The sequence below is a fragment of the Semicossyphus pulcher genome, unplaced genomic scaffold (assembly GCF_022749685.1).
Source record: "Semicossyphus pulcher isolate SPU_LCO1_2020_fin unplaced genomic scaffold, fSemPul1.0.p SCAF_3, whole genome shotgun sequence".
Taxonomy (NCBI): Eukaryota; Metazoa; Chordata; class Actinopteri; order Labriformes; family Labridae; genus Semicossyphus; species Semicossyphus pulcher.
In genome coordinates this window covers 6,967,829-7,100,024 of record NW_027211704.1, presented here as the reverse complement: position 1 = coordinate 7,100,024, position 132,196 = coordinate 6,967,829, and the positions used below count along the sequence as shown (strand labels likewise).

At 39.8% G+C, this 132,196-nt stretch overlaps 20 protein-coding genes and 1 pseudogene across 21 annotated transcripts in view; 19 read left to right on the top strand and 2 right to left on the bottom strand.

Moving 5' to 3' along the window:
• The first annotated feature begins 1,681 nt into the window (after nucleotides 1-1,681).
• On the top strand, nucleotides 1,682-8,440 carry trib3 (tribbles pseudokinase 3). The gene is made up of 4 exons (XM_069678857.1): nucleotides 1,682-2,250; nucleotides 5,320-5,598; nucleotides 5,750-6,042; nucleotides 7,483-8,440. Exons 2-4 carry the CDS (start codon nucleotides 5,320-5,322, stop codon nucleotides 7,970-7,972), a joined length of 1,062 nt encoding a protein of 353 aa, XP_069534958.1. The 5' UTR covers nucleotides 1,682-2,250; the 3' UTR covers nucleotides 7,973-8,440.
• Nucleotides 8,441-10,062: 1,622 nt separating this feature from the next.
• On the bottom strand, nucleotides 10,063-23,533 carry atrip (ATR interacting protein). Its single transcript, XM_069678830.1, has 18 exons — nucleotides 23,448-23,533; nucleotides 22,753-23,099; nucleotides 21,395-21,477; nucleotides 21,131-21,301; nucleotides 20,932-21,044; nucleotides 20,508-20,653; nucleotides 20,309-20,398; nucleotides 19,423-19,528; nucleotides 18,489-18,659; nucleotides 17,841-18,084; nucleotides 16,856-16,909; nucleotides 16,421-16,602; nucleotides 13,319-13,455; nucleotides 13,098-13,189; nucleotides 11,027-11,104; nucleotides 10,863-10,941; nucleotides 10,530-10,751; nucleotides 10,063-10,326 (listed from the first exon to the last, which is right to left on the bottom strand). Exons 2-18 carry the CDS (start codon nucleotides 23,096-23,098, stop codon nucleotides 10,253-10,255), a joined length of 2,388 nt encoding a protein of 795 aa, XP_069534931.1. The 5' UTR covers nucleotide 23,099; nucleotides 23,448-23,533; the 3' UTR covers nucleotides 10,063-10,252.
• A 5,604-nt stretch (nucleotides 23,534-29,137) lies between these two features.
• Nucleotides 29,138-34,439, top strand: LOC138605886 (uncharacterized). Its single transcript, XM_069678343.1, has 6 exons — nucleotides 29,138-29,526; nucleotides 31,655-31,878; nucleotides 32,075-32,177; nucleotides 32,632-32,727; nucleotides 34,016-34,380; nucleotides 34,433-34,439. Exons 1-6 carry the CDS (start codon nucleotides 29,485-29,487, stop codon nucleotides 34,437-34,439), a joined length of 837 nt encoding a protein of 278 aa, XP_069534444.1. The 5' UTR covers nucleotides 29,138-29,484.
• A 14-nt stretch (nucleotides 34,440-34,453) lies between these two features.
• Nucleotides 34,454-40,587, top strand: LOC138606148 (uncharacterized). Its single transcript, XM_069678610.1, has 2 exons — nucleotides 34,454-34,527; nucleotides 34,758-40,587. Exons 1-2 carry the CDS (start codon nucleotides 34,475-34,477, stop codon nucleotides 36,199-36,201), a joined length of 1,497 nt encoding a protein of 498 aa, XP_069534711.1. The 5' UTR covers nucleotides 34,454-34,474; the 3' UTR covers nucleotides 36,202-40,587.
• A 2,544-nt stretch (nucleotides 40,588-43,131) lies between these two features.
• Nucleotides 43,132-43,816, top strand: LOC138606149 (transcription factor HES-5-like). The gene is made up of 2 exons (XM_069678611.1): nucleotides 43,132-43,254; nucleotides 43,363-43,816. Exons 1-2 carry the CDS (start codon nucleotides 43,132-43,134, stop codon nucleotides 43,783-43,785), a joined length of 546 nt encoding a protein of 181 aa, XP_069534712.1. The 3' UTR covers nucleotides 43,786-43,816.
• A 3,435-nt stretch (nucleotides 43,817-47,251) lies between these two features.
• Nucleotides 47,252-47,820, top strand: LOC138606322 (transcription factor HES-4-like). Its single transcript, XM_069678789.1, has 2 exons — nucleotides 47,252-47,374; nucleotides 47,488-47,820. Exons 1-2 carry the CDS (start codon nucleotides 47,252-47,254, stop codon nucleotides 47,818-47,820), a joined length of 456 nt encoding a protein of 151 aa, XP_069534890.1.
• Nucleotides 47,821-52,797: 4,977 nt separating this feature from the next.
• Nucleotides 52,798-53,399, top strand: LOC138606315 (transcription factor HES-4-like). The gene is made up of 2 exons (XM_069678782.1): nucleotides 52,798-52,920; nucleotides 53,034-53,399. Exons 1-2 carry the CDS (start codon nucleotides 52,798-52,800, stop codon nucleotides 53,364-53,366), a joined length of 456 nt encoding a protein of 151 aa, XP_069534883.1. The 3' UTR covers nucleotides 53,367-53,399.
• Nucleotides 53,400-57,056: 3,657 nt separating this feature from the next.
• LOC138605999 (transcription factor HES-5-like) lies at nucleotides 57,057-57,727 on the top strand. Its single transcript, XM_069678458.1, has 2 exons — nucleotides 57,057-57,179; nucleotides 57,289-57,727. Exons 1-2 carry the CDS (start codon nucleotides 57,057-57,059, stop codon nucleotides 57,709-57,711), a joined length of 546 nt encoding a protein of 181 aa, XP_069534559.1. The 3' UTR covers nucleotides 57,712-57,727.
• A 3,523-nt stretch (nucleotides 57,728-61,250) lies between these two features.
• On the top strand, nucleotides 61,251-61,875 carry LOC138606302 (transcription factor HES-4-like). Its single transcript, XM_069678768.1, has 2 exons — nucleotides 61,251-61,373; nucleotides 61,487-61,875. The coding sequence occupies exons 1-2, from the start codon at nucleotides 61,251-61,253 to the stop codon at nucleotides 61,817-61,819; spliced, it is 456 nt and encodes a 151-aa protein (XP_069534869.1). The 3' UTR covers nucleotides 61,820-61,875.
• Nucleotides 61,876-65,207: 3,332 nt separating this feature from the next.
• LOC138606284 (transcription factor HES-4-like) lies at nucleotides 65,208-65,792 on the top strand. The gene is made up of 2 exons (XM_069678748.1): nucleotides 65,208-65,330; nucleotides 65,444-65,792. Exons 1-2 carry the CDS (start codon nucleotides 65,208-65,210, stop codon nucleotides 65,774-65,776), a joined length of 456 nt encoding a protein of 151 aa, XP_069534849.1. The 3' UTR covers nucleotides 65,777-65,792.
• Nucleotides 65,793-69,472: 3,680 nt separating this feature from the next.
• LOC138606276 (transcription factor HES-4-like) lies at nucleotides 69,473-70,034 on the top strand. The gene is made up of 2 exons (XM_069678741.1): nucleotides 69,473-69,595; nucleotides 69,702-70,034. The coding sequence occupies exons 1-2, from the start codon at nucleotides 69,473-69,475 to the stop codon at nucleotides 70,032-70,034; spliced, it is 456 nt and encodes a 151-aa protein (XP_069534842.1).
• A 3,404-nt stretch (nucleotides 70,035-73,438) lies between these two features.
• LOC138606318 (transcription factor HES-4-like) lies at nucleotides 73,439-74,007 on the top strand. Its single transcript, XM_069678784.1, has 2 exons — nucleotides 73,439-73,561; nucleotides 73,675-74,007. The coding sequence occupies exons 1-2, from the start codon at nucleotides 73,439-73,441 to the stop codon at nucleotides 74,005-74,007; spliced, it is 456 nt and encodes a 151-aa protein (XP_069534885.1).
• A 3,862-nt stretch (nucleotides 74,008-77,869) lies between these two features.
• On the top strand, nucleotides 77,870-78,935 carry LOC138606245 (transcription factor HES-4-like). Its single transcript, XM_069678704.1, has 2 exons — nucleotides 77,870-77,992; nucleotides 78,106-78,935. Exons 1-2 carry the CDS (start codon nucleotides 77,870-77,872, stop codon nucleotides 78,436-78,438), a joined length of 456 nt encoding a protein of 151 aa, XP_069534805.1. The 3' UTR covers nucleotides 78,439-78,935.
• A 3,804-nt stretch (nucleotides 78,936-82,739) lies between these two features.
• On the top strand, nucleotides 82,740-83,398 carry LOC138605966 (transcription factor HES-5-like). Its single transcript, XM_069678428.1, has 2 exons — nucleotides 82,740-82,862; nucleotides 82,976-83,398. Exons 1-2 carry the CDS (start codon nucleotides 82,740-82,742, stop codon nucleotides 83,396-83,398), a joined length of 546 nt encoding a protein of 181 aa, XP_069534529.1.
• Nucleotides 83,399-87,247: 3,849 nt separating this feature from the next.
• LOC138606313 (transcription factor HES-4-like) lies at nucleotides 87,248-87,816 on the top strand. Its single transcript, XM_069678780.1, has 2 exons — nucleotides 87,248-87,370; nucleotides 87,484-87,816. The coding sequence occupies exons 1-2, from the start codon at nucleotides 87,248-87,250 to the stop codon at nucleotides 87,814-87,816; spliced, it is 456 nt and encodes a 151-aa protein (XP_069534881.1).
• A 4,013-nt stretch (nucleotides 87,817-91,829) lies between these two features.
• Nucleotides 91,830-92,512, top strand: LOC138606014 (transcription factor HES-5-like; annotated as a pseudogene).
• A 4,688-nt stretch (nucleotides 92,513-97,200) lies between these two features.
• Nucleotides 97,201-97,726, top strand: LOC138606174 (transcription factor HES-5-like). Its single transcript, XM_069678638.1, has 2 exons — nucleotides 97,201-97,280; nucleotides 97,394-97,726. Exons 1-2 carry the CDS (start codon nucleotides 97,218-97,220, stop codon nucleotides 97,724-97,726), a joined length of 396 nt encoding a protein of 131 aa, XP_069534739.1. The 5' UTR covers nucleotides 97,201-97,217.
• A 6,993-nt stretch (nucleotides 97,727-104,719) lies between these two features.
• On the bottom strand, nucleotides 104,720-105,373 carry LOC138605628 (transcription factor HES-5-like). The gene is made up of 2 exons (XM_069678006.1): nucleotides 105,251-105,373; nucleotides 104,720-105,142 (listed from the first exon to the last, which is right to left on the bottom strand). The coding sequence occupies exons 1-2, from the start codon at nucleotides 105,371-105,373 to the stop codon at nucleotides 104,720-104,722; spliced, it is 546 nt and encodes a 181-aa protein (XP_069534107.1).
• A 4,067-nt stretch (nucleotides 105,374-109,440) lies between these two features.
• LOC138605629 (transcription factor HES-4-like) lies at nucleotides 109,441-110,059 on the top strand. Its single transcript, XM_069678007.1, has 2 exons — nucleotides 109,441-109,563; nucleotides 109,670-110,059. The coding sequence occupies exons 1-2, from the start codon at nucleotides 109,441-109,443 to the stop codon at nucleotides 110,000-110,002; spliced, it is 456 nt and encodes a 151-aa protein (XP_069534108.1). The 3' UTR covers nucleotides 110,003-110,059.
• Nucleotides 110,060-111,781: 1,722 nt separating this feature from the next.
• pank4 (pantothenate kinase 4 (inactive)) lies at nucleotides 111,782-125,434 on the top strand. Its single transcript, XM_069678162.1, has 19 exons — nucleotides 111,782-111,905; nucleotides 112,385-112,467; nucleotides 113,341-113,549; nucleotides 113,824-114,007; nucleotides 114,705-114,797; nucleotides 114,898-115,051; nucleotides 115,809-115,990; nucleotides 116,199-116,280; nucleotides 117,581-117,681; nucleotides 118,696-118,851; nucleotides 119,051-119,163; nucleotides 119,552-119,639; nucleotides 121,344-121,495; nucleotides 122,037-122,092; nucleotides 122,313-122,362; nucleotides 123,197-123,301; nucleotides 123,386-123,486; nucleotides 123,606-123,674; nucleotides 123,836-125,434. Exons 1-19 carry the CDS (start codon nucleotides 111,782-111,784, stop codon nucleotides 124,098-124,100), a joined length of 2,367 nt encoding a protein of 788 aa, XP_069534263.1. The 3' UTR covers nucleotides 124,101-125,434.
• A 6,596-nt stretch (nucleotides 125,435-132,030) lies between these two features.
• Nucleotides 132,031-132,196, top strand: part of draxina (dorsal inhibitory axon guidance protein a) — a 23,467-nt gene continuing 23,301 nt past the window's right edge. For both annotated transcript variants that reach the window (XM_069678349.1, XM_069678348.1), the window contains exon 1: nucleotides 132,031-132,177. The gene's annotated coding sequence lies outside the window, so the exon portion shown is untranslated. The remainder of the gene's footprint in view (nucleotides 132,178-132,196) is intronic.

Sequence of the window (132,196 nt, the reverse complement as noted above, 5' to 3'; positions counted from 1 at the left end):
AGCAGGAGAGCAACTGCTCAGCCTCTGACCACAGACTGAATGCAGATTAAGGTCAAAGGTCAGCAGGTGGCTGCAGCTCTGCAGGTCAACAAACAAGACTGTTATGGGCTGTTTCTGCCAGAGGGAAACCCTTAATCTATTAAATTAAACTGTAATTTTCTAACAATATAAAAGTAGTTAGAAATCAAATACCTCTTTATTATCTGTCATTTGTATCTCGTTTACAGGTAAATGATTGGTTAGTATACAAAGGTCATTATTTCAGACACACAAACAATATCTTCTGTTGTAGTAGTTTAACTTTATTCATCTTATTATTAGACTCTGGGCTTCTTATATTTTAAATTGTCTTCTTCAGTCATGTCAAAAAAGCTCTAAGTTGACACAGCTGTTTCACATGTGTTTGATTCTGGGTAGTAAACACGCAGGTTCTGGAAACTTTATGAGCATCTCACCACTTAAAATGTAAACGCAAGAGCTACTAAAATAAAAAATGACTCATGTTAACAGCATTGCACCAAAGTTTGTAATTCTGCCTTTAAAGTCCCGCCCAGTGTGTCAGTGTATATAACGTTATAATGTTCCATATATAAGACGAGCAGCTGATGGGTAAAATTAAATCTCTGACTGTTGCAGCGACTGACGACATCACCGTGCTGTCTGTGGTATTTTTAACATAAAGAAACACATTTTCTGAGTCATCTCTGCTAACAGAACCTGTACTGAGAAAAATATTCATCAGCAAAAAGTGTCTTACAGGGATGTCTTTAGGAAAAAGGAGGTTGCAGCACAACATTTTTACAATGTTGCCTTTTTAGAAAATACAAGAACTTTGGTTGTATGAAAGAGTTTTCTGTCATTTGTGTTGTAATAGAAGCTTTATTTTCCACCCAGACTATGTTCAAATCAAAAATTTTGAGGTATCAGCCCTAAAACTGAGGATTTCAGTTAAGCTCCAAATTAACCTTTTTCATTTTGTAAAAATAAATAAATGAAGAAAAAGCAGCTAGGCCTATATTTAGTATGTATTGGTGCTCCATCTTCTATGCCTTTTATTCCTTTGTTTCCTTATGTGAATATTTTTTGGCGTAATCTGAGTGTAATCTTTGTAGCTTTATAGTTAACCCCATTACAAGTATTTGATTACTGGAGTTACCCTCAAGATTCAGATTAACATCAGAGAAACATACAAAATATTAAATATGATGCAATATTATAGATTGAGATAAAACTTTTATGATACCCGGGAGGGAATGTCACAAGTTACCCATCGTAATGTAATGAAAACTAGCTCAACCTTTAACAGCTACAACATTTAAATAATAAACAAGTGAGACAAAAATAATCCAGTAATATGTGTTACATTATTCTCAAATGTTTCTTTAAGTATATTTTGATAAAACTTTTGGTTTAGTTCCATTTTGTATTAAAACTTTAACTTGCAATCATGTATTTCGACTTTTACTTCAGTACGATGTCTCGTTACATCCACCACATCCGGTATTCCTAATGTTCAATAACGAAACATAACGACACGCTTCTGTTTGGTCTCGTGTCTCTGTTTTCTGACGACTGATCGGCTCAGGATTGCAACATCGAGGCTCCGCCCCCCCAGCTGGATGACGACACCGCGGGAGGAAACATCGTAACCAAACAGAGCGGAGTCAGTCCGGGTCTTCAGAGCGGCTGAAAGTTCTGGAGAGGAGCTGGGTCCGAGCAGAGCAGAGTCCGGAGGGTCAGACTGGATATAAAAACACACCGAGCGACGGATATTACTTTAATTAACATCAGGACAGAAGGACGCAAGGACTCGGTTTGACTCGGCTTTGTTCGCTTCATCTCCGGATATATAAAAAAATAAGTTTCATTTTTATTTTTTAAAACAGTTTCGGTTACTTTTTTGTTTTTAAAAGATTTTTGTAACAGTTTTATTTCATTCCGACTGAAGAAGAAGCCCAACGTATGACAGCTGACTGACGAAAAGTTGCGCAACCGACACAATAATAACGAGACAAAGACGTCACCAACGTACAGTCCGCTCCAGTTCTCCCAGTATCAACACGTCTGCTGGTTCCAGTCTGACCTTAAACTTCAAAAACTTTTATTTTTATGTCTTCAGCAACTTGTGATCAACAGAAAGACAGACCTCTGGAAACCAGCAGCTCCGCTCTGACTTTATTGTTGTTTCCACTGGATCTACTGGTTTCCTGTTGACCAGCAGTCCGGACCAGTTTGTCTTTAACACTCAAGGTAAGAAACTAACCTGAGAACAGCATTAGAGGATGTATTCAATAACAAATATTGAACAAAGGAGTAAAGATCCATCATTCAGAAGTTTACAGCATTAAAAATACACCGGAAATTTCAGGATTTTTCCAGAATAAAGTTCTTTAACTATTTATCATGCAGAATGGCCTCTTTTAGAGTATAGTATAGGGTATCAAATGTACTACTATATTATATTTCATGACTTTACTAATGACTAAACGTGTAAACAACATGGCTTCATTGAACCTGAAGAAGGAGGGGCTTACTTTAAAATAATTGTTTTTGTGTTACATCTTTATCTACAAATGTGGGAGAGTAAAGAGAACAATATTAATCTCTAAAATGCGCTTGAGATGTATAAAGTAGCAGAAAAATTTAAACACTCAAGTAAAGTAGAACTTGTACTTCACTTGAGTATTTAAATTTTTCTACTACTTGGTACATACTTGTACTGTAGCTGAGGACAGCAGCTGAGCAGTTGGTTGGATAGAGTTCAGACTCGGTTTAGTTAGTTTAGAGTTAATTGAGGATCAAATTTAAGCATCAAAGTTCAGTTTTTATCTTGTTAATCAGACTTTAATCGCTGCCTCAGTTAATATCGTTGGTATTGCATCAGCTGAGAGTGGGTGATCAGGTGTTTCCGTTGTTTTTGCTTTTACTTTCTGTCCTGGTTTGACACATTTGAAAGTGCTGGAAGGAGCTACAAAAGGGGCCATAAATTGGGATTATTTGGTTAAAGTACTATTTGCAACCTTAAGAATAAACTTTGATGCTACAGTGTTTAAGTTAGTCAGGACTACTGATCAACTACAACCGAGCAAACATGATTCATTGATGAAGGCGGTTGCAAAGCTGTGGGGAAAGACCATGTACTGTAATTAGGCTCATTAAAAAACAGGAAACAAGAATGGTCACATGACCCACAATCAAATACTACATCATCCAGGTACTGACATTTAATTTCAAGGTCAGCTTTTTAAGATACATTATAAATATGTTATTAACAGTCAGGTAGCACATATTGACGAGGTGCCGAAAGAGCACAAACAGAACTTCAAAATGTTGAAGTGTCAAACCAGTTAAAATGTGGAAGAAGAAAACTTCCTAAATAAGAGAAAAGGTCTTGAATAGAAATTAATTTTAGAGCCAAAACAGTCCATGTTTAATACAAGCAGACTTGTTCAACTTATTACTTTGATAAATGATAATTAAAGTTGATTAAATGATAATTCTTCTATTTATTAAACCCTTTTCCTAGACCTAGATATGACAGAAATACAAAACAAAAGCAGATAAAGAAAAAAGGGTTGTTGTGAGCTTCTTAAATACTATTTGCAGTTTTTGTTATTGTCTTTCTCTGCCAGGAAACTGAATATATTTGGCTTTGGGCTGCTTGTTGGACAAAAAAAGTTATCTTAAGACATCACCGTATACCCTTGGACAGTGTTTTCTAATGCTGTTGTGACTCTAAAGATTAAAATAATACAACAAAGAAGTTGTAAGTTTAAAGATAAAGGAATAAATAGAGGCAGATAAACAGTGTCAGTAAAATTCCGTAGTTTAATTTGCTTCATGGTGGGTTTTTTAACTGTCTGATCTCTTATTGTGAAACTGCCACTGAACAGAAAGTGATGAAGAAATCTTTTGCAAAAAGCTGACAAGATGAGACATCAAACGGCACTGATTCACTCTCTGTGTGTGTGTGTGTCAGGGGATGACGTTGCCTTGGTGACACTGTGACTCAGGGTGTTTCACCAGAGTGAAAGCAGCGTTAGCTAACAGCAGGTTTCCACACAGTGTCACCACCACGACCGCGGGCTCTGTAAAACTTTGTACCGAAACCACACACACATTCTCACATTGTGCGTGTTTGTGCGTGCGTGTGTGTGCGCGGTAGGTGTTGACTGTATTTAAAGCCTGTTTAAACTATAAACTGTTGTGCTCTGATGCAACGATCTGAAAGCTGAAGCGTCTGTCAGCTTACAGGAAGTTGCATCATGAAGCCTATAGACACGTTAACATGTGAGCAGCAGAGACGCACAACACAGAGAGATGTGATACAAAATCATTCTTCTTACTGTATGAGGAAATTACAACAAAGAGCGTTTTAAGTGCAGGGACGAGGCTCTGCTGCAGAGTCACCAGCAGAGGCCGCTGTAGGAGTGGAAGCTAAGCTAAACCGTCATACTGCATACAGAACCTGACGTAAACTGACAATTTAATGATAATAATGGCTTAAAAGACAGTGTGAAGCTGTCTAGAGTCTAGAGCTCGCCTGGGCTTAACAGTAGCTCTTTTCATACATGCACTCCTGACAATTTTTTCAAGACAGTCAGCCCAGCTCAGAGTTGCCCTTTCAAGGATGTATTTAACAGCGGGAGGGGGGGTGGTGTTCATGAGGCAGGACGTGATATTAAAAGTATGCTGCGTTCACACATCGTCTCACTACTTGCAGAGATTTTACCAGGAGGCTGGCCGGACAAAAAGTCGGCATAAAGTCGGGGTGAAAAATTCGGCCGTTTGCGTTCACACATGCAGCCCACCCGGACACTGTAGGGAAATCAGGAGTGCAGTTAACACACTGTTCAGTACTTGATCAGCATCAAACAGCAGGACATAGCGAAGCATTGAGCAGCTATCGAATCAGGTGTTTCTCTTTGTTGGCGGAGACCAAACATAGAGCTAAAAGAGAGTAAATGTTGGACTTACATTCATCAGGTGGCTACAGATATGACTTCAATAAGGATAATGTGTATCTGTATAAGATGTATATGAACACTGTATGTTCAGTGTACAGGATCTCAATCTGTTGGATGATTGCCTTAAATTTGTGGACACATTTCATTTTTCTCTCAATGAGAGTTGTAATACATTTGTTGGTCACTCAACTTTTCATCTAGTATCAACATCTGGTCAATATTTAAATGTGTCCACAACTTATTTTTATGCACAAAGGACTGTTAATGTATGTTTGATATAAGCACTTCCTGTAGCTGCTTCTCTGTAACGAGCTGTTAACCTGATGATGTCACTTGTCTCCTCCAATCACAGATGAGCATGGCCGTGGCCACAGCCAGGTCTCAGCAGTGTCTGAAAAGGTTACTGGACAAGCCCCAGGAAAATTTACCCAAATGTAAAGTTGCCCGTTTGGCCCCGCCCCCTCCAACAACCGGCCTGACACCCTGCCTCAGGGCCAGAAGCCCCGCCACCAAGTCCAACCAGAGCCAATCCCCTTCCAGAGTTGGACAGTACATCCTGTTTGAACGCTGCGAGGGGGAGGAGACTTACAGAGCCTCGCATGCGCTCACAAAGCAGCAATACACCTGCCAGGTAAAGCTACCAATATTGCAAAAAATACCACTGATGCAAAAACAACTTTTACTGAGGATACTGCAGTAAAACTGCTTATGATGTTGCAAAAATACATGCTTAAATGTCCCCAATGTCACCATGTGCCACTAACCTTCCTGTCTGGTTGCAGGTGATCCCTCTCCGTGGTTACCAGGAGCGTTTGGCCGCCTACTCCCGCGTCGGTAAACATGAAAACATCAGCGGCCTGCTGGACGTGGTGGTTGGACAGGACAGCGTGTATGTCTTCCTGCCCGGTCACCATGGCGACATGCACGCGTATGTTCGAAACAGGAAGCGCCTGGGCGAGGAGGAGGCGGGGCATCTGTTCGCTCAGATGTTGAACGCTGTGATACACTGTCATCAACATGGAGTCGTCCTGAGAGACCTGAAGCTCCGCAGGTTCGTCTTCACCGACAAGTACAGGTAAGACAATAAGACTCTGATTATACTACAATACTACATAAATGACACATGATGGTTCTACTTATACTGCTTATAATACAACTGCCAGTACTGCTAAAGAATACTGATGCTGTTTCTACCTTAATATTACAAGTACTACTACTAATATGGCAAAAATACTCTTCATAAAATTGCTGATACTGCTAATAATACTTTAAATGCTGCAGATAATACTAATTATACAGATATAAACCTTATTGATGCTGCTTATACTGCAAAATAACCAACATAATGTTGTTAATACTGCTAAGAATACTTAAAAAATCTGCAGAAAAAAAACCTGATACTGATTTAAATTCTACTTATTCTTGTTATTATGCAAAAAGCCTTCAATATATTGCTGATTCTCCTTAAAATGCTCCAAAAAATACTCATGATACGGATGTGCAATCTACACTGCAAAAAACATTCAAAATATTGATGATACTAATTATAATACTGTGAATAAAGCAATAAGGAAATTGTCCTGTATTGCTTATACTGCAAAAAAGTCTTCAAAGTATTGTTGACAGTGCTAAAAATACCGATGAAACTTTTATAAATTCTGCTCATTTTGCTTTTTATCCTGCAAAAAAAACACAATAATATTGCTGATACTGCTAATTATACTGTGAAAACTGCTGAAAATACAAATGACGATGATATACAATATACTTATACTGCAAAAAAAACCTTCAAAGTGTTGTTGACACTACTTATAATACTGTGAAAAGGGCTGAAAATACTTAAATTGCTGATACTGCTAAAAATACTACTGCAAAAAAACCTTCATAACATTGCTGATACTGCTTATAATACTGTGAATACATTGAATAAAATAACTACTAAAATACTAAAATAAAACTACTAAGACTGCTAATAGTGCAAAAAATGTTGATGCTGCTATGGCTAGAAAACGCTTTAAACCATTGTTAATACTGTGAATACTGCTGAAAATACTATTGATACTGATATAAATGTATATTGATACTGCAAAAAAGCCTTTATAATACTGCTTATAATAATGTGGATACTGCGATAATACTAATGATACTAATGCAAATTGTACTGATACGGCTTATATTGCAAAAACCTTTTACAATATTGTTGATAATAATAATAATGCTGTTTATACTGCTCAAACTACTAATGATACTGATAACAATTCCACTGATACTACTTAAAACATAAGTATAATAATAATTCTGATAATGCAAAAAGTGCATGTGACACTACTGATATTTCTATTACTGTATAAATACTATGAATTCAACTGACAGTGCTTATAATACTGCTTATTAAAGCACAGAAGTAGCAGCCATATAATAGGAAGTATCACTATTATCCTAATACGTATACAATCACCTTTACCTTAAATACATTCACATTAAAGGTGTGACCCGTGTTGCTTTCTCTCTGCAGGACTCGCCTTGCTCTGCTCGGCCTCAATGACTGCATCCTCCTGCACGGTGACCACAATGATGACTCTCTGACGGACAGACACGGCTGCCCCGCCTACGTCAGCCCTGAGCTGCTGACCAATGGGAGAGGGTCTTACTCGGGCCGGGCTGCAGACATCTGGAGCCTGGGCGTGTCTCTGTACACCATGCTGATTGGACGATACCCTTTTCAGGACACTCAGCCCGCGGCGCTGTTCGCCAAGATCCGCCGCGGCGCCTTCAGCCTGCCTGATTGGCTGTCACCGCGAGCCAAGTGTCTGATTGGCTGCATGTTGAGGAAGTTGCCTGCAGAGAGGCTGGAGGCTTCGGAGCTGCTGATGCATCCGTGGCTGACCAATCCCTGCACGCAACATCACAGCACGCACAAGACGGCGCATCAGAGCTCACAAAAGACACTGAATAAACAAGAGGACGATGACCAGGTGGTCCCCACATGGACAGAAAAACACTAACAAACGCGTACTTCTATACTTGTGAGGACCTGCACTTATACATTCATTCTAAGTTCAAACATCACAACTAACTAACCCCAAAGTTACATTAAGCTAAAATGTCCTCACTGCCAGTCAAAAATTCACATTGGTCCTCACAAATATAGACATACAAGAACACACGCACACACTACCAAGACAGTCTGATCCTGGATTACTTGACCCCCGACCCTCAGGTGCCTTCCTCTCACTGTAGCTGTGTCCGAATTCATGCCCTGTTTTTTCAGAAGGGGGCGTGGTCTATATACATTATTTGCTCTACCAAGGATCCAGAATGAATGGTGTGTTCAGGGGCTATTCTTAACCTCGTAAAGTGGAGAACTTCACAATTGCATTCGAATAAAGAGATGCACCGCAGTATTAAATTGAAGTCTCATAATTTGTTTCTTGCAGGGTTGATTGCTCTGCTCTTTACATGATTATTTCTCAAGTTGATAAAGTGTCCCTGAACACACCATTCTTTACATAAAAAGTGGGCTTAAAAAGGCTGAAAATGGGATGCAGTTTCATTTCTCTGTTTTTTTACACTTCCTGGTTGCTCTTCAGAATTTAAAACTGAAGGATCATTCAGTATTGAAAAGTCACAACAACAGAAATACTGGGTGAATTCAGATTCAGTCTGAGCATCCTTTTCACTGTTTAATGGAAGCTAAGAGCCGCCATGTTTGCTTTTCATGTTTTTCAGGCCTGTTATCTCAGGATCTAAACTTCATTCACTAATTTCCGCTTGTTTTTATGGTGCTCATAAAAACAGTTGAAGCAGTTAACTCACATTATTATATATAGTTACACATTGATAAATACCTTTTCTAGCAACATGACATCTAATTTTTCTCATCCCTGTTATAATACTATTAACTGCCAGTGGGCCCTTTCTGGGAAGCTTTTCATCTACTCTTTGTTAATCATCTGCGTGTCAACTTTACAGTTTAATTGAATATCAAGATAAAGATCTAATATGAGCACAGCTTGTTGAATTTTAATCAGTAAATAATTATGTTTTTATCCTGAGATAACAGACTCAATTCATTCCTTAACCCGACACACCTGCAGCCAGCAGACAGGATGCCTTTTCTGAATGTGTATTCAGACTTCAGCTGCAACTGAGAATAAATAAAGTTGCTTCACAAAATGCTCTTGTCCTGAACTCATTTCTACATGATCCAATTGTTTTTCATGGTTCCTGCTGCCCCCTACAGTCGGTACAAAGTCTGGGTATTTGGGGTATACTACGAAGCAGGATTTGTGCTCATCGAGGTAACGTCAGGGTTAACTCCAGTTTCAGTACTACGAAGGCGGTTCACTTCTTACTGGGGTACATCACCATGGTAACTTATGCTGAACACCTAACCTGCTCCGGAGCCGGTTATGTTCGAGATAAGAGATCGACCTGTTCTAAACACCCCCAACTGACCAGTCAGGTCTCTTGATTCAGGAGAGGGTGGTGAAAGGGAGGAGGGAGAGAGAGCGGTAAAACACTTCCGCTTTACCTTATATATATTCATTTACTGATATACATGTACAACAGAGACTGAAACCAGCACGCCTGAAGTACGTGTTGTACTTATAAGATATAAAAGAGAACATTCTTACTGCTTTAAATTGTGATTTTATAGCCCTTTTTAAAATTTGCTCCATAAATCAGTTTGTTACGGTCGGGCTGAGAGAATAAGTAACGCCACATAGATACATCTGTTTGAAAGATTGAAAGGCCTGATATGCACAGGTCCGGAAATTATTAGCAAATTAAATCAATCAAATTGCCGTAGGTGCAATTAAATCCTCCAGTATAGAGGCACTACAGGCAGCTTATCAGACACCTGTTAAACAAGCAGAACATAAACTCCTCATTAATGTCTTACACTTCTTCTGCCCACTGTCGACTCCAGGAGGAAAAACTGACCACTAACAACTTCGTGGCTCAGATAAGTCACTTCCTGAAGTCTCTGCTTGCTGCCGAACAAATAATAAGAGGCAAGAAATGGTAAACCTCACAAATATGAAGGCAGGAGGAAGAAAAGAATGATATACAGGATGTGGACTTTCTCACCTTCATGTTTTAATGATAAATCACATCAGACAGAAAATCCTGCGATCCTGTCACTTCAGTCGGACTCTTAATTTCTCCCCAACTTCACCGAGTCTCTGTTCTGTCTTATTCTGAAATACTAAATCGAGAGTCAGTAAACTTTCCTTCAGGTCTTCTCATTGGTCACTTAAGAAGTTAGTAGCAGCAGCCAATCAGGAGCCAGTATCAGTGTCCATGTCATCAGTTTCGTCCCCCTCTGAGCGACAGATCTCCTCCAGAGCCAGCTCTAAGACAGGAAACAGGGGCAGAGATTAAGATGAATTCAAAGTTGTAGAAATTTAAGAGCTTGCTACTAAAAGTGCATTCCAAGATGTTAAAGTTTATGGAAAGAGTAAAAGTACTGCTAGGAGTTTGCACAGCTCTTAGAGGATGCTACAACTGCAAACATACTTTAATGTCACAAAACAGGAAGTGTAGTTCTGTGCGTACCCTCGCTCTCGCTCAGCTCTGGGATCTTCCTCAGCGTGTCTCGTACAGCCGGGATCACCTGGTCGTACATGTGCAGCAGCGGCCTGCAGCTCTCTGAGAAGCTGCCGTGATGCAGCAGCAGCCAGTGCAGCAGCAGCAGACACTCTCTGAGCAGAGACGCCGCCGGGCAGCGCCACCATGGCAAGGAGGAGGCGGGGCGAGACTGCGAGGGCGGGGCCAGGCCTGCAGGAAAGAAATAACAGGAAATCCTTCAATCTGAGTGAGAGTCGAACAGATTGTTGGGTGATGTGAGAAGTTTTAAGGATAAAGCAGTTTATACTAAATGTAACCGACCTGTTGAGTCCGTCACCTCCTGAGAACCACGAAGATCCAACCACTGACGATGGAAAACAATCACCACCGTCTGGACCAGCTGAGGAAGAGAGAGAAGCTTGTGTAAAAGTTGCAACAGAAGTTTAGTTTCACTAAATTAAAAAAAGAGGGTCAGAGAGTTTCACCTCGGTGCAACATGGGCAGGTGCTGGTCCAGCTCTCTGCTCTCTGAGTCATCATCAGTCTGCTCAACAAACGCACCACCTGAGACACAAAAACAACAATGGCCCAAATAGAAAAAAATAACATCCTCAAATAAAAGCCAAATATCAGCTGCAGCCCGCACAAACAAGTAAAGTCCAAGCCAAGCACTGCTGGTTCACAAACTCATAAATTCAGTAAAATATACATCAGATATCATCCGAGTCGATTTATACTCAAAGCTGCTTTATTTCTATTTTAATTGTGCCGTCAGACAAATTCAACACTTAAAAAGTCTAGAAAAGTAAATATTAGGAATTTTATGTTGGCAAGAATCTGGTGATATATCGACACATGACACAGGATATACGATCCAATATGTTGAGATGCATATTGATGTATGCAAGTGATAAAGTAAACACATATTTGCATTAAACTTGGATAAATAATATTTTGTTTTCTTAATGCAATCAGAACATCTAAGTAATCTAATCTATGTAACATCCAAGCTCTACTTTATGTTCTCTGAGCAAAGAAAATTAACGTTTACTCATAACAGTAAAAGGATCAAATCTTTTAATGTAGAAAACACAGAGTAAAACAGTGTTTCTGAGAATCAGTACAGCATCACATGACATAATATCCTGATGATTAAGTGGAGTGATTTTGTCTTGCATCCCAAGTAAATATGAGAGAAGCAACTTTCCATCAACAGCAAATTAATAACAGTTGCAGGTCAGGACTAAAGACTGTATAAAAAGATGGACGACATGACAGCTCCCTACAAGCAAAGCCAAACCCTCTCTAACGCCCCCTGCTGACTGGCTGCAGTATAGGTCATAAAGCCCGCCTCCTCCATGTTAACAGATGGGACATGAGTCAAACTATAAAATCAAAATACACGTCAAATTCATTTTTCTCAAACATGGTTTCTGTCATTATAGTTAGTTCTTATCATGCTGATTTACGTCCAAGTGTTCATTTTTCTGACAAGTTTACTTTTAATTAGTTATTTGATGCTATAAAAAGGGGGTGTGGCCTCATGATTGACAGCTCTGTTGACAAATCGGGCTCTTGCAGCGTTCTGTTCTGGAGTAGCAGCATAGAGGAGGAACGGCAAGAGGAGATGTAACTAACACTAATAGTTATCGAACTTTCCATAAGCGTGAATATCTGCTTCAACACAAGAAGCTGTTCTACTGTTAAATATACGGACGTGTGGGGTCTTTGCCGTTTATTTTGGCAAGTTAACTGTGTGTCAGCAGAAGTGGCTTTGACTGCTCGACCTGCCGATCTCTACTGCGCAACTCTGGCTCCAAATGACATCACCATCGCAAGATGGCAGCGCCCGTCACGGGGGCTATTTTGGCTTCAATTTTGTACAATGGGAGTAGATAAAGACGTGTCGTCCATCTTTATATACAGTCAATGGCAAGGACACAAAAAGGGTAATTACTGAGTTATGATCATTTGCTCTAAAAAAACAGGAAACGAGAAATACAGGCTTGTGTCTTACGTAATAATACTGATTGCTGTGCCTTCATGACTAAAGTTTTATTATACATCTTACAGGTGTGAGCTTTTAACAAACCCTCTCTCTCTCTCTGTTGTTAGAAGATAGACTTGTATAAAATGAGAATTAAGTGTGTTTCCAGCAGGCGTAACCTTGTCACAAACTACATGCGAGAGAAAACTTTAAACCAATTAAAAAAAACAGAATAATTAAAACAACAGAGGAAGCGATGCACTCGTGTGGCATTTGTGCTCTGATGCTGTTGGTTGGTGCATAATTGGAAGAAGGCAAAGCAGGGTGCAGACAGAATAAGCACATGGGCCAGCTGTTCAGCCGGGAGCACAGTGAACTAGATCAACTGGTGACCCTCAACTGTCAGGCCAATTATCTGATGGGGTCAGCTGGGGACAGTCCGCTGTACACAGGGGCAGGGACGTCACACAGTGCTTATTCTTTAACTTTAAATTATCTTCTTTCATTCAGTGTGTGTGTGTGTGTGTGTGTGTGTGTGTGTGTGTGTGTGTGTGTGTGTGTGTGTGTTACCTGCAGGTCCAGCTGAATCCAGTCTGTGTGTGTTGCCTGGTTGTCTGGTCTGTTTCTGATGAACTGGAACAACTTCAGGAACACACACGGGTCTAAAGAAACAGCAAAGAAGTTTGTGTAAATATGAAGCAAAATAAAGATAAAAATGATAAATGACTTTTGATCACAGATAAATGTAAGTCACTGTAGTGTCAGCCAGTGCAGCAGCGTTGGAGCCTCACCGTGCTGAGAGCAGAGCTGCTGAGCCAGAGTCTGGTGGTCGGACATGGACGTGAGGACAGACACACACTCTGTAACCGTCTGCAGCCTGCTGTCTGCTGACAAACACACACACACCACCGGCAACACACACTGCAACCTGAGAGAGAGACAAAGAGAGGGTGAAGATTATAAACTAATAAATAACCAGTCAGCAGTGAAAGAATTAAAAAATCACATAAGTCAGTTCTGTGGGGAACAGAGTCGCATTGATACGATACTAGTAAAAAAAACAGAAGATACTCGACACCTGTCGTAGGAACACAAAAATGAGGTAACTTTCTTGTGTTAATTTTTCCCACCTTCACACAGTGCAGGTACAGAAAAAGTGACTATATACACCAGCTCATGTGACATCCTGTTAATATAATGAAAGGCTGAATGAGCAGCATTTCCCATATTAAAATATTCCCTCTTAATCATGTGTGTGAGCTGGTGTCTGTATGTGCCGAGGATCTGCCCTTCAGCTGTGTTTTTATTCTTCTTATTATTCTGCTGTTTGAGACATTTATGGACGTCCATCGCTGGGCAGTGGTCCGGAGCTCAGCCAACAGTCCGCAGGTCGGGACATCATGAAAACATGGCTGTCTCTCTGCTCTGCTCCCTGTCTGTCTCTCTGCTCTGCTGCCTGTCTGTCTTTCTGCTCTGATCTGCTCTCTGGAACAGATGCTATCGTAACTTTAGCATCTTTATGAGACGTGAATGGGACTTCACAAACTTTTCATTTGTCATTCTTTGAATAGAGAACAGTTGCTGGTTCATTGCTGTATCAGAACTGCAGGTGTGACGGAGGGCGGAGCAGACAGACACACACAGTCGCCTTCAGCCTATTAAAACTAACCCCTATACATTCCTGCAGGGTTGTGCGTAGGTGTAGGCGTGTTAGTTTCTTGTTGAAACGCTGTGAAACGATCAGAAAATAACGTCTTATTTCTCTGTTTCACTGCTTTATTTACATTAACGGCGCTCGCTCTTCTTCACTTCCTGTCTGTGTCACTCGACCACAGCTGCTCTCTCTGTTTTGCTCGGCAGCTTCGGGTTGAAAATCTGACTTTAGACCTGTTTTTGTTTTTGTTTTTTTCCCAATACCTCTTGATGCTATCGAGCATAAGAGAGATTGTATCGTTCCGAACGCTATGGAAGTATCAACTATTTTGACAACCCTAAAATATCCAAAAATCTGACAAGAAGATATCTAATAAGAGCAAACAGTAAATGTGCAGGTCAAAATGAGCACACACTAGATTAAAGAAGCTAAAAAAGTGTTTTAAGTTTACTTTTTAAAACTCTCTGCCTCCCTCAGGTCCCTCTTCAGGCCTTTTTACTGACGGGGGTCATAGTGGCTAAAAGCAGCCATGCGGTTCCTACACTGAAACAACCAAGAGGCAACTACCAGAGGACCTGAGGGATCTTGTGGGTATAAATCTTAACACCAGCACAGAAGTAGTATGGAGCCGGGTCATTAAGTTATTTTTAAACCAATTAAATAACCTTCAAAACAATTCCTGAACTAAGAAATAGTTAGTGCGGCGATTTTAAAAAAGTGTGATGTTATTTTTCCGGTCAGCACACAAGCAGCCGACATGATAACTAACTGCAACTACAGCTGTCAAAGGTTTAATCCCTGTGCAGTTTGATCTGTTGTTCAAATCAGCAGTTTGTTTCCTCAAACTGAAACTACATGTGATCTTCTGAGAAGTTCACCCTCCACAGTTATTTCTACTCCCTGTTATGTCACCAGTGACTGTAAAACCTGCAGGTAGTTTACAGTAACATGTTACATAACCTCTGACAGACAGCAGAGAAGTCATAAACCCACTCACACTCCCTGCTCAGCCACTCCTCTACCTCCAGCATTATTCATCCCGGGTGAGTGTTGCATCATGTTTGAGTGTGTGTGTGTGTGTGTGTGTGTGTGTGTCTTTGATATGCGATTGGAGGAATCAAAGGGATAAAAACAGAGAGGATGTGAGCTGAAGGGTTCATCAGAGTGGGTTTCATGACAGCTTAACTGCTCTGTGCAGGGCTGACTTTACTTGGTTCAAGACAACAATATTAAACACATAAAGAACTTATATCTTCCAACAACTGCCTTTCAGTGTGTTATAAACCAGTTATATGCGAATTAACTAAAATATATGTTTGGGGAATTTGGATTTAAGTTGTATACAAACATGTTATATTTCTCAGTGTGATGTAAAGATTAAAACACGGCCTTAATGATGGTGAAGTTCAGTGTGAAAGGGGTGTATTTATCATTGACAATAATATCGTAATTTTTCATTCAGGCTCAGTAAGGTGACCCAGACGTCCCTCTACCCAGCAACATTTTCCAGCTCCTCCTGGGGGATTCCGAGGCGTTCCCAGGCCAGACGGGATATATAATCCCTCCAGTGAGCTCTGGGTCTGCCTCGGGGTCTCCTCCCAGTTGGACGTGCCCGGATAACCTCAAAAGGGAGGTTCCCAGGAGGCATCCTAATCAGATGCCCGAACCACCTCAACTGTCTCCTTTCGATGCGAAGGAGAAGCGGCTCTACTCCGAGCTCCCCCCAGACCTCAGAGCTCCTGACCCCATCTCTAAGGCTGAGCCCAGACACCCTCCAAAGGAAACTCATTTCAGCCGCTTGTATCCGCGATCTCATTCTTTCGGTCATTACCCAAAGCTCATGACTGTAGGTGAGGGTTGGAACGTAGAAGCTTTGCCTTCAGGCTCAGCTCCCTCTTCACCACGACGGTCCGATACAACGCCCGCATTACTTCTGATGCTGCACCGATCCACCTGTCAATCTCACGATCCATTTTACCCTCACACGTGAACAAGACCCCAAGATACTTAAACTCCTTCACTTGAGGCAGAGACTCACTCCCATATCATATCTCCTATCATATATCTCCTTAAATCCAGGTCGACATAAAATAAAGACCTACTATGACCTTTGACCTTTAGGCTGCTGGTTGTTTGTAATGTTGCTGATCTGGGAACGTGTCTCTCTCTTTCTTGGATGGCACTTAAACTTAAGTAAATTTTTCGCATCTTTAAGTGTGTGTTGTGTTTGTGTGCTTACCTGTCGGTGTGTGTGTCTTTCGTCCTCTCGATAAGGACACACAGAGTCTTCGTGGCACTGAGGACCAGCTCCTCCCTCTGTGAGCCACCACTGCTCCCCGGCCCTGCTTCACAGAGCCGCAACAGCGACGGCAGCACGGCATTCTGCGAGCTCGGAGCCACATCTGCAGCAGAGCGCTCAGCCTACAACCACAGCGAGGAAGGAGGATCTGTTTAGGTTTTATTTATCTTCTATGGGGAGTATTAGTAAAATAAATTGTGACCGGGAGGTTTAAGATCAAATAAGCTCATCATGTTATTATGGAAAACAACTTGTAGTTTAACACGACAAAGCTGATATCTTCATAAAGAACCTTCCTGCTGAATAACAAGTTAGTAAAGTTAAATACAGACAATCAGGTTGAAAGAAGAAGAGTGTTTGTGTTTCTGTTTGTACCTTTCTGTCTGTATCTCTGCTCTGACTCTCCTTTGACAGCACAGCCTCCACCACCTGAGAACATCACAAAGGTCAAAGGTCATCAGTCAATCACAGGGCTGACACACATAGAGACAGACAACCTTTCACGCTCACATTCACACCTACAGGCAATTTAGAGTCACCTATGAACTTAAGGAGCATGTCTGTGGACTGTGGGAGGAAGCCGGAGTACCAGGAGAGAACACACACATGCACGAGGAGAACATGCAAACTCACCACAGAAATGCCCCCTACGTCTGAACTGTAAGGGGAAGTATAACCACTGCACTTCATCTGTTGAGCTCTCCTTAAATATCAGTTTGAAATCCCAACAAGTTTGTCCAGTACGTGACTAAAAGAAGTGGAATTTGGACACTTCAAACAACCACCAAGTTCACATTTCAGTGAAGTATGAGACACCTTTTGTCTAAAGGTTAGACTTACAAGGTTAAAAAGATTTGCATATGAATGGAGTCTTTTTCTAGAGGGAGAATTCAAAGAATTTTTAACAAGGTAATTGATATTGAAAAAAGTACTGCAGGGGATATTTCAAAGTTTTGAGACGACCGGATTCCCAGAAATCTATCGGTTTATTTGCCAAAACCGCAGCTCTGTTTCGGGAGTGGCGCTTTCTTCTGGATAATCTTTAACTCGGGTATTTTGGTGACTTGAGGAGAGACATAGTCATGTTTTTTGGCTAGTCCAGCTCCAGATATTGACCGCACAGTGAGGAGAGGTCGACATTCATCCTTGAATATTGCATCTATCACATCCTTATTTAAGCAACAAGTCTTAAATGTACATTAAATTGCACACCGAGTAAAAATTAAGCAACATTAATTAAGTGCTGTGTTGTTATAAACAGTGAGATCCCTAAATGTCTAATTTGGACCTTTATCTGTAAGAATACCATCTGGTGAGTAAGTCATTACAGGTGTCGTCCTTGTTACTGTTGTGTCATCACCTCGTCACTGTGGGCCAGCAGCAGGTAAAGGAGCCTCAGAGCAGCCAAACCAGTGTCCTCCACGCTGAAACCAGTCAAACCAGGCTCCTCCAGTCTGCCTAGTCCAGCAGCGGGAGCTGAACAGCCCGCAGAGTTTGAACCGCTGCCTCTGGGAGACGATGAGCGCAGCGAGTCCAGAGTCTGACACAGGCGAGAGAGGTGGAGCTCCAGCAGAGGGAGGAGGAGGATGGCACCAGGACACGATCTACACACAAAAAAATAATGATTATGGTTCATGATTTTTTATATTTATTAGTTATTTCTTCTAAATATATGACAGTGAAGACAGAAGTGTACTTAAAAATGTTCTTGGTGCAGGATTAGGATGTCACAAATGGAAGCACGGGTCTATATCATCTACTCTGTTGCTGTTTATCAAGCATTACTTCCTTATAAGCTGAATGTGCAAGCTTATAAACTAGTCAAAAATGACCCTCTTACAATCTACATTAACACATGGCCTTCATGTGGTCATTTCATAGCTGCGGTTACATTATTTGGCCACAAGAGGGCTCTGCTCTCCATAGAACCGTTCTGGATTCTTCAGTGAGCAGCAGTTATCAAAGTTTCAGGAAAGAGCAGCTGTAGTGTCCAAATCAGCCAGCCTACCTTTTGTTTCTGCTGCCGGCTGCACATTCTGGTCGGCTCTGACTCAGCATGTTGAGTCCGGTTACAGCCAGACTCTGGACCGGAGTCTGAGCAGCCCTGGGAGCTCCACCCGAGCCACCGCTGATGCTGGCTGGAGCGTCAGAGTGGAGCAGAAGACCAGCTGACAGCCCGCTGAAATCATAACACACAAACAAAACAACACATTAGTTAGTCTGCAATCATACAGGCACGCAACAGCTGCAAACTGTACTACTGGTGATGCGACCTCCACGGCTAATACTGCTGCTTTATCTGCAATAAATACTAAAAAGTAAAATTTGTTTTATGAAGGTTAAAAGTTGAATTTCAGATTATATTATATTACAGATTTTCTTAAGTTAAAGGACGTTTTGCTGTTCTTGTGTTTGGGTGGATTTGGATACAACATGTGGTGACTGATGGGGGGTGATTACACTAAGTGACTTAAGATGAGTAGAATATTCCTTTTATGATCCCTGACAGGGAGATGTGGGTGTATAAATAAAATATGAAATAATGACAACACAACATTTAAAACATTTAAAAGTCCTGTAAATGTCTGCATGATAAAGTAAAAACAGAAACAAACTCAAGGATGCTTCTGTTTAAACACACTACATGATGTGTTTACTTCTTTATTTAATTAATCCAGGGTGACTTTTAACGAGCATGAATCATATGTTTGATCTGTTGGTCAGTGAGCTGCTTCACTGAGGAGGCTGGGGGTTAATTACTTGCTCAAGGGCACTTCAGAAGTGTTAATGACACAGTGGCTGAACCATCTTTGGGAAGATACTGCAGCAAACACCTTCCCTCTCACTATTACAGCCCTGTATTAAACATATCACACTCACAGACTGCCCATGTTGTCATGGTAACAGTGCAGGTTTTTATTTATTTATTTATTTATTTTTACCTGGATGTTAGGTTAATGTCGCTCAGGCTCATAGACAGCAGGTGAGAGAGGCCGAGGCTGCTGGGAGACAGAGGCTGCTGCAGCAGCAACCCCAGCAGGACGCCACCTGGCGGACAACACAAAACATTACACACACACACACACACACAAAAACAACTACGTCTGTGTGTAGAAAAAAAAGGTCTGTCAAAAAGTGGCTGAAATATAACTTTTAGTTTCTAAGTTTAGGCGATGCTTAAAAAGTAATTGGTCCTACATTTCCCATAATGCAACTGGATGGTGTCTTTCATTAGATCCTTCCTGTCCTGTAAACGCCCTCATATTTCGAACTCTATAAAATATGGTTTATGTTACAGGTCACTGAATATATGTAAGATATCAAGAAACCATGTCCCTGACTGACTGATCCTAACTGAAGAATAGGTGATAAAAAATATTACTTATTCATATTAAAAAAAGGACTGAGTCATGATTGGGGCAGGTGACCTATTTTTTACCTGCTACAGCTATCATTTACCCTGTAATTGGCAGGTGGAGGATGCTAATTTCATTCCCTTGCAGCAGCCTTGGGCAGGTTCAGTGACCTACTGTTGGTCGGTTATAATTAAAAATAAGTCAGCTGTTAAGACAAAGATATTTTTCTCTGCGGAACAAAGCAGCTGTCTTCACTCGCCAGTGTCAAAGGATGTATTTGACCTCAATTAATAGTTCTGAATACTTGTAATTAGTGGTATTAATAGGTAAATACATCAAATGAATTATTAAAAGGTGTCATTTTAGTATGAATGGGCTGGAATTAGAAGCAGGTAACCAAATAGATTATAATCTAAAGTTGTTCAGATTATTCTTATTTCTTCTGATCGGGCAGCGCTTTAGACTGACTGACCTCTGTGCTGCAGGTGTGCAGGTCTGACTGACAGGAAGGGGTCAGGGCGGACTTCCTGTCTGTCACTGTATCTGCTGCTGGACGACCTGTCTGCTGGAAAACACACACATCAATTAAAGTTCTCAAAAATAAAAACAATAAACACCTTTTTTTTTACCCCAACAGCCCAAACAGGAATCACGCTCATCATGTGACCCACCGTCTCTCCGTGCCTTCACCGGCGTCGTTCTGGAGGGGATGTTCGCTCCAAACATCTCCTTGGTGATGAATCCATTTCCTGTCGGAGAGGACGAGCTGCCGCCGCTCCCATGATGCAACTGGGCGAGACTGCTCAACACTTTGGGACTGAGAGGAGACAGAGGCAGAACAGCCACTCAGATTAGAGATGAGCCGATGACACGCAGTCTGACTCCATGCACACACTGGTCAGTCAGTCAGTCATACATCCTGGAGCCACAGCTGGGACTGTTCCACTATAATTTGACCTTTGACCCCAAGCAAAATACCTGTAAAGTTAGGTCTTTTTCTTTACCTCACAAACTCTTGGTAAGTGACTTGAATGTGACTTTAAAACAGTAAATAAATAATGAAATCTATTGTTAGTAACACTGATGATGACTCACCTGTTTCTTGGCAGAGGAGAGGCCGTCTTGTTTTTGTCTGAATTGATCAGTTTAGTCTTCATCTCATTGATCTCGGCTTCCTTAAACTGCAGCTCTGACTGCAAAGACTGAACCTGAACATACACAACACTCGTTAATTGAGTTATTCTTAGTATCGTATGTTTTGTATATTTATGTGTTTGAGTTTTTAACCCCTTACCTTCCTGTTGAGCTCCTTCTCCCTCTCGCTGTGCTCTCTCTGTTTCTGAGTCTCCAGCAGGATCTGGTTCTGCCTCTGGGCCTCCTTCTCCTGCTGAGCTCCTTTCAGAGAGTCCCTGAGGACGCGGATCTCCCCACTCTTCAGCACAATCTCCTCCTCCACCTCCTCCAGCTGATAACATACACATTCAGCAGGACACACTTTTAAGTATAACATATAGTTATAATTTTTTAACAACAAGTTTAACAAACCAGTGAGTCTCACCTTCCTCTTCAGCTCTGCATGCTGAGCCTCCAGCTGACTGTAGGAGTCTTCTCTGTCTGACCCGAACTGCTGCTGCCTGCTACCTGAACACACAAAACAACAAAGAACATTTAACTAACTATATCATGTGATTGACCTTCACTCCGACACCTGCTTGTTAAAAGGATGGTGCAGAGGCAGAAGTTTGCAGATTTTAACAGTAAGTGCAGGATTAATTGATTAATATAAATACATCATTTCTACAAATGTCAGAAACGTGGAAAGGCTCATCGTAATTTCACATAGTCCAAAATGACATTTTCAAAATTGCTTCTGTACAAGTGCAACAGTACAAAACCCAGTGACTAATTTATGTCATAAATGACCAAAATTACCTGCAAGCTCTTACATTTGAAAAGTAGGAATAGAATGTCTTTTCTTGTCTCTTTCTCTTTAAAACTGACTGAAAGGATTGATTATGAAACCAGTTGGCATTTAATTTTTAACTGTAACTTCCTTAACATCGTCTTTAAAGCTATAATCTCGAAGATCTCGGTTTCGTTCTCTTTGCTGGCGCCTATGGCGACAAAACGGTAATTGTGGCAGCCCACTTCCCTGACATCTAGACAGTGTTGCATGTGTGACGTCCACGGTTGGCTCCGGTTGTAACTCTTGATTTCCTCGCTGATGGTCGCTTTCCTTTTTAGACTGTTTGCCTTCATCTGAGCGTCGAGTTTGTTTCTTTTTCTTTGTATTTTCACTTATTTTTGAAGTTGTATCTGTAGTCATCGATCTTTTCTTTGTTTGTTCAGCCATAGTAGATTATTGTTTACTCGCACCACTTGCAGAGACCCGAAAAGCAGCTGCTTAGCTCTGCCTACCCTTTCTGGCAGACCAACCACTGCTGGCTGATGGAAACGCGTCACTAACTGGGCGCCGCTTGTGATTTTTTTCAGCGAAAGTCGCCACAGACACCCAATCTGTAATAATACTATATACTGCAAATGCAGAGGCTTTCATCAGTGGGCCACAGGCTCAGTCACCATTGTGTGACCTCATTCGGTGATGGATGGTGACTTAACAGAAATTTATTTAAATGAAGATCTTCAAGATTATCACTTTAAGTTCTTATTATGCAGTAATATTTTCAAAGAAATGAAGTGACATCAGTGGCTACCAAGGAAGAAAATCTGTCAATCTGTCTGGAAACTGATGAATGATTTGGGAAATATTCAGCAGAAATTTAAGGGAAAAATTATAATGCAGGTAGTCTTGTTGGACGAAATATGCACCACTTTCAGTTCTTTAAATATGAGCATATTTCAGCAAAACTCAACAAACACAACAGTGAGAGATGTTTAGTTCAGCTGTGAACTCACCTAGAGGCTCTCTGCTTGGTATCCCAGAATTCCCTCTGTTGCTGCTGCTGCTGAATCCAAACGTGTTCTCTCTGCTCTGGTTGTTTGTTGCCCTTTTCACAGATTTGCTCGGCCCAGCAGACGCTGACCATGCAAACCCACGGGCCGGCTCCATCGGTTTGGTTGCTGGTTTAGATCCAAGCCCATCTGCAGCTGTCGAGGTGATGGCCTGAGATGTGATGATGTCAATCTCATCCAAGTCGTCCTGGGTGAAATCATCGTCATCTCCAAAAGGGTCATTGAAGGGCATCGCTGTCACTACATCCTGGTTCAGGCCTCGGAGGCGCTTTGTGGGGGGATAGTTCATGCTGTGGGGGCAGAAGAGGAGAGAGAAACGTGAGTCAACCAGCTACATACAATGGTCTTTACTCAAAAAGCGTTTAAGAATAATGCTTGCTTCTGCTAATTATAGTTATTCATAAGCAGCAAGTTTGAGGCTCCTCTACTGCCTTGAATTAAGGAACGCAATCTTAACACTAATATTGACTTCAGAGAATAAAAGCACATTATTTTAGTAGTTTTAAAGCAGGGCAACTTCAACAGCGATGTGTTCCAGCTCTATTCAGGCCAAAATGGTTGTTCGTTTCTCGCTTAAAAGTATACATTATCCAGTTACTAGTGAACAAGTTGTTTAGTTTATGGGGTTCGCGTGTTACCTTGAGTCCCGTTGCTGGTGCTGCTGCTGTTGATTAGCTAAAAAGACACCGCTAGATAACTAGCAAACGTTAGCTGTGATTTCAATGACAGGTTAGCCTGCTAAGCTAGCACAGTCACGCTGTCACAACATTATTTTAACGTCATTTAACACCATGAAAATGAGGTTAGGAATGTCTGATAATGGTGTCCCTTCAGACGGCGTGTCAGCGTCAAACAGTGAAATTGCCTTAACAGCTAGCCACTAAATAAATAAAACGAAAATAAAGTTGTGAGGAAAAGACATTTGTTATTCTGCCCGCTCCGGTGCAGTAGATAATCTGACCAATCAGCGCACTCAGCTCCACAGACTGCCTGACCAATCATGGGCACCGTGCGCTGGACTGGTAACTGTACGGGTCCCTGTTATAGACAAACTGTACTAAACGCTCAAACGAATAATAGGTTACGGCTTTAAAGAAGTAGTTTGACATTTTAGAAGACGTTTTGACCAGAGTTTAACTAAAGATTTATGTTATGTCTGTATTTTAAATAATAGACTACAAGCAGCATGGGGTTGGCTTAGGCTGTGCACAGGTGAAAGGACCTTTGCGTGTTAAAGGGACAGTTCGACATTTTTGGAAATGTTGATATATTTTTGCCTAGTTTCCTATGAATCCTGGTTAACAAAAAACAGAAAAAGCTCACGTTTGAATGTTAATGAATAATGTCAATCTACACCTTGTAGCCAATTAGCTATGCTTAGCACAAAGATTGGATACAGGGAAAAGACATCTAGGCTTTAAAGGAATAGTTCAACATTTTGGCATCATAAGCCCAATACTTAAAACACTGCACTGCTGACAATAGGCCTACTTGTACGTCAACTTTATAGCGCCATGGTATCTGGTGTAGGCATAAATTCTGGGCTCAACTTCCAGTCATTAGCCTCACGGAGCAAACCTCTTGTAGAGTTAAATGAGAAGATTTATTCTATATTAAAAATTCTATATAAAAATGGGCACCAACAACAGCTGTTTTTTTTTTTTTTTTTATTGTTAAAAAGGAACAAAAGGACAATTATATACATACACATCAAGGAAGACGCTAATAACACAACCAGCTGAAAAAAACAGTAATCAGTAATTAAAAAAATGACAAAAAGCATAAAGTAAGTCAGAAAGGTAATTCGACTATGAATATTATCAAAGTTGTAGTCTTTAGTGGTGTTTTACTGGACTGGATTATATTTAAAGGTGTCTCTTATATTAAGCCCCATATATGTATGTGACAAAATCCTTTCCCCAATAATGCCCCCAGTCCTCTGTTCAGTTTCCCCCACAAGGCAATCTCCTGAGCCCCTTCCTGTACACATCCTAAACTAATTGCTGTCTCATCCCTTCCCATAGCTCAGTCATAAGCCCCTTTTACATTGGCAGTTCAAGGTGGGATTATTACGCCTCTGTTACGCCTCGTCTTTAATGTAAAACGCACAGGCGGAATGGTGGGGCCAAGTCATTCCGCCTCTGAGCCACCATCGGCGAAACGGTGTCAGTGTACGGCAGGGCAGGGCGGAACAGAGCTGTGTGTGTGCACATTTGTTTACATGTTGCACGTCTTCTGCTTCCGCAACACAGTGTAAAAACACACTGGGGCGGCTTTATGCCAGTGTTGCTTGGTGCAATGTCAACTGTACTGTATCAGAACTACATCTCCCACTTCACTTAGTGGTGCACAGAGAATAACCTATGCTTTAATGCTACAAGGACTTACTTCATACTTGTCCCTATAAATGTAATAAATAAAATAAATGAAAAAAAGATCACTATTCAAGATGTCAATAGAATTTTGTATTAATGATTTGTGAGTGACAGAGGGGTAATTTCCAGTTCCTGAGTATAATTCCCATGCTTGTAAAATATAATTGATTTTCCATTTCTTATACTGTATATTTCACCTCCTACCTCTTGTAACTCCATTGTGAAGGTTCACTGCCCAACAGAGGGAACAACAAAACTCGAGGTAGCGCTGAGGAGGGGAATAGGAATTTGGACTCAACCACACCACACCTTGTTCTTCTCCTGTATGCTCACCGTCACCAACAGAAACAAACCCCTACAAATCAGTCTGGTCTTCTGATATTAAAACCATTAGGCTTAATTTCCTCCTCGTGAAAGAAAAATTAAGATTATTAGATTGCACCCTTGTCGCACCGACCAAATTATTAAACATGAAATTAACTGCCACAGTTTTATCCACATCTTCTTTCAGAGGCTGGTGGATGTTATTATGAATCCCTGTACACTCTCCACATACAGAAGCTTCTTGCGGCTTCTCAGCAACAGTAAGTGTGCTTTCCATTTATAGACAGACAGGTCTGTGTGTCGCAGCTCAGGCTCTACAGTATGTATGTAACTCTGACACATGCTCACTCGCTCCCTCTCTCTCTCTCTCCGCCTCCGTACTTCAGCACAGAAACGGCAGCGACAGGCATCCAGATGCACCCATCATCATCATCATTATCTGCAGCAGCAAGACACCAGACACACACACATGATCAGGTACATCCATCACCTTAAAATCACTGTTATTACCAGTACTCTGCAACGTGCCAGGTCTCCTCTGCACATTTCAGCTCTGAACATTTTAAAAAGATAATTCAGTGAATGAGGAGATAAACACACACACACACACACAGTAAGAGCAGGGTCAAATTCAGCCTACATACACGTGTATGTGTGTTACTGCAGAGCAGGGGAGAGGCTGCTCATGTGACTGTTCCTTTTTCTCCCCAGTGTTGATCCAAGACATCTCTGACTGTCCTCTCCTGCAGAGTCACCTCAGGAGGTTCTGCCGTGAGAGCCAGAGAGCCATCCAATCAGAGTGAGAGGTGTGTTACATTAAGGTGGAAAGGATGCCCCTTGTGATGTGATATTCAAAGACAGGTATGAACCTCTCTCTGGTGGGAGTCACTGAGTTCAAACACAGCAAGTTTATGCCTAAGAGTTCAAACTCTGAGGGAATAAGGGAACGACATATGCTTAAGTTACCTTTAGTGAAGCCCCGCCCCCTTCTTTACCATTGCTATGCTGGATGAAGAGAGAGAGAGAGAGAGAGCAGAGGCAGTTAGAAATGTATCCCAGGATGACTGCTGGTGAGATTATTAGATTGGTGGTATCAGAGTGATATTTAACCTAGTATACCTGTAATGGACAAAGTGATCTGCCAAGAAACACAAAACTGTTTCTCTTTCATTAAATTTGATGGTTAATTAAAATAATTTTAGTTTATCTGTGCATTAGAGATGAAGATCGAGATAATTTTAATGTGATCTTGGAAGGATCAACGAGACACGTTTTTCATGTTTTACCTTGAGCTGCTGCAGCATTTACATTAATCTGGTGAATCCAAGTGATATGAAAATGTTGCTATAATTTAAAATCCTTTTGCAGGACAAATAAAAAAAGCTTCATAAGGCTTTGTCGGCCCATTACCAGTAACACATCAATTAGATTGTCTCTACAATTACAGAAATCTTCATTGTCTTTGTCTGTTCAGCACAAGTGATGAAAACTGTGGCACTGTCTCATTAAGCGTTCTTCCCTTTTACCATACAAAAGAAGTGGATGTGGCCTCCAGATATGAAAAGTGAAGCCAATGCAAAAGTGCCTTTAACCTGCATTCTTGCTAAAGGCCAGCAACAGTGAATTGAATAACATAAAAGTCTATGACAAAGTGACCACACTTCTCATTTGATGTACTATAAACATTTGCTTCAACACAGTTTAATATTCATTTTGTAAATGATGGCCCCATTCAGAGGAAAACAGATGATAATGCAGGGTACGCTTTAGGGCGTGGCTACGTCCTGATTGACAGGTCACTACCACCATGAAAAATGCTTCGTTTAAGTTTTTTGGCTCTTCATTTTTTTTGGTCAGTACATTTTGTTTAGATCCTTATTTCCCTAGCCAAAATAAACATGCCATTTAATAAGTCAGTTACAATGGATTATAAATGCACCCTGCTAACAGAACCAGCGCTAGCTTATATCATAGCATCTGTAATCTCCTGCTCCACCCTCCTGTATAAAAATGGTCACTTCAGCCTCCAAAGCCCTCTGAACAGATTTCCCTGTGAGTTTGACTCACCGCATCACTACTTCATGACTCCTCACGTTGGCGCTTATGACGTGAATGAGGGTAACGTGAACAGAAATAACTGGCTGGAGAAGATAATCACATATCGTGATGTATCATTATATATTAGATGATATGTATTTCAATGGATAAATTCGCATAATCGCTATATCGTGATAACGTTCTCGTGGCCACGTATCGTATCGTGACTACCCTGTGATTCCCATCCCTAATGGTGACTCCCATAATGCTTAACTTCAGGCTTCAAAATGGTAGTCCAATAACCACTGAGTGGCGTCACTGCATCCACTTCCTTTAAACAGCCTTTGGTTCTTCCACACCTGCATTTGCTATTTTGACTGCCTGAGTGAGTTCATACAGCAGACGGCCTCCGTCTAGATTGATGAAGCTGGTAGCAAGAAATCACACAGGCCCCCAAGGCAACAGACTCTTATTTCACTGGCTGGATGATGTATAGAAACAAAGTGATAGACTGTATGTTCATAATATAAAGTACCTGGTCTGTGGTAACATGTAAACAATCACAAAGTAGCAAGTGTTATGAAAACTATTTCAAGGCATTAAATAAACAAAATTTAAGAATCTGTTTTTTGCTCATTATTTTTTCTACTATATGCTGCTTAAAAAGCTGTTGTATAGAAGCAATATCACACTTAGGGTCGTACTGTTGTACTGAATATCAGCTCAGTTGTTATGTTAAAAACACAGTTGTAATGATATTAAATACCCTGATGGTGTACTCATAGTGCAACGCTCAAAAAGTTGAAACCCTGGACACATCTCACCTTAAATGGTTGCCATCTTGGCTACGTAGTGGACGGGAAGGACACACTGTTGACTCGGATGGCAGCATTATTTCTAGCTCGTTTGAAAGAGAGGGCAAGTAAAACTTACAGTACGTTCATTTAAATTTACTTCAAGGGAATTGGAGTCAAGTGAGCAAGCAGTCCTGTAGAAGAAGTGGTAAAATTTTGTGATCCTCATTTTTTGGTGCAGAACAGGTGTGTGTGCAGAACAGGTGTGTGTGATTTGACACAGCACGTAAAAAAGAGACCAAATTCACCCACTACACTAACGAGTACACGGGGAAATGGGACACAGCACCAATCTAGACTAAACTCCCTGTGTGAAAGCACCCTTCTGTTGGATCAGGCTTTTATTTTTTTAATCAATTTGTGCACGTGGGTTCTTGGAGATTCTCCAAAATTTTGGTGCCAATCTGAAAAAATAAAACCTGTAGTCGACACACAGGAGGGACCACAACTCCCAGCATGCCTTAAACAGCATCTGCTGGAGGATCCTGGATTAACGGCGAGAAGATGGATGGTTATATGGTGTATTCCCCCTGTTACTGTGTGTAATACTGCAGTACAGGCCCCCTCCTGCACATGTCGATGCTTCATGAGGAGTTTCACTCAGAGAGGAAGATATCCAGAGGGAGACCGCTGCGTCTGATTGGCTGATGACCCCTGAAAGGCCACCAATCACACACCATCTTTACTGTGTGACTGCCTGTGTTTCCCTCTCCGTTTCTGAACACACTGTGTCAGCCTGCGCATATTTTTATGTTTGCAGAGCTGCATGCATGCAAGAGTGTGCGTGTGTATGTGTGTGTGTGCAGGATGCTAAAATGTGGAGCTGTGAAGAAGGGGGAGGGGCAAGGAAAGAGACCCTGAAGAAATAGATGAAAAAAGAAAGAAATAGGAAATAGAAGAGGAGAAGGGAGGAGGACGGATGCTGAGGAGAGAGCGATAGTGAAAGGAGCACTGAGGAGAGATAGACGGAGAGAGTGAGGAGGAGGAGGAGGAGGAGGAGGAGGGAAGAGACGATCTGCTGGAGGAAGCAGGAGCATCGGCAATTTTCTTAGGAGCCCAGGCAGTTATCCTCCGTTGCTGTGACGATGGGGTGCTGGCTCTCTGGACCGTGGATGGGTGACCAAACGGTGAGCGTCCAAAAAACCTGCCTCAATGTTTAAAATCATGTATGTTTTATGGGCATGTCTCACTGGAATAGGATGGAGCAGAGCTGTGCAGGTCGTGTTCAGGTTTGTGTGTGTGTGTGTGTGTGTGTGTGTGTGTGTGTGTGTGTAGATGCAGATGCAAAAAGGCATAATTTTATGATTTCTGCAGGAGCATAAGTGGGCATGCGTTTAAATATAATCATCCTCATTTGTGTGTTTGAATATTAATCAGATAATGTTTTTGTACATAAGTAGAATCTTTGGTTTGTGCAAGAATGAGGTTCATGTTCGTCATCTCCATCTGCTGTAGCCTCACAGTCGTTCTGCTGCCGTCCTCTGTCTCCACACACAGGTGCCATTTTGTGCTTCTCAGCTCATACTGTGAGTGTGCGTGTATGTGTGTATGCGTGTGTGTGTTTAGTCGAATGTAGCGGAGGGTGACTCATGGTTGTGATGTGCTGGAGTTAACAATACTGTTCATGCGTCTAATTCGGTGGCTGCTGAGCTGCATGTGTGTGTGTGAGTGTGTGTGTATGCGTGCGTGTGTGTGAAGTAGGCTGTGGTTTATGTTGGCTCGTAGGTGTTAACCCTTTAGTGCAATCATGAACACCGTGTCCACATTCGTCATGTTTGATGTAAACACCAAAATTAGACTGTTTGTCATACTGGGATCAATTCGCCATCTGTTTGCAAAGCCGTGTGTTGTGACCCAGTTGCAAAATGTCAAATATTTCAGAGTTTTTAGCCCGAAGTGTAAAAAATAAAGACTAGATGAAGTGCGGTTAAAATGGCAGCGTGACGACTCAAATTTTATTATTGTGTTTTTGACGCTGTTTTCCCACAATGCATGGCTGCATCTAAGCATTCCTCTAGTGAGTTTTTATACAGATTGAAGAAGCTGAGATATGTTGACTAGGAGTCCCTGATGTGGGTCAAATTCCCAAAACATTGGATCCTACATTTCCCACGATGCAACTACATAGCATCTGGTCATCAGAGCCTCCCTGCCTTGTACACAGCAACTTCTATAGAACTTCACATCTCCAGTTTGAACCCGTGGCTTTTTTGCTGTCTTCAAGCTAATGACATCACTATGACATCTTTAGGGTCATTTTTTCCAGGCTTGGAGAGCTCCTCCTTGGAGGCAGCGTTATACTTCTATAGGAACAGCAAGTCTGCTAACCATGAGAAGTAAACTACCAAACATATGCACGTTAAGATGGAGGGCTTTCATCTTGGAATCCATTTTCCTCTCTCTCATTACCTATTGACAGGCACATCGTGTATTTAATAATCGTATAAAAACACATCAGGGTCAGGGCACGCTGCATTATAGGCTGCTTACTACTGTGGATGTACTGTGGAGAATTTTGTATTTAAAGTTGTTTCTGGCTATTGAAATGGCTCCTGTTGAAATTTAAAGTGAAGAACGAATATAGTCAAAGGGTTATTAGGTCAAAGGGGCTTCAAACACCTCATGGACTTAGGCTAAAATTAGGCAGTAACAGTAAATGCATTGTAGTTATGTCAGTTCTCCTAAGTTAGCCTATCCCATTATTTTAAACATACATCAGACTTTGTCCGTAATAAAGCCACGATTTTACTGTATCCAGGGATTTAAAAGTTGATTTATTGAATGAAATGAAAAGCCTACTTATTATAGTATCACTAACAATAAGCCCATTTTAGGTGATGACTCTTTATATTCCTTGAGTGATTCCACATGTAGGGTTCTTCCCAGTTTTTTACTTCTTTTTGCCACATAGAATCGTCTTTTCTGGGCTGCTAATTACTCGTAGCGTGGCCGCAACATAAGCATATTCAAGCCTTGTTGAGTTAATATTGGATGTTAGATTTGGTCTAATTGTGTTAGAAGAATGGCTTAAGACTAAAGTGAAAGTCAGCGTTAATTTAACACGTTCGTTTGTCAAGTAAGCAGAACTTTCTTTAGCTGCGTTGAGGAAGGGCCCACAAAGGGGGGTAAATATTGCACATTGATCTGATGGACACAAACATGAATTCAACGAGATGATTCGTGTCACTAGATGTGGTATTCTGCATATGTTTGCTTATATCTCATCCCTTCTCTGCCTCTCTCTGCTTGTCACAGTTAAATGGGCGGAGCCTTGCAAACCTGAGCCAGCGTGATGCTCTGAGGATCCTGGCAGCCAGTCAGCGTCCAATCACACTGCAGATCAAGGGTCAGAGGGGGTGTGGCACAGAGGCAGACAGGGGAGCCTGGGAGACTCTCCCCCTAAACCTGCAGCACCTCAACCTGCCCCTCCCACCCATGGGGCCGGGGCTTAACGCCTCTAGCCCATCCTACCAGGACAGGTATACAAACACACACACATATGACAAACTAAGGCATATAAAAGATATGTTTGTCCTGGGATTTTTGCTGCTTGAAACAAATACTGCAGTGAATCTACGCCCTGAGTGCACATGTGATGTTTGCCTATGCAGACATAGTGTATAAACAGGACCATAATTAAAAATGCCTTAATCTCGTGTTCTTGTTTCCTGTCAGACATTTTTACAGCCACCTGGCTCTGCCACAAGATCACTGTGAAGGAGGACGGTACAGCTACCTGTCCAGCTCCCCACGTGACACTGTGGACATCATCCACCAGGTGATACACAAACAGAAAATTAATCATGAAGCACGCACACTCGGACACACCTACACTCATCCCAATACACTGAATGTAAACATAACTCTCTAACTTTATGAATCTGCTAAAGAAAGTAAGTTTCACTTTTGCTTAAATGATAGAATTGATTGTTGCTAAAGCCAGTATGTGTGCAGATTCCTGACTGCATGAAATGCAGCCCAGTACAGGTGCTACGGTGTTTGTTGTGAGGATTAACAGACTGGACACTAACATTATCCACGCTGCAATTCACAACCATGACCCACTACAATGTGCGGATGCAGAAAAATTTGCCTTAATACACAGATTTTGCCTTCTTCATGTACAGTCCTGCAGAGCTCTCAAGCAGATACATACAACCTAACAGTAATTAGTAGTGAGCAAACCATCCATTAACATACACTTCCTTTTTCTTACATCATGATTCCCTCAGGATCCAGAGCTGACTGGCCGTGGACCAAAGGGACAGAACTGCCTGATGGGATGTTGCAATACAAACTTAGAAGAACCGAATGGCTTCCACAGTCAGGTATCCAAAACTGTGCTGCTGTGTTACAGATTTCGCTTGATCCTCAAGATTCTTTATACCTGTATTTCTTATTGTCACAACGACTAAAAAACAGCGCTGAACAACACACAAGCATTGTCTGTGTATCTGAAGCCTTATACATATTTGGCCTCTGTGAGCTCCGTTGTTCAAAAACTACTAAAAACACATCAATGAGTCACACTGTCTCACTGATTGTTTCTTCACAATCACAGCACACACACTGCAGCTTGCTTTGACTCAGTCCCACACAAACACCATCAAACTTCCAGAAATACTGGAACAGCAAATTTGGATTTGCTGCTAAAAATAGTCCCCTACAGTTGCAACACTGCTTTTTTAAACTAAAGTGACCAGCTGAGTGATGACATCACTGACAACATTTTATCAGATGAAACTACAAGAATATTTTTAACTTTTATCCGTGAGCTGTTCTTTTTAAAGTTTATGCATACAGTAGGCACCAATGGGCTCGTGGCTAATACAAGAAATCAGACCTTATATAGAGCCGACTACTTTCTCTTGCCCACTGCATGGTATCACTCAATGGCTTCCTTGGCAGAGGTTATGGAAAGTACCTGGTAGCATGTACTTTTTCAGGGATTACCTCGTTCTAGGCTTCAAGCAAGCTGAGCTTGTACTCAAAGAGGGAGGGAACCTTGCAGACTATTGATTGGTGAGGATGGTAGGGCAGCACTTTCAATAAATCATGATGGATGAAAAATACTGCTGCACGAACCCCAAGTTAAAAATGACTGCATCGGTATATAAGTGAGGTACGGATGTTCCTCAGAATAGGATAATAATACACAAAAAACAATAAGCTTAGCATCCTGCCTAAACCGAGCAGTTCTATCTGCAGCTGAAAACAGATCAGAGAATAGTAATTGGTACCTAAAGCAAGTCAAGTTGGGCTGAGCCTCACCGTGCAGTTGAAATGATGATTGAAACCCATTGTTGGTTTTGGTCTTTTCATGGGGTTTGTTAATAGAAAAAGAAAAATAACTTTCACAAATGAGTTGTTGAATAAAACACACAAAAAGAGTATTTAAATCAGAAAATATCTTTGTAAAGAATAATTAAAAAAACAAGGAATCTGACCAAGATTTGAATACTTTCCTTCAACTTACTGCCACAGACACAGTTGGTCATTAGGAAGAATGGTGCTACACGTATACAAAATATAAAAATATGCAATCATGTCTATACAGTGCTCTGGTAAATGTATTTGTTTAAATGACCTTGAGACTGAGAATGCTTGTTGTTGCAGACGGACGATGAGGACTTCATGCTTGAGAAGCCGCTGGGCTTCCTGCCCCTCCATCATGAGCTGGACAGTGGTCTTGGTTGGACTGATGGCTCCCTCCACCAAGGGGACCTCTCAGGACTGGAGACCGAGGAGGGAGGCCTTGAGGAATGTCATTCTCATGGCGCTCTTGCCCCAGGGGGTTGTGGGGGCTTTGGAGGTGGATCTCCTTCCTCTGAGTCTTTTATCTCCTCGGAACTCAGTGACTCGGGCTTCTACAGCGTGAGCACTGGGGAGTTTAGGCACTTCCAAAGGCTGCTGGAGAAGCGAATGCGGCTGTACAACGCCAGGCTGCAACATCAGGGTGAACCCTGTGAGAGACGGGAGCGGCGGGACAGCTGCCCCAAGAGCCACCGCGAGCTGCTGGAGGCTATCCCTGAGGCGCTGACCATGCAGCCTCAGTGTCAGCGCCTGCAGCTCGGGATGGAGGAGGGTGCTGAACCCGTCATGGATCTCCCACCCCGTGGACTTTTCAGGTAGCAGCTGGTAGTGCAACTGCACCCTTTTAAATGATAGACTAGGTTTAATTAGGAAGTAACGAAACATTATCTGGGGCTGGTTTCAAAAAGATGAAGATAAAAGTCTACCTTAAGTTAACCCATTTGAAATTGAAATTTGTCTTTATGAAACCAGCCCCTTACTTCTGAACATCTGTGTCCTCAGTTATGTTTCGTGTCATTGATGACTTCACTGTTTGTATTTCCAGGGTTTCATCGGTCCAGTTCCATAAAGCAGATCGGCCCTGTCTTAACCGTCACAGCTCCAGCAGTGGAGCCCTGTTCAATCCCTCCCATGCTGCAGTCTCACGAATGACTGCCCCAGTCCTCTCCACCTGCAGCACACCTTCCAGCCACCGGAGACCAATGGTACCCATGCAGCAGCACCACCAGGGCTCTAGTTCAGTGGGGATGCTAAGGAGAAGCCGAACGCTTCACCATCGCCCTCCTCAGCAGGAATACCGTCGCCGGGCCAGCCACCCAGCTTCTCCCTCCTACTGTGCAGCAACAATGCACCATTGTGGAGGTGTTGCGCCATGTAACGTCCTGCCTCTGGGACTGCCAGAGGAAGGTGAGCTAATGGCAGACATGATGGCTGCCCACCCAGCTGGCTTAGCTGTCTCACCCCAACTACATCCCACTAATCTGGGGAATATCAGGGGTGCCAAATCCTACGAGAGATGCTATGACAACAATCCAAACAGCCAGATCGCTCACCACGACTACTGGCACCCACAAGAAAGACATCTGGTCCCTGAACCACTGCTGACAGAAAGGGACATAGAGATCGAGAGGGAAATGGAACAAAAAAGACAAATGCAGAAGGAAAAAGAGTTGGAGAGGGAGAGAGAGGCTCAGATTCAGGCAGAGATGGACAGAGAGATGCAGCAGGAGCTGGGAAGGAGCAGAGCCAGAGAGCAGCAGCACCTTCAGAATTTGGTCAATCCTGCTCAGGCTGGAGATGTCAATGACACCTGGCCCAAACCTGCTACTCGCCAGTCCCAGGGAAGCGGGGGAGGCAGAGGTCTCTACAGCACCCTGGAAGGCCACACGGGGGTTAGCTGTCCTGTTGGATGGGATGCAAAGAAGGGACACATTATTGTAAATTCAAGCCCTAACCCCAGTTTTGGTCTTCAGCCAAAACTTGATCTAAGCTCCAAACCCAACTCAACCTCAAGGATCTCCAGGAGCCAGCTCCTAAGAGACCGGGCTTCCCAGCTTGCGGATGAACGCAGTGGGATGAGCACAGATGAGGAGACCAACACTGACATGCTGATGGGTCGATACTGGAGTCGAACGGAGAGGAGAGAACACTTCCTGTTGGCACGTGAGCAGAGGCAGCAGCAGCAGCAGCTGCAAGCCAGAGGAGTGACTATACGAGATGCCATCAGCAGAGGAGGAGCCATAGCAGGAGGGGGAGGAGCATCTGTTGGAGATGGGGTTGTTTTGGACAACAGGGGAGGCGCAGCTTTTGCAGATGGGCGGTGCAACACTGTCCTGGAGCTGAGTCAGAGGAAGCTGAGTCGTCTGAGGAACAGGAAGCTGTTGGATGACTGGACAACAGTTGAGGAGCTCCTGACTCATGGGACCAGGCTGGACAACCATGAGGAAATGCTGTGTCCCAGCTCCCTGCTGACTGTCACCACCGTCTAACTGCATGGACACAACGTCTAACAGTAACTCTGTGCGTGAGTGTGTGTGATGTTAAGCTAACAATACCTTTTTTTTTGTAAATCTTCTTGTTCTGTATTTGCCAGTCAAATGTGAAGATAGATATGACTTTAATCTTTCTGTGTCAAGTGTAGAAATGGGTCGAGGACATGTTTAGCCTTGTTTAACACAAAGACTGAAAGCAGGAACTTGGATTCGGTAATTTCAATACAAATCACATCTTAAACGCAAAATAAACTTTCATACTACTAAGCCTCAAGGGTCAACATGACGTAACTTTCCTCATCAGGCTAACTCAAGTCCAAATGGTACTTTTTTCATTAGTAGCCTATAGCTGAAAGTTCTGCTAGGAAGTTTTATGCCATCCCAAAATGTATAACTACTCAGATCGTACACACCTACAGCACAGGGCGTACTTTTTGCCCCCACCCTGCTGTCTGTGTCCTCTCAAAGATTTTTTTTCTTTTTAGAACTTTAGAAATTTCAATTATCACCTAAAGAACAGGGTCCTCACTATTTCTGCACCTGAAGCACAAAGAATACTGTTATCATACTTCTAAAAGGCTGGGGAAGTCAGAGAACATGATGGTTTGTGAACATGTTTGACTGTTCCTTTAATGAATGTGCGTACGAGAGAGAGAACCTCACTGTTATCACTGTACATCACCTCAACTGATAGCTTTATGTGTGGGTGTGTCACCACTGTACAGCACTCCGGACAAAATGTGTGTGCCAGTGCATGACGCTCGATGACAAACAACCGAACAAGGTCAGATGAGCGCGTATGTTTGAATATTGTGTTTCATGCTACATCCTATGCTACAGTTATTTCACAAAGTCTTTAACAAAATTACAAACATTTGGGTTTGGATTCAAATCCTAAAAGAGACCATGAGATTTTGGGGAGCAATACCGTTCTGCGTGATGTACCAAACTGTGCACTAATGATAGATAACTACTTTTACATCAGGGCCACAGAACACATCGACTGTAGCAATGCAGACAATGATAACTTAGATTTGATACCAAGTCCTGAACAGTTTTTATAGTAACTCTGTTTACAATTTAAGTATCAATCGGTGGGAGAACTAGTTGTGAGAAATGTGCCACGGAGGTTTTGAGAGGATTTCAACCATAACATTAATCTGTGTTTTGGGAGGAAATTTTGCCACATTCACGTCATGTTAATCAGTGCTTGCGTGAAGCTCAGCAAGAAAACATGTCGAGACAACCTTTAAATTGTTATCAGGAATTTGCCATATGTCCCACTTGTTGAAAAGAACTACTGCTAAAATTTATTTAGATGAATAAAAAGGGAGCTTTACTCTCTACAAATTGGGTGTGACTTGTAACACACATCAGTTGGCAAAATGGCAATATAATGGAAATTTCAACTTAACACCTCTTTTTGCTCTTTTGAATATTTAGTGCTATTGAGTACCGTTACTTATTCACTTCTTAGGCAGCAAGAATATCAATTAAAAACAAATATGTTCTTGACCATCAGCTTTAAAAAGGTGATTGTCTAGTCTCGGCTACTTTACCATTTTTATGATATTTGTTATCTAAGCTTGCTATGTTTCAAACTATTCTATTTTCAGCTACATCCTACTCTTTAAAGCTATTTGATGAGATTAGAGTAGATAATAGCAGCAACTTGACTGGAGGGGCCAGCCCACAGCACCCTGCTACCAACCAGTCAGATTCCAGAACATCAACGTTGCTGAGAGGCAGCACAGCTGCAGCAGCTGGTTGTCTGGCAGCATCACAATGTGGTGCTTCTGTAATAACAGGACCGTTTTTTTTTTCATCCTTACGCTCTGCTGACATGGCGTGAATGCAGCATAATATTTCTGGCCCTTCATGGCTCATGGCTTCCTGTTCCTGAGTCTATCTTAAATGTTGTCAGGATGTTTACAGATCTACCTATCCAGGTAACAGCTTATGCATGTTTATTGAAATCTACAGCGATGCATTGACTGTGTGGAGATCATTTCAAACAAAAGAAGATACACCTCAACTCAACTAAGTGTTGTCCAGACTGCTGCATCTGTGTAGTTAGGACAGACAGAGCAGAGTCAGTGTTGTTGACATTCCACTAAAAGCAGGAACGGTGAGAGTAAATCTGAAATCTACTGATTCCAGGTCTGCAGTTTGGGAAAATGTGCAATAATACCTCAAGCTAGTTTTAATATGATAATGACAGCGTTCTGTGCACTGCCTGTCATGTCTCATTGAATGCAGTTACTCGTTTTAAATCACTGATGCACAAAAGTGACGAGTCGCTGAAAGTGCACGTCATCCTAGAATCTAAAATGGAAAAAAGCAAAGGTCATGTAGATATTTCCATCATTTATGTTGTTTTCCATGAGGGACCTAAGAGAACAACTTTTTGCACACCATTTTTATACAAAAAGTTTTCCCTACCTTTCTGTACCAGGGACCGAGGCCAGTTGAACGACTGTAGATAGAACGACAGTGTGTGTTGATGTTTTCTTTATAAACTATCATAGTGATTTATGGAGGAAAAATCTGTTTATTGTCATTGTGTTGGACATATTTCAATATTTTTCTTGTGATGGTTACCAAACTGATGTGAAAAGTTTTTATGATCTTTAGAATCTTTAAAATCTAGTTAATTTACTTAGGAGCTGGTGAAACTTTCATTTACCATTTTCAAAGAGTGAACACGAAATGTGAATATTATTGTCTCTTTAAATAGCTAAATTGAAATTTAGTGTTGTTTTGTGTCATTATGACATGTACATATTGATTTTGTCAGAAGGTGCAGATGAGGCTGGACTCGCAACAGTATCAGAACACGCTGATGCCATCAAACGCCTCCAGTGGTTTATCATGTGATTCTGTAGGTTTATAGCTGTGTTATGGAGGCTGTATATACAGCACAGAGATTAACATTTGTAGTATTAGTATGTTCACTCACATTATTGTTCAAATTCATGGAAAGTGGTTCAGTTTGTTCTGAATGTTAGATGTGGCATCCATGAATTATTGGTGGGATCACTGACACGCTGATGCTTTAGCAAATATTCTGAAAAATCTTCTTGTCCTGTGCCGACTCAAGAGTCAGATGTTTCATGCCGATATCTCTGTGTCCATTACAGAGGTGGTTATAGAACAGAACAGTGCCAGTATTACTGTGAGCTAGCACAGCAGGTGATGTTTCCTATGATCTAAGTTAAGCACGTTAGCATGCTAACATTTGCTTAATTGCACTGAAAACAATGGTTATCTGGTAATTGGTCATAAATTGAAGAATTTACCAAATTAAAACTTTGCCCTGATGATGGCGCAAGTTGAAAAGTCAGTGTATCTGGAAAATAATTGATTATTTTTCCTGAGGGCATCATGTCTGCACCACATGTCACTTAAATCCAAAAGTTGACCAAATATGTCAGTCAGGGCCAGGCAGCTAAAAATAAATGCCACGTCTTAACACTTCCGCATTTTCTGCTTTACATGTTGAAATCTGTGAGCTGCCTCGAGAAAAAGTCTAAAGTCCAAAATTAAGGAAGCTGATTGATGCACTTTCTCTTTGGCATAACACATATCCACTGGTTACACCAGAAACTGGTGTCAAACCTAAAGGCTAAAGAGCTGTCAGATGATAGGCGATGGGTTCCAGCATTGCAACAAGTAATGCTTCAAACATCTTGTTGGCTTGAACATGTTTAGTTTTGTGTTAATTTGTTAAACATTTGAATGTGGGAATCTTGGATTGGCTGCATTGCTCCACCAGGGACATGACCTTTGAGCTGCACCAAAATAGAATCAGTGAACAAATCAAAGATTAGAGAATAGTGGGGCCGCCGGGCCCGAGTACTTTGTTTGTTTGTACTGGACGCAGAGAGATAAAACTGGTATCTTTCTCGTCAACTGACTTGAGAAAACACATAACAAGATGATTTACAGAAATGTCTGTTTGTTGAAAATGCTTGGAATCAGAAGTGGAAGATGTGGAATCAAACCTCCACCCTGTTTGTTTCCACTTTTTTCCCTCTCTCGACTGTGACTCAACCAGCCTGAATAATGGATGACGAAGAAAGAATTTTTTCCTTCTCACCCGCCCCCCCCTTCACTCTCTTTGCTTACGTTACACAAGGACACAGAGAGCTGAAAATAGTGCTGCTGTCCACATGTGATGTGAAATTAAAAGCACACTGGAGCGGAGACACTTGCTGCTGGGGAACTCAACACTAGTTATAGTCCATCTGACAATCCCCCCATCCAGCCTGCAACACCACCTCCATCTGTCTGTGCAAGGGTACTTTTCACAACAGCAAGCTTTTTGGAATATGATGATGTATATGTGATTGTAATAAAGAGATTTTAATTAGCTATGACAAAGTGGTTGTGCGTTGTCATTGATACATTAACAGCATATTTGGCTGACATTTTGGATGTCTTCAGATATGAGCAGTATGCCACGGGCTGTTTTAGTAAATCATAACTGGTTTGAATAGGTTTGACCCACATACAGTAGATGCATTAACATACAATACATCATTTGCACACATCTATTCATGTTTGGCCATTCATTAATTAACCACTTTATAAAAAATATTGGACCTTTTTAATAAAGTATTGCCATGGTTTGTATTCATATATACAGAAGCCCTAAGCGGACATGCATCCATACATTTTATTTACTCCGTTTTCCCATAATTTCCGTGTGTTCTCGAGATCTCGACTTATTCATCTCATGATCTTGACACAACGACGCTGCACCGCCGTAACATCAGCTGATCAGAGCTGGTATCCCCAGAGATGCAAAAGCACAAAACAAACAGCTTAACTTAGCTCATTAGCGTTGGCAATGGCAGCATGGCATGTCGTGCTCTGTAATATCACAGTGACCAGCCTGTTGTTTTGTTTTCTAGATCGCTGGAAAATTATCCCGTTATCAAGAAAACAAACTTTGTTACCTTGAGGCAATGAGTTAAATGAATCCATTATAATGGGAAACGAGCTTTGTTATCCCGAGATAAAGTTGAGTTCTCAAGTTGAGATCTCAAGAAAACAGCTGAATTAACTCGGAAAAAGTAGTTAATGAAATGTACGGATGCATGTCCGCTTCGGGTTTCCATAAATAAACATAAATGCAGACTGATATTTAAATACAGTTGACAGTAAGAAATAAGGTTATAAGGGATGTAGATGGCATAAGAGTTGAAATGTCTTTCAGTATCTTTTGTTGCGTTTGTAATACAGCGTTTCACCTTCACTTCTGAACTTGAATCTGGATTGATTGTTTTCGTGAATTAGTTGAAGTCTCAATGAGTACTGTTGACAGCACTGATTGAAATTGATGAGCTGATATTTATTGTTTGTGTAATTGATCAACAAACTCAGTGAAAGCATTTTCAAGCTGCCATACAATCCTGCCATTGCCATACAATCCTGCTTCATTCAGGTCAGCAAAACAAATGAGAACTTGGTCATTGCAAAGCTGGTTTTGCTGCATCATTATTTTGGTACAACTTTTGTTCCAGTTTAGTTTGAAAAGTTTCATGGTAACCAGGTTTCCCCTCAGTGTGGTCTGAGATAGTATCTAATGAGATGCATAATAAGGCACACTTCTATTGTTGGTCTAATGAAAGCAGTGAAAGGGCAGAGTGTGGGAAACCAGAGGAAACTCACTCACAGAGCCCTGTGGGACAATATCCAGACCTTTGACCTCAAGAGACGGAGATGTGAAGGCAGCCTGGCTCACAAGTGGAAACATCAGATCTTGTTATCAAATAATACACTCAATTTTAGGCTTTTCCCCTACATTGATAAAATACTTTACAATTTCCAAGGGTTGGGCTTTGCAACCACCTAAATAACATTTTGACACTAGGTTTGTTTAGCTTCTGTAACTCTGAGGTTCTAACTGTGTTCTTCTTTGAAAACAAGGAACTGGGAACGAAAGAGTTTGTATGCCGATTCTGGAATATGAAATTTCAAAATTTTGCCTTCATTTTTAAAACTGTCTGAGCCAATGGTCTTCTTCCCTCCAGATGGTTGATGAAATAAGACTCTCCTTCTTCTTCAACACACGCCCAGCTTCACAGAGGCACCATTCAAAGTCCTTTTGTTGTCCATTGACCACAGCATTCAGGGAGCCAGTGTGGGAAAATGAGACCAACTTTCTACAAACACTGACCAAAAGCCAAATCAAGAAGACAGAGAAACATCTGGACAGCTGCATGATTGTGGTTCTATAAAAAACTATATATAGCAACGTGTGCATGGATGTCATACTGCTTCTGATACCTTTTAAAAAAATATATATATATATAAAATTGTGTTCGATCAATACTGGGACCTTTCACAAAACAACAAATGGAAAATAATAATGAATGGAATGGAACACCTTTTTTTAAGAGACTGTGTCAAAGGACTGGGTTGGTAATGAGCATTGGGCTATGTAAATGTTGACAGTACCTAAGACACTGCCTGTGTCTTAAAAGATTAACAAAACAAAACCTGCTACATGTTTGGCCATAGTAAAATGAAATCATTTAGACCAAAGAGTCTATTTTCACTGATTATTTTATTTAAATGTATGACCGACATTTCTCCCTGTCTCCCACGTGTGTCTTGGAATGACGAGCGTGTGCTCAGTCAAAGTCATTGATCTCAGCATCAGGCAGCAGAGCTGCTCTCTCTACAGGGTCACCACTTTCCCAGAATCACACAGAGCCCTCTGTCTGTTTCCATCCCCCCCCAGCTCTCCACCTGTTCCTCTTGAGATCTAACCCATTAGCCTCTTGCCAATATAATAATTTGACGTGTGTAATCCTTTGTTGTGCCACCAAGATCTCTGATTGGCTGAGACTGTGAGAAACTCCAGCCAGACCCAAACCCACACATTCATATGGAGATGAAGGACTATAAATAGGAGGGATGAAGCCAGCAGAGATCAGATTCTCTCTACAGAGACCTCTACAGCACAGAGATCCAGACATGGCACCTACAATCACTGCAGCAATCACCAACTCTCAGGAGCACCTGACTCTGACCCACAAGGTAAATTGAAGATCCAAGAAAATTTCTGTTTCATTAGTGATTGTCTTTTTTCATTCCAAAACTCATTCAAGAATAAATTACTAATGACGTTTGTTCTTCTTCCTGCAGCTCAGAAAGCCTCTGGTGGAGAAGTTACGCAGAGAGCGAATCAACAGCAGCATTGAGCAGCTCAAGTCTCTCCTGGGTCCAGAGTTCCTCAAACAGCAGCCAGACTCCAAGCTGGAGAAAGCAGACATCCTGGAGATGACAGTTTGTGTCCTGAGACGACTGCAGCAGCGGACTCAAGCTGTAGACTCAGCAGCCGTCCATCAGGGCTACTCCAGGTGTGTCCAAGAGGCAACACACTTCCTGTCCAGGGAGCAGGTGAACACACAGTCCCAGAGAAGACTGCTGAACCACTTCAACAAACTGCAGTCTTCCTCTGATAAGGACCTGAGAGAGGCTGACTTCTCTCCTCTGACCTCCACAGTCCAGACCAGCATCACCAAAGAGAAGAGTCCAGTCAACAGCGCCCCCTGGAGGCCGTGGTAGACACCTACAGACTGGAGTTACTACCAGACAAACTGAGACGACCACATTGGTCAAAGATTGTTGGACTGAATTCTAAGAAATTCTATGACAGTGTCATTTTTTCTTTCAAATAAGAAAGTTGAAAATCTTGTCATGCATGTTGCATGAACCAAATCTGATTGCAGCTGCAATTATTATTATACCTCACTGTGCTTTATGTGTGTTGTATATTCTATAGACATACTTATCTTTTAATTTTATTGATCATAATGATCAAAAAGATAACTGTACGACATATCTGTACAGAACACTGTACTTATGTTATTTGGAGAAAGACGACATTTTTCCTCATGAATTGCCAACATTATCTTTCAAATTAAGGAAGGTACATTCATTTCATGCATGTTGCATGAACAAAATAATATCTTACCTCTACTATGTTTGATGTATAGTTAACATATTCTATGTCAACTTCTGTTACCTTTTGACTTTCATTGATCATACTGATCAAAACATCGAACTAATTGTCATTAGTGACATATTGTCATAATGGAGTTTAGTTCATTTTAATGAACTCAAAAGTGATCTGTTTTAAGATCCAGTGTTTTTTCCTTTTCTAGAAAAGGTTTGCTTCTTATCACACTTTTCCTGTGATGTATTCTTGTTGTGGTAAAATACAATGCGATGTTGATATGTTTCTTCTTGATTAGAAATTATAATTCATTACTAAAAAATGATCTGTTTAAAGATCAATATGTTTATTCTTTTAATGGAAAGGCTATATTTGTCACAGTTTTCTAGTGGCTTTATAATATTAACGTTTTGAGAATCAGTTGTATAAAGTGATTAATAAGAATCATGTGATCTATTGTAAGGTCAGTTTTTACTGTTTCTTATTTTGCTCCAAAGGCAAAAATGTTTTTATCCATTTGGAAAATCTCAAGGTAAATTGAGTGCATCCTATAATAATGAAAATTGTCTTTTATAAAGACAGCTGTTCCTTCACTCTGTCTGAGTACAGTGTGTCTTGTTAGAATTTACAAGTTGTTGTTGTTGTGATGTATCATCACTTTTAGATTGAGCGTTCTTATTTACTAAATGCCATTGTGCCTGGTTGAATAAACAAATTCTGCAAACTGCAAATTTTCTGTTCTGATGTCATCATTTGTCAAAAATGTAATTGATTGTTTAATAATGTTCTTACCTACAATGAACGGCTCAACATCAAACATAAGCACACCCAGTCATTGTTGATTTATAACATACCTGTTTAGTGTAAAACTAGTAAATTAGATCAATTACATTTTTTGACAAAGGAGGATTATTGAAGTAACATTTCTCTATTTATATGTATTCAGTAAAATCATCAAACCAAAAAGGGAAATGTACATTTCAAATACTTTTTCTGCACTGTTATTATGGTATAACTTTCATTTTTAAGTGTTTCACAATAAAAAGTTAAACATTAACCAGGTTTCTCCTTAAAGTGGTCAGAGATCGTATCTAATGTGATGCATAATAAGGCACACTTCTATTGTTCCTCCAGTTAAGGCAGTGAAAGGACTGAGTGTGGGAAAGCAGAGGAAACTCACTCACAGAGCCCTGTGGGACAATAGATCCAGACCTTTGACCTGAAGAGAGAGGGATTAAAAGGGACCCTGGCTCCCAAAGTGCATCATTTCTTACCTGTTTTAAATTTACACTAAATTAAACCTGTTTTTGCCATGACTCCACACTTGGATTTGGTTCAATTGCTTCCTGTGAAATTAGTAAATAATGAAAATCAAATGTATTTAAAAAATTAAGATGTATAACATTTGGCTTGTTTAACTTGTTGAAAGAAATGTGACTTAAAGCAAGCATCACCAGCTGACATCATTGTATATTTGTTATATTTACAATCAAAGTTTTTCAAGGAGTTTGACAAAAGAAGAGATTTCTCTGCTGGTTCCCGTCACTCAATCATGACCTCAATTATTGGGGGCAGCTATGGCTCAGTGGTAGAGTCGGTTGTCTCTCAATCGGAGAGTTGGGGGATTGATCCCTGACTGCTACAGTCACATGTCCAAGTGTCCTTGGGCAAGACACTGAACCCCAAATTGCTCCCGAAGGCATAGCCACCGGGTATGAATGTGGATAGATACTGATTCGAGATGGGCACTTAGCCTAGGCCTGTGCCATCAGTATGTCAGTGTGAAAGGGTGAGTGTGACATATACTGTAAAAGCGCTTTGAGTGTTTAGAAGACTAGAAAAGCGCTATACAAGTACAGTTCATTTGCCAATTTTAAAATTACACCTTGATGATCTGAACAGCATTAAAATAAATAAATAAATAAATGGACTCTAAAAAAACCCTCAAAAGGTTCATCTGTATTTAAGCACTTGCCTTAATTTCTTTCAATGAAGGGAGTGTGGGAAAACTCTGGAGGACATAGTTCAGGATGATTAGCATCTTCCCCCACCAACAGCGGTATGATTCTCAAAGGGGATTTGGCACACTTCAGGAAACAGCTGCCTCCACCTTCCACCCTCGTCTACAGAGTTTAAATTTTGATCAAGTTCAAAACCCCAATTATGACAGGATGATTAAAATAAACAAATTATTTAAAGTTGACTAAATAATATCCTGAAATCTTTAGCTGAGCCTTTTTCATGAAATTTCCATTGAAATTTAAAACTTTCAGACATTTCAGAAGCAGCCAATGGCGTCCTTTCCCTCCAGATGGTTGAAGCTGTCAGGCGCTGTTTCTACTACAACACACGTCCAGCATCATTCACAAAAGCACCATTCAAAGCCCTTTTGTTATTCACTGACCACAGCATTCAGGGAGCCAGTGTGGGAAACTGAGACCAACTTTCCACCCACACTGACTTCAAGGCACAAGTAAGAAGACAGATCAACATCTGGACGGCAGCATGAAAAAGAAATAATGGGCATTATACTCTTTCTACAACCTAAGAGAACAGAGTCTTTAATACAGAATTGAATATCTTTCATATTTTTTAAAGTCAGGTTGTATTAAACAACACTGTAAATGTATTGTCAGAAAAATGTTGGGTAATGACAGGATTTTTTTTGCAGTTCCTGAAACACTAATTCTGTTAGTGTTTCTCTGTACCTTCCTCTTAAATACAAACTAAAGTTTTAAAATGGAAGGGCGTGGCACTTTTACCCAAGATGGAATGAAGTGTTAATCTTAAACGTGTGCTCAGTCAAAGTCATTGATCTCAGCATTAAGGAGCAGATCTGCTCTCTCTACAGGGTCACCACTTTCCCAGAATCACACAGAGCCTTCAGAGCCAGTGTCCATCACCCCCAGTCCTCCACCTGGCCCTTGGGATCTAACCCATTGCCCTCATACCAATTCAGCAGATTTAATCCTTTGTTGTGCCACCAAGCTCTCCGATTGGCTGAGACTGTGAGAAAGTCCAGCCAGACCCAAACCCACACATTCATATGGAGATGTGGGACTATAAATAGGAGGGATGAAGCCAGCAGAGATCAGATTCTCTCTACAGAGACCTCTACAGCACAGAGATCCAGACATGGCACCTACAATCACTGCAGCAATCACCAACTCTCAGGAGCACCTGACTCTGACCCACAAGGTAAATTGAAGATCCAAGAAAATTATGTTCCTATTATAATAGAGATTGTCCTTTTTCATTCCAAAACTCATTCAAGAATAAATTACTAATGACGTTTGTTCTTCTTCCTGCAGCTCAGAAAGCCTCTGGTGGAGAAGTTACGCAGAGAGCGAATCAACAGCAGCATTGAGCAGCTCAAGTCTCTCCTGGGTCCAGAGTTCCTCAAACAGCAGCCAGACTCCAAGCTGGAGAAAGCAGACATCCTGGAGATGACAGTTTGTGTCCTGACACGACTGCAGCAGCAGAGTCACCAGCAGAGAAGACTGCTGAACCACTTCAACAAGCTGCAGTCTTCCTCTGATAAGGACCTGAGAGAGGCTGACTTCTCTCCTCTGAGCTCCACAGTCCAGACCAGCATCACCAAAGAGAACAGTCCAATCAACAGAGCCCCCTGGAGGCCGTGGTAGACACCTACAGGCTGGAGTTACTACCAGACAAACTGAGACGACCACATTGGTCAAAGATTGTTGGACTGAATTCTAAGAAATTTGATTGACTTCTGTTTGTACAGAAGACTGACTTTTTATGCTTGTGTTTTTCATTTCCTAAGGAAATGTAAGAAACATTTTCTTTCAAGTTAAGAAAGACAATATCTTGTCATGCATGTTGTATGATCCCCATCTGATTGCTTCAGCAATTATTATATCACTGTACGTTATGTACAGTTTGTATATGCTACGGTTACATTTGTAATCTTTTATTATTATCCTTTTCGTGACATATTGTCATAATGGACTTTATTTTAATATCAGAGTTTTCAAAACTGATCTGTTGTAGTAACATTTTTTTTTTTCAAATGAGAAAATTTAATATCTTGTCATGCATGTTGCATGAACTAAATCTGATTGCATCAGCAGTTATTGTTATACCTTACTGTACTTTATGTATAGGTAGTATATATGATGGTAACATTTGCTACCTTTTTTATTGATCATACTGATCAGAAAACTAACTGTACTTTGTGTCCTTTTAATTTTTAATTTTTTTAAAAATTAAATGGACTTGCTCTTCTGAATGAACAGAAGGCTTTCAATGTATATTTTAAACTTTCTTGTAAAGAAAATACATTTTCCTTTTGGAAAAAGTGAATTGTATCACTTTCTGTTGATACAGAAATTACTTGACTGTTGCAATAGCAGCTAATATTTTGACTGCAATCGTCGACTGTGTGGACATAGTGTGAAAATTGTCTTGGTTTTTCACTGTGATCAAAACAGATGATCTGTTATAGGATCAGTATGTTTCATCCTTTTATCTGAAAGGTGCTTATTAACCTGGTGCTGTCTGAGACTGGTGTGAATTATTTGCTTTAACTGAGTATAAACCTACAGTTATCACTTTGTGATTATTACAGCATGATCTGTTCTAAGGTCAGTTTTTTCTTTTTCACTTTTGTTATAAAGTGCAGTTATTGTTCATTTCAAATGATGTTTTCTTTCAGACTGTGATGATTTATCTCATATTGTTGGTGTCTTTTGTAAAGACAACTGTTCCCCTACTCAGTTTGAGTACAGTGTGCCTTGGTGAGATGACCAAGTAATTGTTGTGATGTATCATCACATGGACATACCTCTAATTGAAAATGTCCTCTAACATTGAGTTTGTTTCAATAAACAAAGAAAAGAGAAACTAATCAGCTGCTTCTGTGTTCTGTTTTAGCTGTTGGTGCATGACAACATCGTAATGATTAAGAAATTATTCCACAAGTTTTATTTGTTGCACTTTTATTATTAGCGTTCTCTATCATAACTCCATGGTTCATACTGTATATCAAATAACTGTATACAAATCTGACATGCTAATATTCCATATTCCATTAAGTACAGGACATTTTGCATTTTATGACAGATACTTTTTGGCATAAACCATCTGATGAACTGATAAATATTAAATACAGTGGGTCCCCCATAAGTCACCAACCAAGTGGAAATGTGCCTATAACTATGTTTAATGACAAAAAAAATGCAGTGTCATGACTTGGTGCAACTGTCTGTTTAATCTGTTGGAATGTGAAATGTTTGGAGAACATTTTATGTGATTTCTCAAATAATAAGACTTTTATTGATCATAGAGTAAAAGCAGTACAAGTAGAGATTATGAGAAACCAGATAAAACTCTGCTAATTAAATCTTAAGCGCTAAACATTATGTCAGTAGCGGTGAAGCTTTGAAGGAAGTCAGAGTTCAGTTTAATTAGCATCCTTAACCCCACCAGCAGCCAACTATGCCAGGGGGATTTGGCACACTTCGGGAAACATATGTCCCGATCCCCCCACGTACACAAATCTGTAAATTCCGATCCAGCGTATTAGAGAAAGAATATTTTCTAAGTATATATTAAAAAAATGTCTGATTACACGCAAAAAAAATAAGGTGCCATATTCATATGATGGCTGACACTTGATGTATTTTTGGTTGTATTCTAACACTGAATCAAGCCTCCGAGGACACCAATGGTGTTTTCTCTCTCCAGATGGTTGGTGACGTCAGGCCGTCTCTATTATTACACACCACCAGCATCATCCACAAAGGCGCTTTTCAAAGTCTCTTTATTGTGCACTGAGCACATCATGCAAAGACTGTGTGGGAAACTGGGGGCTACTTTCTACTCACACCAACAACCAGCCATAAGACAGAACAAAACACCTGCTACATCTGGACACCATGATGACTTCATTTTATATTAGGCAAATACAATTTATATCTTATGTTGCTTTCAAGGGCCTTAAATTACTGAGAAGAGCCTGTTATGAAATGAAAACAAAAAATGGCATAATGTTTACAATACAGTCCTGTATTAAAGCAGATTGATCACTATGTAATAGTTGATAAAGGATGTGCAAACTTGATAGAATAAGTTAAAGGATATACAAACTGAGCACAAGCTCAGTCAGTTATCGATCCCAGCATTTTGCAGAAGTACTCATGTACTGTATATGTGGTATATGCAACATGTTTTCACTTTTAATTGTCCGTGATCATACCGATCAAAACACTTAATGATTTATGAACATTTTTACACAATGTAATGCTTGATTTCTTATAGCTGGTCTGTTGTAAAATCTAAACATTCAAACTCTTTTCCTAAAAGGTCTGCTAATTGTAAAAAATGTTCCTGTGATACTTTATACTGCATGTCATCTATACTGCAATAGGGGTATTGTCTAATTATATAATCAATTGAATGTTCAAGTTTTAAAAATTGTTTCTTATGACAATTGTAAAAATAGTTGTAGCTTTCTTAAATAATGAACAAATTCCGCAAATGTTCTGTGCTCACGTCATCCGTTTTTTATTTCCATAGACTGTGGTGTAAGCCACTGTTGATTCAATTATGAATCAAGTTGAATTTATCACACATATTTATCCATACCATCTATGTTCACTGTTAATAAATAATCAGTTAAAGCATAATCAAATGAGAACATGTACATTTCAAAAAGAATATTATTGCAATAGAAATATAATTTTAAGTCTTAGTGAAAAAAATGCTTTATAGAGGTTACACATTGTATCTTAAGTGACGCATAATAAGGCACACTTCTGTTGTTCTTCAATTAAAGGCAGTGAAAGGACTGAGTGTGGGAAAGCAGGGGAAACTCACTCACAGAGCCCTCTGGGACAATAGATCGGGACCTTTGACCTGAAGAGACAGAGATTAAACAAGACCCAAAATGGAAATTCCTAACATAACTTAAAAATTATATAATTCATTTAAAACATTTTTCCTGTGACGAATTACTGTTCAAAAATATCAGTTGGGGTTTTGCAAGATTGTCAAATAAATAAAATGTTAAAAGATTGTTATTTACAGTTTGTAATGTAAGACTTTCAGGTTAACTTTAAACACTAACATTTCACGTGTTATGACATTTTACCTTTAAGAGACGGCAATAGTAAGACAAAGACTGTAAGTATTGTTACAATACAGTTCATTCTTCTGTTAAAGGAACATTTCTGAACCACGTCATGTTAACATCAGTGTGTTTTGGTTATTTATAAAATATGGGTCAGAAATGTTTATTAATGAAAAATATGATTTTTCTTCTGTTATCCATTACTACCAATTTTGAAATCAAATTTTTGATGTTCGTTAAAGCATGAATAAAAATAGATAAAATACTGAAAAGCCTCAAGAAAGGATCCTAAAAAGTTTTATTAGGAGAACGCAGACACATGCCTTAACTTCTCACGCAGTGTCTCCTGATAACGTAGTGATTAGCATTGTCCCCTACCAGCAGCAGACTATCCTCAAAAGGGATTTGGCACACTTCAGGAAACAGCTGCTTCAACCTCCCATCTGACAGGGCTGAAATTTTGATCAAGATTATGAAACAAAGGCACAATTAAGGATATAGCTAATTTCCAAATGTGTTATTGATTGGAAATTAACTACATAAGTTGCAAAAAGATTTAGGTAACCCTTCATGATAAAAATCTCATAATTCCAGACATTGAAAACTGCCAAAGCAAGCCAATAGCGTTCTTTCCCTCCAGATGGTCTGTGACGTCAGGCTCCTTTTACTACAACACACGTCCAGCATCATTCACAAAGTCCTTTTGTTATTCATTGACCACAGCATTCAGAGAGTCAGTGTGGGAAACTGAGACCAACTTAATACCCACACTGACTTCAAGCCACAAGTCAAGAGACTGTTGAACATCTGGACAGCTGCATTATCATTGTTACCTATTTATTGAAGAACATTTTTAAGGAATGCACCAGTAGCTGTTCTGGAGAAGTGCAAAGCATGTACTAAGGCCTTACGGTAATTGACTGGTCTTGCCTAGAGGTCACCACCTCTCACTATTCCCACCATCCCTGTCTCTCTCCTGCCTCTTTCAATCAAAAAATGCAATCTAAAAAACACCTAAAAAATACGTCAAAAATGGACAACGATGGACATCGTACTTCTTTAAATACACGAGAAAAGTGACTTTCTGAAATACAGTAATGTAATTATTGAATATGAAAAAAAAAACGTATTTTAATCATAGCAAATTTTTAGTTAGTGATGAAAATGGAGGATGAATGACTGTTCTCAGATTGTTTAATGGACAAACAGTTTATAGAGTAATTTTTGTGAATCTTCCACGTGTGTGATGGGCTGATGAGCGTGTGCTCAGTCAGAGTCATTGATCTCTCTCTACAGGGTCACCACTTTCCCAGATTCACACGGAGTCCTTAAAATCTGTGACCATCACCCTCCATCCTCAATCTGGTCCGCTGGGATCTAACCATCGCCCTTGCACCAATCAAACCATTCGGCGCCTGTAATCTTTTATTGATTTACAAGGTTCCATGATTGGCTGAGACTGTGAGAAACTCCAGCCAGACCCAAACCCACACATTCATATGGAGATGTGGGACTATAAATAGGAGGGATGAAGCCAGCAGAGATCAGATTCTCTCTACAGAGACCTCTACAGCACAGAGATCCAGACATGGCACCTACAATCACAGCAGCAATCACCAACTCTCAGGAGCACCTGACTCTGACCCACAAGGTAAATTGAAGATCCAAGAAAATTATGTTTCTATTATAATAGAGATTGTCCTTTTTCATTCCAAAACTCATTCAAGAATAAATTACTAATGACGTTTGTTCTTCTTTCTGCAGCTCAGAAAGCCTCTGGTGGAGAAGTTACGCAGAGAGCGAATCAACAGCAGCATTGAGCAGCTCAAGTCTCTCCTGGGTCCAGAGTTCCTCAAACAGCAGCCAGACTCCAAGCTGGAGAAAGCAGACATCCTGGAGATGACAGTTTGTGTCCTGAGACGACTGCAGCAGCAGAGTCACCAGCAGAGAAGACTGCTGAGCCACTTCAACAAGCTGCAGTCTTCCTCTGATAAGGACCTGAGAGAGGCTGACTTCTCTCCTCTGAGCTCCACAGTCCAGACCAGCATCACCAAAGAGAAGAGTCCAGTCAACAGCGCCCCCTGGAGGCCGTGGTAGACACCTACAGACTGGAGTTACTACCAGACAAACTGAGACGACCACATTGGTCAAAGATTGTTGGACTGAATTCTAAGAAATTCTATGACAGCAACAGTTGTTTCAGACAAGGAAATTGAAAATGTTGACATGCATGTTGCATGAACTAAATCTGATTGCTTCAGCAATTATTGTTATACATTGCTGTACTTTATGTATAGTTTGTATATGCTACGGTTACATTTGTAATCTTTTATTATTGATCATAGACGACCACATTGGTCAAAGATTGTTGGACTGAATTCTATGAAATTTGAAGATGGCAACATTTTTTAATAAGAAAATAGCACATTTTGTCAGGCATGTCGCATGAACCAAATGTGATTGCATTAGCAATTATTGTTATACATTGCTGTACTTTATGTACAGGTGGTATATGCTACGGTTACATTTGTAATCTTTTATTATTGATCATACTGATCAAAAACCTTGGCAGGTCCTTTTCGTGACATATTGTCATCATGGACATTTAATCTCTGAGTTTTCAAAACTGATCTGCTGTAAGATCTAAATGCTTATCCTTTCTTTTAAAGGTTTTCTTAATGTCACACTTTTCTTGTGATACTTTAATGTCTCATTGCACATCATGTGTATGGACAATATGGAAGTATGTATTACCTCCTGACAATTATTTTGATTTGATTTAAAATCTAACTTGTTCATTTCATGGACTTCATGAAGTTATTGAAAAAGTATCTGTTACAAGATGAATATGTTTATGTCACACTGTCATTTATTTGTTACACTCATAATTTTCCAGTGGCAATGTTATTTTCTATATTTTGTGACTCAATGGAATTTGTTGATTATGAAACACAATGTGATCTGTTGTAAGATCAAAGCTTTAGATATCTTCTTTGTTATTGAGTACTGTATCCTCAAATATTGTAAATATTTGTCTTTTGTAAAGACAGCTGTTCCTTTACTCTCTGAGTACTGTGTGTCTTGTATGAATCTACAAGTTCTTGTTGTGATGTGTCATCACCTCTAGATGGAGCTATCCTACTTAATGTAGCTCTTTGAGCCTCATGAAATAAAAAACACTGCAAACTGCAACATTTTTGTTTTGATGTCATTTTGTGTCATCTTCTAAAGATGAAGAAGAAATGTTCTACTTCTGTTCGAAATTGAATTATTTGACAAAAGTATCATTCATCAATTTCTTGCAAAAAAAATTGAGATACTTGAAAGCGCACACACTAATTGTTAAGTGCCAGTTTAATTGTTTAGAAGATAAACTACCGGTATGCATAATAATGTTGTTCAATTAAGATTACCGCTGAAGAGGGATGACAAATTTTACGTCACTTTATTTACAGAGAGCGATTAAGTCATCAAACCAAATGGGAAAAATATACATTGTAAAAAGACATTTACTTCTCCAATATTTAGGTATTACTGTAAATCTGAGGTTTTTTAGTATAGTAAGTTAAGGTACAAGTTAAGGTTAACCATGTCCCTCCTTAAAGAGGTCTGTCTTTGTATCCATTATGATGCATAATAAGGCACACTTCTATTGTTCCTCCAGTGAAAGCAGTGAAAGGACTGAGTGTGGGAAAGCAGAGGAAGCTCACTCACAGAGCCCTGTGGGACAAAAGATCGAGATCTTTGACCTGAAGAAAAAGAGATTAAAAGGGACCCAGGCTCTCAAATTTGTAACCTGTCTTAAATGACACATTTAGTCTTAACTTTTTCTCTTTATATATATATGTGTGTATATATATATATATATATATATATATATATATATATGATGATCAACATCTTTTTTCAGAATATTTCACTTCATGTAGTCTAACATTTAAAGCACATTCCTGTAAACAAATGTATTAGTTACACTATGTAATTCACTTTTTTCTAGATACATCCTAACATAAGAATTTATTTACTTACACTAACACCGTTTCTGAGAATTACAACCCTGTGATAAAAAAAATAACAATGAAGCAACAGCATACCTCATAAAACAGGACACTTCTAGTCCTCTTTCATTTCTAATTACAGTATTATTAGCACAACAACATTTATTAATCAATATCTCAGACAGTTCTGCAGAAATAAGTGATACAAAAAAATCTAATGTTACAGCAAAGGAGGAAACTATAGCTACTTGTAAAACAAACCACATTTGAATTTGAAATTTAAACATAGTTAGCTATATCAATTTTGACTCACAAGGTGATATCCTGTATCAACTTCCTGTCAAATTAATTATGACCTGTGTAGACACAACAGTGTGATAAACATTTTGCTTTAAGGTTTAGACTTAAAAACTAAAACAGTAAGTTGGGGTTTTACAATTTAAATAAACCAATCTTCTGTCTGTGTCTTAAGTAGGTAATGTTATTTTTCGAGGGGGATCTACATTCTTCTGATTGGCAAAACACTCTGATTTTACACAGGATAAAAGAAAGGTCTATTTGTAAAGTGGCACACAACCTATTTTCTGTAAATTGGACAGCGTGGGAAAACTAGATTAGAGGTCAGTATCAGACATTCGTCCCACCAGCAGCCAAGTAATTCTCCAAAGGGATTTGGCACACTTCAAGAAACAGCTGCCATACAGGAAACCTCCAACCTTCATATGAAGAACTACATTTTTAATGTAATGAGTCATGTTCATAGCTGAAACTAAAAAATGTATGGCAATGACAGAAAACTCAATTTAAGACTTTAAATCACATTTTTGAAACTTTAGTAGCCTATTTAAAGTTCACCAAAAATTCAAACTTTTCAATATGAAAGAGCCAGCCAATGGCGTGCTTTCCCTCCATATGGTGGGTGATGTCAGCACACTGCCAGCATCTGCCACAGAAGTCCCTTTGTGGATCAATGACCACACCATACAGGGAGTCAGGGTGGGAAAGTGCGCTCAACTTGTTACTCACAGTGACTACAGGGCACGTGTCAAAGGACTTTGCGAGGCTAAATCTGGACAGCAGCACGAGTGTTGTTTTGTTTTGTTATTTACATGTCATGAATGGGCATCAAAATGTTCTAAAAATCGGATACCAACAGTCTGTATGATTGATGAACTACAATTGAAGAACATTTTAAGAAAAAACAAAAATAATAATAAAATAAAATGTATATATGAACAGGGTAGTTTTTATAAATGTTTATGTTGTCCTGATTTGAATATTTACATTGTATAGCATCTTGTAAGTGGTTTTAAGTATGCTTTATAAATAAAGTTTACCCAAATTATCATTTCAGTTTGGAGTTATGGTTGAACATGGTGCCAGAAAAAACTGAACTCCCCAAGTGTTAAAAAATAATTTTCATCTTTCTTCAGTTGAACTCTATTTATTAAATAAAACTCTCCCACATGTGTGATGGGATGATTGGCGTGTGCTCAGTCAAAGTCATTGATCCCAGTATCAGACAGCAGATCTGCTCTCTCTACAGGGTCACCACTTTCCCAGATTCACGCAGGGCTCTGTAAGTGTCTCTTTATCACCCCCCCCAGTCCTCCACCTGTTCCCCTGAAATCTAATCATTGTCCCCCAAGCAATAAGAGCATTGAGCGTGTTGCCGCTACACATGCCTTATTGTCTCAACAAGCTCTCTGATTGGCTGAGACTGTGAGAAACTCCAGCCAGACCCAAACCCACACATTCATATGGAGATGTGGGACTATAAATAGGAGGGATGAAGCCAGCAGAGATCAGATTCTCTCTACAGAGACCTCTACAGCACAGAGATCCAGACATGGCACCTACAATCACTGCAGCAATCACCAACTCTCAGGAGCACCTGACTCTGACCCACAAGGTAAATTGAAAATCCAAGAAAACTTAATCTTTCATGAAAAGTTGTCTTTATTTATACCAACACTAGATCCAGAATTAATTACTAATGATGTTTGTTCTTCTTCCTGCAGCTCAGAAAGCCTCTGGTGGAGAAGTTACGCAGAGAGCGAATCAACAGCAGCATTGAGCAGCTCAAGTCTCTCCTGGGTCCAGAGTTCCTCAAACAGCAGCCAGACTCCAAGCTGGAGAAAGCAGACATCCTGGAGATGACAGTTTGTGTCCTGAGACGACTGCAGCAGCAGAGTCAAGCTGTGGACTCAGCAGCCGTCCATCAGGGCTACTCCAGGTGTCTCCAAGAGGCGACACACTTCCTGTCCAGGGAGCAAGTGAACACACAGTCCAAGAGAACATTGCTAAACCACTTCAACAAGCTGCAGTCTTCCTCTGATAAGGACCTGAGAGAGGCTGACTTCTCTCCTCTGAGCTCCACAGTCCAGACCAGCATCACCAAAGAGAAGAGTCCAGTCAACAGCGCCCCCTGGAGGCCGTGGTAGACACCTACAGACTGGAGTTACTACCAGACAAACAGAGACGACCACATTGGTCAAAGATTACTGGACTGAATTCTTCTATGACCAGATTTTGTTTTTCAAATAAGAAAATTGAAAATGTTGACATGCATATCGCATGAACTAAATCTGATTGCATCAGCAATTATTGTTATACAATGCTGTACTTTATGTACATATAGTATATGTTACGGTTACATTTGTAATCTTTTATTATTATTGATCATACTGATCAAAAACCTTGACAGGTCCTTTTCGTGACATATTGTCATAATGGACTTTATTTTAATATCAGAGTTTTCAAACCTGATCTGCTGTCAGATCTAAATGCTTATCCTTTCTTTTAAAGGTTTTATCAATGTCACACTTTTCTTGTGATACTTTAATGTCTCATTGCACATCATGTGTAAGGACAATATGGGGATATTTATTACCTCTTGACAAATTTGATGATCTTTAATTGTTAAAAAATTGTAATTGTTCATTTTATGGACATTTTGTCATCATAGACTTTTCATTACTTTATGTGATTGTTAAAAATGATCTGTTTTAGGATTAATACGTTTATCCTTTTATTGTAAAAGGTTTGTTTAATGTCACACTGTCACAATTTTCCAGTGACAATGTCATTTATTAAGAACAATGTGATCTGTTGTAAGGTCAAAGTTTGAGTTGTTTTCTCTGTTATTGAGTACTGTGTCCTCAAATACTGTAAATCTTTTGTCTTTTATAAAGACAGCTGTTCCTTTACTCTCTGAGTACTGTGTGTCTTGTAGAAATCTACAAGTTGTTGGTGTGATGTGTCATCACCTCTACCTGGGGCTATCTTACTTAATGTGTCTCATTTTGCCTTGTTGAATAAAAAACATTGTAAAATGAAACATATTTGTTTTGATGTCATTTTGTGTTATACCCCTTTCTTAAGATGAAAAAGAAACTTCTTCTTTTGATACAGCATTATTTGATACATGTATAATTCATCAATTTCTTGAAGAAAAAAAAGACAATAAGCTGCACACAGTAATTGTTTAATTAATTATTATTAACTATGCATAATAATGTTGTTCAATCAAGATTATCGCTGAAGAGGGATGATAAATATTACGTCTCTCCATTTACATAGAGCTAGTTAAGTCATCAAACCAAATGGTAAAATGTACATTGCAAAGAGACATTTACTTCTCCAGTATTCGTGTAAATGTTAAGTGTTTCAGTGTAGCAAGTTTAGGTAGAAGTTAAGGTTAACCATGTCCCTTTTTAAAGAGGTCAGTCATTAAATCTAATGTGATGCATAATAAGGCACACTTCTATTGTTCCTCCAGTGAAAGCAGTGAAAGGATTGAGTGTGGGAAAGCAGAGGAAACTCGCTCACAGCCCTGTGGGACAATAGATTTAGACCTTTGACCTGAAGAGAAAGAGATTAAAAGGGAAATTAGCTTTCAAAACTGGAACTTGCTTTATATCATTAATCTGGTTGTAAGTATTCTGATGATATGAATCAGCTACATTTTAGAACATTGTATTTACATCTCTTGAAAGCAAATATCTTTAGTACAGTGTTGTACAAAGTCTATTTTAGTTACATTATGCAAGTTAACCTGTTAAAAATCATTTAAAGATAGCATTCTCCTACATAACGATAAAGGCTATGTTTCTCTTTACTACCACCTCAAAATACTCCATCTTTCAATAACAGAAAAGCTGAAATAGTAAGGCACTACAAATATTTCAAGCACTAACATGAGTTACTTAATCAAAGAGGACACTCTACATGTATTTTCAAAAGTACTGTCTATTTAAATTCATTTATTATTTAACACCATGGACAGCAACAATTTAACAGAGGTCACACACTTCCATGCAATGTAAATAAATCTACCTAGCTAAGTTAACAACAGAGGAGTTAATAAAGCTAGCTAGTGGTAAAAATTAGAGCCTTAGCTAATAGTTACTTACCAGTGAATCTTGGAGGGAGGACAGCCAGTAGTAAACTGTTTTAAGACAATATAATTTTAGTCATTAACAGTCTGGTTATGGTTTTTATTCAATGCCATCTTCTATACACTTGCTGGTTTGAGAAACTTAGTGCATGAGGTGATATCCAGTATTTACTTGCTCTCACATTAATTATGACCTGTGTAGACAAGATAACATGATGTGACGTTCTGCCCATATATTAAACAACAGTAAAGTCAACGTTTAAATTAATTATGTAGGCTTCTGTGTCTTAAATATGCAGTATATTGTTTGTATTTTCACTTATTGTTTAATTACAACCTTTTTTGTAAACTGCTTTTTTGATGAGCCTCTAGACTTGGCGCCACACTCCAGGTACACTGGATCATCAATAAAGAAATTTGTGAAAGGTCACATGCCAATTTTCTGCTGATGGACGGAGTGTGGGAAAGCCCTAAAGACCAAAGTTTATTGTGAATGACAATCAACCCCCCAGCAGCCAAGTAATCCTCTAAAGGGATTTGGCACACTTCAGGAAAGAGCAGCCCCCATTGGAAACCGCCTATCTTCAGAGCTACATTTTTAATATGAGTCATGTTCATGACCGAAAGTTAAAAAAAACAAATGACAATGACTGAAAACTAAAATTTAAGACTTTGAATAACTTTTTTTGAAACTTGTTTGTTAATTGTTCACCAAAAATTCAAACTTTTCGGTATGCAATACCCAGCCAATGGTAGACCTTCCCTCCAGATGGTTGGTGATGTCAGCCTCTGTTTCTATAACAACACACAGCCAGCATCTGCCACCCAAGTCCCTTTGTGGATCAATGACCACACCATACAGGGAGCCAGTGTGGGAAAGTGCGCTCAACTTGTTACTCACACCGACAACAAGGCACGTGTCAAAGGACTCTGCTGGGCCACTTTTGGACAGCACCATTAATAGTGCCTTTATATTATTTTGGGTGCAACGAATGGGAATCAAAAAGCCGTGTTTCAAAAATCTTGTATTCTTGAATCTGCAAGATTTAAGAAAAATGTATCAGGGTTAAAAATGTTTTAACTGTATTAAATACTTTGAAAAAATTTAAAAAATGGAGGACAACTGACAGAAATGGCAAAAGCTTGCCAGTAAGTCATGACAAAAAGAAATTAGTAGGACACAAACATTTTCCACCGATTATTTTAGTTTCATGTAAGTCTAACAGTATTTTTCACCCAAGATGCAAAGTCAGACTCCCACGTGTGTCTTGACGAGTGACGAGCGTGTGCTCAGTCAAAGTCATTGATCTCAGCATCAGGCAGCAGATCTGCTCTCTCTACAGGGTCACCACTTTCCCAGAATCACACAGAGCTCTGTGACTGTCTCTTCATCACCCCCCAGTCCTCCACCTGTTCCCCTGAGATCTAACCATTGTCCCCCAGGCAATAGGAGCATTCAGCGTGTTGCCGCTACACATGCCTTATTGTCTCAACAAGCTCTCTGATTGGCTGAGACTGTGAGAAACTCCAGCCAGACCCAAACCCACACATTCATATGGAGATGTGGGAGTATAAATAGGAGGGATGAAGCCAGCAGACATCAGATTCTCTCTACAGAGACCTCTACAGCACAGAGATCCAGACATGGCACCTACAATCACTGCAGCAATCACCAACTCTCAGGAGCACCTGACTCTGACCCACAAGGTAAATTGAAGATCCAAGAAAATTATGTTTCTATTATAATAGAGATTGTCCTTTTTCACTCCAAAACTCATTCAAGAATAAATTACTAATGACGTTTGTTCTTCTTTCTGCAGCTCAGAAAGCCTCTGGTGGAGAAGTTACGCAGAGAGCGAATCAACAGCAGCATTGAGCAGCTCAAGTCTCTCCTGGGTCCAGAGTTCCTCAAACAGCAGCCAGACTCCAAGCTGGAGAAAGCAGACATCCTGGAGATGACAGTTTGTGTCCTGACACGACTGCAGCAGCAGAGTCACCAGCAGAGAAGACTGCTGAACCACTTCAACAAGCTGCAGTCTTCCTCTGATAAGGACCTGAGAGAGGCTGACTTCTCTCCTCTGAGCTCCACAGTCCAGACCAGCATTACCAAAGAGAAGAGTCCAGTCAACAGCGCCCCCTGGAGGCCGTGGTAGACACCTACAGACTGGAGTTACTACCAGACAAACTGAGACGACCACATTGGTCAAAGATTGTTGGACTGAATTCTAAGAAATTCTATGACAGCAACAGTTGTTTCAGACAAGAAAATTGAAAATCTTGTCATGCATGTTGCATGAACTAAATCTGATTGCTTCAGCAATTATTGTTATACATTGCTGTACTTTATGTATAGTTTGTATATGCTACGGTTACATTTGTAATCTTTTATTATTATTGATCATACTGATCAAAAACCTTGACAGGTCCTTTTCGTGACATATTGTCATGATGGACTTCGCTTCATTTTATTCTCATTTTATAGAAAACTGATCTGCTGTAAGATCTAAATGCTTATCCTTTCTTTTAAAGGTTTTATCAATGTCACACTTTTCTTGTGACACTTTAATGTCTCATTGCACATCATGTGTAAGGACAATATGGGGATATTTATTACCTCTTGACAAATTTGATGATCTTTAATTGATCAAAAATTGTAATTGTTCATTTTATGGACATTTTGTCATCATAGACTTTTCATTACTTTATGTGATTGTTAAAAATGATCTGTTTTAAGATTAATACGTTTATCCTTTTATTGGAAAAGGTTTGTTTAATGTCACACTGTCACAATTTTCCAGTGACAATGTCATTTATTAAGAACAATGTGATCTGTTGTAAGATCAAAGTTTGAGTTGTTTTCTCTGTTATTGAGTACTGTGTCCTCAAATATTGTAAATCTTTGTCTTTTATAAAGACAGCTGTTCCTTTACTCTCTGAGTACTGTGTGTCTTGTAGAAATCTACAAGTTGTCGTTGTGATGTGTCATCACCTCTGTCAGGAGCTTCAGAATTTTTATGGCTCATTGTTGAATAAAAACACTGCAAACTAACATTTTTTGTTTGTATGTCATTTTGTGTTATACCTCTTAAGATGAATAGAAACTCTCTGTTCTCATCTTTATATTGAATTAATTGATACAAGTATCATGCATCAATAGATACAAAAAAATCAAGATATTTAAAAGCACACACAGTAATTGTTCATCCCTAACATACTAGTTTAGAAGAAACTAAGCATAATAATGTTGTTTAATTGAGATTATTGCTGAATATGTTTGATGAATATTACGTCACTTTATTTACTTGAACTGAAGTCATCAAACCACATGGTAAAATGGTACATTGCACAGAGACATTTACTTAGTAATATGTTGGTATAACTGTCCATTTTAGATGTTGCAGTATATGAAGTTTAAGCATAAGTTAAGGTTAACCATGTCCCTCATTAATCAGGTCAGACATTAAATCTAATGTGATGCATAATAAGGCACACTTCTATTGTTTCTCCAGTGAGAGCAGTGAAAGGACTGAGTGTGGGAAAGCAGAGGAAACTCACTCACAGAGCCCTGTGGGACAATAGATCAAGACCTTTGACCCGAAGAGACAGAGATTAAAAGGGAGATCAGCTTTAAAAACTGGAACATTCTAACATCGAAAATTGGCTTTAGATTTTTCATCCAAAAATGAAAAGGATGGTTTCAGGAGTCCGGACATAGACAGGCAGCAGGTCCAGTCTTTTGGGGATGAAGGCCTTTCGGACTAACTACACCTGACGTTAGCTTTTAGCCGTTAGCTGTTAGTCATTGAGGTAAAGCGCTTTGGTGCCGCTGTGGCTAAATTTCATTACCTGTTATGTTTGCCTTGACCTCTAATATTTACTTAGGTGTGGCACTAGGTGGCCTCCCTACTACTGATTTACAAATAAAGTCACGAGACAATTAAAAAATATTTCCTGAGTGTTAATTGACCATAATTAGCTTATTTTCAGTGTGACAGGGCATGTAAGGTACAGCAGCTACTTCCTGTCACATTAATAACCTGAGTGGACAAAATCGCATAATTGTGGGTTCCACCCTGATGTTTAAACCCTTAACCCAAACACAAATATGACATTGAAGCCTTTTACAATTTGAATTTATGATTTAATCATCACAAATGTGAAGTAATTGTTTTAATGTTCTCTTTTGATCACATTTTAAATGTTCTCGTATTATTAGCCGACTGTGTCAGAGGCCAAATCCTCTGCCCCTCTGCATCACTCACTGCTAGTGCACAGGATCATCAAAAAGTCAATTTGTAAAAGGGCACATTCCCATTTTGTACTAATGGACAGAGTGTGGGAAAGCTCTGGAGAACACAGCTCAGTGTGAATGGCATTCCTCCAACCAGCAGATAAGTAATTCTCCAAAGGGATTTGGCACACTTCAGGAAACAGCTGCCCCCAAAGTAAACCTCCCACCTAAATGTGAATGGATCATAGAAAAACACAAGTTAGTTTAAAACTAAGTAGTGATTTTTTTTATGATTGGAGGTTGAAATTGTCTGAGAATGGTTGGACAACAAAAATGTGAGATTATTTTTTTTCCTTTTTTCAACTTTATGGCAAATTCTTCACTAAAATTCAAATTTTAGATTCTGTCAGATCTAGCCAATGGCGTGCTTTCCCTCCAGATGGTTGGTGATGTCAGCCTCTGTTTCTATAACAACACACAGCCAGCATCTGCCACCCAAGTCCCTTTGTGGCTCAATGACCACACCATACAGGGAATCAGTGTGGGAAAGTGCGCTCAACTTGTTACTCACACCGACTACAAGGCACGTGTCAAAGGACTCTGCTGGGCTACATCTGGACAGCAGCATTAGTAGTGCCTTTATATTATTTTGGGTGGCACGAATGGGAATCAAAAAGCCGTGTTTCAAAAATCTTGTATTTTTGAATAAGCAAGATTTAAAGAAAATGTATCAGGGTTAAAAAAATCTAAGTTAATTACCAACTGAAATATAGTGATGTAAAATGCAAAATGTTGAGTTTGGGATCATGAAAGGGCATAAGGGTTTATTCACCCTTGGATTTCAAATTCATTTTTACTATCATGCAATTCATACATTACATGGGAAATGCTTGCCAGTAAGACATGACCCAAAGAAATTAGTAGGACACAAACATTTTCCACTGATTATTTTAATTTCATGTCAGTCTGACAGTATTTTTCATTCAAGATGCAAAGTCAGACTCCAACATGTGTGACATGATGACGAGCGTGTGCTCAGTCAAAGTCATTGATCTCAGCATCAGGCAGCAGATCTGCTCTCTCTACAGGGTCACCACTTTCCCAGAATCACACAGAGCTCTGTGACTGTCTCTTCATCACCCCCCAGTCCTCCACCTGTTCCCCTGAGATCTAACCATTGTCCCCCAGGCAATAAGAGCGTGTTGCCTTATTGTCTCAACAAGCTCTCTGATTGGCTGAGACTGTGAGAAACTCCAGCCAGACCCAAACCCACACATTCATATGGAGATGAGGGACTATAAATAGGAGGGATGAAGCCAGCAGAGATCAGATTCTCTCTACAGAGACCTCTACAGCACAGAGATCCAGACATGGCACCTACAATCACTGCAGCAATCACCAACTCTCAGGAGCACCTGACTCTGACCCACAAGGTAAATTGAAGATCCAAGAAAATGATGTTTCTATTATAATAGAGATTGTCCTTTTTCATTCCAAAACTCATTCAAGAATAAATTACTAATGACGTTTGTTCTTCTTCCTGCAGCTCAGAAAGCCTCTGGTGGAGAAGTTACGCAGAGAGCGAATCAACAGCAGCATTGAGCAGCTCAAGTCTCTCCTGGGTCCAGAGTTCCTCAAACAGCAGCCAGACTCCAAGCTGGAGAAAGCAGACATCCTGGAGATGACAGTTTGTGTCCTGAGACGACTGCAGCAGCAGAGTCACCAGCAGAGAAGACTGCTGAACCACTTCAACAAGCTGCAGTCTTCCTCTGATAAGGACCTGAGAGAGGCTGACTTCTCTCCTCTGAGCTCCACAGTCCAGACCAGCATCACCAAAGAGAAGAGTCCAGTCAACAGCGCCCCCTGGAGGCCGTGGTAGACACCTACAGACTGGAGTTACTACCAGACAAACAGAGACGACCACATTGGTCAAAGATTGTTGGACTGAATTCTAAGAAATTTGATTGACTTCTGTTTGTACAGAAGACTGACTTTTTATGCTTGTGTTTTTCATTTCCTAAGGAAATGTCAGAAACATTTTCTTTTAAGTTAAGAAAGACAATATCTTGTCATGCATGTTGTATGATCCACTTCTGATTGCTTCAGCAATTATTATATCACTGTACTTAATGTACAGTTTGTATATGCTACGGTTACATTTGTAATCTTTCATTATTATTGATCATACTGATCAAAAACCTTGACAGGTCCTTTTCGTGACATATTGTCATAATGGACTTTATTTTAATATCAGAGTTTTCAAAACTGATCTGCTGTAAGATCTAAATGCTTATCCTTTCTTTTAAAGGTTTTATCAATGTCACACTTTTCTTGTGATACTTTAATGTCTCATTGCACATCATGTGTAAGGACAATATGGGGATATTTATTACCTCTTGACACATTTGATGATCTTTAATTGATCAAAAATTGTAATTGTTCATTTTATGGACATTTTGTCATCATAGACTTTTCATTACTTTATGTGATTGTTAAAAATGATCTGTTTTAAGATTAATACGTTTATCCTTTTATTGTAAAAGGTTTGTTTAATGTCACACTGTCACAATTTTCCAGTGACAATGTCATTTATTAAGAACAATGTGATCTGTTGTAAGGTCAAAGTTGGAGTTGCTTTCTCTGTTATTGAGTACTGTGTCCTCAAATATTGTAAATCTTTGTCTTTTATAAAGACAGCTGTTCCTTTACTCTCTGAGTACTGTGTGTCTTGTAGAAATCTACAAGTTGTCGTTGTGATGTGTCATCACCTCTGTCAGGAGCTTCAGAATTTTTATGGCTCATTCTGAATAAAAACACTGCAAACTAACATTTTTGTTTTGATGTCAGTTTGTGTTATACCTCTTAAGATGAACAGAAACTTTCTACTTTCCTCTTTATATTGAATTAACTGATACAAGCATGATTCATCAATAGATTGAAAAAAATCAAGATATTTTAAAGTGTTTCTTGTGATGCATCATCACCTCTAAAAACTCTAGGAGCTTTTAAGCTTAATGGGGCTTTGTAAATAAACAAACACAGCAAACTGTACAATTTTTCTTTTGATGTTACTTGTTGTCGTGCCTCTACAATTTCAACTTTCCTTTTCATGATCAATTAATTAAGTCTAATTAATAAATAATTATAGGCAAATACAGTATTTTTCAAGCCCTCTGTACCGGTTTAGTACATAGACGTGCCACTGATGCTTTTCACTTCAGATATCTGCTGAAGAGGGGATTTAAATATCATGTCATTGTATTTATGTGGAGCTAGTTACATCATTAAAACAAATGGGTGAAAATGTACACAGTAAAGAGACCTTTGCTTCTTCAATATTTTGGTATAATTGTCAGTTTTACCTGTTTTAGGTTAAAAAAAAGTTCACCATTAACCATGTCCCTCTTAAAAAGGTCAGAGATTGCATCTAATGTGATGCATAATAAGGCACGCGTCTATTGTTCCTCCAGTAAAGCAGAGAAAGGACTGAGTGTGGGAAAGCAGAGGAAACTCACTCACAGAGCCGTGTGGGACAATAGATCAAGACCATAGATCGAGACCTGTGACCTAAAGAGACAGAGATTTGAAGGGAGATCGGCTTTCAAATTTGGAACACTGTAACACTGATAGTTGGCTTTAGATTTTGAATCCAAAAATGACGAGGATCGTTTCAGGAGTCTGAGCAGAGACAGGCAGAAGGTCCAGTCTTTTGGGGATGAAGGTCGTTCTGACTAACTACACCTGACGTTAGCTTTTAGACGTTAGCTTTTAGCCGTCGCCGTATGTTGAGGTATCCGCTTTGGTGCGGCTATGGCTAAATTTTATTACCTGTCATGTTTGCCTTGTCTATCTCCTTGGGTGTTACACTAGATGGCCTTCCTACTACTGATGTACAATTCCAGTCACATGAAGGTTGAAAAAATGTTTCCTGAATGTTAATCATTGATCATAATTGGCTCTTATTTTTAGCGTGACAGGGCATGTAAGGTATCTACTTCCTGTCACAGTAATTATGACCTGAGTGGACAAATACAAATAATTATAGGTTTCGCCCTGATGGACCCCAAACACAAATTTTACATTAAATCATTTTTACAATATAGATTTATGATTGAATTAATTAAAATATAGAGTAATTCATTTTAATTTTTCACATTATATCACTTTTTAAATTTTCACATATATGGGTTATTACTTTAGAGGCCTCACCCTCTGCTCCGTCGCATCACCCACTCCTAGTGCACAGGATCCTGAAAAGGTCCATTTGTAAAAGGGCACATGCCCATTTTGTCCTAATGGACAGAATGTGGGAAAGCTCTGGAGAACACAGTTCAGTGTGAATGGTATTCCTCCCACCAGCAGCTAAGTCATTCTCCAAAGGGATTTGGCACACTTCAGGAAACAGCTGCCCCCCCCCACAGGAAACCTCCCACCTTTATGTGAATAGATCATATTAAGTATATATATCATATACAGTTTAACACCAAGTAGTCACATTTTTTCATGATTGGAGGTTAAAATAGTCTGAAAATGTTTGGACATTAGAAATATGAGATAAAAATACATATTTTTCAACTTTATGGCAAATTCTTTGCTGAAAATTCAAATAATAAACACAGTCAAATCTAGCCAATGGCGTGCTTTCCCTCCAGATGGTTGGTGATGTCAGCCTCTCTTTCTATGACAACACACAGCCAGCATCTGCCACCGAAGTCCCTTTGTGGATCAATGACCACACCATACAGGGAGTCAGTGTGGGAAAGTGCGCTCAACTTGTTACTCACACCGACGACAAGGCACGTGTCAAATAACTGCTGCATCTGGACAGCAGCATGATTATTGTTTTTGGGTTTCTTTTTGGTCTCATTAATAGTAATCACACAGTTTTAATAATCTTATAGTGTTTGCAAAGTCATATATTTCTGATAAAGCAAGATTCAGGAAATCAAGTTTTAAATTAAAACTAAATATGCCACTAAAGTTTTCTTTACAATAGAGATGTTACATGCTTAATGTTAGTTTTGGCTTAATAAAATGTGTTGAAGTAAAATTATTAATTCAAGATCCTAAATTAATTGCTCTACATGTACATACATTTATTAATAACATTATTAATCCTAATGAAAATAAGAAAATAATTCAAAAGAAACTACTATGCTATTTATAGCATCACAAGATTTAGTAAAAAAACAAACAAACTTTTCACTGATGATTTAGGTTACACTGAAGTCACACAGTACTTTTTTACCAGAGATGCAAAGTCAGTCTCCCACGTGTGTGATGGGATGATGCAAGTGTGCTCAGTCAAAGTCATTGATCTCAGCATCAGGCAGCAGATCTGCTCTCTCTACAGGGTCACCACTTTCCCAGAATCACACAGAGCTCTGTGACTGTCTCTTCATCGCCCCCCAGTCCTCCACCTGTTCCCCTGAGATCTAACCATTGTCCCCCAGGCAATAAGAGCGTGTTGCCTTATTGTCTCAACAAGCTCTCTGATTGGCTGAGACTGTGAGAAAGTCCAGCCAGACCCGAACCCACACATTCATATGGAGATGTGGGACTATAAATAGGAGGGATGAAGCCAGCAGAGATCAGATGCTCTCTACAGAGACCTCTACAGCACAGAGATCCAGACATGGCACCTACAATCACTGCAGCAATCACCAACTCTCAGGAGCACCTGACTCTGACCCCCAAGGTAAATTGAAGATCCAAGAAATTATCTTTGATTAGAGATTGTCCTTTTTCATTCCAAAACTCATTCAAGAATAAATTACTAATGACGTTTGTTCTTCTTCCTGCAGCTCAGAAAGCCTCTGGTGGAGAAGTTACGCAGAGAGCGAATCAACAGCAGCATTGAGCAGCTCAAGTCTCTCCTGGGTCCAGAGTTCCTCAAACAGCAGCCAGACTCCAAGCTGGAGAAAGCAGACATCCTGGAGATGACAGTTTTTGTCCTTACACGACTGCAGCAGCAGAGTCACCAGCAGAGAAGACTGCTGAACCACTTCAACAAGCTGCAGTCTTCCTCTGATAAGGACCTGAGAGAGGCTGACTTCTCTCCTCTGAGCTCCACAGTCCAGACCAGCATCACCAAAGAGAAGAGTCCAGTCAACAGCGCCCCCTGGAGGCCGTGGTAGAAACCTACAGACTGGAGTTACTACCAGACAAACTGAGACGACCACGTTGGTCAAAGATTGTTGGACTGAATTCTAAGAAATTTGATTGACTTCTGTTTGTACAGAAGACTGACTTTTTATGCTTGTGTTTTTCATTTCCTAAGGAAATGTCAGAAACATTTTCTTTTAAGTTAAGAAAGACAATATCTTGTCATGCATGTTGTATGATCCACTTCTGATTGCTTCCGCAATTATTATATCACTGTACTTTATGTACAGTTTGTATATGCTACGGTTATATTTGTAATATTTTATTATTATTGATCATATTGATCAAAAACCTTGACAGGTCCTTTTTGTGACATATTGTCATAATGGACTTTATTTTAATATCGGAGTTTTCAAAACTGATCTGCTGTAAGATCTAAATGCTTATCCTTTCTTTTAAAGGTTTTTTTAATGTCACACTTTTCTTGTGATACTTTAATGTCTCATTGCACATCATGTGTAAGGACAATATGGGGATATTTATTACCTCTTGACAAATTTGATGATCTTTAATTGATCAAAAATTGTAATTGTTCATTTTATGGACATTTTGTCATCATAGACTTTTCATTACTTTATGTGATTGTTAAAAATGATCTGTTTTAAGATTAATACGTTTATCCTTTTATTGTAAAAGGTTTGTTTAATGTCACACTGTCACAATTTTCCAGTGACAATGTCATTTATTAAGAACAATGTGATCTGTTGTAAGGTCAAAGTTGGAGTTGTTTTCTCTGTTATTGAGTACTGTGTCCTCAAATACTGTAAACCTTTGTCTTTTATAAAGACAGCTGTTCCTTTACTCTCTGAGTACTGTGTGTCTTGTAGAAATCTACAAGTTGTCGTTGTGATGTGTCATCACCTCTAGAAGGAGCTTCAGAATTTTTATGGCTCATTGTTGAATAAAAACACTGCAAACTAACATGTTTGTTTCGATGTCATTTTGTGTTACACCTTTCTTAAGATGAATAGAAACTTTCTACTTTCCTCTTTATATTGAATTAATTGATACAAGTATCATTCATCAATAGATTAAAAAAAATCAAGATATTTAAAAGCACACAGTAATTGTTCATCCCTAACATACTAGTTTAGAAGAAACTAAGCATAATAATGTTGTTTAATTGAGATTATTGCTGAATATGTTTGATGAATATTACGTCACTTTATTTACTTGAACCGAAGTCATGAAACCAAATGGTTAAAATGGTACATTGCACAGAGACATTTACTTAGTAATATGTTGGTATAACTGTCCATTTTAGATGTTGCAGTATATGAAGTTTAGGCATAAGTTAAGGTTAACCATGTCCCTCATTAATCAGGTCAGACATTAAATCTAATGTGATGCATAACAAGGCACACTTCTATTGTTCCTCCAGTGAAAGCAGTGAAAGGACTGAGTGTGGGAAAGCAGAGGAAACTCACTCACAGAGCCGTGTGGGACAATAGATCAAGACCTTTGACCCGAAGAGACAGAGATTAAAAGGGAGATCAGCTTTAAAAACTGGAACATTCTAACATTGTAAATTGGCTTTAGATTTTTCATCCAAAAATGAAAAGGATGGTTTCAGGAGTCCGGACATAGACAGGCAGCAGGTCCAGTCTTTTGGGGATGAAGGCTTTTCGGACTAATTACACCTGACGTTAGCTTTTAGCCGTTAGCTGTTAGTCATCGAGGTAACCTCTTTGGTGCCGCTGTGGCTAAATTTCATTACCTGGTATGTTTGCCTTGACCTCTAATATTTACTTAGGTGTGGCACTAGGTGGCCTTCCTACTACTGATTTACAAATAAAGTCACGAGACAATTAAAAAATATTTCCTGAGTGTTAATTGACCATAATTAGCTTATTTAGCTTATTTTCAGTGTGACAGGGCATGTAAGGTACAGCAGCTACTTCCTGTCACATTAATAACCTGAGTGGACAAAATTGCATAATTGTAGGTTCTGCCCTGATGTTCAGACCCTTAACCCAAACACAAATATGACATTGAAGCCTTTTACAATTTGAATTTATGATTTAATCATCACGAATGTGAAGTAATTGTTTAAATGTTCTCTTTTGATCACATTTTAAATGTTCTCGTATTATTAGCCTACTGTGTCAGAGGCCAAATCCTCTGCCCCTCTGCATCACTCACTGCTAGTGCACAGGATCATCAAAAAGTCAATTTGTAAAAGGGCACATTCCCATTTTGTACTAATGGACAGAGTGTGGGAAAGCTCTGGAGAACACAGCTCAGTGTGAATGGCATTCCTCCAACCAGCAGATAAGTAATTCTCCAAAGGGATTTGGCACACTTCAGGAAACAGCTGCCCCCAAAGTAAACCTCCCACCTAAATGTGAATGGATCATAGAAAAACACAAGTTAGTTTAAAACTAAGTAGTGATTTTTTTTATGATTGGAGGTTGAAATTGTCTGAAAATGGTTGGACAATAAAAATGTGAGATAATTTTTTTTTACTTTTTTCAACTTTATGGCAAATTCTTCACTAAAATTCAAATTTTAGATTCTGTCAGATCTAGCCAATGGCGTGCTTTCCCTCCAGATGGTTGGTGATGTCAGCCTCTGTTTCTATAACAACACACAGCCAGCATCTGCCACCGAAGTCCCTTTGTGGCTCAATGACCACACCATACAGGGAGTCAGTGTGGGAAAGTGCGCTCAACTTGTTACTCACACCGACTACAAGGCACGTGTCAAAGGACTCTGCTGGGCTACATCTGGACAGCAGCATTAGTAGTGCCTTCATATTATTTTGGGTGGCACGAATGGGAATCAAAAAGCCGTGTTTCAAAAATCTTGTATTTTTGATAAAGCAAGATTTAAGAAAAATGTATCAGGGTTAAAAAAAAAGGAACTTAATTGCCAATTGAAATATAGTGATGTCGAAGGCTGAATTTTATTAAATACTTTGTAAAATTTGATAAAATGAACGACAACTTACTGCTTGCCAGAAAGTCATGACACAAAGAAATTAGTAGGACACAAACATTTTCCACTGATTATATTAGTTTCATGTCAGTCTGACAGTATTTTTCACCAGAGATGCAAAGTCAGACTCCAACGTGTGTCTTGACATGATGACGAGCGTGTGCTCAGTCAAAGTCATTGATCTCAGCATCAGGCAGCAGATCTGCTCTCTCTACAGGGTCACCACTTTCCCAGAATCACACAGAGCTCTGTGACTGTCTCTTCATCACCCCCCAGTCCTCCACCTGTTCCCTAGAGATCTAACCATTGTCCCCCAGGCAATAAGAGCGTGTTGCCTTATTGTCTCAAAAAGCTCTCTGATTGGCTGAGACTGTGAGAAACTCCAGCCAGACCCAAACCCACACATTCATATGGAGATGTGGGAGTATAAATAGGAGGGATGAAGCCAGCAGAGATCAGATTCTCTCTACAGAGACCTCTACAGCACAGAGATCCAGACATGGCACCTACAATCACTGCAGCAATCACCAACTCTCAGGAGCACCTGACTCTGACCCACAAGGTAAATTGAAGATCCAAGAAAATGATGTTTCTATTATAATAGAGATTGTCCTTTTTCATTCCAAAACTCATTCAAGAATAAATTACTAATGACGTTTGTTCTTCTTCCTGCAGCTCAGAAAGCCTCTGGTGGAGAAGTTACGCAGAGAGCGAATCAACAGCAGCATTGAGCAGCTCAAGTCTCTCCTGGGTCCAGAGTTCCTCAAACAGCAGCCAGACTCCAAGCTGGAGAAAGCAGACATCCTGGAGATGACAGTTTTTGTCCTTACACGACTGCAGCAGCAGAGTCACCAGCAGACAAGACTGCTGAACCACTTCAACAAGCTGCAGTCTTCCTCTGATAAGGACCTGAGAGAGGCTGACTTCTCTCCTCTGAGCTCCACAGTCCAGACCAGCATCACCAAAGAGAAGAGTCCAGTCAACAGCGCCCCCTGGAGGCCGTGGTAGACACCTACAGACTTGAGTTACTACCAGACAAACTGAGACGACCACATTGGTCAAAGATTGTTGGACTGAATTCTAAGAAATTTGATTGACTTCTGTTTGTACAGAAGACTGACTTTTTATGCTTGTGTTTTTCATTTCCTAAGGAAATGTCAGAAACATTTTCTTTTAAGTTAAGAAAGACAATATCTTGTCATGCATGTTGTATGATCCACATCTGATTGCTTCAGCAATTATTATATCACTGTACGTTATGTACAGTTTGTATATGCTACGGTTACATTTGTAGTCTTTTATTATAATTTATCATACTGATCAAAAACCTTGACAGGTCCTTTTCGTGACATATTGTCATAATGGACTTTATTTTAATATCAGAGTTTTCAAAACTGATCTGCTGTAAGATCTAAATGCTTATCCTTTCTTTTAAAGGTTTTATCAATGTCACACTTTTCTTGTGATACTTTAATGTCTCATTGCACATCATGTGTATGGACAATATGGGGATATTTATTACCTCTTGACAAATTTGATGATCTTTAATTGATCAAAAATTGTAATTGTTCATTTTATGGACATTTTGTCGTCATAGACTTTTCATTACTTTATGTGATTGTTAAAAATGATCTGTTTTAAGATTAATACGTTTATCCTTTTATTGGAAAAGGTTTGTTTAATGTCACACTGTCACAATTTTCCAGTGACAATGTCATTTATTAAGAACAATGTGATCTGTTGTAAGGTCAAAGTTTGAGTTCTTTTCTTTGTTATTGAGTACTGTGTCCTCAAATACTGTAAACCTTTGTCTTTTATAAAGACAGCTGTTCCTTTACTCTCTGAGTACTGTGTGTCTTGTAGAAATCTACAAGTTGTCGTTGTGATGTGTCATCACCTCTAGAAGGAGCTTCAGAATTTTTATGGCTCATTCTGAATAAAAACACTGCAAACTGTTAAATTTTTGTCATTTTGTGTTGTACCTCTTAAGATGAATAGAAACTCTCTGTTCTCATCTTTATATTGAATTAATTGATACAAGTATCATTCATCGATAGAGTGAAAAAAGATAAACTATATATAAGATAATACTATACTATAAGATAAACTAAGCATAGTAACGTTGTTTAATTGAGATTATTGCTGAATATGTATGATAAATATTCCAAAATTTTACTTGAACTGAAGTCATGAAACCAAATGGTTAAAATGTACATTGCACAGAGGCATTTACTTAGTAATATGTTGGTATAACTGTCAATTTTAGATGTTTCAGTATATTAAGTTTAGGTACAAGTTAAAGTTAACCATATTCCTCATTAATCAGGTCAGTCATTAACTCTGATGAGATGCATAATAAGGCACACTTCTATTGTTCCTCCAGTGAAAGCAGTGAAAGGACTGAGTGTGGGAAAGCAGAGGAAACTCACTCACAGCCCTGTGGGACAATAGATCCAGACCTTTGACCTGAAGAGAAAGAGATTAAAAGGGAGATCAGCTTTAAAAACTACAATTTGCTGTACATCATAGATCTGGCTGTAACTGTTGCGGTTATATAGATCAGCTGTAACATCTTTTAAAAAGGTTGTCATTTCTTTCTAGGCAGAGCCAATATCTTTAGCACATTGTTATGTAAGTTACCCAATGTAAGTTGACCTCTTAAGAGACAGGAATCTCCTATGTTACAATAAAGGCTATATTTCGTTGTTCTACAACATCAATATAATCCAGCTTTAAAAGGCAGTAAACCTAAAAATAAAAAGCCAATGCACACCATTTCATACACCAACTGGCTAAATAACACATTGAAATTAATATACCACTAAGCCTTAAAAATACTGAGACAAAATCCAAACAATAGTAAAGTTACTCAATAAATTGCAAAACGAAATCAAGCAACAACCTATTTAGAAAAATAAGACACAACAAATTGCAAAATTGCATGCAACTTAAAAAGAACAACCTGATGTGACAATATATTAGGCCAACAGTAATGACCGGAAAGATTTAGTGTACATTAAATGTTACTTACCACTGAAACTTGAAGGGAACAGTGATTCTTGTAAAATGTATCAGGATCAAATCTTTTAAATTAAATTGAAGTTTCTCTCAGAGGCATTACTGAACGCTTGCTGTCTTCACTTTGTTAGGTGTGGTCCATCATCGATGTTCAGTGAAAATGTTCAAAAATTCTGTTAATAGTAATGATTGAAAAACTACAAGATTTAAAATTTGTACCAGTTGCTGTTTTTGTTTTTGCCATTTATACAATCGGAGAGGAAAACACCTTTTTAGATAGATTTGCTTTAGGTTATTTATCCAAAATCAACAGTGTGACTGTAGAAGTTCCAACAGAGAGAAGTAGATCTAGTCATTTGAGGAGAGATGATATATGGGTTATTACTTTTTAAGGGGCCTGACCCTCTTGCCTTGGCAATACACACTGCTTGTGCACAGGATCCTCCATTTGTAAAAGGGCACATGCCAAGTCTCTGCTAATGGACGGAGTGTGGGAAAGCTCTGGAGAGGGTATGAGGGACTCACATCCCACCAGCAGCCAAGTAATTCTCCAAAGGGATTTGGCACACTTCAGGAAACAGCTGCCCCCCACAGAAAACCTCCCTCCCTCATAGATGAAATTAAAATCCAGGTATGTAATGAAGAATGTTCATTACTGAAGGTTGAAATACTTTGAAGAAGGTTGTATAGTTTATGACAAATTCTTATGCCAAAAATTAAAGTTTTACAAACTGTCAGATCCAGCCAATAGCGTGCTTTCCCTCCAGATGGTTGGTGATGTCAGCCTCTCTTTCTATGACAACACAGACAGCATCTGCCACCGAAATGCCTTTGTGGATCAATGACCACACCATACAGGGAGTCAGTGTGGGAAAGTGCGCTCAACTTGTTACTCACACCGACTACAAGGCACGTGTCAAATAACTGCTGCATCTGGACAGCAGCATGATTATTGTTTTTGGGTTTATTTCGGTATCATTTATGGGAATTATAGAGTTTAAATAATCATGATATGTTCACAAAGTCTTATATTTCTGATAAAAAAAGAATCATGGAATTAAGCTTTACATTAAAAGAAAATATTCCACTTAATTGTCATTTAAAATAGAGAGCTTCCTGAAAGCACTGGACAAAAATTATTTATGGTTGCTATACATGTTGTACGTAAATTCCAGTGATAACGATATTAATCAAAATGGAATCAAGGAAATAATTCAGAATAAATGACAGCAATGGAACTTGCTCAACTTCATTTTTTGGCATGAAAAAATATTGACACTTATCGAAGGCTGACATAAAAATAAAATAATTTGGCCAAAAAATATGTATGTATATGTATAATATATGAAAGTAATGAATTTCTTTTTACTCCAGGAGCCATTGAGTCTTGTAATCCTAAAGAAAATAAGAGAATAATTAAAAAGAAACTACTATGCCATTTATAGCATCACAAGATTTAGTAAATAAAACAAAAACTTTTCACTGATGATTTAGGTTACACTGAAGTCACACAGTATTTTTTTACCAGAGATGCAAAGTCAGTCTCCCACGTGTGTGATGGGATGATGCAAGTGTGCTCAGTCAAAGTCATTGATCTCAGCATCAGGCAGCAGATCTGCTCTCTCTACAGGGTCACCACTTTCCCAGAATCACACAGAGCTCTGTGACTGTCTCTTCATCGCCCCCCAGTCCTCCACCTGTTCCCCTGAGATCTAACCATTGTCCCCCAGGCAATAAGAGCGTGTTGCCTTATTGTTTCAACAAGCTCTCTGATTGGCTGAGACTGTGAGAAAGTCCAGCCAGACCCAAACCCACACATTCATATGGAGATGTGGGAGTATAAATAGGAGGGATGAAGCCAGCAGAGATCAGATTCTCTCTACAGAGACCTCTACAGCACAGAGATCCAGACATGGCACCTACAATCACAGCAGCAATGACCAACTCTCAGGAGCACCTGACTCTGACCCACAAGGTAAATTGAAGATCCAAGAAAATGATGTTTCTATTATAATAGAGACTGTCCTTTTTCATTCCAAAACTCATTCAAGAATGAATTACTAATGACGTTTGTTCCTCTTCCTGCAGCTCAGAAAGCCTCTGGTGGAGAAGTTACGCAGAGAGCGAATCAACAGCAGCATTGAGCAGCTCAAGTCTCTCCTGGGTCCAGAGTTCCTCAAACAGCAGCCAGACTCCAAGCTGGAGAAAGCAGACATCCTGGAGATGACAGTTTGTGTCCTGAGACGACTGCAGCAGCAGAGTCACCAGCAGAGAAGACTGCTGAACCACTTCAACAAGCTGCAGTCTTCCTCTGATAAGGACCTGAGAGAGGCTGACTTCTCTCCTCTGAGCTCCACAGTCCAGACCAGCATCACCAAAGAGAAGAGTCCAGTCAACAGCGCCCCCTGGAGGCCGTGGTAGACACCTACAGACTGGAGTTACTACCAGACAAACTGAGACGACCACATTGGTCAAAGATTGTTGGACTGAATTCTAAGAAATTTGATTGACTTCTGTTTGTACAGAAGACTGACTTTTTATGCTTGTGTTTTTCATTTCCTAAGGAAATGTCAGAAACATTTTCTTTCAAGTTAAGAAAGACAATATCTTGTCATGCATGTTGTATGATCCACTTCTGATTGCTTCAGCAATTATTATATCACTGTACTTAATGTACAGTTTGTATATGCTACGGTTACATTTGTAGTCTTTTATTATAATTGATCATACTGATCAAAAACCTTGACAGGTCCTTTTCGTGACATATTGTCATAATGGACTTTATTTTAATATCAGAGTTTTCAAAACTGATCTGCTGTAAGATCTAAATGCTTATCCTTTCTTTTAAAGGTTTTATCAATGTCACACTTTTCTTGTGATACTTTAATGTCTCACTGCACATCATGTGTAAGGACAATATGGGGATATTTATTACCTCTTGACACATTTGATGATCTTTAATTGATCAAAAATTGTAATTGTTCATTTTATGGACATTTTGTCATCATAGACTTTTCATTACTTTATGTGATTGTTAAAAATGATCGGTTTTAAGATTAATACGTTTATCCTTTTATTGTAAAAGGTTTGTTTAATATCACACTGTCACAATTTTCCAGTGACAATGTCATTTATTAAGAACAATGTGATCTGTTGTAAGGTCAAAGTTTGAGTTGTTTTCTTTGTTATTGAGTACTGTGTCCTCAAATATTGTAAATCTTTGTCTTTTATAAAGACAGCTGTTCCTTTACTCTCTGAGTACTGTGTGTCTTGTAGAAATCTACAAGTTGTCGTTGTGATGTGTCATCACCTCCAGAAGGAGCTTTCATACGTGGCTCTTCATTTCATTAAAAACACTGCAAACTGCAACTTTTGTGTTCTGATGTCATTTTGTGTCATACCTCTTTCTTAAAATGAAACTGAAACTTTCTGCTCATATTTTCATATTGAATTAATTGATCACTAATTAAATAATTGACAAAATCAAGATGATTGAAAGCACACAGTAATTGATTATCCCTAAAATACTCGTTTAGAAGATAAAATAAGCATAATAATGTTCTTTAATTAAGATTTCTGCTGAAGAGGAATGATAAATATTACATGACTTTATTAAATTGAAGTTAGTAAAGTCATCAAATTTAATGGGAAAAATGTAGCCTACATTGCAAAGAGATATTTACTTCTCCAATATTTTGGTGTTACTATCAGTTTTGGGTGTTTTAGTATAAAAAAGTTTAGGTTAACTATGTCCGTCTTTAAAGAGGTCAGTCACCAACTCTAATGTGATGCATAATAAGGCACACTTCTATTGTTCCTCCAGTGAAAGCAGTGAAAGGACTGAGTGTGGGAAAGCAGAGGAAACTCACTCACAGCCCTGTGGGACAATAGATCCAGACCTGTGACCTGAAGAGAAAGAGATTAAAAGGGAGATCAGCTTTCAAAACTGGAACTTACTTTATATCAAACATCTGGTTGTTTTTGCTCCTCTGATATAAATCAGCTTGAACATCTTTTTACAATCTTGTCATTTTATCTATCTTTATCACAGTGTTCATTCAGTTACACTTTGTAGGTCGACCTGTTAACACTGATTCAATTACACTAATCTCCTATATTACAATGAAGGCTATGTTTCTCAGTACTATCGCCTTAATATACTCCAGCTTTGAATCCACAAAGCTGAAATAGAAAGCCAGTGCACATATTTCTTAAACTAAGTGGCTTAACACAGAGAAAAATATTAAACAAGGTCATAAAGGAAACTGAGAGAAAATCAAAACAAAAGCAAAATTACTGAATAACCTACAAAACATATTCAAGCACCAACATACTTAGGAAAATAAGTATGTGAAGTACTCTGCAAATACCTGTTTGCAATGTAAACTAACTCATCTAATGTGACAACATATGAGGGCAACAGCAATGAAAAAGTTAAGTGAAAGTTCAATGTGAACGTTACTTACCACTGAAACTTGAAGAGACCAGGGTCGCTTGTTAAATGTCTCAGGATAACATCCTCTTAGTTAGGTTTTAGTTTCTCTCAGAGGTCTTGTTGTGCATGAGCACACTTCAGTTTGTCAGGCTTGAAGGCTTGATCCATCATCAATCGTTTGTGAGAATGAGAGAAGCAGACAAACTGCACCTGACCAAAGTTAGCCATTTACCTTTCTATAGAAGTGATGCCTTTGCTGCCACTTACATGCGTCAGCCTTTAAGTTTCTGCTTTACGTTTTTGGCCTCCCTCATACTAGGGTAACTCCTATATCCCGGCTTTGAACAGCAGACAGTTCAACTAAAGTACTGTTCACAGTTCATGTGCTAAGAGAGCCTCATAGATGACTTAATAGATAGACTTAAAATAGGCTTTAGATTTTTTTTCCAAAAATTACCAGGATGGTTCATGGAGTCGGTCATAGGCAGGCAGGAGGTTCAATCTTTAGGGGCTAGAGCAGCTTTTCTGACTAACTACAACTTACTGATGTTGGCTTTAAAACGGTAGCCTCTAGCCCTTAACCGTTGAGGTGTCTGCTGATGATACATTTCGTTACCCGTTATTTTTGCCCTGTCCTCGAATATCTCCTTAGGTATGACACTGGGTGGCATTAATTAGCTATCTTATTTTTAGAGTGACAGGGCTTATAAGGCATCTACTTCCTGTCACATTAATTATGACCTGATTGGACGAAATCACTTAATTATAGGTTGCGCCCTGATGTTCAGACCCCTGGTCCAAACACAAATTTGACATTTAAGCATTTTAAAATCGGTAATTTATGATTTAATCATCTTAAATGTGAAGTAATTCATTTTAATTTTCACTTTTTCAATTTTTACATGTATGGGTTATTACTTTACAAGGGGCCTCAACCTCTGCCCCTTTGTGTCACACACGACTAGTGCACAGGATCCTGAAAAAGTCCATTTGTAAAAGGGCACATGTCCATTTTGTCCTAATGGACAGAGTGTGGGAAAGCTCTGGAGAACATAGTTATGTGTAAATGGCATTCCTCCAACCACGACTAAGTAATTCTCCAAAGGGATTTGGCACACTTCAGGAAACAGCTGCCCCCAAAGGAAACCTCACACCTTAATGTGAATAGATCATATTCACTCAGTTTAACACCAAGTAGTCAAATTCATTTGTGATTGGAGGTTAAAAGTGAATGAAAATGGTTGGACATTAGAAATATGAGATACATTTTTTTTTTGTTCAACTTTATGGCAAATTCTTTGCTAAAAACTTCAAATATTAAAGAATGTCAGAACCAGCCAATGGCGTGCTTTCCCTCCAGATGGTTGGTGATGTCAGCCTCTCTTTCTATGACAACACACAGCCAGCATCTGCCACCGAAGTCCCTTTGTGGATCAATGACCACACCATACAGGGAGTCAGTGTGGGAAAGTGCGCTCAACTTGTTACTCACACCGACTACAAGGCACGTGTCAAATAACTGCTGCATCTGGACAACAGCCTAATTATTGTTTTTGGGGGTTTTTTTTGTCTCATTCATGGGAATTATAGAGTTTAAAGAATTCTAAAATGTTCACAAAGTCATATATTTCTGATAAAGCAAGATTCAGGAAATCAAGTTTTAAATTAAAACTAAATATGCCACTAAAGTTTTCTTTACAATAGAGATGTAACATGCTTAATGTTAGTTTTGGCTTAATAAAATGTGTTGAAGTAAAAATTATTAATTCAAGATCTTAAATTAGTCGTTGCTCTACATGTACATACATTTATTAATAACATTATTAATCCTAATGAAAATAAGAAAATAATTCAAAAGAAACTACTATGCTATTTATAGCATCACAAGATTTAGTAAAAAAAACAAAAAACTTTTCACTGATGATTTAGGTTACACTGAAGTCACACAGTACTTTTTTACCAGAGATGCAAAGTCAGTCTCCCACGTGTGTGATTGGATGATGCAAGTGTGCTCAGTCAAAGTCATTGATCTCAGCATCAGGCAGCAGATCTGCTCTCTCTACAGGGTCACCACTTTCCCAGAATCACACACAGCTCTGTGACTGTCTCTTCATCGCCCCCCAGTCCTCCACCTGTTCCCCTGAGATCTAACCATTGTCCCCAGGGCAATAAGAGCGTGTTGCCTTATTGTCTCAACAAGCTCTCTGATTGGCTGAGACTGTGAGAAAGTCCAGCCAGACCCAAACCCACACATTCATATGGAGATGTGGGACTATAAATAGGAGGGATGAAGCCAGCAGAGATCAGATTCTCTCTACAGAGACCTCTACAGCACAGAGATCCAGACATGGCACCTACAATCACTGCAGCAATCACCAACTCTCAGGAGCACCTGACTCTGACCCACAAGGTAAATTGAAGATCCAAGAAAATGATGTTTCTATTATAATAGAGATTGTCCTTTTTCATTCCAAAACTCATTCAAGAATAAATTACTAATGACGTTTGTTCTTCTTCCTGCAGCTCAGAAAGCCTCTGGTGGAGAAGTTACGCAGAGAGCGAATCAACAGCAGCATTGAGCAGCTCAAGTCTCTCCTGGGTCCAGAGTTCCTCAAACAGCAGCCAGACTCCAAGCTGGAGAAAGCAGACATCCTGGAGATGACAGTTTTTGTCCTGAGACGACTGCAGCAGCGGACTCAAGCTGTTGACTCAGCAGCCGTCCATCAGGGCTACTCCAGGTGTGTCCAAGAGGCGACACACTTCCTGTCCAGGGAGCAGGTGAACACACAGTCCCAGAGAAGACTGCTGAACCACTTCAACAAGCTGCAGTCTTCCTCTGACAAGGACCTGAGAGAGGCTGACTTCTCTCCTCTGAGCTCCACAGTCCAGACCAGCATCACCAAAGAGAACAGTCCAGTCAACAGCGCCCCCTGGAGGCCGTGGTAGACACCTACAGACTGGAGTTACTACCAGACAAACTGAGACGACCACATTGGTCAAACATTGCTGGACTAAATTCCTAGAAATTTTATGATGGCAGCATTTGTTTAAAATAAGAAAATTGAAAATCTTGTCATGCATATTGCATGAACTAAATCTGATTGCTTCAGCAATTATTGTTATACATTGCTGTACTTAATGTATAGTTTGTATATGCTACGGTTACATTTGTAATCTTTTATTATTATTGATCATACTGATCAAAAACCTTGACAGGTCCTTTTCGTGACATATTGTCATCATGGACTTCACTTCATTTTATTCTCATTTTATTGAAAACTGATCTGCTGTCAGATCTAAATGCTTATCCTTTCTTTTAAAGGTTTTATCAATGTCGCACTTTTCTTGTGACACTTTAATGTCTCACTGCACATCATGTGTAAGGACAATATGGGGATATTTATTACCTCTTGACAAATTTGATGATCTTTCATTGATCAAAACTTTTAATTGTTCATTTTATGGACATTTTGTCATCATAGACTTTTCATTACTTTATGTGATTGTTAAAAATGATCTGTTTTAAGATTAATACGTTTATCCTTTTATTGTAAAAGGTTTGTTTAATGTCACACTGTCACAATTTTCCAGTGACAATGTCATTTATTAAGAACAATGTGATCTGTTGTGAGGTCAAAGTTGGAGTTGTTTTCTCTGTTATTGAGTACTGTGTCCTCAAATATTGTAAATCTTTGTCTTTTATAAAGACAGCTGTTCCTTTACTCTCTGAGTACTGTGTGTCTTGTAGAAATCTACAAGTTGTCGTTGTGATGTGTCATCACCTCTGTCAGGAGCTTCAGAATTTTTGCAGCTCATTGTTGAATAAAAACACTGCAAACTGTAAAATATTTGTCATTTTGTGTCATACCTCTTAAGATAAACAGAAACTCTCTGTTCTCATCTTTATATTGAATTAATTGATACAAGTATCATTCATCAAAAGAGTGAAAAAAATCAAGATATTTGAAAGCACACACAGTAATTGATCATCCCTAACATACTAGTTTAGAAGAAACTAAGCATAATAATGTTGTTTAATTGAGATTATTGCTGAATATGTTTGATGAATATTACGTCACTTTATTTACTTGAACCGAAGTCGTGAAACCAAATGGTTAAAATGTACATTGCACAGAGGCATTTACTTAGTAATATGTTGGTATAACTGTCAATTTTTGATGTTGCAGTATATGAAGTTTAGGCATAAGTTAAGGTTAACCATATTCCTCGTTAATCAGGTCAGTCATTAACTCTAATGTGATGCATAATAAGGCACACTTCTATTGCTCCTCCAGTGAAAGCAGTGAAAGGACTGAGTGTGGGAAAGCAGAGGAAACTCACTCACAGCCCTGTGGGACAATAGATTCCGACCTTTGACCTGAAGAGACAGAGATTAAAAGGGAGATCAGCTTTCAAAACTACAATTTGCTGTACATCATAGATCTGGCTGTAACTGTTGCGGTTATATAGATCAGCTTGAACATCTTTTAAAAAGGTTGTCATTTCTTTCTAGGCAGAGCCAATATCTTTAGCACATTGTTATGTAAGTTACCCGATGTAAGTTGACCTCTTAAGAGATAGGAATCTCCTATATTACAATAAAGGCTATATTTCGTTGTTCTACAACATCAATATACTCCAGCTTTAAAAGGCAGTAAACCTAAAAATAAAAAGCCAATGCACACCATTTCATACACCAACTGGCTAATTAACACATTGAAATTAATATACCCATAAGCCTTAAAAATACAGAGAGAAAATCCAAACAATAGCAAAGTTACTCAATAAATTGCACAACGAGATCAAGCAACAACCTATTTAGAAAAATTAGACACAACAGATTGCAAAATTGCATGCAACTTAAAAAGAACAACCTGATGTGACAATATATTAGGCCAATAGTAATGACAGGAAAGATTTAGTGTACATTAAATGTTACTTACCACTGAAACTTGAAGGGAAAAGGGATTCTTGTAAAATGTATCAGGATCAAATCTTTTAAATTAAATTGAAGTTTCTCTCAGAGGCATTACTGAACGCTTGCTGTCTTCACTTTGTTAGGTGTGGTCCATCATCGATGTTCAGTGAAAATGTTCAAAAATTCTGTTAATAGTAATGATTGAAAAACTATAAGATTTAAAATTTGTACCAGTTGCTGTTTTTGTTTTTGCCATTTATACAATCGGAGAGGAAAACACCTTTTTAGATAGATTTGCTTTAGGTTATTTATCCAAAAATCAACAGTGTGACTGTAGAAGTTCCAACAGAGAGAAGTAGATCTAGTCATTTGAGGAGAGATGATATATGGGTTATTACTTTTTAAGGGGCCTGACCCTCTTCCCTTGGCAATACACACTGCTTGTGCACAGGATCCTCCATTTGTAAAAGGGCACATGCCTAGTCTCTGCTAATGGACGGAGTGTGGGAAAGCTCTGGAGAGGGTATGAGGGACTCACATCCCACCAGCAGCCAAGTAATCCTCTAAAGGGATTTGGCACACTTCAGGAAACAGCTGTCCCCCACAGAAAACCTCCCTCCCTCATAGATGAAATTAAGATCCAGGTATGTAATGAAGAATGTTCATGACTGAAGGTTGAAATACTCTGAAGACGGTTGTATACTTAATGACAAATTCTTATGCCAAAAATTAAAGTTTTACAAACTGTCAGATCCAGCCAATAGCGTGCTTTCCCTCCAGATGGTTGGTGATGTCAGCCTCTCTTTCTATGACAACACAGACAGCATCTGCCACAAAAGTGCCTTTGTGGATCAATGACCACACCATACAGGGAGTCAGTGTGGGAAAGTGCGCTCAACTTGTTACTCACACCGACTACAAGGCACGTGTCAAATAACTGCTGCATCTGGACAGCAGCATGATTATTGTTTTTGGGTTTATTTTAGGTATCATTTATAGGAATTATAGAGTCTAAATAATCATGACATGTTCAAATAGTCTTATATTTCTGATTTTAAAAAAATCATGGAATTAAGCTTTACATTAAAAGAAAATATTCCACCAAATTGTCATTTAAAAAACAGAGCTTCTTGAAAGAACTTGACAAAAATGATTTATGGTTGCTATACATGTTGTACGTAAATTCCAGTGATAACGATATTAATCAAAATGGAATCAAGGAAATAATTCAGAATAAATGACAGCGATGGAACTTGCTTAACTTCATTTTTTGGCATGAAAAAATATAGACCCTTATCGAAGGCTAACATAAAAATAAAATAATTTGGCCAAAAAATATGAATGTATATGTATAATATATGAAAGTAATGAATTTCTATTTACTCTAGGAGTAATTGAGTCTTGTAATCCTAATGAAAATGAGAGAATAATTCAAAAGAAACTACTATGCTATTTATAGCATCACAAGATTGAGTAAAACAAAAAAACTTTTCACTGATGATTTAGGTTACACTGAAGTCACACAGTATTTTTTTACCAGAGATGCAAAGTCAGTCTCCCACGTGTGTGATGGGATGATGCAAGTGTGCTCAGTCAAAGTCATTGATCTCAGCATCAGGCAGCAGATCTGCTCTCTCTACAGGGTCACCACTTTCCCAGAATCACACAGAGCTCTGTGACTGTCTCTTCATCACCCCCCCAGTCCTCCACCTGTTCCCCTGAGATCTAACCATTGTCCCCCAGGCAATAAGAGCGTGTTGCCGCTACACATGCCTTATTGTCTCAACAAGCTCTCTGATTGGCTGAGACTGTGAGAAAGTCCAGCCAGACCCAAACCCACACATTCATATGGAGATGCTGGACTATAAATAGGAGGGATGAAGCCAGCAGAGATCAGATTCTCTCTACAGAGACCTCTACAGCACAGAGATCCAGACATGGCACCTACAATCACTGCAGCAATCACCAACTCTCAGGAACACCTGACTCTGACCCACAAGGTAAATTGAAGATCCAAGAAAATTAGGTTTCTATTATAATAGAGATTGTCCTTTTTCATTCCAAAACTCATTCAAGAATAAATTACTAATGATCTTTGTTCTTCTTTCTGCAGCTCAGAAAGCCTCTGGTGGAGAAGTTACGCAGAGAGCGAATCAACAGCAGCATTGAGCAGCTCAAGTCTCTCCTGGGTCCAGAGTTCCTCAAACAGCAGCCAGACTCCAAGCTGGAGAAAGCAGACATCCTGGAGATGACAGTTTGTGTCCTGACACGACTGCAGCAGCAGAGTCACCAGCAGAGAAGACTGCTGAACCACTTCAACAAGCTGCAGTCTTCCTCTGATAAGGACCTGAGAGAGGCTGACTTCTCTCCTCTGAGCTCCACAGTCCAGACCAGCATCACCAAAGAGAACAGTCCAGTCAACAGCGCCCCCTGGAGGCCGTGGTAGACACCTACAGACTGGAGTTACTACCAGACAAACTGAGACGACCACATTGGTCAAAGATTGTTGGACTGAATTCTAAGAAATTTGATTGACTTCTGTTTGTACAGAAGACTGACTTTTTATGCTTGTGTTTTTCATTTCCTAAGGAAATGTCAGAAACATTTTCTTTTAAGTTAAGAAAGACAATATCTTGTCATGCATGTTGTATGATCCACTTCTGATTGCTTCAGCAATTATTATATCACTGTACGTTATGTACAGTTTGTATATGCTACGGTTACATTTGTAATCTTTCATTATTATTGATCATACTGATCAAAAACCTTGACAGGTCCTTTTCGTGACATATTGTCATAATGGACTTTATTTTAATATCAGAGTTTTCAAAACTGATCTGCTGTCAGATCTAAATGCTTATCCTTTCTTTTATCAATGTCACACTTTTCTTGTGACACTTTAATGTCTCATTGCACATCATGTGTATGGACAATATGGGGATATTTATTACCTCTTGACAAATTTGATGATCTTTAATTGTTCAAAAATTGTAATTGTTCATTTTATGGACATTTTGTCATCATAGACTTTTCATTACTTTATGTGATTGTTAAAAATGATCTGTTTTAAGATTAATACGTTTATCCTTTTATTGGAAAAGGTTTGTTTAATGTCACACTGTCACAATTTTCCAGTGACAATGTCATTTATTAAGAACAATGTGATCTGTTGTAAGGTCAAAGTTGGAGTTGTTTTCTTTGTTATTGAGTACTGTGTCCTCAAATATTGTAAATCTTTGTCTTTTATAAAGACAGCTGTTCCTTTACTCTCTGAGTACTGTGTGTCTTGTAGAAATCTACAAGTTGTCGTTGTGATGTGTCATCACCTCTAGAAGCTTTCATACGTGGCTCTTCATTTCATTAAAAACACTGCAAACTGCAACTTTTGTGTTCTGATGTCATTTTGTGTCATACCTCTTTCTTAAAATGAAACTGAAACTTTCTGCTCATATTTTCATATTGAATTAATTGATCAAAGTAATTAAATGATTGACAAAATCAAGATGATTGAAAGCACACACAGTAATTGAGATGCATAATAAGGCACACTTCTATTGTTCCTCCAGTGAAAGCAGTGAAAGGACTGAGTGTGGGAAAGCAGAGGAAACTCACTCACAGCCCTGTGGGACAATAGATCCAGACCTGTGACCTGAAGAGAAAGAGATTAAAAGCGAGATCAGCTTCCAAAACTGGAACTTACTTTATATCAAACATCTGGTTGTTTTTGCTCCTCTGATATAAATCAGCTTGAACATCTTTTTACAATCTTGTCATTTTATCTATCTTTATCACAGTGTTCATTCAGTTACACTTTGTAGGTCGACCTGTTAACACTGATTCAATTACACTAAGCTCCTATATTACAATGAAGGCTATGTTTCTCAGTACTATCGCCTTAATATACTCCAGCTTTGAACCCCAAAAGCTGAAATAGAAAGCCAGTGCACATATTTCTTAAACTAACTGGCTTAACACAGAGAAAAATATTAAACGAGATCATAAAGGACCGTGACAGAAAATCAAAACAAAAGTAAAACTACTCAATAACATACAAAACATATTCAAGCACCAACATACTTAGGAAAATAAGTATGTGAAGTACACTGCAAATACCTGTGTGCAATGTAAACTAACTCATCTAATGTGACAACATATGAGGGCAACAGCAATGAAAAAGTTAAGTGTTAGTTCAATGTGAACGTTACTTACCACTGAAACTTGAAGAGACCAGGGTCGCTTGTTAAATGTCTCAGGATAACATCCTCTTAGTTAGGTTTTAGTTTCTCTCAGAGGTCTTGTTGTGCATGTGCAGACTTCAGTTTGTCAGGCTTGAAGGCTTGATCCATCATCAATCGTTAGTGAGAATGAGAGAAGCAGACAAACTGCACTTGACTAAAGTTATTTACCTTTCTAAAGAAGTGATGCCTTTGCTGCCACTTACATGCGTCAGCCTTTAAGTTTCTGCTTTACGTTTTTCGCCTCCCTCATACTAGTGTAACTCCTATATCCCGGCTTTGAACAGCAGACAGTTCAACTAAAGTACTGTACACAGTTCATGTGCTAAGAGAGCCTCATAGATGACTTAAGAGATAGGCTTAAAATAGGCTTTAGATTATTAATCCAAAAATTACCAGGATGGTTCATGGAGTCGGTCATAGACAGGCAGGAGGTTCAATCTTTAGGGGCTAGAGCAGCTTTTCTGACTAACTACAACTTACCGACGTTGGCTTTAAAACGGTAGCTTCTAGCCGTTAACCGTTGAGGTGTCTGCTGAGGATACATTTCGTTACCCGTTATTTTTGCCCTGTCCTCTAATATCTCCTTAGGTATGACACTGGGTGGCATTAATTAGCTATCTTATTTTTAGAGTGACAGGGCATATAAGGCATCTACTTCCTGTCACATTAATTATGACCTGATTGGACAAAATCACTTAATTATAGGTTGCGCCCTGATGTTCAGACCCCTGGTCCAAACACAAATTTGACATTTAAGCATTTTAAAATCGGTAATTTATGATTTAATCATCTTAAATGTGAAGTATATCATTTTAATTTTCACTTTTTCAATTTTTACATATATGGGTTATTACTTTATAAGGGGCCTCAACCTCTGCCCCTTTGTGTCACACACGACTAGTGCACAGGATCCTGAAAAAGTCAATTTGTAAACGAGCACATGTCCATTTTGTACTAATGGACAGAGTGTGGGAAAGCTCTGGAGAACATAGTTATGTGTAAATGGCATTCCTCCAACCACGACTAAGTAATTCTCCAAAGGGATTTGGCACACTTCAGGAAACAGCTGCCCCCAAAGGAAACCTCCCACCTTAATGTGAATAGATCATATTCACTCAGTTTAACACCAAGTAGTCAAATTCATTTGTGATTGGAGGTTAAAAGTGAATGAAAATGGTTGGACATTAGAAATATGAGATACATTTTTTTTTTGTTCAACTTCATGGCAAATTCTTTGCTAAAAACTTCAAATATTTAAGAATGTCAGAACCAGCCAATGGCGTGCTTTCCCTCCAGATGGTTGGTGATGTCAGCCTCTCTTTCTATGACAACACACAGCCAGCATCTGCCACCAAAGTCCCTTTGTGGATCAATGACCACACCATACAGGGAGTCAGTGTGGGAAAGTGCGCTCAACTTGTTACTCACACCGACGACAAGGCACGTGTCAAATAACTGCTGCATCTGGACAGCAGCATGATTATTGTTTTTGGGTTTCTTTTTGGTCTCATTAATAGTAATCACACAGTTTTAATAATCTTATAGTGTTCACAAAGTCATATATTTCTGATAAAGCAAGATTCAGGAAATCAAGTTTTAAATTAAAACTAAATATGCCACTAAAGTTCTCTTTACAATAGAGATGTTACATGCTTAATGTTAGTTTTGGCTTAATAAAATGTTTTGAAGTAAAATTATTAATTCAAGATCTTAAATTAGTCGTTGCTCTACATGTACATACATTTATTAATAACATTATTAATCCTAATGAAAATAAGAAAATAATTCAAAAGAAACTACTATGCTATTTATAGCATCACAAGATTTAGTAAAAAAAACAAAAACTTTTCACTGATGATTTAGGTTACACTGAAGTCACACAGTACTTTTTTACCAGAGATGCAAAGTCAGTCTCCCACGTGTGTGATGGGATGATGCAAGTGCGCTCAGTCAAAGTCATTGATCTCAGCATCAGGCAGCAGATCTGCTCTCTCTACAGGGTCACCACTTTCCCAGAATCACACAGAGCTCTGTGACTGTCTCTTCATCACCCCCCAGTCCTCCACCTGTTCCCCTGAGATCTAACCATTGTCCCCCAGGCAATAAGAGCGTGTTGCCTTATTGTCTCAACAAGCTCTCTGATTGGCTGAGACTGTGAGAAACTCCAGCCAGACCCAAACCCACACATTCATATGGAGATGCTGGACTATAAATAGGAGGGATGAAGCCAGCAGAGATCAGATTCTCTCTACAGAGACCTCTACAGCACAGAGATCCAGACATGGCACCTACAATCACAGCAGCAATCACCAACTCTCAGGAGCACCTGACTCTGACCCACAAGGTAAATTGAAGATCCAACAAATTATCTTTGATTAGAGATTGTCCTTTTTCATTCCAAAACTCATTCAAGAATAAATTACTAATGACGTTTGTTCTTCTTCCTGCAGCTCAGAAAGCCTCTGGTGGAGAAGTTACGCAGAGAGCGAATCAACAGCAGCATTGAGCAGCTCAAGTCTCTCCTGGGTCCAGAGTTCCTCAAACAGCAGCCAGACTCCAAGCTGGAGAAAGCAGACATCCTGGAGATGACAGTTTGTGTCCTGAGACGACTGCAGTAGCAGAGTCAAGCTGTGGGCTCAGCAGCCGTCCATCAGGGCTACTCCAGGTGTGTCAAAGAGGCGACACACTTCCTGTCCAGGGAGCAGGTGAACACACAGTCCCAGAGAAGACTGCTGAACCACTTCAACAAGCTGCAGTTTTCCTCTGATAAGGACCTGAGAGAGGCTGACTTCTCTCCTCTGAGCTCCACAGTCCAGACCAGCATCACCAAAGAGAAGAGTCCAGTCAACAGCGCCCCCTGGAGGCCGTGGTAGACACCTACAGACTGGAGTTACTACCAGACAAACTGAGACGACCACGTTGGTCAAAGATTGTTGGACTGAATTCTAAGAAATTTGATTGACTTCTGTTTGTACAGAAGACTGACTTTTTATGCTTGTGTTTTTCATTTCCTAAGGAAATGTCAGAAACATTTTCTTTTAAGTTAAGAAAGACAATATCTTGTCATGCATGTTGTATGATCCTTGCTTCAGCAATTATTATATCACTGTACGTTATGTACAGTTTGTATATGCTACGGTTACATTTGTAATCTTTCATTATTATTGATCATACTGATCAAAAACCTTGACAGGTCCTTTTCGTGACATATTGTCATAATGGACTTTATTTTAATCTCAGAGTTTTCAAAACTGATCTGCTGTAAGATCTAAATGCTTATCCTTTCTTTTAAAGGTTTTATCAATGTCACACTTTTCTTGTGTTACTTTAATGTCTCATTGCACATCACGTGTAAGGACAATATGGGGATATTTATTACCTATTGACCAATTTGATGACCTTTAATTGATCAAAAATTGTAATTGTTCATTTTATGGACATTTTGTTATCATAGACTTTTCATTACTTTATGTGATTGTTAAAAATGATCTGTTTTAAGATTAATACGTTTATCCTTTTCTTGTAAAAGGTTTGTTTAATGTCACACTGTCACAATTTTCCAGTGACAATGTCATTTATTAAGAACAATGTGATCTGTTGTAAGGTCAAAGTTTGAGTTGTTTTCTTTGTTATTGAGTACTGTGTCCTCAAATATTGTAAACCTTTGTCTTTTATAAAGACAGCTGTTCCTTTACTCTCTGAGTACTGTGTGTCTTGTAGAAATCTACAAGTTGTCGTTGTGATGTGTCATCACCTCTGTCAGGAGCTTTCATACGTGGCTCTTCATTTCATTAAAAACACTGCAAACTGCAACTTTTGTGTTCTGATGTCATTTTGTGTCATATCTCTTTCTTAAAATGAAACTGAAACTTTCTGCTCATATTTTCATATTGAATTAATTGATCAAAGTAATTAAATGATTGACAAAATCAAGATGATTGAAAGCACACACAGTAATTGATTATCCCTAAAGTACTCGTGTAGAAGATAAAATAAGCATAATAATGTTCTTTAATTAAGATTTCTGCTGAAGAGGAATGATAAATATTACATGACTTTATTAACTTGAAGTTAGTAAAGTCATCAAATTAAATGGGAAAAATGTAGCCTACATTGCAAAGAGATAATTACTTCTCCAATATTTTGGTGTTACTATCAGTTTTGGGTGTTTTAGTATAAAAAAGTTAAGGTTAACTATGTCCGTCTTTAAAGAGGTCAGTCACCAACTCTAATGTGATGCATAATAAGGCACACTTCTATTGTTCCTCCAGTGAAAGCAGTGAAAGGACTGAGTGTGGGAAAGCAGAGGAAACTCACTCACAGCGCTGTGGGACAATAGATCCAGACCTGTGACCTGAAGAGAAAGAGATTAAAAAGGAGATCAGCTTCCAAAACTGGAACTTACTTTATGTCAAACATCTGGTTGTTTTTGCTCCCTCAGAGAAAATCAAAACAAAAGTAAAATTACTGAATAACCTACAAAACATATTCAAGCATCAACATACTTAAAAAATAAGTATGTGAAGTACTCGGCAAATACTTGTTTGCAATGTAAACCAATTCATCTAATGTGACAAGATATGAGGGCAACAGTAATGAAAAAGTTAAGTGTTAGTTCAATGTGAACGTTACTTACCACTGAAACCTGAAGGGTGCAGGGTCGCTTGTTAAATGTCTGAGGATAACATCCTTTCAGTTCGGTTTAAGTTTCTCTGAGAGGCGTTTTTGTCCATGTGCAGACTTCAGATTGTTAGGCTTGAAGGCTTGATCGATCATCAATCGTTAGTGAGAATGTTTGTTAAATCGATAAACGGTAACAGTTGAAAACGGTCGTCAAATAAAAGCTAATCATAGTGGTTTGGACATTTGCATAATCAGAGAGGAAAGAATGCACTTTTTGATAGATTTACTTTAGATTGTTTACCCACAAACACCTGTAAGATAGTGAGAGTCCCAGCAGAGAGAAGCAGACAAACTGCACCTGACCAAAGTTAGCCATTTAGCTTTCTATAGAAGTGATGCCTTTGCTGCCACTTACATGTGTCAGCCTTTAAGTTTCTGCTTTATGTTTTTGGCCTCCCTCATACTAGTGTAACTCCTATATTTCAGCTTCGAACAGCAGACAGTTCAACCAAACTACTGTACACAGTTCATGTGCTAAGAGAGCCTCATAGGTGAATGCAGCAATTGCCTATAACCGACTTTAAGGGCTAACAAGGTGTAACATTCGGCTGCTAAATAACGTACACAACTACAACAAGCACTAATATAATTTACAATATGAAGGAATATAGTTTTTACACAAGTTCTGTACAGTTACTGTACAATTAGCTACATTCATTATTCATCACCATGGAAAGCAAATATTTAACAGACGTCTCAGATGCTTGTGTGCTATGTAAACAAATTAATCCAGCTAGCTAATGTTGCAACATAGAAGTATCTACTGGTTAAAAAAGAAGCCACTAACTCACCGCTGAAACTTGGAGGGATGTCGGTAGTTAACTGATGGTCAGCGGCTGTACAGTTGCTTGGCGTCCGTTTGGTTCAGTGAAATTGTCTGTCAATGTAACGGTTAAAACGAGTTGAGGTTAAAATCTCGGTTCTTCTTCTTTTTGTTTAAAAAGACAGGTTCAAGTTTTAAACGACGTTAAATATGCTTTAGATTTCTAATCCAAAAATTACCAGGATGGTTTATGGAGTCGGACATAGACAGGCGGGAGGTCCAGTCTTTTGGGGATGCAGGCTGTTCTGACCAACTACACCTGACGTTAGCTTTTAGTCGTTAGCTTTGAGCCGTTAGCCGTTAGCCGTTAACCGTTGAGGTGTCCGCTTGGGGGCCGCTGAGGATAAATTTCGTTACCTGTTATGTGACACTAGGTGGCATTCCTACTACTGATACACAATGAAAGTCACAAGAAGATTGAAAAAATATTTCCTGAATGTTAATAACTGACCATAATTAGCTATCCTATTTTTAGCGTGACAGGGTACGTAATTTGTCTACTTCTACATGAATTATGACCTGAGTGGACAAAATCACTTAATTATAGGTTCCGCCCTGATGTTCAGACCCCAAACCCGAACACACGTTTGACATTAAAGCATTTAATGGTTTTTAATTTAAAATGTAATCATCTTAAATTTGAAGTAATTAATTTAAAATTTTCACTTTTATCACTTCTTTATTCACCTACTTTATAAGGGGCCTCACCCTCTGCCACTTTACATCACACACTGATATGGCACAGGATCCTCAAAAAGCCCATTTGTAAAAGGGCACATGCCTATTTTGTGTGGGAAAGCTCTGGAGAACATTCCTCCCACCAGCAGCTATTCTCCAAAGGGATTTGGCACACTTCAGGAAACAGCTGCCCCCAAAGGAAACCTCCCACCTTAATGTCAATAGATTATATTCACTCAGTTTAACCTTCAGTAGTAAAAACTTTTCATAACTGGTAGTTGTTATTGTATGCAAATGGTTGGACATTAGAAATATGAGATAAAAAATGTTGGATTTTTTTTCAACTCTATGGCAAATTCTTTGCTAAAAATTCAAATATCATAGACTGTCAGACCCAGCCAATGACGTGCTTTCCCTCCAGAGGGTTGGTGATGTCAGCCTCTCTTTCTATGACAACACACAGCCAGCATCTGCCACCCAAGTCCCTTTGTGGATCAATGACCACACCATACAGGGAGCCAGTGTGGGAAAGTGCGCTCAACTTGTTACTCACACCGACTACAAGGCACGTGTCAAATAACCGCTGCATCTGGACAGCAGCATGATTATTGTTTTTGGGTTTCTTTTTTGTCTCATTCATGGGAATTATAGAGTTTAAAGAATTCTAAAATGTTCACAAAGTCCTATATTTCTAATGAAAAAAAATCATGAAATTAAGTTTTATATTGAAATGATATATTCAACTAAATTATCATTTAAAATGTTTTGATTTAAGCAATTTTTTTTTGGTTGCTGTACATGTATATAAATTCCATTGATAACAATATGATTCATGATGGAATTAGGGAAATAATTGAGAATGGATGACATGAATGGAACTTGCTTAACTCTAATTTGTGGCATAAAAAATAAATATAGACATTTATTGAAAGCTGAAATAATAATACAAACATTTAACCAAAAAAATATGTACATGTATATGTATAATATATGTAAGTAATACATTTCTTTTCACTCTAGAAGCAGTTGACAGTCATTCTCCCACGTGTGTGATGGGATGATGAGCGTGTGCTCAGTCAAAGTCATTGATCTCAGCATCAGGCAGCAGATCTGCTCTCTCTACAGGGTCACCACTTTCCCAGAATCACACAGAGCTCTGCGAGTGTCTTTTAATCGCCCCCAGTCCTCCACCTGTTCCCTTGAGATCTAACCATTGTCCCCCAGGCAATAAGAGCATTGAGCGTGTTGCCGCTTCACATGCCTTATTGTCTCAACAAGCTCTCTGATTGGCTGAGACTGTGAGAAACTCCAGCCAGACCCAAACCCACACATTCATATGGAGATGTGGGACTATAAATAGGAGGGATGAAGCCAGCAGACATCAGATTCTCTCTACAGAGACCTCTACAGCACAGAGATCCAGACATGGCACCTACAATCACTGCAGCAATCACCAACTCTCAGGAGCACCTGACTCTGACCCACAAGGTAAATTGAAGATCCAAGAAAATGATGTTTCTATTATAATAGAGATTGTCCTTTTTCATTCCAAAACTCATTCAAGAATAAATTACTAATGACGTTTGTTCTTCTTCCTGCAGCTCAGAAAGCCTCTGGTGGAGAAGTTACGCAGAGAGCGAATCAACAGCAGCATTGAGCAGCTCAAGTCTCTCCTGGGTCCAGAGTTCCTCAAACAGCAGCCAGACTCCAAGCTGGAGAAAGCAGACATCCTGGAGATGACAGTTTGTGTCCTGACACGACTGCAGCAGCAGAGTCACCAGCAGAGAAGACTGCTGAACCACTTCAACAAGCTGCAGTCTTCCTCTGATAAGGACCTGAGAGAGGCTGACTTCTCTCCTCTGAGCTCCACAGTCCAGACCAGCATCACCGAAGAGAAGAGTCCAGTCAACAGCGCCCCCTGGAGGCCGTGGTAGACACCTACAGACTGGAGTTACTACCAGACAAACTGAGATGACCACATTGGTCAAAGATTGTTGGACTGAATTCTAAGAAACTTTATAGACTTCTGTTTGTGCAGAAGGCTTCATGTTTTTCATTTCCTAAGGAAATGTCAGTAACAGTTTCTTTCAAATTGAAAGAGAACATCGTATCATGCATGTTGTGTGATCCACTGATTGATTCTGCAATCATACAGCTCACTGTACTTGTACAGTCATTACTGAAATGATCTTTAATCTCTGTGATTTGTCAAAACTGATCTTTTGTGAGATCTAAATGTTTATCCTTTTTTCTGAAAGGTTTTCTTAATATCACAATTTTTCTGTGATACTTGTGATTCACTGCCTGTCATGTATTCATATTACATAATGTAGTAGTGATACTTCTTTCCTTTTCATTAGTAATGATCAATTTGGTCAAAAATCTTATCTGTCCTTTTTAAGGACAAGTTTATAATGGACTCTCACTTCATGTGATCATTGATAACTGATCTGTTTTAGGATCAATGTGTTTCTCCTTTTATTCTTAAAGGTTTCCTTAATTTCACTCTGTCACATTGTTCCAGTGACTCTCTTGTGCTCAGCAGTCATTAACCTGCTGTCATCACTCTGTGATAAGAACCTTCTGATCTGTTTTAAGGTCACTGTTTGATTTGCTTTTGTTTGTTTCAAGCAAATTATGTGTTTGTTGAAAATGATTGTTAATGAGCAGGTTGTGAACTTTTCTCAGTTTTGTTTTGTCTTTTATAAAGACAACCTTTCCTTCACTGAGTTCTCTGCACCTTGAAGAAACATGCTCATCTTCATCCAGAGCTCTTATACTTGATGTGGCTCATTGTGCCCGTTTGAATAAACAAACACTAACTGCTGAAAACATGAGCTCTTATGCCATTTTGTCTTTCTGCCTTTGATAACTTTGATGACTCCAGAGAAGATATAGAAGTTCTCACCTGCATATCACTCAATTGCACTTAAAAAAGCATTCCTTATAATGGTAAATAAAATATCCTTACAAGGACTTAGCTCACTCACTTACAAGTATTTGTTAGACTAGTAGATTAGTGTGTCAATAAACCACCATGAAGCCAATGCTAAGAGAGTGTCAAGCATGTATATTGTTTTCATTAACACCAAAGAGAAGGAGAGAGATGTCAAAGAAAGAGTCAGTATATACACACATGTATTCATATCTGCTTGAACCAAGGGTCTAATGCTGAAGTATCCTAATTACATGTAGCACCATCTCATTAACTGTTCGGCGTCAGGCCCTCTGCTTCAGTCATACTGTGAGGTGTTTGACTAATTAATCTGTGAGCCGCTTGCAGACTTCACAATGTTACTGAGAAGTGATGGTGCGTCTGGGTGTCCTGGTTCAACTCCTACAGTCAGAGGTTACCTTGCATGAAATTAAAGTTTAGGAGATGCTTTGATTGCAAATTAATTTATCAATGTTTTCACACTTTTCTTTATTACAGTGATGTGAATCTACATCCAATTTTCTTTTGACTTCTGTGTCATGAACCGGGGACCAAGAATGAAGGACTCAACAGCAAATTCAGACCAGTGGACAGATTTCAAAATGATTTACTTCCAGGCAGAGGTTCGGTACACAAAAGGCAGTCAAAATCAGGCAAAGGTATCCAAAAAGCGTAAGGCAAAAAGGCAAGGCAAAAAGGCAAAACAGGGTCAGAGTCAGAGGTCATACACAAGAGCTAGGAACAAAATGCTGGTACGCAACACAAGGGTACAAACGAACTGGCAACGAGACAGGGGGTAAAATACATGAAGTAATGAGGGTGATGAGACGCAGCTGGGAGAACACAATCAGGAGCAGGTGAGCACACGACAGGGGAGGGGCAGGACACAGACCTGAAACAGAGTGATTTCAAAATAAAACAGGAAGTACAAGACAAGACACATGAGGAAAAAAGAAAAGAAAACTTAACCTAACTGGCAGGCATGACATTCTGAATATCATGAAACATGTAGGAGGCAGGTATCGGTGCAGTCTTTGATCCATGTCTGACTTAAATATTATTTTTGTTCCAAATGAAAACAAGTAAATGAAATGGAGCGACCCCTGCAAGCTATAGTTCAGGCAGGCAACTCGAGCTGCACTGATTTCACACTCAGCATGCGTCATTCTCCACAATCACTTGACACTTGCTCCCAATGTGGCGCTCTGTTTAAGCTGAATAGATCTCCGGTCTCTCCCTCTGTTCTTTCATCGCCACCGCTGCCCTGCACCAGTACTGTGCTTATACTTTCAGCCCCACCACCAACCCAGCATCCACCTGCAGGCTGCACTCCTCAAATTTCTGCATTGAAAATAAATCTGCGAGGAGTGATGAGGTCAGAGTGGAGACGCCAAACACAAGCTGTGTTCTGCTGCTGGAATAAACATTTTAAAGTACAACAAACAGGAGTTGTCTGACTGAAATGAAGAAAACTGTTTCATTTGAAAGTCAGTCATTTTCTTGTATATGTACTTGATAGTTAATTTAATCAAATGAGTAGTTTGTTTGTTGTGTTTATGTAGTTAAAGTGTGTACAGTGTGTGTGTTTATGTGTGGTGGACTCCAGGGAATAGCCAATGCTAATACCAGGGCTATTGGGATCATAATAAAGAAAGAGAAAGGTCATGTCAGATATATTCAGCATAATAATAATCCTTATTTGCTAAAATCATAAGCAGTTTTTGCAGCATGATTACTGATAATGCATGTTTTTATCTTATTTAATCCTATTGCACGCTCTACAACAGGGCAGATAACGTTTAGTCTTCTTGTCTGTGATAAAAATCTTCCTGTTTCTGTTCATTATTCTCTTTAAACCCACGATGACAACTTACTGCAGGCTGACGTGCAATCAGGTTAAGGTGGGTTTATCTCCCCTCCATCTGTCTGTGAGTCTATCTGCAGGCTGTTTACAGGCTCAGGTTCCCCCCCCTCCTCTGGGCGCTCACAGCTCCCTGCACAGGGCTGGACGTGCCCCGGTCACACGCCCTCCTCTCTGTGTGAGGAGCTGGGAGCCGCTGCGACACACGGCTTCCCACACTTCTGTATGCAGGCCGCTCAGCTGCGCACACAATAGAAGTGTGTCTGCTCGCACAAAGCCCGGGGACTGTTCTCAGGCAGGAGCACACTGGATCACAGACAGGCCATCTGGCTGAGCTGCTGAGACACAAATTATGACTGTTGAACATTATCTTTTAGGATTTGGGTCATTTTTATTTTATAATATTGTTACTTTTTTATTTATAGAGGTACTTTAAAGTCTTGTTGCCAAGTAAAACAGCAAGAGGAGATTGTAAACTGTCCTCTCATCCCATGAAAGAAAGAAAAGGAAAGAGGCTGTATTATCTAAAGTTTTATACAGTTTTATACTTTCTAAAACTATACAGGACTTTTTCCATGTTGTTAATCTGATATTTATTATTTGCTGACGTATTTAAGACGTTAAAATGTTCATCTAAACTCAACTTAACTTTATTTATTCAGCACCTTTTGTACAAACTGCAGAAAAGTGGAGGAAACAGACTGAAAATAAGACTAAAAGTCGCAAAAACAGATCAAATATTGCAAGACTAAAAGTAGGAAAAACAGGAAGTTGAAGAGATCTGGCAAGAACACAAAATAAAAAGGATCAATGTTTATGTCGAAAAGTGTTTCGTTTTATTTTCTTCTCACGCTCTTAAATTTGTGTCATTAAAAAGTCAAATCCTGGTGGGAAAACGTTCCCGTGTCCACCTCAGGAGAAACATTTTCCCACTGACCTCTGTGATGTATGGCACACAGATAAAGCATCCCACCTGTTCTCTGTGACAGGCATTAAATTCACTCCATTGTCCCGAGATCTCAGCCTCCTGATTGGCTGAAAAGGCCGGGGCGAGCGGAGGATGAGGAGCATAAATGGAGAGCAGAGATGCAGATGTCTACACAGACCTCCTCTGAACCCTCACAGGCAACACCAGAACCTCCCGACACAAGAAACAGACCAGGAAATGTCTCTGTACGCAGACCTCACTCTTCAGGACAGCGTGAAGGAGCAGCTCTTTAGGTAAGCATCCAAACCAAATTACAAATATGTCCAATGTTGTTTAAGTCCGTAAATGTTTGAAGCTCCTTTAACTCAACTGAACAACATACTAATAAAAGTCTCTTTTTCTGCAGGTGTAAGCTCAGCATGCTGGAGAAGAAATGCAGCACGGGTCTGGAGAAGCTGAAGGCTCTGATCGGAGAGCACCTGCAGAACGGGATCCCGGTGTCAGACCTCGTGGAGAAAACAAAGTCCCTCCTCACCCTGAGGAAAGCTCTGCTGACACACAACGGCTACTCCAAATATTCCAGGGACATTTTACGACTGTTTCCGGATGCAGAGGAGGACTTGGCTCCACTCTGCTGCTAAGGATGACGAGGAATGGACTAAAAAAATCACATGAAGCTGCATGAAAGTGTTGCAGCTTCTATGATTTGGGGACAGATTTCAGCTGCTGATGTTGCTTAAAATCTGTTCATTATGGAGAAATGCCTTATTTGCATTTAGAGATTATTGAACTTTTATATTATATGGCTGAATTTTAACTTGAAGCGGATCATGAGGAAGAAAATGATGCTCAGAGAAGAAGGAGAAAAGTTAGAGTCTAACTTTGAAACATGTTGTGCTGCTATTTGTGAGATCGCCTTGGTTGTACTTTTGTTTGAATGTTTGAATGATCTTTGCAGGAATACGCTCCTGATGTTTAAATATTTTGGGACAAAATGTTTTAAACTTTTTATGATAAACTGCAGTAAAATCTGCTTTAAAAGTTGAAGCCAAACAGCAATATGAAGCTACTCTTACGTTAAAAAGCTGTATCTGCTGATATTACAGTTTGCATATGCTGCCTTGTTTCAAGGTCTAATTTATCATATTCTTAAAAACAAACCTTTTTAAGAAAAGGGATTTTTTATTGTTTTGTGTATGCCATGTATGCATATCTTGTTTTATACATCACGTTTTAATTTTATTCATCCAAAGTGGATTGAAATTTGTTTTTTTGGATTTCAAGAAAATAAATATGTGAGAAATTTAATTGTTTTTATGTCGTCTTATTCTGAACAAGTTTCATCAAAACACTGAAAAAAGAACACATTTTTCACAGCTAGAAGGTTCCTGGTTCGAATCCCGGGTCGGACGTAGTGGGCCTTCCTGCATGTTCTCCCCCAGCATGTGGATACTCCGGCTTCCTCCCACAGTCCAAAGACATGCTCGGTTCATTGGTGACTCTGAGTTGCCCGTAGTGTGAGTGTGAAAGGTTGTCTGTCTCTGTGTGTCAGCCCTGTGATTGACTGGCGATCAGTCCAGAGTGCAACCCCGCCTCTCGCCCACTGAGAGCTGGGAAAGGCTCCAGCCCCCTGTGACCCTGAACAGGACAAACTGTATAGATAATAGATGGATGGATCAACAGTCACATTCTGTATAGAAAATGAATTCCTGCTTCTTTAAAGTGGCTTTATTGACTGTCCTCAGCACACACATCCAGGCAGGTGACAAATTAAAGGACAAATCACAACAAATTCAGTTTGTACATTTACTTTTGTCAGATCTCAGCCCAGTTTAAAGAGGTTCTGCACATTTAAACATGTTCTTTGAACTGTAAACCAAATGATGATGACACACATTTAATGCTGCATTTAATGCTGGCATTATTATTGAAAAAAAATGATTTTCATGCATTGGAAATGCCTCAAGATGGCTTCTTCTGTTTAAATAAGCTCTAAAGCTTGTACCCATTAAGTCAACTGTAGGACAAGTGTCATAAGATTTAATTAATGTCAACAATGAGCAACTCCTGTCTCATCAACGCTCCCCTTCGCCTCCTCCTCAGCCATTTACCCTTTTTCTTAAGTGTTGTTTGTTTTTATTGTTGCAGTAGGTGGAGTGAGGCTAGAGTGAAAGATGGGATAGGCTCCAGCTCCCCGAGACCCTGAACAGAATAAGCGGTATAGATTATGGATGGATGGAGTTAGTAAAGCTACAGTTTAAGGGAGACTGACACGTCAGACAGTTAGACCGTCTACAAACACCAAATAAGGCAGCATCTTTTACAGCAAAGACATGAGGAGTCTATTCTGAAGCTGCTCTTGAGGCTCAAAAGGCCGAACATCACACTTTGCATTGATTCCAGACATGATGATGAAGGATTCAGTCTTATCTGTCTTATTGTCTGTCATATTTGACAAATATGACGTGCCATGTTTGTGACGTCTTTAAGAGAAGTGTGCAGTGTAACGGACCAAAAAACGTTTATCCCTCCCTGAACAAGACGAGTGTGGTCATAGTTACCGAAAGGAAACAGTCAGCTGATTTACCTTTTTACATTTCCTCCTGTTTAAAGAACATTTAGAAACATGTATAGAAACATCTCTTGTTGTGTGTCCAGAACAGCTGATAAGAATGAGACAAGCAAGTTGTTGTTGTTTTTGTTTTTTCTGATTGTTTTATTTCGCATCACTTGGCTTGAAGAGATACATTCATGAAACATTATCTGGACCTTCACTGAAGGTGTCAGTGCTGTCACTCACAGAGTGATAAAGACGCACGTTTGTCTTGATGAATATTTTCATTCACAACATCCCTCTGCTGAAAATGCAGAGACATGAGGAGATCAATAAACAGAGCATGTGAACATCACATATAGAACATGTTTAACATGATTAACTGAGTCTCCTTGATGGAGGAAAAAGTACAAACATCACAGTCAGATTCACTGACAATTTAAGATCATTCCCACTGGGATCAAGAAAGTTACTTCACAGAGTAAAATCTGATTCAGAAATAAGTGACTATCTTTGACTATCTGCAAATATCACAGAAACACAGAATCAGCCTTTATGAAAGGTAAGAAGAGTGAAAAGTTGCATAACATATGCAATAACTTTTCAAAATAAGACCAAAGAAAGTCCAACAGTTTCATTCCTCATGTGTCTACCACGGCCTCCAGGGGGCGCTGTTGACTGGACTCTTCTCTTTGATGATGCTGGTCTGGACTGTGGAGCTCAGAGGAGAGAAGTCAGCCTCTCTCAGGTCCTTATCAGAGGAAGACTGCAGCTTGTTGAAGTGGCTCAGCAGTCTTCTCTGGGACTGTGTGTTCACCTGCTCCCTGGACAGGAAGTGTGTCGCCTCTTGGACACACCTGGAGTAGCCCTGATGGACGGCTGCTGAGTCCACAGCTTGAGTCCGCTGCTGCAGTCGTGTCAGGACACAAACTGTCATCTCCAGGATGTCTGCTTTCTCCAGCTTGGAGTCTGGCTGCTGTTTGAGGAACTCTGGACCCAGGAGAGACTTGAGCTGCTCAATGCTGCTGTTGATTCGCTCTCTGCGTAACTTCTCCACCAGAGGCTTTCTGAGCTGCAGGAAGAAGAACAAACGTCATTAGTAATTTATTCTTGAATGAGTTTTGGAATGAAAAAAAGACAATCATTAATGAAACATTAATTTGTTGGATCTTCAATTTACCTTGTGGGTCAGAGTCAGGTGCTCCTGAGAGTTGGTGATTGCTGCAGTGATTGTAGGTGCCATGTCTGGATCTCTGTGCTGTAGAGGTCTCTGTAGAGAGAATCTGATCTCTGCTGGCTTCATCCCTCCTATTTATAGTCCCACATCTCCATATGAATGTGTGGGTTTGGGTCTGGCTGGAGTTTCTCACAGTCTCAGCCAATCAGAGAGCTTGTTGGGACAATAAGAGATGCAACACCGTGAATGCTCTTATTGCCTGGGGGACAATGGTTAGATCTCAGGGGAACAGGTGGAGGACTGGGGGGGGGTGATGAAGAGACAGTCACAGAGCTCTGTGTGATTCTGGGAAAGTGGTGACCCTGTAGAGAGAGCAGATCTGCTGCCTGATGCTGAGATCAATGACTTTGACTGAGCACACGCTGGTCATCCCATCACACACGTTTGAGACTGATAATAAAAATGTTACTTTACATTTTTTCCAGCCCTAAACATACAAAACACCTCACACTAGACACTTGTTTCTTCTTAGCGACCAATACAAACACAATATCAGGACATTTAGTGAGAAGAACATTTTGAGTTTCCAGCTGCTTTAAGTTTCTTGACATTAGCGATACTTTTGTTTACTTGCTTTCTATTTTGTTATTGTATTTATATATTTATTATAATGCACCAAAAGGAAATATTCCTCGTATTTTTAAAACTACTTAAACTACATAAACCCAAATCCTGATTCTGAATCTGACATCAAAATTTTTCTCACAATGTCATACTAAACTTTATTAAAATGTATGCAAATTTGACTACTCTTGAAAGCAATTAACCGTTTAACAGTGGTGGTAGCATACAAAGATCCTCTATAATATCAGGATGAAGATATTGTTTTTAATAAAGTTTGATTGCAGCTTCTCCTTCAAAATAAAAGTCTTGTTATACTACAATAAGCGCCTGATATATTCATAAAGAGACTCTCTTGTTTCGCTCCCGTCATAATAAACACTGAGGAATGCAGAGGGGCAATCTGCATGTAAATCAGGGGGTAAAAAATATCCTTTGAATGTTCATTAATCCTAAACATGTCTGCATTCCTCACAGACGTTTTAAAAACAGCCCGGTAATGACGAGCCGCCATGACAGGAATTTCCATTCACAGGCAGCGAGACCGAACTCGTAAACTGACTCCATAATTAATGTGATGTGCAGGCAGACACACTTCTTTTGTTGTCGGAGGCGGTGAATGGAGAGAGTGTGGGAAAGCAGGGGAGACTCAGTCACACTCACAGAGAGGAGCAGGGGGACAAAGGAGGAGCAGACAAAGACGTCTGAGAGGGAGGAAGAGGGGGGAGACATTCCTTACTACGATGTTTTTACTCACTAAACTGACGACACACGTATTTAGGTTTCTGTTTGTTATTCTTCCAAATTTAAAAATAACGTGCAAATTCAGTCAAATATACAGTATTGCAGTTGTATTATTCATCTATTTCTATAGTTATAATCAGTTTTTTTAGTTTTGAAACATTTTTTAATAGAAATAACTCATATTGTTGCACTTTAATCCAACCCTTGTATTTAGCATTTATTGGCATTGAAATATATTAATATATTTATTATATTACGTTTATTTTTCATAAACTAGGGAGATAAACACACAAGTGTTTATATGTGCTTGTCAACAACTTGAATTCCTCCTGTTGTCACCTGTAATAATCAGGTGCATAAACAAAAAAATAATGACAATAAAGTTAAACATTGTTTAGAAAATACAGAAAAATATCTTCATAAAATAGTTGTAGAAAAATACATGACATGAACAAAAATACAACAAAATGTCCTTATAGCATATGGTACAGTTTACAAGTTCCCTAAGGTCACGTTTTTGCTTTTCGTTCATGTTGTTCAGTTGCTGCCCCAAAACTCTGGAATGAGTTGCCCTTGCACATTAGGCAGGTCCACTCACTTCCTGTTTTTAAATCCTCTCTTAAAACACATTTTTTCTCTTTGGCTTTTAACTCAGTTTGAGATGCTGACTTTTATTGTCTTCTATTGTTTTAACTGTTTTTGTGTTTTAATGTGTGTGTACAGCACTTTGACCAACTCTGTTGTTTTAAAGTGCTTTATAAATAAAGTTGAGTTGAGTTGAGTTGTCCCTTGTCTGTCTGTCCCTGTGTCTCTTGCCTTATGTGTCAACCCTGCCCTAATTAGAATTACAATATACAGTATATTATATGTATCATACCATGCTTGTCTTCCGTTTAATGTTCATTGTGTATTCCATTGTATCGTGTTGTGTCGTTCCAGCATTTATTCCTTGTGAGGGATTTTCCTGGGTTTGACCTTTGACCCCTTAGATCTGGACATTAAACTCTGCCTCTGACTTTTACCTGCCTTGTGTGAGTCGTGCAGTATTGAATATGTCATCTCTTATTCCATTGGTTGTGTCAAATGATCAGAGTAAGAATTCGTTTTATGTGTACGAATAGATAAAGAGCTGACTCCAGTTTTATGTTGCTCTCAGTGAACAGACACACAACTGAACTATGCTTAAAACAAGGACAAAACAAAGGTAACAAAGGTAACACAAACAATAAAGACTAAAACTACTAGAGGACTTTAAATATAAATATATATGAAAAAGTATAAACAAAATACACAACATGATAATGACACTGCTTTATGATGCAACATAGTCAGCGATAAAGTAAATGGTTTCTATTAAGTGCTATTTAGCGATGAAATCTGCACACATTAAGTAAAGCAGTTGTTAATGAGTCAAAATATTTGTGTTTATTCCTCTTTCCCTCTCCTCCTAATTGCAGAGCGTCTAAACAACAAGCGGTCCCTCAGGGCGGCGCCGGGAGCTTCTGTGTGGGGAGGAATTAGCATTTAACAAGGCACATGTCTATTGTTGGCTGAATGGACAGAGTGTGGGAACGCAGAGAGAGGCAGAGTCACAGTTCAGTGTGATTAACATCCTCAGACCCACCCGCACCTGACGGCTCACCGGGGGGAGTTGGCACACTTCAGAGGAACATTTTTTCCCTCTTTCCTTACTGTCTTTTTTTTCGATTAAGTCCAAACTCTTCAACTTCTGTCAACTTCATCGCCCCGCCTGTTCACGGGTTTGTTATTTCAGTCTGAGGCTTTTTTATATATTCTTTAGATGGATGCCAAACTGTCAGAGAAATGTCGCCCTTACACCGAGACTTTTTGTTTTGCTTCATGTTTTGGCACATGCACACCTTTGTTTGAATTCTATGCGTTTTAAGAAACCTTTAAATCAATTCTCTAAAGTTAACAAACAAAAGAAAACAAGCCTCTTAAACAATAAAAAAATGATTTTTTTATTCTGTAAAGTATAAATGAACTACCTGTACCCAACTTTCCCTCCAAATCCTCCCTCACTTTTGTAGATTACACCTCAGGCTATGACCACATCCAGATGGTTAGCACTGTCAGGCTGTAACACAGGCCTGATAGACACCAGTGAGGCATTCAAAGTCCTTTTGTGCTGCATTGATCCCAGCTCTAAGAACTCAGTGTGGGAAACGCTGACGGACACTTTACTCACTGGGACAACTCGTCACAAGACAGAGGACACATCTGCTTCTTTACCGAAACTTTTATTTGTGCCATAAATTAATTACATGCAAAATACATCTATTAATTCTCTCATATACCTTTAAATATCCTAAACCTTGAACATCAAACCTGATATAACTCAGGGAAATTACTTAACAATCAATTAAAAATTAATAGTAATAAAAGACACAGGAGAAGAAAATGGTTGACGAGGTGATACTTGAAATGAAAGTGAAATTTCTAAGGTGTAAGTGTGTTTTTTATCTTGAGGAAAACTAACAATCAATCTCAAAGTGTGCTGACGAGCGTGTGCTCAGTCAAAGTCATTGATCTCAGCATCAGGCAGCAGATCTGCTCTCTCTACAGGGTCACCACTTTCCCAGAATCACACAGAGCTCTGTGACTGTCTCTTCATCACCCCCCCAGTCCTCCACCTGTTCCCCCGAGATCTAACCATTGTCCCCCAGGCAATAAGAGCATTCAGCGTGTTGCTGCTACACATGCCTTATTGTCTCAACAAGCTCTCTGATTGGCTGAGACTGTGAGAAACTCCAACCAGACCCAAACCCACACATTCATATGGAGATGTGGGACTATAAATAGGAGGGATGAAGCCAGCAGAGATCAGATTCTCTCTACAGAGACCTCTACAGCACAGAGATCCAGACATGGCACCTACAATCACAGCAGCAATGACCAACTCTCAGGAGCACCTGACTCTGACCCACAAGGTAAACTGAAGATCCAACAATTTATCTTTGATTAGAGATTGTCCTTTTTCATTCCAAAACTCATTCAAGAATAAATTACTAATGACGTTTGTTCTTCTTCCTGCAGCTCAGAAAGCCTCTGGTGGAGAAGTTACGCAGAGAGCGAATCAACAGCAGCATTGAGCAGCTCAAGTCTCTCCTGGGTCCAGTGTTCCTCAAACAGCAGCCAGACTCCAAGCTGGAGAAAGCAGACATCCTGGAGATGACAGTTTGTGTCCTGACACGACTGCAGCAGCAGAGTCACCAGCAGAGAAGACTGCTGAACCACTTCAACAAGCTGCAGTCTTCCTCTGATAAGGACCTGAGAGAGGCTGACTTCTCTCCTCTGAGCTCCACAGTCCAGACCAGCATCACCAAAGAGAAGAGTCCAGTCAACAGCGCCCCCTGGAGGCCGTGGTAGACACCTACAGACTGGAGTTACTACCAGACAAACAGAGACGACCACATTGGTCAGAAGTTATCAGACATAATATTCTGAAATGTTATAAAGTTGTCTGCAAAGTGTTTGAAATAGTTCATGTTGGACTGACATTGCCACTGATTTCTGTCAGTGTGTTTTTAAAGAAAATCAAATGTATTTTAAAAAAAAGAAAAAAAGAAAGGAAAATAATCATATTCTATGAATACCTGTTATTCTCTCATTGATTTATCAATATAACTAAAGTATTTGGCCAATACTGGCCGGTTTTATCACACCTGCCTCTAAGTCTTGTAACTCTTCTGTATCAGGTTGATCCAGCAACAGGAAATGGCAAATCGCAGCTACATTTTGGTAGCACTTTTGTTTTTACTTTGTAAAGATTATTGACCCATGTTGGGTCTTGAAGTTCATAATTAACATGTTTTGTTGTGTCGACAAATGTTTACCTGAAAGTTATTTTTCTCTCAGTGTAAGAGAGTTTGACTGTGTTTAGGTTGTACTAAACATTATCCTGTGTTCTGTAAAGAAACTGGAGCTTTTCTTTCTACTCTATTCGAGTACATTGTCTTGTGCTACAAGTTTTTCCTGTGATGTATCATCACCACTAAAGTGCCTCTCTGATGTGACACATTTATTCGCTTTGAATAAAAAACATCAACTGAATCTACTGTTGTTGCATTCTTTACTCTGACAATAATGATCAATAAACAACCTTGTCTGTTTGCATCACATACTTCACACAATGTATCAACCCTTCACTGAAGTTTTATGTTATCACTATGTGAAATATTCATAGACTTTGTGTTTCCAGCTGCTCCCTTCCATAATTGAATGGATATACAGTATATTCTGTTCTTCTATGACAACATTCACACAAGTTTCACTCAAAATCCATCCTGACATTCCTGGAATCCTTTGGGATGCTCAGTCAAATCTAAAAAATGACCTTTTTTGGTTTAAAACAAAGTTTGTCTGCAGAGCATGACTTTGCTCTGACTAATCCACCCACGGACTGCTGCATGATAAGGGGTCTTTACAAGCACAAACGTTAATGTTTGATTTTTAAAAACAGAGAGAGAAGTCATGTTGAGGAGTCAAATTCCTAAATAAGTATTTGGGTGAAAATTGAAATGTTTTCTATCCAAACAAGACATCTTACTGAGTCCATACATGCTTAAAATTTAAATGATTTCTTATACGCTTAATTTGGTTGACAAATTATACATCAAATATCTACAATATATCTGTTTTTCTACTCATTTTAAATTATTCTTAGCATTTGTGATTAGTCTGATAGATAGATGGGAATAGGAATTTATATACATCAGAAATTTTAACAGCAATAATAAATAATAACCTGAACTATATTAAACTAACATATCTGAAAAGTAAACCTACTAAAGTAAATCTAAAATATAAAACTAACATGTTAAATGTAAAAAAACATTACAGGGAGGTAGAGGTTTTAATGTACCATGCAGTCTTCACAGTTGTAAATGTGCAATTTTAGTGTGTAGGTTGTTAATGGGCAGTTACAGTGATTAATTTTATAATTATAATTTTGCATCTTTTTTAAATATAGATGCGGACAAACATGATGAAAAACATTTGGTTCAAAAGGCTTTACTAAGCTAACAGTGTTGATGAAATGTTTACAAGACGACGCCCCCCGCCTCAGACTGTACGTAGATTCTGATTGGATGACAGAGAACACGTACGCACGCACGCCACGCACGCAGCGTCAAATCATTGTCGACCATGGCGGAATGTGTTCGACTTGACAGCAGCACAAGTAGTCATACCATGGATAAAAGCATTACTCTGCCGCCCGACGAAATATTCCGGAATTTGGAGAATGCAAAGAGGTTCGCTATAGACATAGGTAAGCAATGATATGAAAGTTTTCTTTATTTCGTCAGCCAGTTTCTCTCAAACGTCTCTTATCTCCGTGTTATGGACCAGCTCCGCCGCAGCCTGATACTATGACAACACATGACTTTAAGAGAAAGTAAACAACATAAAGCTAACGTTAGCCGCTTAAAGTCGAGTTTAATTTCAATTTGTTGGGCAGCAAGTGTGTTAACCTTCAATTTGAAAGCCAGGTGAGTGTAAGGATTATCTTTAGTTAACGTGGGTAAGTGGGTGTGTGCTGAACAACCTGGCCAACTTTAACAAGTGCAAGAGCGTGAGCTGCAGCTAGCCTGTAATAAGGCTTATGCGTGTCTGCTTGACTATCCTTACAGTTTCATAGTTTATTAAGGTTTTGTTTAAATCATGATCTTAATCCACTTACATTTGTTAAGCTTCCGTCTTCTAAGGGGTTTTCCATCGGACATTGTCATTGCTGTTTCTCTTTAACAGGTGGGTCTCTCACGAAGCTTGCCTACTACTCCACTGTACAACACAAAGTGGCCAAAGTGCGATCTTTCGACCACTCTACGAAGGTATTTTTTTCATAGGTTTCTGTAAATGAAAAGTTGTGTCCCAGGTATCGTTTTAAAGTTGTTATCACTTGCCACCTTTAAGTCAAAGCTAAAAACGTTCCTTTGTCACTCGGGCTACGTTACTCTCTAATGGCTGAACTATTTTTTTGAACTATGCACCCCTTGTCTGCACTTCTGCTATTTTAATTAATTTTAATGAATTATTTTAATTGATCTTATATTTTAATATATTCCCTTTATAATCAATATTTAATCATTTTTAATTGATCTTACATTTTAATCTATTTCTTATTTGAACATCTTTTAAAATGGGAGATTGAATATTGCAGCAGTAGGAGTCTGGGACTCCAGGGTCTGGGACCTAAGAGAAAAATAATTCTCGTAATTCTAAAAACTAAGGAAAAGTACAACTGACAAGTTATAATTAAAGAAGAGGAAAGTTCAGGGCATGAACTTAGAAAGCAGAAAACACTGTTGTACGAATACTGGCTGGGTAATACTAACGGCGTTATAGTCTGGGAGTCTGGGACTCTAGGGTCTGGCACCCATGAGAAAATTATAACTGACGAGTTATAATTAATTCAGTAGAAGCATACTGTTGCATTTTTCTGATCGGACCTGTTTTTATATTTAACTATATTTTGTATTCTTTATTTTAGGCCTATCATAATGCTCTGTTTTTAACTGTGTAAAGCACTTTGAATTGCTCTATGTATGAATGGTGCTTTATAAATAAACTTGCTAAATCTGCATTTTTTATTGTCTAGATACCACCATTGAAAGATAATCTAACAAGGCTAAACTACAAGATGTAAACACAACACATATATTCCAATCTTTCTCCTCTGTGTTTCCGTCCCCTCTGTGTCCCAGGAGGCTACCGGTGACAAGCTGTATGAAATCTCTGTGCAGGAGGAGGTCACTGCACGCCTGCACTTCATCAAATTTGAAAATGCTTACATCGAAACATGTTTGGACTTCATCAAAGACCATCTGGTCAACACGGAAACCAAAGTTATCAAAGCCACCGGTGGAGGGGCGTACAAGTTCAAAGAACTCATTGAGAGAAAACTCGGACTCAAGTGAGTAAACAAGCTGTAAATATTGCAAAAACGTTATGTGTGCTGTGTCACTCAGCTTTGGTCTGATGCTGTTTTGTGCTGCATGTAGAAACAAAAACAGGAAGGGCCCTTATTGTATCTCATTCATACACACAGCTATATCCTGTTCTCTTCCTGTACATCATGTTGAATCAGAGGTCAAATATGATTGTTTATTGGACCCTATGAAGAATGTTGTGGATATTCTGGCTTTGTTTGAGCTAATGGACTCTTGTCTGTGTTGCATTTGTTGCAGGGTGGACAAAGAGGACGAGATGACCTGCCTCATAAAGGGCTGCAACTTTGTGCTGAGGAACATTCCCCATGAGGCTTTTGTGTACGCCAAACACGCCGACTCAGAGTTCCGCTTTCAGACGACTCAGCCCGACATCTTCCCTTACCTGCTCGTAAACATCGGCTCTGGTGTGTCCATAGTTAAGGTAATGACAGACCGAGCCAGCGTTTGGGGGGAAAGTGAGTTTACCTGTTGAAAAGTCTGATGATAGTCGTTTGATTGGTTTGTACAGAGATTGAAAATTTAGCTGTAGTTATTTTATAATCATGTATGAGGCAAAATCACAGATCGGACTTTAATTTTGGCTTTTTTAGTCTGATTATTTTCTTCTTTTTTATGTTCATCCGAACAAACTAATCGTCCCCTTGAGAGTTTTTCTTCACCCTCTGACATTTTCTACTCCAAACAGCAAATCAAGACTGCAATCGCAGTTTCAAATAATCATTGTGTTGTTACTTTCAGCCCAAATCTAAAGCAAAAGCATAGTATCTGTCTTTATGCTATGGTTACTGCTATGTTGTTTTATAACAGGAACATGTTAATACCTTATAAGCCAAAAAATATAAATCATTTAGTAGTTTCTGTTCTTGAAGTGGCTTTGAGCAAATTCTGCATCAGCCTTAATCTTGACCAAGATGCAAAAACAATGTCTTGAATACAGACTATAGTGCAGGAAAAGCTAACCCCAGTCTGCAGAGTGCTGTCATTATATTTGTGCAGCACACGCCATTGTTTTCACTGTAATATCAAAGTGTACACGGTGTATCACAACAAACAATCAGGCTCTTCTGATCTCAATAAATATGATGCACACAGGTAACCACTCTCTCTCTCTTCAACAGGTTGAATCGGAGGACAAATTTGAGCGAATAGGAGGAAGCTCGATAGGTGGAGGGACGTTCTGGGGCCTTGGAGCCTTGCTCACCAAAACAAAGGTTTGCCTAAACAACTTTTCTGCTGTATTTGGTTCCGTTAAAAATCTTCTTAGTGCAATATTTTGTCAACTTAAGCCTCATATACTTTTCTCTCCTGCAGAGATTCGATGAGTTGCTCCAATTGGCCTCCAAAGGGCAGCACACGAGTGTCGACATGCTGGTGAAAGATATCTACGGAGGGTCTTACGGGTCGTTGGGTATGACTGGAGATCTTATTGCGAGCAGTTTTGGAAAGTCTGCGACTGCTGACAAAGGTGACACATTGATTTTATGAACTTAAGCCACTCCTGCAGGTGTAATCCACTTCTATGCTCTCCATCCTTATGCCCAGAATATTGCAAAGAGTTTTACTGTAGTTCCCCCAATATATGTCAGATTAAACTACCTTTACTTCAATCCTAACACATCATTATTGGAAGACATTATAACCTTCTGTGAATCGAAACTTAGCCACTGCCAGCTGCAGACTTCACAATCAAAGGAAGGAGTTTAGCTCTTGCAGAGATTTCACAAGGTCTATTTTTTTTATATTCCCTTTGTGTTTGTGAAGCCTTTCTGCCAAGGTGAAGTTGAAGTGAAGTGATGACCTCTCACCCAGTTCTGATACAGCGTCGTTCTCGTCATGCACTTGCAAGTGTTAGGAAATGTGAGGCTGGCAGAAGAGAGTCACAACTTCCTCTTGATAATCAAAACAAATCCTGTTAATCTCGGTCTGCTGCTACAAATCAGATGTTGAGTGGTTTAGACAGTTTCAGTTTGAAAATACCGCACATGGTTTTGTCCTACTTTGTGCTGCCACTGAACAGGAGGAAGTTAGTAAGAAGCTTCCTTATCTGAACAGAAAACGACCAGGGTGCCAACACAATATGGAAAAGAATAGAAAGCTCTTAGATTTGATTCTGCTGCTGTTGTACTGTTAATGCACAGTCTTTATAACGCCTTTAGTCATGGCTTCAGTTCTGTAATGTGTTCATTTTGCCTGTATGTTGTATTTCTTCTTTTGAATAACAGAGTTTTCTAAAGAAGACATGGCTAAGAGCTTACTCCACATGATCAGTAACGACATCGGGCAGCTGGCCTGTCTGTATGCAAAGCTGCACAACCTGTCCAGAGTTTACTTTGGAGGCTTCTTCATCAGAGGACACCCTGTCACCATGCACACCATCACATACAGCATCAACTTCTTCACCAAGGCAAGAACTCTTCCTCCGATAACCCTCCTGCTCCGCCCCCTAAAGCATGACTGCTACATTCAATTAGATAATGAACCCAGAGTGCCTTTGTGCTCCTCATTATCTCCTTTAGTCCTGAACTAGGTTTGTTATCAGCTGAACTCGACATCAGCTGAACTTTCACCTACAACCCAGATTTTTACAATCTAACCTCCTCCTTCTTGTGCAGGGTGAAGTCCAGGCCTTGTTCCTGAGACATGAAGGTTACCTGGGAGCCATTGGAGCTTTTCTTAAAGGAGCAGAGGAAGACAGTAAGGACACACCCACAAATGGACTTTACTGTCCTCCATTTGGTATCATTGAGTCACTGCATGCAGGGTTTCTACACAGAATCTTATTTACAGCTCTTGCACAGAATTCAACCCCCTTAGGAGCAATTCGCCCCGGGAAAATGCCACTGTCAGTCAAAGCTGGTGTTCTCTGTTACTGATGGAAGCAATAATATTTGAAATTTGCACCATAGCTGTGGAGAAAGTTGTACAAACAGCTCGTAGTTTCACTCATTCTACATTCCTGCAACACCCAGCGTGCATTGCGCCCCTCCCTCTGAAAGGAACGTCCCAGAGAGAGAAGCTGTAGTGAAATACTACTGTTTTCGCTGTAGGCAATGGGTCAGAGCGATTCAGAACCAGGAATCGTCGAGAATATACCGCTGGATCGTCTAAAACAGTCTGCATTTCAAACCTGACGATTTTGAACAAGACATGACATTGGAGACGGGCCTCCTAGATTAAGGAAGTATAGTTTAGCGAGCTCCCTGGCAGGTTTTCCAGGGCCCATTGAAGAAGCAGATAACGTCCTCCAAAGGCACAGAGCTAAATAAATGTCTTATTTTTAACCATAATGGCATTAGCTCCCCCTAATAGCATGATAGGACTGAGTTTGAAAATCGGCAAACTGGCCCTTTAAACGTTTCCATTTGTTGTCATGTTACCGCTGCAAATTAAAATGGATTTTAATGGGGTTTTATGTAATAACACAAAAGACTCCATAATTTTAAGGTGGAAAGCGGGGGTTATTACAAGGAATTACTTGCCGTGAAACCCCAAACTAAGATCAGGAGTAACCAACTGCTTGTTTATTTTTAAAAACACTGTGGCTCAACTCTTCACTGCACTTTCACACACATGAAGGTCCTCCCACACACACAGATTCTTGCAAGTTTTCACTGACATCAGGAATGAATAAAATCCCTGGACTTCAGCTGTGAAACTAAACTGTCTGTTTTCACATAAACACATTTAACCAAGTGAAGTAGGTTATAATGAGTACAGGAACAAATAAAGGCCAAAATTAGTGTGATAAGAACTATAATAACTAAATTATTCATAAATTATTATTTAATTAGGTATAATGACTGTCAGAATCTTCTAGCTAACTTGGTGCCATAGACATTTAGATACTAAACTTTAACAGGTTTATTTTAGAGGGTGATGTTCAGACACGACCAGCTACACGGTGGGATAAAAGAGGTCAATTAATGATAAAATGCACTTAAATTCGAATGTTGTGCCACGGAAAGTATATCATATTTGCATCTTGTACTCCTAGATCCAAACCAGTACAGCTGGGGGGAGAATTATGCAGGAAGCTCCGGCCTGATGAGCGTTTCTCCAGATATGAATCCCATGCAGCGTGCGCGGAGTGGAACGGTGAGTCTGCAGAGGAAGCAAAGAGCGAGTAGATGAAATAAATGGCACCTTGAAACCTCTTGACCTGTTTCACTCTGCTGCTGATTCATTGGTTTTAATTCCCCCCTACTCTCTCTGTCAAACTGTTCACATTTAAGCTTTTTGCACATTTGTATCTCCTTTTTGGAAACACTGTCCCCACTGCCCTCACAGAATCAGTCGTACAAAGACTCATTAATCTGCGATCATCTCTCTTTTCCTCTCCTCATTCCTTTGTCTACCTCACTCTCTCCTTCAGTTTCCTGTAAGTACCTCCGTCTGCTTGACTCGTGTGCTCTGGTTTGATGATGTTTGGCTCCTGCTCACAGTTTGTTCAGAGACCTGAAAGCAGGTTTTTCTCTTAGCTTAGCTTTAGCTTCACCTTGGATTCTGCTATAGATCTTGCTTACTTACGTACTAAATCATTTTTGGTCATCATTTGGAGTGAAGATGGAAAATAACAGTGTTTGATGTATTTGACTTTGAATCCTTGGTGTGACACTTTGAGCTTGTAGTTCCCCTTAGCATCAGGAGCTGTTAGCATTAGCTGCTCTTGAATCCACTCACACCTCGAATGTTTCCTGCTGCCCCAGCTTCCATTAACTGTTCTTTATTAGTGCAAACTTGCAAAGTGCGATGCAGGTCTGCTGATGAAATATTAGCTCATCGTGTTTTCTACTCGAGAAACCCTCCATGATGTGGTGTGTCCTTTAAATAACAACAGATTTTCTCTAATAGATTATTGATTTTATCCCACAATGAATGAATTGTCTGGCTTCCACTGGCTTTTAGGAAAACATCCTGCTAGAAGTGCATCTTCTTTTTGTTGTATTAATAAAGAAAATACTAAATTGGTGCCACAGTGTTGCTAAGACAAAGGAAATATATGCTAGAATTAAAAATAGCAGGAATAGGCTTTGTTTTGAGGAGCTAGAAGAAGCATTTAGCAGCCTGATTTTACAGACAACATGTGGCTCGTCTCTTTGTGGTGTCTAGTTCGACATGCTGGAGATGGACCGTCTGGAGAGGCAGCTGGTGAATCTGCCTCTGCTGCAGGACGCTTCATCGTACATCCCCGACACTGTGGACCTCACAGAGGACGCTCTGGCCCGGGAGTACTGGCTCTACTGCTTCGAAGAGGCTCTAGACGGGGTAGGATGGAAGTTTATGTTTTTGGAATACAAATGCAAAAACCCTCGTTTCAAAGTTCCCATAAGACTGTTAGCAGAGTGCTGGTTGATTTTAGCAAGTTATGCATTAAGTTATTCAGACCATAAAGCCCCTAAATGTTCACTCAGTGGTGGCTTGCTGCATGTTGTGAATGTGTTCTGTTTTTTTCCCCCCCGAGTAGGTTGTTAAGAGAGCCATAGCGAGCCAGCCCGACATGCCGGAGGCGGCCGAACGAGCCGAGAAGTTCCGCCAGAAATACCGACACAAGCTTCAGACGCTCCGCAACCAGCCTTTGTAAGGACTGTTTTTATTTCTGCACACCAGACCTGACGGCTTTTAGTGGACTAAACCTCAAATCTTTCTTTAAGTCTGCATTAGTTTCATGTTTTCAAACCTGCTGTATCTACTGGTGTTCTTTCTCAGGGAAAAATGTTGATGTTAGATTTGTTTAAGATTCCAGGATTCAGGTGTAGTTGTGCAATATGTCAGTCTTAAGAATTCTGTCAATGATTCATTAGCAAAAACTGCAGAGATGAACTTTAAAGCACTAAAACTGGACAAAAAAACGAAACTAGGTCTGCATTTGCAACACCAATGAAAAATGCTTTACATCGACCACCAGCCTCCGTTATGTGTATGTTTTCCTCTCTGCCTAATGTAGAGTGCTTCTCTTCTCACCTAGTGCTTATGGATCCCTCACTGTCAGAAGTCTGTTAGACACGAGGGAACACTGTTTAAACGAGTTCAACTTTCCTGATCCCTACTCGAAGGTCTGAGTGAAATCTATCAACATATTCTGTGTGCTTGTTGTGTCCTTTTCCTGTTCATCTAGTTTTTTATGTGTTCATGCAGCCATAGATGTTCTGACCCAGATACAGAGTAGCGCTCTGAAATCATTGTGATAAAAAACATATTATTTATATTTTATTGGTAGCTGTCTATTGGTAACCCTTTATGGATGTGATATGATTGCTTTCATTGTTGTAAGGCCTGGCTCAGCTCACTGAAGGAAGCTTAAAACAGACCTTTAAACAAGCTAAGCTAACATTAGCAGCTCTCGAGGTGCCGTGTCCATCATAGACGCACTATTGTTTTTTAACATGACATTATTTCAACTTCAAATAAGAAAACAGCCTTAAAATGTTTGGTAATTAAAACACTTAAGGGGGGAGTTCACTAAGAATTAATTGCGGCCGCTGATAGCGCATCATTGGCCCCGCTAACTGCTCCGTCTCAAGGTCCGATTCACAAAGCAAATTGCACTGATGATAATCAAGCGCAAACACGCCCATAAAGTTTCGGAGATCCGTGCAGTTTGCTCTTGTCTTGTGTCTGTGGAGAGAAGCTGTCTGCACCTCCACTCCCTGCTGCACCGTGCTGCGCTCTCAGGCATTAACTGAGCTCCACTCTGATGGAGCTCAACACCATCCACAGATCGATGATGAGCAGGGAGAGGAGGGGGCAGCTCTTTTAACAGTTTATAGACTCGACAGGTGTTTCACTCACTGTAACAAAGCTTCATTTTTTTAAACGAGCCAACAGCAGCAGCTCGTCCATGCTATAATCCCTATCATGCGTAACAGCTCCAAAGTGTGCCCGTGTGCCGGGGTTGAGCCTCGCACAGCCCCGGACCGATTGATCTCCCGATTGTTAATAATATTTTGTCATATTATTAAAGATTATTTTTTACAGATAAATCAATTTTTTGGACACATAAAAAGTGGAAGTGTCGTCATGATCACTTTTAACAGCGGTTACCACCAGCTCTCTGCAGACAGTAACATTGTCACACTAACTGCACAGTGCTGTGAGCGCTGGCGTTTGTGAATTGCACGCTTTTTGCCACCAGGCTCATTAGCATAGAAAGGGGCCAAATTTGCCCCGAATATCTGCATAATGAGTCATTTAAATACACGCAAGGAGCACAGAGACGCTGTTTGCTCTGCAGCACACTTTGGGGTGCATTCAACCCTCTGCGTGTGCTTAAAGAATGAGGCGGAGTCTTTTTGTGTCATTTGCACAGGTTTTGAGGGCGCTAAAGCCGCGCAATCCTTTAGTGAATTCCCCCCTGATTGCTGACGTTTTGGTAGCTTTGACTAACATTACACTCTCCGCAGTATTGCTAGCACCATACTGTTTTTGTTTGCGATTGTCACATGACTCACACTACTATGCTACCCGAAAACAAGTTGGTATTAGCAGCCATAATATCGATTCTGTCTATGCTGCGGTTTAGGACAAGAAAACACTGGCGTACTCGTGTTTTAGGCTGTATCGGAGACAATTCTAGACAACTCTACTTATGTCATGATGTTAAACAGACCATTTTCACTACCTCATGATTATTTGCAGTACATTATTCTTTGACATATTCCCATCTTGTTGTAACAAAATCTCATCTCTGCTGCGCTCTTCTCATCACCAGTCTTTGACTCCATACAAACGTGTCTGAACCATTTCGGTTTCTTTTGTAGATCAAGCAGAAGGAGAACGACATGGCTCTCAAGTACTACGAGAAGGCGGTGAAGTCGCTGGACGAGTTGAGCTGGGAGGAGAGGCAGTTCGCCCTCGTCAGGGGCGTCCTGGCCGGGAATGTGTTCGACTGGGGAGCCAAGGCCGTGTCAGAGTGAGTCGGCTTGATGGTTTTTATATCCTGTGAGCAGCCGGGTTGATTGTTTGCTCTGTTCTGTCTGATGGTGGGTGGTGGGAGAGGCTCTGGCTGCATATCTTGTTGATTCATGCTGCTTTTAAAAGGGAGTTTTTCCGCTGTGTGTTTGGCAATGTTCCAATGTTTTTTATTTGTTAGCTACCCTGGGATAGTCTGACTTCAAACAGTTGGCAGTGTGGATTAAAAGTAAACAGACAAATAAAATATTGAGGCTGCTTTTCCTGCATCCCAACGAAGACAATGACTCTATACCAGTGATTCCTTTAGACGATTTTGTCACCCTTTGAAACTTCCGTGTGAGTCTCAATAACTTTGTCTTTTGACTCCTAAAAGGCAGATTTCTTCTCTCTCTGATTTGAGAGCAGACAGAACATTTTATCTGCAGGCTCAGCTTCAGCATTCATTTAATACTAACATTCGTGTTTATATCTCAGTGTTTGGAATTTGGCGTTTTTACTGACTTACTTTCAAACTGATATGTTTTGTTTTTGTCGTTCAGCGTCCTTGAATCTGATCCCGAGTTTGGGTTTGAACAGGCAAAACGACAGCTGGAAGGTATCCAAGTATTTCTCCTCTCTTTGTTGTCTTTATGTTTCAATGTGTTTCTTCTCTTTTTGTTTTGACACACTGACAGGCATCAGCTGTAATGTTTTCAAATGCCTTCAAGTCTTTTAAGAAATTCTAAGTAATGATAAACTTGTCAAGTTGATGACTGAGTCTTTATGATAGAAGCAGCTGAATAACTGATTTTTTTTGGTTTCCTTTTTCTTCTCAGAGCGGCCATGGCTCATCGACTCCTACGACCAGTGGTTTGAGAGGCTAAAGGTCAGCCTCTTTCTCTGCTTTTTCTTTTAAAAAACAAATTATTCAATTCAAAAGCACTTACGGGTGCCATGAGTACACACACATTTTAACACAGATGACTAAGAAGGAAAGCAAACGTATACCCCTTTCCCACCAAATGTAGCGCGTTGACGCAGGTTTTTCAGACCCGGGAAGACCCGCGAATAAATGTCTGATCGTCTCTTTTCCCATCGCCAGTGAAGTAAGCTCCTTTCAGTCTCTTTTCAGCTGCTTCACAAAAGCGCAGAAGACAGGGTTAGCAAACAGTGAAGATGGTACGGTGGTTAGGTCTTTATCGTATCTATTACTCACTCAGTCTGTCTATCAAACTCGGCGCAGACAAATTTGTAACGATGTTCGAGCGCTGCTCGGACAGAGACGGGCAGAATTTGTAGCTGAGATGACGAGGAGTCGCAGAAGTTACCGACGGAGCATAGCATCACGCTGGAGAAGGGTAGGATAATCTACTCCTCTCCGGCGCGATGCTATGCCCATGTCAACACAGGTTTTGTGTTCCCATCAATGCTGATCGAAAGCGAGGCGATAATTACCCGGGTGTACTGCAGAGTCGTTTGACTCGGGTCTGAATGTCGATTGTAGCCTTCACCATTAAGCAAAAAAGCCGGTGTTAGCTGTTTCTTTGACCAGTGGGAAAAGAGCTTAACTAAGACATTGTCACCTCCAGGCACAGCTATGTAAACACAGATAACAGCTTTTAAGCTCTCGTAATATTTCATGTACCTGCTGAGTGTGTCAATTTTGTTTGCTGTTGTTGATGAGTGCTTGAATACAATCCGTCCTGGTTTTCTCTTGCAGGGTCCTCCTCATAAGTGTGCCTTGTTTTTCGTAGATAATAGTGGAGTAGACATCATCCTAGGGGTGATGCCTTTTGTCCGAGAGCTTCTCTCTCGAGGAACAGAGGTGAGGAAAGTCTTAACTACGTCATTTACAAAATATAACACTTAAAAACAATTCAATGCAACTCTTTTATCCATCCACTTTTAGGTTGTGTTGGCGAGCAACTCTGGTCCTGCTTTAAATGATGTAACGAACGGTGAACTGCAAATATTGACAGAAAGAATCGCTGCTATGGATCCAGTGATTCAGTGAGTTTTTAATAGATCATAAAGCCATAATTCCATCTATAACTTATCTATAAACTATAAAAAGCATTTTTTAAACACTTGAAGTAGATCTTGAGTGAACTGTGGAGTGTTTTGTGCAGGGCTGGTCTGAGGGAGGACAGGCTGACGTTGGTACAGAGCGGGTCCAGTTCACCCTGCCTGGATCTGAGGTTGGTTATTTGGCAGTTTTACACTTTTTACTTTTCAGCTTCTCTTTAGCCGGAGAAATTTCTGCAGCTCCATTGTGATGCAAGAAATCATGCAAGAAACTTGAGCACCTGGTGAAGAAGTCTGCAGCAAATGTGTGATTCTCTGCGTCTGTCATTTCCAGCCGTCTGGACAAAGTCTTGGCGATGGTGGTTCGCGAGCGTAAAACCGACCTAGTGATCATCGAGGGAATGGGCCGAGCCATCCACACCAACTACTACGCCATGCTCAGCTGCGAGAGCCTCAAGATGGCCGTCATCAAGAACTCGTGGCTGGCCGACCGACTGGGAGGGAAACTTTTCAGCGTCGTCTTCAAGTACGAGGTACCGGCTGGAAAACCCGGCCAGAACTCAGAACTGCAGTGCGGACTCCATCGTGAGCGTGACTGAGCTCACGTTTGAGAATGAAAGAAGTCGAGCGACCAGGACGGATCAGCTGGAGCTCTGAATGTAAGGATGAGGATCGTATACTGCCACTGAGTGAATGATTGCAAAGCTGATTGTGAAATTTTAGGCGGGTTTTAAAGGTGAGCGTTACCAGGGAGGTTTTACATTGTGATTTAATGACCGCTTTGTTGCAGGATTCTGTCCAACATCCTGCACAATCACTTAGTTTGCTACCAACATATTCAGCACCCGGAGTTTTCAAGACTCATAATCACTGGCTGTGTTTGTTAACTGACTGTTACGACAGGTGAGATTTTCAGCGTGTTAGAAAATGAATGAAAACGTTTATTTGACACTTTTTTTAGCATCAGTCGTTGACATGCTGCAATCACACGTCACTGAGCACCCTAAAGAGATCCTTTGACAGGTGTGTGTTTGCGTGTTGGAGAGAGAGCTGCAGCATAATTACAGCTTTCAGCAGTTAACACTTTTTACATAAAGTGTATTTAATGTGCCTTGAGGCTGATGTGATGAAAGCATCATTCACCTAAAGCTTTTAATTCATATTAAAGGCTGCAAACACATCAAATATCTGCTTTTGTTTCTGGTATTTTAACTCAAAGAAGAATCCATGAATCTTTTTTTTTTTTTAATCACTGCCAGTAACTGAAGTGAGATTAATTTTTCTGTCACTTGTGTAGCTGTTAAAGTGGCATCAGGGAAAACGTGTGATCAGAGGGAGAAGCAGCACTTTATCACTAAGAGATTTCGTTCCTCCACAAGGTGGCAGTATTCGACTGTGATGTAGATTTCTTTTTAACGAGTTCTAAAATCTCTCCCAGGGTGCTTGGTGTCAAAATCAACACTGCGTTTTTCAGGTGAAATATTCAAACTGACTCTGATCAAAGCATCACTTTCACTGAGCTGGCTGTGGCACGAGTCCATGCATTAACTGTAATTACCTGTACAAATACAAGCTGTGTCCATCCCTCCATCAAAACTGCAACTGTTTGAAGGCAATAACTCTGCAGCAACTAGTTAGAACAAGCATCAAACACTGCGTGGCTGTGAAGAAGCTGCCTGCATCAGTAACTTCATCTTAATATGTGAATTCACGGGGATCTGATTTAACATCCCGCCTCGGTGTGAAAACGTTCCCTGAAGTTACAGTTTGCTTGAAATGTGGACTCGCGTTGCAATACTCATTTGCCATTTGTACATACATGTGATATATTATTATATGTGTGTGTATATGTATATATTTATACACATATATAAATTTGTTTTCTTGATTTCAGTTAAGCGCACCAAGCACAACTTTGTGTATTATTCTCCTGACAATCAATTTTAATTAAAAGGTGAAATCCTTGTCGTGTGTCTGTCTGTGTTCATTCCTCTCAGTGCATGAGTCAGGAGAGCTTGCTGCCGTGCAGAGGAATATGGAGAGTTGAAAGTTGCCCCATATTAAAAAAGCGAACCTGCCCCCGGCGGTATAAAAGCTCGACACCCCGGTATGTGCTGGTTGATGCCTGCTGGGAAGCTGCGGGTTGTTAATGCATGAGGACGCCTGGCAGGGGGTCCTCCTACTTTTCCTCTCGCTCGTCACTCTGACTGCTAAAATGCACTCACACACACACATCAGTTCTGCAAGACACCCTCATGGATTAAGTGGCGTCTATGTATGCCTGCGTGATATTTGCCCTGGTTTTAAGTGTTCTGTATTTTCTCTGAATGTAGAATGTCCAATGGTGACAGGGATACTTCAGTAAACTCATGATGGGCTCAACCCCTCTTTTACACGGGAGCACAACACCCACATCGACGTGAATTTATAATCATTATGTTTCATTCTGGGTGTTCTCTTTCTTGCAGGTGAACCAGAACTTTAAGTGATTTATATCCACACTGATAAAAAATACTTCCCTTTGGCCAGCTGCACGGTGGTGCAGTGGTGTCGCCTCACAGCTAGAAGGTTCCTGGTTCGAATCCCAGTTGGGACGAAGTGGGCCTTTACGTGTGGAGTTTGCATGTTCTCCCCGTGCACGTGTGGGTTCCCTGCGGGTGCTACGGCTTCCTCCCACAGTCCAAAGACATGCTGGTTAGGTTCATTGGTGTCTATTGCCCGTAGGTGTGAATGTGAGCGTGTAACGTTGTCGGTCTCTATTTGTCAGCCCTGTGATTGACAGGCGATCAGTCCAGGGTGTAACCCCGCCTCTCACCCAAAGACAGCTGGGATTGGCTCCAGCCCCACGCAATGCTGAACAGGATAGCAGTATAGACAATACATGGATGTATGGATCCCTTTGGCCTGAGCAATATAAGGTAAATACGCGATGACTATATAATATGTGATTTGTCAATAATAAAATGTGCATTACAGCTAAAACGTTACACTTCTATGTATTTCTGCTGTTCTTAATGTTTGACACACAGTACATGTGTTTGTTTCCTCTTCATCCAATTCAAATTAGAAGTGCTGTCCTTCATGATGACAGCGCCTGACCCATGCCGGGCGCGTTCTGCTGCACATATGCGCTGTTATTTTCTTTACAACATGAACACAATATAAAAAAACTAAGAGACCACTCCAAATGTTCCTCTAATCAGCATCTCTCTCGACATGTCATGGTCAGCCCATCCAGACCTGAACCTCATTGAAAACCTCCTGAATGTGATCGAGAGGACGATGGATGGTCACAAGCCATCGAACAAAGAGCGGCCTAACGTCACCAAACAGCACTGTGACAGACTGGTGGAGAGCATGCAGAGATGCATGAAAGCTGTAATTATAAACCAGGTTATCCCACCAGATATTAATTTGTGAAAAAGAACTTGTTTTCTTCGCTTTATTCGAGCTCTGAAAATCATAATATTTGCATCTTTTGGTTTTCTTAACCAGTCGTCATTTTCTGCGAAAAAAAGACCTCAATGAGAAGATTTGAGCATCGTGCTGAATATCAGGAAGCACAGAAGAGGCACGGGTCACTTGGAGCTAACTGGTCATTGGTTGTAAACCATCTTCCTAAAAACACCTGGCAGACTGCACACTTCTGGGTGAGGGCTCTGTCCTTGTGCGTGAGAAGTGGATACAGCATCTTGTCCAGGCAGTCGTTCTTATGCGTCAGCCTGACACCTGTGATGATGACGAGATGTTCGCAGTCTCTTAATTATTTCCGGAGCCGTAGACAGTACAGGAAGTATTTGGTTTAAAAACAAGCAGAAATAAAAATGCACTCGTAAAAAGACGTCACACAGAAATCAAGCAGGGTTCTCAGGAAGAAGAATGTTTGAAGATTAATTATCCGACCTGCGAATCCCAAAGTCTTTTTTCTGATGCGTGACTGCTCCTTTGTTTAATTAACATTGATTATTAAGTTATTAAAACACAATTACCTGGTGATCAATGCAGAGATTAAGGGAATATGAAGGCCGCTGAAAGGACCGCCATCCTGCGGCCTTGTGCCTTCTTTCCTTTCTGAACATGTGCACAACAGATTGAGCAGTATAGGCACTGATTCTTCAACCTCATTGTCCTCTCTCTTCTTCCTTGGCTAGCGAAGCTCACAGTCTCCACCAAATCGACAGATAGTTGGTTTTCTTCGGGTAGCGGACGACGAGCGGGGGCCAAATGTTGTGGATGCATTGCTCATGTTTTCAGGGCTGCGTCTGATTGGTCAAATGTTCCCATACTTTTTGTTTCAGGCAGCCTTTTGTGAGGTTTTGATTATGCATGTTCATATTGCGATTCTGTAGACAATTTATTTTATTGTGCAGCCCTACTTAAAATGCACGGCGTATGTGACCAAACACAAGTTACAGCTTCACCAGACTTGTTCCTGCAGCTGCAGGCGGACAGACTATTCACTGCGTGGCTTTTCACTGTGTAACTTTCTAATTACAGGCAGGGCTCCTAACACAGTGATAGCACCGGCCCTGAGAACACAGTGCAGCATTGACTGCCGCTGTTTGCACAACACTAATTACTGGAGTTACAGTAAACAGTGATTTCAAAAGATTTTTTTTTTCCTTCAGCTTTGAATTCATCACACTGCAGCTGAACCTTTTGTGGTTCTGTGTAACAATAACAGCAATTTGATTGGCCGTGTGACCTTAAAGGCACAATACGCTGCCTTGTGTACAGACTCAGGTAAATACAGCGAGTATGTCTTGTGCCGCACGGGTAATTTGTAATCACGTTTTTTTCCTTACTGTTTTTGGTGATATAATATTTGCAAGTGATTTATGCTGCTTAACGTGTGAGACGGGTGGAGTTTACTGTGCTGGGACATTCAAACAGTCTGAGCCATAAATTGTTAAAACGGTCTTCAAATAGGACACATTCCTCTGCTCTTACTGTATTACCTGGTGCAGCGGTTCCCACCCCTCCTTATTTACACATACCTGATGCTATTTATCATGAACTGATTTAAAAATAGATTATGTCTTGATCCTAAAAGACGAGTTTGGACAAGTTTGGAACCATGCTGCTAAAACTAGCTGCACGTTTCAGCCATCCATCACTTTTAGCAAGTTCTGGTTATCTGACGGTTTTCTGTGGTTTTTATGTACCTTCAGCCTCAGCAGATTTTGTTCAGGTATTATAAGTGATTGATGACTGCTGCCACTTTGCACATTTGTATCCAGAGTGTGTGCAGTTGAGATCGGCTGGTGGAGCCGCAGTATTGACGTCCCGCCCCTTCCTCTACCCAAAACACACATTTAACTTGTGGGCTTGACGTGTTGGAGCCCTCAGGTGGGCTCAGTCTGCAGCAGAGAAGCAGATATTCAAGCTTATGGAAAGTTCAATGGCTGTAGTGTTACTGTTAGCTACGTCTCCTCTCACCGTTCCTCCTCTACTCTGCTACTCGGGAACAGAACGCTGCAGGAGCCGGATTTGTCAACAGAGCTGTCAATCATGAGGTCACACCCCCTTGTCAGAAAAATGAACACTTGGACATAAATAAGCATGGTAAGAACTAACTATAATGACAGAAACCATGTTTGAGAAAAATGTATTTGACGTGTATTTTGATTTTATAGTTTGACTCATGTCCCGTCTGTTAACATGGAGGAGGCGGGCTCTATGGCCTATACTGCAGCCAGTCAGCAGGGGGCGATAGAGAGGGTTTGGCTTCACTTTTAGGGAGCTGTCATGTCCTCCATCTTTTTATACAGTCTGGTGGAAAGGCGTAAGCACTTCCGATCAGAGGTTAAAGTTTATAAAAAGATTGAGCTGCTCCAGAATGATTCATGAACTCCTGAGTAGGAACAATTGATCAACTGCAGCAAGCTCAGCCGATCTGCATTTCCAGAGAGTTGTGCCTAGATTACCTGCTGCTACTCTCCATATCTGTTAACGCAGCCGAATCGAGAAATGTGAGAATACGTCAGTTAAATTTGGAAAGAAAGAGTTTTTATTCTCGCTTGTGTGCCAGTGTCACTGACTCCCATCGTGATCCCTGAAAAAATCTCTCAGTCTCTCAGGAGGCACACAGGAGCTGCAGGGGTCCAACTCAAATGCCATCTTGTTCTTCACAGAGCTGCTGACATCTTGCTCAAATTTTCCCAGACACAAGCGTGGAGCAGTACGTGGAAATCTCAACTTCAGATGAAAGCAAAAGGAAGTGTTTTCATGTGCACCAGGAATACTCGCTGAAGTATGAGTGTGCAGACTAGCCTCATTAGAAGCTCCATACTTATTTTACACTATATAAATACATGACGAAAAGTGTATTATATGTATGTAACACATTCAAATCATCCCACAGTGTGCGTGCTTTATACACACACACACACTGGACCCTTTACACTGTAAGATGTTTGAGCTCTCAATACACACTTCTAAAGGCATTTTAGCTTGTTATCTTCCTTCAGCAGACTCAGCCCCTCTGCGTTACACCCGCACTTCACTAAGTGGCTTGTCAGCATTGTTTGCATTCAAACCAAATGAGTATAAAGCTTGTTCATTGGTTTCAATAACGCTAACAAGCTATTTTTTTCAGTGTGGACACACAATAAACAACATTACAGACTCAAACTCCAAATGTCAACCAATTCCCTCAAGCGATTTCTACACAATCACTCCGCAAATATAGACCATTTAAATCTGCCGACACACAACGGGCTCAGTGTAGATTTAGAATTAGTCTAGCTGGCGCTCTGCAGTAGATTGACTTTGTAAGATCAAGAATGAAAAGGACATGAAAAATGCAGTCACTGCAGAGGATATCCAACAAAGCAGACGCACACACTGGTGTTACTGAAGGTTTCTTGGGCTAATATAAAGAAAAGTATGTTTTATGCAAGAAGTAATCGTTTATGTTGCCATATGTTGACTCAAGGTCACATTTATTCTTCTCTTAAAGACACTAAGATTGATGTAAAGTAAAAAAAAACACACAAAAAAAACCCCTTTCAGTTCTGATTTACACTGCATGGCGAAAGTATGTAGACACCCACACTTTACACCAATGTGATAGTGAATCATTTCAAAGTATTAATCTTCGGCCCAAACAGCTCCTGGTCTCTACTTAACTGCTGGCAACTACGTTTGGCAACATAAGCTGCAAACTCACTCATTAACTACAAGCATAACTCACTTATTAGCCGCTTCTAATAGCTATATCTAATATATTGGCCCTTACACTCATGACTCAATCTTCAGTCACTACTAGCATAACTCCCTCATTAGCAGCTACTGGCATTGATGGCACATTGACAGCTACAAACATAACATACTTTTAACCATTGCTAGCTTAATTCACACAAAAGACACATCTAATGTAACTTAGATAATGACTGCTACAAACATTACTTATAAGTGACTACTAGCATAACTTGCACATTAGCTTCTAATAATATATCTCACACATTAGCTGCTACTAGCATACCTCACTCATAAACAGCAACTAATATAACTCACTGATTAGCTGCTATAGATCTCAACCATTAGACACTAAATATCTCAAACATTAGCCACTACTAGCATACCCAAAGTATTCGTTACTTCTAATCTCACACATTCGCTGCAACTAGGATTACTTACTTATTAGCCGTTACTAATATATCTCCCATATTCACTGCTACTAGCATAACTCGCTCATTAGCAGCAACTATGTAACTCACTCATTAGCCTCTATATCTTACACATTAGCTGCTACTAGGATAACTCACTCATTAGCTACCACAAACATAACTCACTCATTAGTCAAAAAATAAAATAAAAAAAACCCTCACTCATTAGCCACTATATATCTAAAATATTAGCCGCTACTAGCATAACTCACTTATTAGCCACTTCTGATATATCTCACACATTAGCAGCTACTAGCATAACTCACTCATTAGCCGTAACAAACCAACTCATGGTGTTGGTTGGCTGGTGTTACCAACCACTCATTAGTCACTGCACAACTCAGTCACTGCTAGCATAGCTCCTCACTTGTTAGCTGCCACCAGCCTAACAAACTCATTAGCTTAGCATAACTCACCTGAAACCCTGGTCGAACTGAGTTGCACTGTGGGTATTATAGGCAGCAGGTTTTTGAGTAGGATTATGAATTTGTTGGATAATAAACTACAATCTCTTTTTCGTTTGTTCGTTTGATAGTTTTTGCTCTTTTTTTTGATGAATTCAAAATGTTTCTGTAAAGTTATTCTTGGATCCAGTTGAGGACATTTTGGACACTTAGACACTGTGAATATCTGATGTGCCAGGAACATTTTGACAGGCTGTGGAAATATGAAATTGCTGTCAAAAAGTAACTCCTGATTCCAGCAGCAATATACTAACAGACTACTAATTTCAAGCCACTTGCTGTGACAAGCCCCGCCGATATATTACTAACCAGGCAGCCCTGACGCGGACGCGCACTTGTGAGCGCGCACTCGGAGCCGGTGGTGACTCTCCTCCTCATAAGAAGCAGGAGTGACTCCGGATGCTCGGCACATCCCGGGGTGCACGGAGAGCGGACTACAGAGGCTGCTGCTGTGTTTCCATCCTGTTTGCCTTATGACCGAGCTGCTCCTCAAACCATAAACAACAACAAAGGAAAACAACAACAACAACAAACAAACGAGGGTAAGGAATTATCTTTAAT

Excerpts from the sequence above, each read along its gene's own strand:
- LOC138606276 (XM_069678741.1), top strand. The coding sequence starts at position 69,473 with ATGAAGCCAGCAGAGATCAGATGCTCTCTACAGAGACCTCTACAGCAC. Across the intron at positions 69,596-69,701 it reads ACCTGACTCTGACCCCCAAG|CTCAGAAAGCCTCTGGTGGA; the intron begins GTAAATTGAAGA and ends TTCTTCCTGCAG.
- LOC138606322 (XM_069678789.1), top strand. The coding sequence starts at position 47,252 with ATGAAGCCAGCAGAGATCAGATTCTCTCTACAGAGACCTCTACAGCAC. Across the intron at positions 47,375-47,487 it reads ACCTGACTCTGACCCACAAG|CTCAGAAAGCCTCTGGTGGA; the intron begins GTAAATTGAAGA and ends TTCTTCCTGCAG.
- LOC138606149 (XM_069678611.1), top strand. The coding sequence starts at position 43,132 with ATGAAGCCAGCAGAGATCAGATTCTCTCTACAGAGACCTCTACAGCAC. Across the intron at positions 43,255-43,362 it reads ACCTGACTCTGACCCACAAG|CTCAGAAAGCCTCTGGTGGA; the intron begins GTAAATTGAAGA and ends TTCTTCCTGCAG.
- pank4 (XM_069678162.1), top strand. The coding sequence starts at position 111,782 with ATGGCGGAATGTGTTCGACTTGACAGCAGCACAAGTAGTCATACCATG. Across the intron at positions 117,682-118,695 it reads AGCGTGCGCGGAGTGGAACG|TTCGACATGCTGGAGATGGA; the intron begins GTGAGTCTGCAG and ends TGTGGTGTCTAG. Across the intron at positions 123,675-123,835 it reads TCACCCTGCCTGGATCTGAG|CCGTCTGGACAAAGTCTTGG; the intron begins GTTGGTTATTTG and ends TGTCATTTCCAG.
- LOC138606245 (XM_069678704.1), top strand. The coding sequence starts at position 77,870 with ATGAAGCCAGCAGAGATCAGATTCTCTCTACAGAGACCTCTACAGCAC. Across the intron at positions 77,993-78,105 it reads ACCTGACTCTGACCCACAAG|CTCAGAAAGCCTCTGGTGGA; the intron begins GTAAATTGAAGA and ends CTCTTCCTGCAG.
- LOC138605999 (XM_069678458.1), top strand. The coding sequence starts at position 57,057 with ATGAAGCCAGCAGAGATCAGATTCTCTCTACAGAGACCTCTACAGCAC. Across the intron at positions 57,180-57,288 it reads ACCTGACTCTGACCCACAAG|CTCAGAAAGCCTCTGGTGGA; the intron begins GTAAATTGAAAA and ends TTCTTCCTGCAG.
- LOC138605966 (XM_069678428.1), top strand. The coding sequence starts at position 82,740 with ATGAAGCCAGCAGAGATCAGATTCTCTCTACAGAGACCTCTACAGCAC. Across the intron at positions 82,863-82,975 it reads ACCTGACTCTGACCCACAAG|CTCAGAAAGCCTCTGGTGGA; the intron begins GTAAATTGAAGA and ends TTCTTCCTGCAG.
- LOC138606174 (XM_069678638.1), top strand. The coding sequence starts at position 97,218 with ATGGCACCTACAATCACTGCAGCAATCACCAACTCTCAGGAGCACCTG. Across the intron at positions 97,281-97,393 it reads ACCTGACTCTGACCCACAAG|CTCAGAAAGCCTCTGGTGGA; the intron begins GTAAATTGAAGA and ends TTCTTCCTGCAG.
- LOC138606318 (XM_069678784.1), top strand. The coding sequence starts at position 73,439 with ATGAAGCCAGCAGAGATCAGATTCTCTCTACAGAGACCTCTACAGCAC. Across the intron at positions 73,562-73,674 it reads ACCTGACTCTGACCCACAAG|CTCAGAAAGCCTCTGGTGGA; the intron begins GTAAATTGAAGA and ends TTCTTCCTGCAG.
- LOC138606302 (XM_069678768.1), top strand. The coding sequence starts at position 61,251 with ATGAAGCCAGCAGACATCAGATTCTCTCTACAGAGACCTCTACAGCAC. Across the intron at positions 61,374-61,486 it reads ACCTGACTCTGACCCACAAG|CTCAGAAAGCCTCTGGTGGA; the intron begins GTAAATTGAAGA and ends TTCTTTCTGCAG.
- LOC138605628 (XM_069678006.1), bottom strand. The coding sequence starts at position 105,373 with ATGAAGCCAGCAGAGATCAGATTCTCTCTACAGAGACCTCTACAGCAC. Across the intron at positions 105,143-105,250 it reads ACCTGACTCTGACCCACAAG|CTCAGAAAGCCTCTGGTGGA; the intron begins GTAAATTGAAGA and ends TTCTTCCTGCAG.
- trib3 (XM_069678857.1), top strand. The coding sequence starts at position 5,320 with ATGAGCATGGCCGTGGCCACAGCCAGGTCTCAGCAGTGTCTGAAAAGG. Across the intron at positions 5,599-5,749 it reads AGCAGCAATACACCTGCCAG|GTGATCCCTCTCCGTGGTTA; the intron begins GTAAAGCTACCA and ends GTCTGGTTGCAG. Across the intron at positions 6,043-7,482 it reads GTCTTCACCGACAAGTACAG|GACTCGCCTTGCTCTGCTCG; the intron begins GTAAGACAATAA and ends TTCTCTCTGCAG.
- LOC138605886 (XM_069678343.1), top strand. The coding sequence starts at position 29,485 with ATGGGGTGCTGGCTCTCTGGACCGTGGATGGGTGACCAAACG. Across the intron at positions 29,527-31,654 it reads CGTGGATGGGTGACCAAACG|TTAAATGGGCGGAGCCTTGC; the intron begins GTGAGCGTCCAA and ends TGCTTGTCACAG. Across the intron at positions 32,178-32,631 it reads CTGTGGACATCATCCACCAG|GATCCAGAGCTGACTGGCCG; the intron begins GTGATACACAAA and ends TGATTCCCTCAG.
- LOC138606284 (XM_069678748.1), top strand. The coding sequence starts at position 65,208 with ATGAAGCCAGCAGAGATCAGATTCTCTCTACAGAGACCTCTACAGCAC. Across the intron at positions 65,331-65,443 it reads ACCTGACTCTGACCCACAAG|CTCAGAAAGCCTCTGGTGGA; the intron begins GTAAATTGAAGA and ends TTCTTCCTGCAG.
- LOC138606313 (XM_069678780.1), top strand. The coding sequence starts at position 87,248 with ATGAAGCCAGCAGAGATCAGATTCTCTCTACAGAGACCTCTACAGCAC. Across the intron at positions 87,371-87,483 it reads ACCTGACTCTGACCCACAAG|CTCAGAAAGCCTCTGGTGGA; the intron begins GTAAATTGAAGA and ends TTCTTTCTGCAG.
- LOC138606148 (XM_069678610.1), top strand. The coding sequence starts at position 34,475 with ATGGAGGAGGGTGCTGAACCCGTCATGGATCTCCCACCCCGTGGACTT. Across the intron at positions 34,528-34,757 it reads CCACCCCGTGGACTTTTCAG|GGTTTCATCGGTCCAGTTCC; the intron begins GTAGCAGCTGGT and ends TTGTATTTCCAG.
- atrip (XM_069678830.1), bottom strand. The coding sequence starts at position 23,098 with ATGAACTATCCCCCCACAAAGCGCCTCCGAGGCCTGAACCAGGATGTA. Across the intron at positions 21,045-21,130 it reads AGAAGGAGCTCAACAGGAAG|GTTCAGTCTTTGCAGTCAGA; the intron begins GTAAGGGGTTAA and ends GTGTATGTTCAG. Across the intron at positions 13,456-16,420 it reads AAAGACACACACACCGACAG|GTTGCAGTGTGTGTTGCCGG; the intron begins GTAAGCACACAA and ends TCTCTCTCTCAG.
- LOC138605629 (XM_069678007.1), top strand. The coding sequence starts at position 109,441 with ATGAAGCCAGCAGAGATCAGATTCTCTCTACAGAGACCTCTACAGCAC. Across the intron at positions 109,564-109,669 it reads ACCTGACTCTGACCCACAAG|CTCAGAAAGCCTCTGGTGGA; the intron begins GTAAACTGAAGA and ends TTCTTCCTGCAG.
- LOC138606315 (XM_069678782.1), top strand. The coding sequence starts at position 52,798 with ATGAAGCCAGCAGAGATCAGATTCTCTCTACAGAGACCTCTACAGCAC. Across the intron at positions 52,921-53,033 it reads ACCTGACTCTGACCCACAAG|CTCAGAAAGCCTCTGGTGGA; the intron begins GTAAATTGAAGA and ends TTCTTTCTGCAG.